The sequence below is a fragment of the Ictalurus punctatus genome, chromosome 6 (genome assembly GCF_001660625.3).
Source record: "Ictalurus punctatus breed USDA103 chromosome 6, Coco_2.0, whole genome shotgun sequence".
NCBI lineage: Eukaryota > Metazoa > Chordata > Actinopteri > Siluriformes > Ictaluridae > Ictalurus > Ictalurus punctatus.
This window is the reverse complement of record NC_030421.2, coordinates 25,880,683-25,998,311: the sequence shown is the minus strand read 5'-3', so window position 1 is coordinate 25,998,311 and position 117,629 is coordinate 25,880,683. Positions and strand designations below refer to the sequence as shown.

Here is a 117,629-nt window from a genome sequence, read left to right as displayed (position 1 = left end):
AGACTGGATATTAATAAGGCACACAGGAAATTTCTGTTTAGTTTCCAAACCATCACAGAATTTCCAATCACATCCGAATTCTGCTCGCAATAGTAAAGACTGGAATATCGTACCTTTTATATTATTTGCTTCCATTGCAAATTAATGCAGCAATAAGCATTTAAGTCTATGTATTTATGTATTTATTCCACTCCTTTGTAATGGATTGATATGCTTTAAAATGACTTTTGTTAAGTCTTAACAACAACTTGTTTAATGGCTGTAGAGCATGTTTCACAGTACATATTAATAATGTAGCCTAAATTAGAACTCAGCTTATGTACAAGCACTGAAAATAGATATAGAAAGTGAACACTTTCAGTTCTCAGAAAGGGTAAAAAAAAAAAAAAAAAAAAAACCTCTCCCAAGAAAATTCCTATCAAGTGATTTAGCAACCTCAGGCAGGTGAAAAAGCAACAGTGAAAAGTTTTTATATTCATATCTTGGGTGTAGAAAGAAACCAGCTATAAGTTGTGTTTATGAAATTATACCTATTTCATAACGTACCACACATCCAACACAGGCATTAAAATAATGTATGCTGTTACTTGCTGGATCAAGTGCTGTCTGAAAACATGTCTTTACTAAATACCCACAGAACAAGAGTGTACATCTTTAAGACTTCTGTCACACCCACTCCTTTCATGTAAAAACACACCTTTAAACCTAAAATGTAGCCTACTGATAAGAGAGTGGACAAGTTGACAGAAAATTCTTGTGAACTTGCATATTTAAAAAAAAAAAATATTGCAAACTTTTGCACATATTCTCCAAACTTGTATAAGACAAGTCACTTTTTACCTGAGTGTGTTTGACATGTTATTTTATTTTATTATTTTTTATGCATTTTTAAAGTTTGCCACCATATATTTTATACTCTGCAACACTATACAGATTATTTGAATGTGTCAGTTATTTGATGAGTAAATATAAAGAAAACCATATAGTGCATATAGCATACTTGCTTTAGGAGATTACTTTTAAAGAACTGTATAAATTAAAACACAAATAAAAAAGAATGCTAAATATCAGTTTTGAGTTTCCTGTTTATCAGAAAATCAAGTCGGCTGGATATTTTAGGTTTCCCAAACCACCAGTAGTACTGAGGTGCCACCCCACACACTAACATGTCTGTGTCATGCCTGTATGAAGAATGATCTATTAAGTGATATGATTCACCAAAAACCACACGGTAAATTGTGGTCCTGTAGTGGTCTCTAGAGAGTGACTTATAAATTATGAATAGCAACAAATTGGCTAAAGTAATTAACTGTAGACTGACAAAGTGATCGGTGAGTGCAACTAATATACTGGCAGCTGATACCTGTTAGGTATGTTGAGAAATGATCTGCAATGAAATATAGAGAGATCTCAGTAATACGTAACATAAGGTTTGCTGTATTGTTTTGCTTAAATAGGATTACACAATACAGTAGGTTACAGTTAATAGATCAAGTTGTGTCCTATGCATTGTATAAAGAACGGAAATCTATAACAGAATAAGAAATGTAACTGGCTCCATTTATGGTTGCAGAAAAAGTAGTTTATCAGTAAAACAATATGTGGGAAGGTCTTATTTAATATTAATATAATATTAATATGTGTTCATGAACCTCCTTACAATTTTTTCTTGTTTCATTGTTGAATCTTTCCTAAACACAGGTTTCATGGGTAATCATGGGTTCAGCCGTCCATCCACCCACCCATCCATATAAATCAATCAAATCAGTCATTATTTATCAATCAATCTATCTGTCTGTCTGAATATCTATCCATCTATCTATCTGTCTGCCTGCCTGTCTGTCTGTCTGAATATCTATCTATTGGTCTGTCTTTCTGTCTCAATCATTTCTATCCATATATATATATATATATATATATATATATATATATATATATATATATATATATATATATATATATATATATAATCTTGGCTAATGGTCCAGAAGCATCGTGGCCACATGTTCAAAAAACGTCACTAACTAGTCCCATTGAGAATGTTGTGAACACATGGTACCCTAGTATTCAGATAACTTTATAATTTTATGTTTGTTGAGATATATGCCATTTGGTTATAATATGGGAAGTTTACTAAATGTATCAAACATTTTACTTAAGGAAATGAATCGACATCTGAATTTTATTATCTTTTGATATTATTTGTCATACATCAATGGCAAATATCTGCCAGTAAAATGGCAATTTACAACTACCAAACATTTTGCATAATAAATGGTGATTATTCATAATATTATATCTTCATGAATGAAAGAGATTATTTAATGAAGGCACGAGACTTCTCTTTGAATTGTAAACTGTTAGCAGCTCATAGAATCGGATTTTTAGAGTACTGCGCATGTGCCTAATTTTGCCAGTAACCGCCAATTTCCAGTGGACAGACGGATGCTGAGGAAAAGGTAAGCGATATAAATCTTTATTCTTTATTCTTAATTTTTGCCCATGTAACATTAACTGTCACTCTAGGTGTGGAATGTGTTGTATTTTTATGTCTTTCAAATTTAATTTCATAATTAAATACCTGTTTTGTTCATTTGCGCACAAATGATAGAATTGTGAGGTGGCCTGAGGCAAAATCTTAGATAGACTTTTACTTCCCTTTTAGTTTTAAATGGTCACTTAATGCAATAAACTAAACTATTATCACATTTTCTAAACACTAGTCGAGTGTTACTTGCGCTTGATCCATGATGCTTTTTTTTTTTTTTTAAAGTTATGTCCTCATAATCTTTAAATAAAAACATTAATGTGCCCATCCCCTCATAATGACTCTTCTCCGATGACATGTACGCTGGCGCAAGGACTGGTTCAATCCCTCTCCTCCAGCGCTCTGTCATAAAATGTGTGTTTGTAAGTATAGACATAGATAGAAGCTGTATTGGCCACTGGATCGTACATCAACGTCGCTGCCATATTGGACCTGGCAACTTGCCACAATTCTCAGGCAGTTGTACTGCAAAAAAGATGCCTGACTCATGTGAAGCTTTGGACTGTACCAACCGTCACACAATCCAAACCAGATCTCTGGGAATTACCTTTCACAGGTAAGACCAGCTGTTTCTGGTTGTATTTGGTCTTTATAACATTATTGACAGCTAACTAGTTGGCCACCAGAGTCAAAGTTTTAATTGTAAGTGATAACACTAGTTAGCTATAGAAGATTAGACTTTATGAGAAATCATGTAAAGTTCACATTTCTTATAGTCTCAGCTTATGTTATAGTATATAATATTAACAAAATTCTCTATAATCAATATTTATATTTCAGTTGGTTTTTTTTTTTAACTGACTTTTGTGACGAGCAACTCGTTTGGCTGACATGCATATTGTGAAGCTGATTGTAGTTAGCTGGCTAGCTAACTTTTCTCATACTTTGAAGGTTTCCCAAAGAGAAACATTTAAGGAGGTAGAGGGAAGTAGTTTTAAGAAGGGAAGGATTTCCACAATGAAAAAAATCTTTATTCACATTTCATGTACATTAAATTGTATTACATTAGGGATATCTCCACAATTATTAACAATAAGACAATATGCTTATATGCTTGACAAGCGTGATTTCTCACATTTCCTTATAACAATGAATAATTTTCCAAATCTTAACCATCGAGATTTTAAGTCACAGGAGACAGAACTTTGTCGTACTCCACATAGATCATAAACCATTGAAATCGGTTGAGAAATGTAAACGTTATTGCACTTTTTATCCAGAAAAACTGCAGCTGCCCAGTTTACTTTTGTTTATAGGGCAGTCTTGCCCGGATCAATATGGCTTATGCATTGAAGTATCGCAGCAACAGGCCAAAGCATTCAATGAGGTGTTTATTTAAATGTCTGTTTGTAAGCACAGCCACTTTCTACGATCCAATCAACAACCGATGGATAAACGCCATTCCCACCCTGCAGTTTTTGTAAATACGTCGCAATATGAAAGTGAGAGTCTGTCGCAACTTCCGTTACATGCTGACTTTAAGCCTAAATGAATGGATTTCCAATATGATCAACAATTATATAACAAACATGATATATCTATAGAATTTTCACAGTTGTGTCAGGTGTAAGTGTGGTTTTGTATTATAACAAATTAGTTAGAGAAAAACTTAAACAAAAATTTCTAAATTGAGGCAAATGTGATATTTTATCTTTGCAATTTAATTTAATGTAAAATGTCAGACATATAGTAATATTTTAGTAATTCATATCAATTGTAAATACTTACGTAAGATTAGCAAGTCAGCACTACTTTATCTCTGTGTCTGATTTATAACATTCTAAATATATATATAACATGTTATATAACATATAACATAATTACAGATCTAATGACCTAACTAACAGAAATTGACAGTTATTTTAAGCCTACTAATCAAAATTTGCACTTTCTAAAATCAATGACAGCTTTAACTTTATTAATTGTGGCAAGACCATGGTATAAGCAGGATAATCCACAGCTAGGTGTGCATTAAACTCCGCTTCGCGTTGGGTGGTTCTTCGCCTCAGTGTTGTGCATTAAAATCGTTTAATGCACTCCTAGCCGTGGATTACCCCTTATTTAATTCTGCACATGCAGCAGAGCAAAAATAGACTCTGTGTGGAAACAATTGCTGCACAGCTACTGTATTAGTATATTTTGCATCGCTCCTGTAACGGTTTGCTGTGCTGTTTCTGTGTGCAGTGTGAATTCTCTAAACGGCTAACATGACACTTTTTTCTCATAAATGTGAAGATTTATAATGTTTGTTATATAATTCTTGATCATATTGGAAATCCATTGCTTTAGGATTTATTTGTCGTGTTTCAGCGTGTTGGTAGGGAAAGGCCATTTTTGAAACCTGAGCTCCACATTCTTAATAGCACATAACTTGTTGCAAGTTCACTTCTGGATTCATTTCATTTTGTGCAGATGTGAGTTGTAATATTACATTTATGTTGTGTATATATCTGTATATATCTGTGTATATATGTTGTGTATACATTAATCTCATAAAGGGTGTGTTTGGGTGAGTTAATGTACCCGCAGCCTGTAATAAATTAAATAAAAATATTAAATTTCGTTTATCAGAAGATAAACTTCTTTGTCATGACACATCTTCATTAATTCTATCATAACTTACTAGATCAGATTTTACCTTGCCTAATTGTGTGTTTATATTGTGGCACATTACGTTACCATCTTTAAAATAAAGAAATAAGCCCCAAGAAGCCATGGTTTACAGTGAATTTAGAACAGCTAAGGGGTGCTGTTAAACCCGCTTAGCTGTTCCGAATTCACTGTAAACCACGGTTTCATGGGGTTTATTGCTTTTATAAAATGTTTACTCCATTAAAATATTTATTTTAATATTTATTTTATTCATAAAATAAACACACAGCAACAAAAAATATAATTACATTGATAAATGTATTCTTCCACCAAGCAATGTAGTTCTTCAGAAACAATTCAACAAAGAGGTTGCCAAGCAACACAGACACAGTGGAAAGCATGCTTAGAGATTGTGTGATTATTAACATTTATCTGGATATTGCCATTGATTTACCAATAGTCGCAGTGGCACAATAATACTGATGTAATGAGGTCATATGTGTATGTTTGTAGAGTAATTTACAACAGCTTCGAATGCGGCTCAACCAATCAGAATCAAGGACCGGAACTATCATTTTATTTATTTTTTTAAACTAAACTTCAACTGTGCTCCTAAAATTTTCATTTTGCTCTTAGGTTTTTTCAATTAGGATCACAAGTGCTCCTTAAGAAATAATAAGCATAGTATCAACCCTAATGTGTAGTTAACAGCTGTAAAGCTAAAATATACTTTTTTTCAGTAGCAGGACCAGAGACAGGCTCCACAGCAACAACAACATGACCAAGATGATGATGATGAGACACTTGTACTTTTTGAAGAATAAGGCTTTTTATTCCTTTGGTTATATTAATTTACATGGTTCATTAACAATTTATGAATTGATATTTATGAAGTTTTTTTTTTTTTTTTTTTTTTTTGGTCTGTGTATGAATTTGTTGGTAAGAATACAAAATAATTATTTAACTTAATGGTTATGTATTAGCTTAGTATGTTTGGGGAGAGAAATTACAAAATGTTGATGAATAAATGCTATAAATTTGTTGCTGATTGTTTCTTGATGTTACTTGAGGCACAGGTGTGTCTTATGAGTACATTTTGAGATTATGGGTCGAATAGAAATTCCACAACAAATACCATTATAATTGCATTGTTTTAATTGCTTCCATCAAAACCAATATAATTTCCATTAAAAACATTAGAAGGCAGGGAATGAAAGTCAGTCCTATATGGGTTTCAAAATAAACATAAAGGAATGGCTCAAGAATCAGAGGGCAGTGGTAGCTCAGCGTTTAAGATGTTGGACTACTGATCAGAAGGTCATAAGTTCAAATCCCAGCACTGGAAAGCTTCCACTTACCTTCAACTGCTCACCTGTATAAATGCGATAAAATGTAAGTTAAACCTTGTATAAGCGTCTCAGTGAAATGCTGTAAATGTAAATGAGTGAGATATGTTAGAAATAACATGGGAGTTGAGGCTGAAGAATTGTCATGGGAGATGCTCATATATTCTTGAGTTGTGACTGAAAGGATTAAATGATCAGACTCCTGACCATGGTTGTTGGGACGTCCTCGCTATATTCCAGCAACTTACTATAAGCTATAATGTCGCCACAATGAATATGGAAATCACAATGTTACATGGCTGGAACATTATTTTGTACGCCACTCACTAATATGTTCTGGTCCGGTTACTTCTTTACAACGTACCAGTTTGGTTGTTGGAACGTACTTGCCACATTCCAACAATGACTATAACTTCACCATGACAAATACGTGAATCAAAAAGATACATCACTGGAACGTTATTTGGTACGTCGTTACGACGAATATGATCCAGTCCGGTTACGTCTTCACAATGTAATTGTGTTAGCTGGGATCATAGGTGAATTTAATGCTACATGATGATGGTGTGCCATTCAGATGTGGATTCATGTTAAAAAATAAAGTTTCAGTCCTGATTCAGGAGTTGTACAGCTGAGTGGTGCAGCTGTCCTACAATGCACACAGATGATGCTCCCTGACTAGCTACCATACTGTCTTGATTGTTTTCTATTCTTTGTCACACTGTTCTTCTTTTTCTGTTTGCCTGTTTTACAAATATCACTTGATATTTCTTCAGTGCTACTTCAAATAAATATGTTTAAATTGCATTTATGTTTCTGTATTGTGTTATATTTTTTATTCTTATAAGTGGTGTTAAAAATTGGTCTAACCATCAATGAATCGGTGTGTTATGATATGGCGTGGTGGTCTGCTCTGGGCCAGAAAGTCCAGGGCTACTTTTTAAATTCAATTCAATTTTATTTGTATAGCTCTTTTAAAAATGGACATTGTCTCAAAGCAGTTTTACAGAAACATATAAACACAGGATACATATTTTAAGTGTGTGAATTTTCCCTGTTGTTCCAGCCCGTGGCAAGGAAAATCTTCCTAAGGTGATATAAGCAAGAAACCTTGAGAGGAACCAGCCTCCGAAGGGAACCCATCCTCATCTGGGTAACAACAGATAGTGTGAATGTAAAAGAAAGTTTATTATGGTTTTAACATGAAGTCTGTTTGTTGAACTAGTCCATTGTTCACTAAAGGAGTCTTGAGTGCAAAACTGCATGTGGTAATTGCAGTTGCAAGGCCATTGCAGCAACCGCAGTGCCAGCAACCACAGAGAGAATCTCCAATGTGGAATTGAGGTCCAAAACCATTTCCATGGTACTTCAAGCGGTACCATCCTAATCAATCTCCAGGCTGTAGCCTCCAGTTGATAAGAGCTCCATCCATAAGTAGGGCATCAGGATGGATCAGGCAGGTCCGGAGAGACGAAAGGGTCAGGATCACTGGCATCTCCATAAAATCATTTGTGGCTCGACCACTTTTTGGTCCCAGTTCACCCCTGATCGGAATACTGATCTGCATATAAGCGTCATCAGTAATAAGACAAGGCCTTTGCTGGGCTATGTCTCCCTCTACTGGTCACTGCAAAAAAAATATTATTTTAAACAAGCATAATTAATTTAAACATACCGATTTAATACCGTAGTCATTTTCTTCTAAGTTCGTATGATAAGCATTGGTGAGGACAATTTAGTGTTGCACAAATGCCAACACTCCGTTTAAAAACGAAAGCTTTGACCGAGCTCTGTTCGGTAACGAAATCAGCAGAAGGAAGAAACGAAACGAAACCGAAAGCAGGCGACACGTTTCCCAAGAATCCGTGTTTTCTGTTCTCTGTCTGTTTGTTTCTCTGCTTTTGATTCTGTCACTTTCTACACACACACACACACACACACACACACACACTCTCTCTCTCTCTCTCTCTCTCTCTCTCTCTCTCTCTCTCTCTCTCTCTCTCTCTCTCTAGATCGCGCAGCTTTATTCTGCACCATGGACCATGAGCAGGAGAAGAAAATCATCGACTGTTTCAGAAACCGACTGAAACAGCTGATTCGGGTCGCCCCTGTTCTGGATGTGCTACACTTCCTTAGCGATGAGCAAAAGGAGCTGATAAAAGTCAAATTACGGAATGAAGGCGAAATAAAGGCCGCCGACCTTCTCATCCAGGAAATTATAAGTAAAACGTATCCAGATGGCTGGTTCAGGGAACTCATAACTGCACTTGAACAGGCCGGATGTAAACAAGCAGCTAACTATATGGAAAACAGTCCTCCCAGTCCGTCCATAGAGACTGAGAATGACACCTACACCAGGCTGATAGACCTGCTAAATTTCACTCTAATCAACATGAAGACCACTGATGTGTGTCACAGCTGTTATGAGCGGAAAATTCTCACCGCCGAGGATCGGGAGATTGTAAGTAGTGACCGAATCGTGATTTCAGAGAAGCCTTGTGTGCTATTTAGACTATGTGTCTTAAACTTTCCAAATTACGATACATTCATACATTCCTTTTACTGTATGTTAACACAAATCCTAATCTAGCTGCCTTTGTTTTCCTTGCACTCAGGGGTGTGTCTAGATCATGTTAACGGGGGCAAACTTGGGCAGTGACGCAGAGAAGGGTGGCCACTGGTGACCAACATGTATCATACTTTATATCACTATTACACGTGTGGTAGATGCATAAATTCAATTCTGGGCCCATAGAATATTTTTAGATGCCATTCTGGATCCATAATGAATCCAAACTTGGATAGCTCGATTCGCTTTGTGGTGTGTTCGGTTTTCAGTAAACATGCATGTATTTCACTACCAAATGGGCTCATACACAAAATATCCCATCATTTAAAGGTCAATAGCACTTGAAGGGAATGATCTACAGTCACACAGCCAACTGTAAAGTGTTCAACTAGGTGTCAGCTATGACAAACACTTTTTAGATTTTTGAAAGTTAATAAAATAAACTATGAAATCATGTGTGAACATTGCCATGTATTTCACTACCAAATGGGCTCATATACAAAATATACCATAATTTAAATCTCATTAGCATTTGAAGGGAATGACTTACAGTCACAAGTCCAACTGTAAGGTGTTCATCTACATGTCATCTATAACAAACACCTTTTAGATTTTTGATATTTAATAAAATAAACTATGAAATCATATGTAAAAATTGCCATGTATTTCACTACCAATTGGGCTCATACTTGGTGAAGCAGGAAGGCAGAGCAATGTCCTCAGTGGAACAGCAAGGCAGATCGATGTCCTCGGCGGAACAGGATGGCAGAGCGATGTCCTCAGTTGAGCAGGGAGGCTGAGCATTGTTTTCCATCGAATCTGGCTTAACTTGGTTGGCCATGGCAGCAGTCTCAGACGTGAGCAGAACTTGGTTGGCCATGTCAGCATACTCAGATGCAAGCATAACGTTGTTGGTCGTGATGACAACCTCAGACAGAAGCAGGGTTTGGGATGCCGTCTCGACCTCAGACTGGAACGTGGAGCAGGAAGGGGGAGTGACAAATGGCGCAAAGCAAAGAAAAGGAGAATACTTCACTGCACTATGGATGAAGCAGAATTTTTCAAGGTGGTCTCCCCTGCTGAGCTCCAGCCGGAGGTCAGCGTGGCAACCTCATCCCCAGAGCTCCAACCTGAGACCCACAAGGTGACCTCAGCTCCTGAGACGCATTCGGAGGTTAACATGGTGACCTCTTCCCCAGAGCTCCAGTACGAGACCCACGAGGTAGTCTCAGCTCCAGAGCCCCAGTCAGAGGTCAACATGGCGATTGGGGGGTGGGGGGAGGGGGGATTCACCATGTTGTCCTCTGACTGGGGCTCTGGAGCTGAGACTACCTCGTGATAGATCTCGGCAGGTGAGACCACCTTGTGGTCAAATGCTCTTGAGCTTTAAATTATGGTGTACCTTATAGATGACAACAAGATGAACACATTACAGTTGGTTTTGTGACTGTAAGTATAAATAAAAATCATAGGATTGAAGGAGGGTACTTCTTTTTCCCATCACTGTATACAATAAAGGCAATATATCTACATATAATGTAAAGGCAAAAGTCATCTACACAAAACAACTTATCTATCACTGCAGTGATAGTACTTAGTTTTAACAAAATGGCAACAAAACAGTGGACAGATTTTATTAAATGTAATAATTTTTTTATTCAATCATTTAAAAAACAAAAAAAAAAGACAAGTTAATAAATATAATTTAACATCCCAAATGATTTTGTTAGTAGACAGAGAAATAAAACATTACGTAGACAATTATTTTATTTTTCTTTCTACAGTATGTCTGTTAATGCAAAATGGGGAAAAGGCAAACTAATTCAGGGCATCCCTGAGTCTGGGTGTCAGTGCGATACAGTTTTAATCCAGCAGAGGGTGAAGGAGATTAATTTATAAAACATTTAGAAGTCACAGAGATTTTTTTATATAGATTTTATTTGAGAAATAGACAGATAAAAAAAAAATTATATCCTGTTTCTCCCTCTTTGTCTGTCTGTCTGTCTGTCTGTCTGTCTGTCTCTCTCTCTCTCTCTCTCTCTCTCTCTCTCTCTCTCACCCTCACACAAAAACCAAACACACATACACACACTATACCTCTGACTAGATTTTAGCAGTGACAGAAAATCACGGGAACAGGGCTGGGGCTCGTATGCTGTTGTCTCAGCTGCCAAAAAATGAGTTCGGCTGGTTCTCTCAGTTCTTGGATGCTTTAAGGGAGACAGAACATACCAGGCTGGTGCAGGAATTACAGGGAGAACCTTGCTTGCAGACTGGTAACTCTTACCCACACTAAACACACAGTGGTCACATCTTGTACATTTTTGTGGCCTACATGCAATGGATACCTTAGTTCAAGAGTCAAGACCTATATCTATACTGAACTTCCCTGTTTATATATTGTTCATAATATTTAATTAAACTCCCCTATTAATATTTAATTAAACCCCACTTACTGTAGTTTTGCATTTATATATAATGTCAAAATAGAATATATATATATATATATATATATATATATATATATATATATATATATATATATATATATATATATATATAACCTAGAGTTCTAAAGAATGCAGAGATTTAATAAAAGACTTAATGCTGTTTTCACTTAGCTCTGTCCCTCACCCCTGTATAATAAAGTTATTATTAATATAAATATAATAAAGTAATGTCTTTCTAGTCTGTAATCATGAACTATTTTTATATTTTTATTGTTTTTATTGACTGGTTGTTTCAGAATCATCAGCTGGTGTTGACCAACCAGAACCTCTAAAGGATGAGAGTGATTTGACTACACAGACTGACACAAAGATAGGGGAAGAGATTTTGGATAAACCTTCTTGCAGATCTCTCTCTCCCCCTTCCAGTTTTGCTTCAGGCTCCTCTGCTCTGGCTGCACCGATTGACAGCAGTATGGACAACAGTGGCTTCCTTTCCTGTATGGATTCATCTGCTGAGCTTAGCATTGGAGGCACAGGTTCGCCAACCTCCGACACACATTCAATACACTCTATTTCATTCAGAAAAAAAGATTATTTTATATCATATATGATATATCATATGGTAAATATCTTAAGGCAAAGAATAATCCTTTGACACAAAAACTTGAGCCCCAATTTAACATATATATATATGATATAAACATTTTCCATGAAGGCAATATGAGTAATGACATTCATGCAGTGAGTAATAATATACATTGTTATACATTACACTCAGGGGGCACAGTGGCTCAATGGTTAGCATGTTTTCCTCGTACCTCCAGGGTTGGGTGTTCGATTGTTTACTCCGCTTTGTGTGAGTGGAGTTTGCATGTTCTCTCCATGCTTCAAAGATTTCCTCCGGGTAGTCCGGTTTCCTCCCCCAGTCCAAAGATATGCGTTGTAGGCTTATTGGCTAAATTATCCATAGTGTGTGAATGGAAGTTAGGTTCACCTTTATTGTCATTGTCAGAGTACAAGTACAGAGGCAATGAAATGCAGTTAGCATCCAACCAATAGTGCAAATAGCAAATATATTAAATGAAATGAATAAGGTTATGGTGCAATAAGTTAAGATAACAGTGTACAGGTAAAGGTAAACAGAATTATGCATACCAGTAATGCAAATGGCAATTAGGTTATACAAAATAAACAGGAATTATGGTGCAATCAATTGAGATAATCAGTATACAGATAGACACAGTGCAATATGATACAGTAGATACATATGGTGAATTACAGTAAGTGTAGATGTGCAAATAGCAATAATGTGTAAAAAGCATCCTGATATAAATATTTATAGTGTGACAGTGAATTGCAGTAAAGTGCAAGTACTTGCACATAAGAGTACTACAAGTAATTTGTAGATAATAGCAGTAATGTATAATATAGTATGGTGTCTAATGCTAATGTTTAGTTGTTATGTGGAGGATGGTAGTTAATGCTTAGAAACTGAGTTCAGCATTAGTACAGCTGAAGGGAAAAATCTGTTCATGAGTCTTTTTTATGCGAACACTCAGACTTCTATGGTGTTTTCCTATCCGTAATGTTGGGCAGTTGTGTTCCAGTGGTGTGTCGGGCAGTTTTCACTATCAGTTGTAGTGCCTTCTGGTCATATACTATGCAGCTGTTGTACCATACTGTGATGCTTTTTGTAAGGATGCTTTCAATGGTACAATGATAGAAGTTCGCTATGATCTGAGGAGCAAGTTGAGCTTTCCTCAGTCTCCTCAGAAAGTACAGGCGCTGTTGCGGCTTTTTGAGGAGAGAGGAGGTGTTGAGGTACCAGGAAAGGTGATGTGGACTTACAGAAACTTGAAGGTAGAGACCCGCTTTACCTCAGTCCAATTAATGAAGATAGGGGTGTATTAGTGGCTGCTCAAGGACTTCTGGTAGTCCACAATCAATTCTTTGGTTTTCTGGGTGTTGAGGTCAAGGTTGTTATAGGCACACCATGTTACCAGATGTTGAGTCTCTTCCCTGTAGGCTGTCTCATAATCATCCCTGATAAGGCTAACCAGCATAGTGTCACCTGCTAACTTGATTATAGAGTTGGAGCTGGGCAAAGGTACACAATCAGAGGTGAAGATGGACTAGAGGAGCGAACTCAGCATGCAGCCTTGTTGTACTCCGGTGTTTAGAATGATGGTGGTGGAGGAGTTGTTGCCAAGTCTAACAGACTGTGGTCTGTTAGTCAAAAAGTCCAGAGTCTAGTTGCAGAGAGTGGTACTGATACCAAGACTGGAGAGTTTGGAGATCAGCTTAGATGGAGTGACAGTATTAAACATAGAACTAAAGTCAATGAATAGTATCCTCACATAGGAGTTGCTATTTTCCAGATGAGTCAGGACAGAGAGAAGGACTGAGGTAATGGCGTCCTCTGTTGACCTGTTGTGATGATCAGCATACTGATGGGGATCTGTGACAGTTGTAGGCAGGCTTTCAGATGAGAGAGGACCAGCCTCTTGCCAATGATGGGGGTAAGAGCGACTGGACAGACTTTGTGCTTTGGTACTGGCACAATAGTGGCGGTTTTGATAGAGGTGCAGACAACTACTAAGGTCAGCGATAAGTTGTCTGTGAAAACCCCAGCTAGCTCCTCCGCACATGCTTTGAGCACCCAGCCTGGGATGCCCTTGGGGACAGCAGCCTTGCGCATGTCCACCCTGCTCAGAGTGGAATACACATCTCTGGTGGAGAAAGAGAGCTGGGGGTCACCAATTGGAAGCTCAGCTTTGGCAGACGCTGTAGTATTTTTCTGGTCAAAGCGAGCATAAATAGTATTGAGCTCCTCCAGAAAGGAGCTGTCACTGGTTGAGGGAATGATGTTGGCTGGCTCTGTGAGTATGTGTGCAATTGTGCCCTGCGATGGGTTGGCACCCCATCCAGGGTGTCGCTTACTTTGTGCCCCGAGTTCCCTGGGACAGGCTCCAGGCTTCCTGTGACCTTTTTTAGGATAAGAGGTACAAAAAATGGATTGATGGACAGATACATTACACTCTAGAATTAATGTTTATAACGTAATATGAATTGTTACCATGATGCATTATAAGTAGTGTTCATAACACCTGATATCATCACTAGACACACTGAAACCTTCCTTATGTTACTTTATACTTTATCGACTATACTTTTGCTAATAACTTATAGGTACTTTAATGTACATTGCTGTGTCTTTATACATTTGTCATTTGTGAGTTAGATTACTGGCAGACGTATGATATTATAACTTATTTATAATTCCTGATAAGTTGCACTTGTGAGCTTTAAGTAAAGTGCAATATATTAACAGAGAATATATTAAAAATAATGAAAATGTAAACTTAAACTGAGATTCTTTTGCATTTACAATATAATGTATTATGAACACTGCTTATAATGTATTATGATAACAATTGCTAGACCACAATAAACCTTTCCATAAAATGTTGTGTATTTTCATAAATAATTAAGAAATATAACACAAAGTCAACAAAAATTATAACCCACAACTAAGAGTCTATCAAGGACTCAAAAATATCCCTGGATATGTCTATGCTTAACAGCATTTTATTCTGCCACAGATTTGGACTTGTATGGAGGCAGTGATGAGGAAATGGAGCTCGAGCAAACAGCAGGGAGTTTGGATCAATCAGGTATCGCATTGTGTCATTTCAAGATAATGCAAACCAGTTGGGGGATCTGCCTACTTTTGCCTAGAGAGAATTTATGTTTTGCAGAGTCATATTTGTGATCCAAAGCAAACTTGAGTAGCATATGGTTTTAATAGTATGCACTATGCAGTACATTAAAATAGAGAGCACATTTCAAATATTCCATTTTATGTTATATTAGCAGATGTGTGGATATAACAATGCAAACCAGACCTCACCCAAAGCTACGTGTCAGTTCTGTGACACTCCCTTACTCTGAGGATCTGGCAGGCAATAATCATATTCCACTTGGGATATGAGTCATGTTTTATTCTCTAGTATTTTCCACAAGGTTTCATAACATGAGATGTCTTGTCAATCTCTGCACAGACCACATCTTTAAGTGATTAAAGCTTAACCAGCAGGCAAAAAACAGCAGGATGTTCTAAAATAGGGTCTCTTTCACAGATAGCATGAGTTCTGTGATCCAAGACTTGGCTCAGCTTTTAGTGATCTTCAAGATGACAAGCACAATGGTGTTGATGGCAGTATTATCATTAAAGTTGAAGCTTTGGAAACTGTTCTGTTTGAACAAAGTGTACAGATGAGGAGGTGAGAGAGCTGGACAGGCTAAAAAACAAAAGTGCTGCTGCATCACTATAAGCACGTAGTCAAACAGCAGTGTTGGCAGTGTAGGAAAAAAGTTTACAAAATTGAAAATAGATCAGCATGTCGAGTGAAGATTAAACCCAAAAAGTAAACTCTGAATCAGATGCCACAGAAAATCATATGTTAATTATAAACAATCAATAAATAAGATTAGCCAAATAAAGTAATTTAGGGTGTATTTTTTCCTTTAACAGGATCAGTATAATGCTTGGTAGATGCACCAGGAAAGTTCACTTTTCCAGCTCAGTTTTGCTACTCAATGAGATCGTCCACTTATAAACTAGCTAGTGCTATCACTTATAAACTAGCTGGGGCTATACATTTCTTATGTTTTTTTTTTTGTTGTTTTTTTTATTCTTTCCATCAGTGCCATGAAGCAGACAAACAGATGCAAATGTAGGGTTTCTGTTTGTTTGTTTGTTTTTTAAACCAATATGGCAGGCACTCCAAAGGCAATGCTCAGAAATGTGAACGGCCAAGCAATGTGCAGTCATAAACTAGAAAAGAATGAGGCAGGAAACAGGAAGCAGGTTATGAGCAAAACACTAATCCAGAGCTATATCCAGAGTGCAGATAATAGCAGCATAGATTCATCACAGACACTACGCTGGAGCAAGACATCGTAAGGGTTATTTAAAGAGTAGTGTGATTTTTCAGAAAGGTGTCATTAGTAATCAGGTGACTGTGAGCGGGCAAAGGAGAATGACTGGAGAACAGTGATGTGACCTGAGGATCAGGCGAGTTTTAGACTGCAATTTCAGGAGTTTCAGACACAGACACCGCAACACGGGATATGCTGAAAATTATACACTGCCAGAACAGACTAAACAAATCCTAAAGTATGGAGAAACTATTTTACTAATGCGAGGTACTAATGTACACTACTGAAACCAATTCATGAGCTTGCGCAAGAACCTTGGGGAAGAGCAGCCTTAATTGCAAACACATGCTCCCCCTGCTTCAAGCAATGACTGTGGAGGCTGCCCTCTCAGCTTCCCCTTTGGTCCCATGTGCACTATCAGTCTTTTGACTATGACAAGCATGAATGAGAGGAATTCAATACAAATACTTTCTGGATTTTGAATGTTTTGAAATGAACGATAAGTTATTTACTTGCTTTTTGTGTAGACAAATAAAAAAACGTGTTTACACAATAGATAGGAAAGGACAAACAGTCAATTTAAAAAATGAAGCTCAGACTGGATGTGTGCCAGTGTGGGCACACTTTTCTCCACCAGATGGCACCACTTGTCCCATGCTCTCCTTCAAGCTTTGGAAAGTGTAGTGGTTTCAGGCAGAGGTGTTAAGAGTTTGAATTTACCCTAGTGTTGTTGTAGTTATTGCAGGATGTGTAATATGAGGATGTTATCTGAGTAGCATAACCTCAGTTTTTGATTGCTACAATTCACGTTTTGGTGGAGGCATATCCCACTATTTAGGACAAATCCAAATCTAATACTGAATCGATCAGCCTGTCTACACACCAAAACCCTTTCATCTGAAACCAATATAACCTCTAGCCATCTAACCAGTCTGTAGAGATAAATCAGATGTAAGTCTCACAGTTTCTTAAATGAGTGGTGTAGAATTACAAATAAACCATGTTACAAGATGTTACAAGTGACATGTTTGCTGAAGTTTAGTGCATATTTATTGTGAAATTCTCAGGAAATTTGCGGTCTAAGTAAAAAAGATGGAGATGAACACACATGAACATGAGTCATGAACACACAAGCACATTTATGTTTTGTGCCACAGTACTTCTTATTACTCAGTCTTATCCATTTGTCTGGCTGCTCGGCCAAAAATGTCATTTTGTTCATTTAGATAAGTAAGTGAAAAGCTACTGTCAGTTTATGAAGTGTTATCAGAGTTTGTCTGGAACCTTGTATATGCCTGAGAGTCTGTTTTCAATAAGCAGTGTTTAGAGATACTCTTTCCTAGAGTTTCCCAACTGCCATGCCAGCACATTTCCAGTTACCGTCTCTCTCTCACACACACAGACACACACACAAAGTTCAGAAACCTGCTGCACTGGTTGGGTCTCATGCCTGATCTAGTCTTTGCCAGCATTGTGATTAACCTAGAGTCTTATTGAATCCGATATTACTAGGTCTTGTGGAGTTACTAGTACTTGATTTTATTGTATAGTGCTGCCCTTGTCAATCTACTGAAATTGTAGTTTTACACATTATCATGTTGTGCGTTCCCTTAGGTATGATATTTCTTCCCACTGTATACATGCATTTATATGGAGGACAAGTAAAACAAGGCAAAATACAGAATATTCCAAATGCAGTGTTACACGACATGGAAATCTGGTATTTCCTTCTTAAACAGCTCTAGGCAAAATAGGCTTGGTAATAAACCAGATGGAACAATTTAAGGCTTTTGTTTGCTTCTTGCTGCTTCATCCTACTCTGACAGTGGATTTTGTAGCAGGAGTGGAGACAACACTAAATCCCCTCTTAGTCTGCCTGGATCAAAAAAACACAGAAGGTCACACAATATGTAGCAATGTTATTCTAAGTGTAAGAGCTAAGACAAACATGACATACTAGCACAGCAAGCTTTCCTAACTAGTCTAAACAGTAATATCCCCATACTGGTGGATGGGGGAATTAAACATATAGTCATTGGGGCATGCAGGCAGCACCTACAGCCTAGCCTCATCTTTTTGTTTGTTTTTTGTTTTTGTTTGTTTAACCACCTTGTGTTTTTAAAGAACTCCTTCTTTCCCTCAGTGAACGAAAAAGAGATTGTGCTGCGTGATTATCAGAAAGATGTCGCTCAGCCTGCTCTGGAGGGAAAGAACATCATCATCTGTCTCCCAACAGGAAGTGGTAAAACCCGAGTCGCAGTGTACATCACCAAACAGCATCTGGAGAGGAGAAAGCTAAGGGGACAGCCAGCAAAAGTTGTTGTTCTTGTTAACAAGGTACTGGAGGGCAGCAATCCAAATCTGCAAATGCAAAATGCAAGCTTGCCTCTGTGTAGCACAAATCTTACATAACAGAATACTAACAAATACAGCTCCTATACCAGGGAGTTTATGTAGTCCCTTTTAAAGTAGTGTAAATCTGTTCAACACTGATGACTAAATTCAGTTTCATATGTTACTTGTTTATCCATAATACCTCTGCCTATGGGATCCACACATTCATGTGATTTACTGGAAATTCAGTGATTTTTTTTTTGGTTAGAAACACATGAGCTTTTTTTTTTCTTCTGAATCATGTGTCACACTCCAGACAGATCAGCCTTAGTCTGCCTCCATTTGTAGTGAACTATATGGTTTTATATCAGATTCATCTAAATCTGAACCTACTCTAAATTCATTGTGCCTAAAAGGTGAACGTGCATTAATTGTTTATGCATTATTTTTATCAAACATTTTCTCAGCTTAGAATTTTACATATTTAAATACTGTATGTTGAGTCCAAATTTACCTCATTTACCTTGATAAACCAGAGTGAATGAAATTGAGTAGTAGAAAATTAAAAATCAAGATAATTAAAGCAGTAGAAGATTTGCCTGATTATTATAATTTAACTTGTGGGAAACTTTGTTGTAAAACTTTAGAAATTTTTACTGAATTTTCCTGACCTAAAAGTTTAATATGTCACGTTTTGTATTGCGTAAAATCTTTGAAGAACAATCTTCTATAGTCTGATTGTTTTTAAACGTGATTGTTTTTCAGAGATAACTAATACTCAATGTACTCAAACACAGAAGTTTGTTTATATATATATATATATATATATATATATATATATATATATATATATATATATATATATATATTGTCTTCTTTCAAGAATCATAAATCTGATTTTTAATAGCACTGCTGTAAAATTGCCTCAATCCAGCTTGCATTCTTAACCAACACACTTGACAGCTCTTTATCCCGTGTTTGGCTATTTATGCTTTCCCCAAAATAGAATGCCTCTTTTTAGAAGAAGCATTTCAACCTGGCCCCATGATGTCTTTGAACAATTTGACACATTTAGTGAGTCAATTGGAACTGAGATATTCTAGGAGTCATGCAACAATTCAAAGCGACTTTATTCTTAAGAGTGACAAACAGATAACAAATAGAGCCAAAAAATATGTGATATTTGGAAGCAGCAGCTTCAAATTGAAGGCATATTGCAGACCATTACTATTTAATCATATCACAGGGTTATTGTTTTTTAAAAGCGTGTCTATAGACCTAAAAAGTTTTCCACAATGTTTCTCAACAAATACTACACTCTAATATTCTTAAACTCTAATATTGCATAGTGCTTACATTATATCCCTCTGTAATATCTGTTATTATTACACTATGTTAGTCTTTGTTACCGTGCGGGTGCTCTTATGTAAAAACATAAGCTCTTTCTGTAATGTAAAGCATGTGAATGTGAATTAAATGTAAATTAATTTAAAATCTGTTTATTTTTTGAGGTGATCAGACATTTTTACTTCATTGTGTAGGTGCCCCTGGTGGAGCAGCACTACAAAGCAGAGTTTGGGAAGTTTCTCAAGCACCAGTACTCTGTAGAGAGAGTGAGTGGAGACTCGCAGCTCAAAATCTCCTTCCCACAAGTCATTGAGAAGAATGACATCATCATCTGCACTGCACAAATCCTGGAAAACTCTTTAGATAAAGCCAAACAGGGTGACGAGGATGGGATCACGTTATCACGTAGGTCACACTTGCTCTACTATGACCTTTCTCATTGCAGGATAATTGCCATAATTTTGGATTCCTGTAAAAACTTTCCACTTTATACAGTTTCACTGTTTGGCTAAGCTTGGAGAGAGCTCAATCCGCTGTCCACCTGATGTTTCATTTGACATATTTTCTTTTTTTTAACATCCTGTCTATGATGCCAATTCTGTTGCTTTTCTGGCAGTGCATACTACACGGTGACATATGGTGTTTATTGGTGTTAGGGATGTTTTTGCTTTTTCTTTACTTTTTCTATTATTTTTTTTTCATTGGTCTTTTGGCCACATGTCTGTTCTAGTCATCAGTGAGTGAATCGGCTGACTGACCAAATCCACAGGAGATTTCTTTTCTTCCCTAAATGATTCAGGTTCATTGTTCCACTACAAGAGCTGAATCCATCTTTATGAGTACACAACCCCATTACAGTTAGATTTGTAAAGCACATACTCGTTAAACTAACTGTTCTGGCTGTGACACATGCGTACTTTGTTGTTTTTCCCCAGAGGTTTGGTGGAATGTGTTGCAGTATCACAGAGGAAAGGGAACTCTGGTACTATTATGTTCACACTTAAATGTGTGCAGAGGCTCAAAATGGTGACATTTAAGAGCAAGGGTGCTGACCTAAGAAGTATGGGATTGTCTCCCCCTCACTCTCCTTGTCAGTAGGTACTTGTAGATAAACTGAGAAGCTTTCAAGCATTCGAGCTTTAACCTAGTGTCCTGTACAGCCATAAAATATGTTTAAACATGCCCCATGTTTAAAATGCAACCCCTTTACGAGAAAGGAAAAACTGGTGTTGGCATTCCAAAAAAAAAATGGCGGGTATAGACTTTCCAGCCTCTCATCATAAATAGGAAAAATACTAAGGGAGATGTTGCAACAAACAAAATTTAACACAAAATTGTTTAGCTTGTGAAATTGGAACCAGATAGATACAGTAATCCCTTTCTTCAAATTAATTAGAATTCAACTTCCATTTAACTACTTTATCATTCAGGCTCACTTCCATTAACATGTGGAATAAAAAAATATCCCTGTAAGTGTAAGCCTAAGAACATTTATATAACCTAGTCACATTAGCATTGCCTGAACTTCTGAAGGTGCATGAATATGCAGTTTGTGAATGCTCTACATCCTCTTGTCTTCTCAAATAACTAACCAGCAATGTACTTACTGATGAAGTCATGAAATCATAACTTGGGACCTAATGGTCTTAATGCAGCTCCTTCCTCAATGGACATTTCCCAAAGGAAAATGGGATTAAGTTCAGGGTCAGAAGCTTGTATAACTGAGGCACGCCTGAATGATGTGCACAATTTCAGAATTAACTCCACAGTTTGCTCTGAATCAACCCTGAATATGTGCTGTGTTGACAAACTTGACCCAAGAACTGATCTATGCATTCAGAATTAACCATCCAAAAGAAGCTGACCTTTTAATAATCATTTTTGTGTTTGGAGTATTTTAAAGTCTGCAGCACAATACCAAAGTCACAATATTATGGTCAGAAAACAGCACACAGTACCAAAGATGAGGAGTATAAATAAGACAGATAAATGACATTATAAACATAATATTCTATTCGATGTTTAAGATGGTATGAGTTAACATTTACATCAGTGACCATGCTGTTGCTGGTTTAGATCCTTCTGTTGGGACATGGTTAGTGTGTTGTTTTGAAAAAGAAAAAAGAATATTAGAAATTTATTCTGCTTGGAGTGTTTAAACTTTACTACACTTCACTTGGCATTGCAACAGTACAGCAGAACAAAATCAAAACAAACTCAGAGTTGCAGCATGCGTGGGCTGAAGTGTGTTAAAGTGCTCTTACTGGCTTCTTTGGCAGAATTCACTTTGATGGTAATAGATGAGTGCCACCACACACAAAAGGGCGGTGTGTATAACCACATCATGATCCGCTACCTGAAACAGAAGCACAAGAATGCTAGGCTGCAAAAGGAACAGAATGATCCAGTGCCGCTGCCACAGATCCTCGGACTCACTGCTTCACCCGGAGTTGGAGGAGCCAAGACTCAGCAGAAAGCTGAGGAGCACATTCTCAGAGTAAATGCATATTTAACAGATACATATATACATACTGAATGCACAGTAGACACAGAAAATATGCCAATTCAAATTTCAGTTGGCCTTGTCACATACCTTCTATGACCAAAGTTCTCTTTAGTTAAAATTTCCCCTCCTGTTTCTTCCCTAAATCTCTTTTCCCACCTCGTTTCTCTGCACCAATCTATTCCTAATGTTTCCCATGGCCCCTGTGCACTGAGCGGCTATAAAGTATCTCATGTGCTTCATATTTTACTGAAGGAATGATCAAACCCAACAAGACACTCGACACAGGTCGTGTGTCTTACCCAATCTTTTCTCAGTTTAAGTAACTAGTCTCTCCCCTCATCTTCTTAACATCAGGAGAATTTCAGGGAGTGAGATAACCACTGACTAAGTGGTGTTATTAAGGTCCTGACTGATTACACATCTTTCAGCTGATGTAATTCTTCAAAATGAACCGTAGTAGTCATTATAATGATGTCTTGCAGATTTGTGCTAACTTGGACGCCTATACAATAAAGACCAAAACTCTCGGAGAAGAGCCCAAGGGTCCATACAAACGTATTGCGAGTGCTCAGGAAAGAAAAGAGGTACCAGCTACATCCAAGCAAAGTGTCACATTACATTAAAATTGAAATATATTCTAAATACACAGGCATGCTCCCAGAGATCTGCATTATACAAATGAGTGCAAAAGTTTGCATACTCTCACTTGTTCCTTCATTATCAAATAACAGTAGTGGTCAAAATGTACTGTCTATCTTAAGATATTAATAATGAAACAATAAAAACAGAATTTCTGGGTGTTTGTATAAATGTTGAATTCCACTTAAAATGAAATTGAAATGAATCACTCTTAACATCCCACTTAATATATATATAAAACACTAAAGGTATAGTTTACACTTTTTCACCCAGAACCCAGGAGTATGCAAATTTTTGTACTTAACTATATCTTTATTTTGTGACTAAATGTTATGATCATTATGAAATTTTACACAAAGTGTGACTTCCAGTAGAGACTTTTTGCCATTAGTAATTTTGTTTTTCCTGTCATTTTGAAGGATCCCTTTGGAGATGTGATAAAAGGAATCATGAATGAGATTCACACACATGCCAAGCTGAACCCACTGTGCCAACCAGGAACACAGAATTATGAGCAGTGGGTTGTGCAAAAAGAGCAGAATGGTAAGAGAGCAACTTTTTTATGTGCCAGACCACTAGGGCATGTTCCCTTCAGAACTAGTGGAGCTTGTATATATGTACAGTATCTCACAAAAGTGAGTACACCCCTCACATTTTTGTAAATATTTGATTATATCTTTTAATGTAACAACACTGAAGAAATGACACTTTGCTACAATGTAGTGAGTGTACAGCTTGTGTAACAGTGTAAATTTGCTGTCCCCTCAAAATAACTCAACACACAGCCGTTAATGTCTAAACCACTGGCAACAAAAGTGAGTATACCCCTAAGTGAAAATGTCCAAATTGGGCCAATTAGACATTTTCCCTCCCCGGTATCATGTGACTTGTTAGTGTTACAAACTCTCAGGTGTGAATGGGGAGCAGGTGTGTTAAATTTGTTGTCATCGCTCTCACACTCCCTCATACTGGTCACTGGAAGGTCAAGGTGGCACCTCATGGCAAAGAATTCTCTGAGGATCTGAAAAAAAGAATTGTTGCTCTACATAAAGATGGCCTAGGCTATAAGAAGATTACCAAGACCTGACACTGAGCTGCAACACAGTGGCCAATACCATACAGTGGTTTAACAGGACAGGTTCCACTCAGAACAGGCCTCGCCATGGTCGACCAAAGAAGTTGAGTGCACGTGCTCAGCGTCATATCCAGAGGTTGTCTTTGGGAAATAGACGTATGAGTGCTGCCAGCATTGCTGCAGAGGTTGAAGGGGTGGGGGGTCAGCCTGTCAGTGCTCATACCATATGCCGCACACTGCATCAAATTGGTCTGCATGGCTGTCGTCCCAGAAGGAAGCCTCTTCTAAAGATGATGCACAAACAGTTTGCTGAAGACAAGCAGACTAAGGACATGGATTACTGGAACCATGTCCTGTGGTCTGATGAGACCAAGATAAACTTATTTGGTTCAGGTGGTGTCAAGCATGTGTGGCAGCAACCAGGTGAAGAGTACAAAGACAAGTGTGTCTTGCCTACAGTCAAGCATGGTGGTGGGAGTGTCATGGTCTGGGGCTGCATGAGTGCTGACGGCACTGGGGAGCTACAGTTCATTGAAGGAACCATGAATGCCAACATGTTCTGTGACACACAAAATATTGACACTTTGGGCACAATTTGGACATTTTCACTTAGGGGTGTACTCACTTTTGTTGCCAGCGGTTTAGACATTAATGGCTGTGTGTTGAGTTATTTTGAGGGGACAGCAAATTTACATTGTTACACAAGCTGTACACTCACTACATTGTAGCAAAGAGTCATTTCTTCAGTGTTGTAACATGAAAAGATATATAATCAAATATTAACAAAAATGTGAGGGGTGTACTCACTTTTTTTTTAATACTGTATATATATATATATATATATATATATATATATATATATATATATATATATATATAGCTTCAGTTTTAACCAGCGTTTAAATCCATACCAGCTTTTTAAACACTAAAGGCATGATGCTTTGGGAAGTTGTAAAAAATGATGTGAATATTGTTTACATCACTTACATACAGCTACAATTATGCAACTATTATGAACAGTAGATGATTATGCATTACCAAATAATTCATATAGCTAAATATCTGATGATCTGACTTTCCAACTGAAGTGTAAAATGAACCATTGGGCACATGGATTGGTTGGTAACAATCACAATCATTTGCATACAGAATGGCAATTTATTTATTGCATGTTAATAGACCAAACCTATCCCTCGGGTTAGAGCAGCAATACAATAAAATGCAGGTCCTAACTGAAAGGGGGGGGGGGGGGGGGGGGGACAAGTGTGCATTGACAATATTTTCATTCACTGCTCACTGTGATTAGAATGAACTTGCAGCACTGTCAGAGATCAGAAATAAAATCCAGTCTCTTGCACCATCTGTAGTTAAAAAGCCTTTTTTTAAATACAGATTTGTTATAATAATTTATACGGGAAACTATACATTCCATCCCTTTTTTTTAGAGCTGATATTTAGGTCCATTTAAACTAAACTTTTCGTCTTTACCCAGAGGAAATGCAGCATGTGCTCATGGAATATGATGTAATAGAAAGTTTCAGGGCCAATTCTGTACTCTGCCACTGGGATCATTTTGGCCACTATAACACATAAAGGCAGTATACTTCTACACTGTTTCCTTAAGTTTATTATCCAATGTATCCACTTATTGTAGTTTGGCATCTTGCATAGACTTGTAAGGAGGCCCTTAAAGACAACCTGAAATCAAAGCTGGACTTTTCCTTTGTTATCTCAGATCCTTCATCAGATTGTACATAATCTGTACTAGGCAAATAAAAGAAGAAGAAAAACTTTTGTCCTTAATCTTTTTGTCCACTAAAGTGCTGTGATTTTTCCACACATCTAAATGGCCTATGACTTTTGACTAGGGTCATAAAGAAAATATTACCCATTTTGCAAAAACAATGAGCACTTCTCATGAACCAATCAAACTCAAATAGATAAAACCCAAGCCCCACCCACCCACCCAAACACACTGGCTCACTCAGAAATACATAACATTGTGGAAGAAAATCCAGTTGAGTTTGCTTTTGTATGGAACTAAAGTTCGAGGGAGATCCCAGACCAGGGTCATAGGCAATCCTGGAAGATAGAAGCACCTCAACCCTTTAAGAAAGGCTGCAATAACTTTATGAGCCGCCAGAGAGATGTCATCTATATTCTTATGGTTCACTGCAGTGCCAGCTACATACAACTTTAGCACAGATGTGGAATTGCTGCTCTCTAGCAGTCCCTGGAAAAAAGGTTTCTTGGGAATCAAGCAATGCATACGAGCCAGCTCATGGAGTGCACAACATACAAGACCATTTACTAAGGACTCTGGGTCAGTTTGTGATTTATTCTGAGGGTCTAAACCCACATCTCCCCATCTATTTGGAACAGCAGATCTGCTCAGGAAGGAGCTACCAGGGTGTTCCATTCACCAGTGTAGTAATGGAAAAAATGGTCTTGCTGCATGTCTTGGGGACACGAGTAGGACTGTGGCCTAGTTGCCAAATTCTGTGGAACATGGTAAGAATTAGTGGTTCTCTGGTTCAGCCAGAGAGAAACACAATCAGCTGTGTGTTGGCATGCCATTGGTGAAAAGGGTCTACCTACACCTCACAAACCTTTGCAGATAGGGTATACTGGTATATCTGGAATACTACATCCTAGTGAATCTTATCTCAATATTGAATCCACTGCACTTTTGTACAGGCCTGGCAGATTAGTTGTATTTAATGCAGACAACCGTGGATGTGCCCACATGATGAGATTCCATACATTGAGATTCCAACCATCAGGCCACCTGATGGTTGATGTAGTTACCCTTCACAGCATAGTCTGGGCAAACCAACACATGGAGAGATCTCTGAACTGGTAAGAACTTGGGAGGAAAACTTGTAGCTCCTGCATGTCTACAGGAATTTTCACTGAGGCTGCAAACATCATTCTTAGCATTCTCAACACCACCTCACACCGAATAATTATGTGGCCTGCGTTGATGTTAGGGAGCTCTTTTCTGAGTTTTCTTGGGTCAAAGCACTAACATTTTGGGGTCTAATATAAACCTGACTCTGATGGCAAAAAGGTTGGGGGAAATTAAGTCTGTGCCACTGTCATCAGGACCCACTGATTTGATGTAGTCTCTACACAATGATCAACGATTTCTGCTGTAAACTGTATCATCGCTGGTCTTGTCCTTAAGCGGCGTGCTCCACAGGACTCTAGAATGATGGGGAGTGATATTTAGGGCTCATCTCACAAGATGCACAGGAGGCATTAGGATGCCTGTCAGGGGCCTGAGAGCATGACTTTCCTGTCTAAAGCTTGTGCGAGTCATGCAGGACCTCTGAGTTGAGTGACATGACCCTCTGAGTTGATTAGTCTTGTGGGTCTTCCGCAGGTCAAACAATCCATGTATTGTGAAACAACAAAATTGGGGAACTCTGGCCGAGAGTTTAATAGAACTACTACATTGTTACACAGTGTCATTCTTATGAAGTGGGCAGGGTTTTTGGTTGGTTGTTATTTGGTTTTGCTTTGTTTTGTTTATCAAATGATCTGTTTTAAATCAGTAGTACATACTTTAGTATTTAATAGTAAGGTAATATTTCATTTTGATTCAGTTTTATTTGTATAGTGCTTTGAACAGTGGATGTAAAAGTGACAAAGAAAAACTAACTGAGACAGTCAAAGGTTTATGATTTTTAAATCCCAAACTGGAGGATTTAAGTCCCAAACTGGAGCTCGATATGAACTTCAGATCTTCTGGATGATCTATCAGATAACTATCAAAAATGACTGTTAGACATTATAAAAGGGGAGTAGTAATAGTACCTATTTAAATAGCAGTATACATATACTGTTCACAGTTGTGTAAATAGTATTTATGATGTTACATAACTATGTTTCATGTTTTCACACAGCTGCTAAAGAAGATAATCAGACAGTGCGAGTTTGTGCAGAGCATCTGCGTCAGTACAATGAGGCTCTCTACCAGAGCAACACCATCCGCATGTGTGATGCCTTCAGCTTCCTTGACAAGTATTACAATGAAGAGATCAAGAAGAAATTTACTCCTGATGATGAGGCCATCATTCAGATCACTGACACTGAACGATTTCTATTCAAATTATTTAATGGTATTACAGCAATGCCTGCAATGCATGATGATCAGATAAATATGTCCAGATCTTTCATACTGTTTTCAGCACTCTATTTCTTTTCTATCAAAGTTAGCCTAGTCAGAATTTAAAGCTAGCATAACATTCTAAATGTGTTACTAATTGCCTTCAGGCTTTGAAACGATCTAACCTCTCTCTCTCTCTCTCTCTCTCTCTCTCTCTCTCTCTCTCTCTTTCATTCTGTTATATTAAACAGCTAAAAAAGAGCGTCTTCAGGAGCTGATGAAAAACCCAGAGTATGAGAATAACAGTCTGGCTCAGCTGAGAACGCTTATCTTGCAGGAGTACACCACCAGAACTGAAGCCAGAGGTATCATCTTCACCAAGACTCGACTCAGTGCCATTGCTCTCAGCCAGTGGATTCAGGGGAACTCAAAGTTTGAGGACGTTGGTGTCAGAGCAAGCCACCTGATTGGTGGTGGAGATCAGAGTGTGGTGAAACCAATGACCGCAGTGAGTTACTTTTGTCAGACGATCAATGACAATGACTTTATTTTTCATCGGAACTTTTGAAAGCACCATCACATCAATTAGGGGTCATATATAATTGCTATATATAATGTACTACTTGGTAAACCACAGACGTTGAGATGTTATTACCCTTCAGTAGTTAGTGAAAATAATTTGGGAAAATAATCTCCCTGTCATTATTGTGTGTGTGTGTGTGTGTGTGTGTGTGTGTGTGTGTGTGTGTGTGTGTGTGTGTATGATGGAAGGCAGAGCAGAGGGAGGTGCTGAAGAAGTTTCGTGATGGAGTGATCAATCTGCTGATAGCCACCACTGTGGCAGAGGAGGGCCTTGATATTAAGGAGTGTAATATTGTCATTCGATACTGTTTGGTGACCAATGAAATAGCTATGATTCAGGTAAATGTTTCCTCCCTAGCTTTTTCTCCCTTAATAGCATTCCTGTTAAAAACTAAACATATGTGACTGCCATATATGTGGATGCCTGGGAAAAGCCTAAAAGATTAATACATTTCACTAAATCAACATGGAATTTTTTTTTATTTAGTTTCTAATCTTGATCGCATTGGATAATGAGCCAGGAACCACAGATGTGGTGGTTAAAATGGTCAGCCTTTCTAACGTTGTCTAAAACCTAAGCGTGCTTTTCTCACACAGTGAATGTCAGGCTTTGATTAAGTTTTTGGATAGCTACATGCCATATTAAAATTGACATAATCCTGTTTAATTCAGTTTGCAATCAGATACCGGCAGGAGTGGAGTTAAAATGGAATTTTTAAATTCAATTTCTACTTTTTCACTTTTGTGGGTAATCAGAATTTTAAATTTTGTAACTTTACTTGTGATTTCAATGCATGCAAATTTCTTTCAGGAAAGAAATGCTCAACAGAACATTGGTACTAATCATTGATGGGTTCAGTGTCATGAAAGAATCTCCACTAGATAATAGCAGTACTGCAAGTAAATAATATGCTAGTGATATAGCTAATTATAATTGACATTAAATTCTAATGATATACACAGATTATTAGACACAAACTAAGTGCTAACATGCATAAACACACTAATGTGCATAAGCACACAATAAAAGGGCAGTGGTGGCTCCATTCAGTTGTGGCTCCATTAAGTTACTGATCAGAAGGTTGGGGGTTCAAACCCCAGCACCGCCAAGCTGCCACTGTTGGGCCCTTGAGTAAGGCCCTTAACCGTCTCTACTCCAAGGGAGCTGCACCATGACTGACCCTGTACGCTGACCCCAACTTCCTAACAAGCTGGGATATGCAAAGAAATTAATTTCACTGTGCTGTAATGTGACAAATAAAGGCTTCTTCTGCTTCTAATAAATGCTAACTGTACCTCTCAAGAAATCAGATTAACTGAATGGAACGTAAGGAAGCAATTTGACTGTGTTTTGTCCTGCAGGCTCGAGGCAGAGGAAGAGCAGAGGACAGTAGTTACACAGTGGTGGAGGAGGCGGGATCGGGTGTAGCTGAAAGGGAAAGTGTGAATGAATACAGGGAGAAAATGATGAGCAAAGCTATTGCCAGGGTTTGCACTCTGAGTCGTGAAGAGTATGAAAAGAAAGTAAGAGTCAACCATGATTGCATTTTTTTTTTTTTATACATTTTCAAACATTTAGAGTGCAGTTGATAGTATGTCTAGTTTAGCTATATTTCCAGCTCAAGGCCCAAAATGAAGGAAAATTGTAGTTGACATGTGGCCATTTTGTGTTCAGATAAAAGAGAACCAGCTGCAGTCAATTGTGGAGGAGCGTGTGAAGACGAAAAAGAAGAATAAGATGGGCATGATGAAGGAGGACCCCAGCAAAGTGAAACTAAACTGCAGGAGCTGTGGTGTATCTGTGTGCTCTGGTGTAGACATTGAGATCATTGAGAGGATGCACCATGTCAATGTGACTGAAGCATTCAGGTACTTCTATACTTGGGTGGAAAAAATGCTGGTCATCTTTTAACAGGGCAATTGCAATAGTTAATATATAGTTAGGATAGTGATAATGTGATTGCTGTGATGAATTGCATAATGATGATAACAATCATGATAACAATGATTCTAAAGTTGATAATCATGAACATTTTCATGAGGGCAGTTATATTCTTCTTGATTCTAGAGAGTTGTTCACTGTCAAAGAGAACACGACCCTGCAGGAGAGACTACTGGACTATGAGGCAAACGGAGTTATAGCATGTAAAAACTGTGGACAGGTATATCTTCTGCTTTATGTGCAAAAGTGCGCTTTTAAAAAATATATATTTTGGAACATCATTAGCGGGCACAGGTTTTAACCAGCATTCTAAGAGCATTTGATGTCATACCAATGTATTGTTGTGTATGCTAACTCAACGACAGATAACTAGCCTTAGTTCAAAGTTGGCCTCAGTTTAACCACCACCTATTATTCAGTGAGTGTGTCTCAGATTAATTTAAACAATATATAACTTTGGTTAAAATCTAAGACCATGTAGATTTTAATGTAACAATTTATTTTCTATTGAGCATAGATTTGCTGGTAAATTATGTGCTTTGTCACAAGCTTTCTTTTTTTTTGGTCTGGTTGCAGCGTTGGGGCTCTTTGATGCTTTATAAAAGCATCGAATGCCCATGCCTTCACATCAAAAACTTTGTGGTGACATACAACTCAAAGAAAAAGGTGTTTAGCAAGTGGAATGAGCTGGCCATCCGGTTCCCTGCATTTGACTACGCTCACTATGTGGTTACACACAACTCAGATGACGATGAGATGGACTAAACCAGTGTAAAAAGCAAAACAGTGCTTATCTCACTTTACTTACTGAGAACCAGTTGTGAACACACTGTACTGTACATTGTGCCATTGATGCATTAAGTTGTCATAAAAATACATATAAGATATACTGTTGTTCCTGCATTGACACCATGTAAAAAATTGCCAGGACATAGAGTCATTTACACTGTAGAGTGTGAAAAGTCTCTTTTAGTTGCTCTAAAAATGATTCTAATTATAATCAGTTTAATCACCACATTTTTATGACTGCTCTGACTGCTTCCTTGAGAGTGGTGGTCAGGACTCCAACTCTGCCGTCACAATCAAAAGGTCAAAAGAACAAACATTCACTCTGAAGAGAGTTCTGATTTGGACAATGACGTCGGCAACAGCACTGATTGGACAATAATTTAACACGTTGTGTTCGTCACTAGTGTGAATTTTTTTCCTTTTTTTTTTGAACACATTTATTGGATAATTTAAGACAACATGTGTTGAAATACTAATAACACAAAAAGGGTGTAGGACATCTTTTCTGAGAGTATAGATAATATATCTTTTTATTTCATATGAATTATGCAGTTTCACTAAAAGCTCTTTAAAAAATATCTAAATATGTAAGTCATTTCCAATTTCTTTAAAAATACATGGTTCTTAATCATGTGGAATATATATTTTTTCTGTGATACTTAAGTGAATGAGATATTTATCACTATAAGCTCCAAATGAACTGAACCATTTTACACTGTAAACGTGTTTTTATTTAATCACTGTGTAATGCTTGGGTCATTTATGCCTTCAGCAATTGAAGCCAAAAGGAGCGGTCAATTATGTCTAGCCCATGCATGTTTTCTTGTTTTGCAATTTTAGTGCAGCACATTGGATTTGATATTTAAGGGTCATTCCATCTAAATTGTGTGAACCATACAGGTGGTGTATGACCCCAAATTTGATATCACATATACAGTGCTAGATTTGAGTAAAAATGTCATTTTCCATTGACTTACACATTGCAATGTCCTTCTTTTGGGAAGGAAACGGCTTATTCCCACTAAACAAATAAATGTCTGATGTGTCACCTGGGTTTAATTTATTGCATGAGCAATCCATAATGATGGGGCTTGGATCAAAATTTATTGACTGCCATAAAGTTCTCTGAGTGTGACGTACTAATGGGAGAATGTTACACACAACAGCACACACACACACACCACTGCACCTGTTCAGGCTCCCCCAGGAGGAAGCAGTTTCCCTGCGTACAAGCCTCACCAGAGAGCTCCTGTCAGATCACTGCTGCCATCAACTAGGACTTACACTGACAGCTGGACAGTGGACAGACTTTTCCCTCCTGTGCTGGCTCAGTGATGTAATTAGAAATGCACAAAAATAAAAACCCTTCAAGTCCCCTGGTGATCAGAAATGTAGACTACCATTTTTTAAGTACTAATTACATGTTTTGCATGTACGTTGTAGCCTATATTAAATATCTAGGCAAAGTTTCTCCTTATAAAATGTTAATGTATACCATTATACTCTTACAGTATCTCACAAAAGTGAGTACACCCCACACATTTTTGTAAATATTTGATTATATCTTTTAATGTGACAACACTGAAGAAATGACACTTTGCTACAAAGTAAAGTAGTGAGTGTACGGCTTGTGTAACAGTGTAAATTTGCTGTCCCCTCAAAATAACTCAACACACAGCCGTTAATGTCTAAACCGCTGGCAACAAAAGGGAGTACACCACAAAGTGAAAATGTCCAAATTGGGCCCAAAGTGTCAATATTTTTTTGTGGCCACCATTATTTTCCAGCACTGCCTTAATCCTCTTGGGCATGGAGTTCACCAGAGCTTCACAGGTTGCCACTGGAATACTCTTCCACTCCTCCATGATGACATCACAGAGCTGCTGGATGTTAGAGACCTTGTGCTCCTCCACCTTCAGTTTGAGGATGCCTCACAGATGCTCAATAGGGTTTAGGTCTGAAGACATGCTTGGCCAGTCTATCACCTTCACCCTCAGCTTTAGCAAGGCAGTGGTCGTCTTGGAGGTGTGTTTGGGGTCGTTATCATGCTGGAATACTGCATACTGATCATGCTCTGCTTCAGTATGTCACAGTACATATTGGCATTCATGGTTCCCTCAATGAACTGTAGCTCCCCAGTGCCGGCAGCACTCATGCAGCCCCAGAACATGACAGTCCCACCACCATGCTTGACTGTAGGCAAGACACATTTGTCTTTGTACTCTTCACCTGGTTGCTGCCACATGCTTGACACCATCTGAACCAAATAAATTTATCTTGGTCTCATCAGACCACAGGGCATGGTTCCAGTAATCCATGTCCTTAGTCTGCTTGTCTTCAGCAAACTGTTTGTGGGCTTTCTTGTGTATCATCTTTAGAAGAGGCTTCCTTCTGAGAATTTGGTGCAGTGTGCAGCATATGGTCTGAGCACTGACAGGTTGACCCTCAACCCCTTCAACCCCTGCAGCGATGCTGGCAGCACTCATGCATCTATTTCCCAAAGACAACCTCTGGATATAGGGCGCACGGTGGCTTAGTGCTTAGCACGTTCGCCTCACACCTCCAGGGTCAGGGGTTCGATTCCGGATGTTTCCCTGTGTATGCGGAGTTTGCATGTTCTCCCCGTGCTGCGGGGGTTTCCTCCGGGTACTCCGGTTTCCTCCCCCCAGTCCAAAGACATGCATGGTAGGCTGATTGGTAGGCTGATTGGCATGTCCAAAGTGTCTGTAGTGTATGAATGGGTGTGTGAATGAGTATGTGAGTGTGCCCTGCGATGGATTGGCACCCTGTCCAGGGTGTACCCCGCCTTGTGCCCGATGCTCCCTGGGATAGGCTCCAGGTTTCCCCATGACCCTGAAGGAAGGATAAGCAGTATAGAAGATGGATGGATGGATGGAACCTCTGGATATGACGCTGAGCACGTGCACTCAATTTCTTTGGTCGACCATGGCGAGGCATGTTCTGAGTGTAACCTGTCCTGATAAACCACTGTATGGTCTTGGCCACCATGCTGCAGCTCAGTGTCAGTGTCTTGGCAATCTTCTTATAGCTTAGGCCATCTTTATGTAGAACAACAATTCTTTTTTTTCAGATCCTCAGAGAGTTCTTTGCCATGAGGTGCCATGTTGAACTTCCAGTGACCAGTATGAGGGAGTGTGAGAGCGATGACAACAAATTTAACACACTGCTCCCCATTTACACCTGAGACCTTGTAACACTAACAAGTCACATGACACCGGGGAAGGAACATAGCTAACTGGGCCCAATTTGGACATTTTCACTTAGGGGTGTACTCACTTTTGTTGCCAGTGGTTTAGACATTAATGGCTGTGTGTTGAGTTATTTTGAGGGGACAGCAAATTTACACTGTTATACAAGCTGTACACTCACTACTTTATATTGTAGCAAAGTGTCATTTCTTCAGTTGTCACATCAAAAGATATAATCAAATATTTACAAAAATGTGAGGGGTGTACTCACTTTTGTGAGATATTGTAGAAAAGAATCCTACAACAGAGAGTTTTCCAAAAAAAAAGTTTTTAGAAGGACCTTTACAAAAAACAATACAATTAACCATATAAATCATTCTTGAGGACCCTTTTCTAAGATACAATGGATACAAAAAGTCTTCACACACCTGTTAAAATGGCACCAAGATAAATCATGTCAGAACTTTTTCCACCCTCAATGTGAAATTACAACATAGAAAAATTAAGTGAAAAACATTTTAGGGGGAAAATAGGAAAAATAAGAAAGTTACAATAACTTGGTTGCATAGGTGTGCACATTCTTTTATAATTGGGTATGTGGTTGTGTTACTTACCAGGAAAACTTACCAGGGAGGCTGCCAAGAGACAGCAGCATTAAAGCTGCTGTAGGCATATCTGACAAGTACTGAATACTCTCTGCATGTGCCAACAATCAGTGGCTAGACAGAAGCCCTTTCTCACAAAAAACATCCAAGCTCAACTAAATCACCCCAAACCATGTGACAAAATGGGTTGTGGTATGATGAGATCAATTCCAAAAGGTATAATAATTCCATAATTCCATTGTTTTGTGGTGGCAGCATCATGCTTTAGGGCTGCTTTTCTTAAGCCAGAACTGGAACATTTATCAGGGTGGAGGGAATCATGAATAGCTACAAATACCAGTCGATTTTAATACCAGTCGAAGGTGTAAAACCTTCAGGTGTCTGCTAGTAAGATGAAGATGAAAATGAATTTCACCTTTCAGCACAACAATAACCCAAAGTGTACATTCAAATCAACAAGGGGATGACTTAACCAAAAGAAGATATATATTTTTGAATGACCTATCCAGAGTCCAGACCTGAATCAAACAAAAAATCTGTGGGGTGACCTGAAGCAGGCTGTGCACAGAAGACGCCCTTACAGTCAAATGGATCTAGATGTTATGTTTTTGAAAGAAAGAGTGGGAAAATGTTGCCAAGACAAGTTGTGCCACACTGATAGACTCTTAATCCAAAAGACTGAGTGGTATAATAAAATTAAAAGGTGCTTCAACAAAGTGTTAATTTAGGGGTGTGCAGACTTATGCAACTAGGTTATTGTAAATTTTTTATTTTTCCTTTTTTCCCTAAAAAAGTTTCTGATTGTTTTTCACTTTATTTGTATACTTTGCAATTTCACATTGAAGGTGGAAAAAGAGCTGCCTGGGGTGGCTGTGTCTCAGGTGGTAGCGCCGTTTGTCCACTAATCGTAGGGCTGGCAGTTTGATTCCCGGCCCACGTGACGAAGTGTCCTTGTGCAAGACACTGAACCCCAAATTGCTCCCGATGGCAAGTTAGCACCTTGCATGGCAACTCTGCTACCACTAGTGTGTGAATGGGTGAATGAGACACAGTGTAAAGCGCTTTGGATAAAAGCGCTATATAAGTGCGCCATTTATCTGACATGATTTATCTTAGTTTCATTCTTTTACTTCACAAAAACCTGCCATTTTAACATGGGTTGTAGACTTGTTGGCTATTTAAATAGCTGTCCACAATAGAGTGCAGGGTCAGCTGTGATACAATGCCCATGAAGCAGAGAAGTGTTAAGGGACCTGTACAAGGGCTGAAAAGTGGTAGAGCTGGAATTTGATCACAACCTATCACAACCAAGAGCCTTAACCACTGAGCCGCCACTGCCCCAAGTATATATACACTCTTAAAAGAAAAGGTAGCCCAAAAACCTTCTACAGAATTTTTTAAAATAAATATTCATAGACCAAAAGGCTCTTAATTACCACTGTTATCAAAGTGTGGTCCTGGGACCCCCTGGAGTCTGTGTAGAATATCCAGAGGGTCTCTGATTTTCTAATTTTGTTTCAGTGGTGAAAATCTCAACCTACTGTTATCATTATTATGACTATAATTACAGTCAGATGGAATCTTCATCTTCAGTAATCGCTTTATCTTGATCAGGATTGCGGTGAATCCGAATTCTATCCTGGGAACTCTGGGCACAAAGCAGGAATTGCAGGGAACCATGCACACATGTATCTAAGAAAAATTTTGCATAGTCAATCCACCTATTGGCATGTTTTTCAACAGAACCTTCACACACATGAAAAGAAAATGCAAAACTCCACACAGGCAGTACCCTGAGCACAGGATCAAACTGGGATCCTGGAGCTGTAATCAAGCAATGCTACCCACAGTGCCACCATGCCATCTGACTCTAATGACTAATAAATTTTAATGGAAATCAGTTCTATGGATGGAAAATAACTAGCCAAAAATACTTTATAGATATTTTCCACAATTATATTGAATTGTAAAATTAATCAGGACTGAGTGGGACTGTTTTTTTTTTTTGTTTTTGTTTTTTTTGTTTTTTACAGTTAAAGGGTCCCTCACTGTAAAAGGTTTGAGAACCTCTGCTTTAAAGAGGCAAAAAAAATAAGCTATTTCAGAAACCAGAATGGTTTTACTGTGATATCGCTCAAGAGAAATTCTTCTGGACCTTTTCTTTTCAAGAGTGTATGCATGTATACAGTAATACACCTTGCTGAAATAAAACCTAATAGAAACCCCCATAGAAATTGTAATGGTTTTAATGGGAATTTTATTGGTTTTAATGCAAACTGTAATGGTCCCTGTGGGTCTCCACTGGTAATTTGTTTCCTTCTATTGAATATTCAATAATGGTATATTATGTCTGGTGGATACCATTAAGGACCAATAATGGTAATGTTAATGGTTTTAATGCTTAGATGATGGTTTGTAATGGTATTTGTAGTGGAGACCATTAGAATTTCTGTGATGGTTTCTATTGTTTGTTTTTCCAGCAGGGCAGTATTACATGCTGGTGCTGATGTCTGTAACTGTGGTAGGCTAAGTGATAGACGGACAAAAGTTTGTTATAAAGCCTAGATTTTGTCAAGTTATTTAAAGCTGTTAATTAGCCCGCGGTTCTCTTTGTCCCCCTCAGTGAGTGTGACGGCTGTAGTGCTGGTTCAGCTGTAATGACTGAGCAGGCTACAGGGAAACTTGAGAGAAGACGGCGCGCGCTGTAGCTCCTCTGCTTCATTGGGAAGTTGCTGTGCTTGCTCACTCCGCGCTGAGGTGGCATCTGTGCGGTGATGGGAGCGGGAATTTTTAACTTCTGCATACTTAGAATTTCAATGATTCATGGGAGGAAGTACGCTTTTAGCTCGGAAAAACTAACGCAGATGGTGTAAAGTGTTTGAAGACCTAAGTGACTGAAGTGTGTGATAGCGCCATGCTAATGATCTAACCTGAGCTCCAGAGAGAAGTGCTCCACGTCAGCGCAGTCAGGACGCCACAAGAGCCGAGAGCTTTAACTTTCCTGCTAACATGGTCAGTTCAGGAAACTGTTTGCCCAGTGCTTCATATTTTTTCGTTCTGTCTATAGAAAGTCTTGCCGTGTGTTTAATTGTCTTGTGTACCTCCAGGGCTGCAGTAGGGTGTGCGTAGGTTTTGTCGGCGCGCTTGTCGTCGTCACGTTGGTGGCGGTGCCAACGGCCATCTATGTAAACAGTGAGTAGTGTGGATGTTACCTCTGTCCTGGTCTTAGCTTAAAGTCAAGTGATTTCCTCACTTTTACAGTGTTTATTCAACTCTCACAGTGCTGAGTCAGCTCTTACAGTGTATATTCAAGTCTTGCAATATTAAATGAACAGTGTTTAGTCAATTCTTTCTATTTATTCTTGTAGTGTTTATACAACTCTTGCAGTGTTAAATCAAGTCTTACAGAGTTGCATTCACACTTAGTGTTTATAAAACTCTTGCAGTGTTAAATCAAGTCTTACAGGTTTGCATTCACACTTAAAGTGTTTTTAAAATTCTTGCAGTGTTAAATCAAGTTTTACAGTGCTGAATCAATTCTTTCAATTTTGAATCAACTCTTAGTGTTTAATCAACTCTTGTAGTTTTGAACCAGTTCACAGTTGGCTCAACTCTTACAGTGTTGAATTAATTCTTGCAGTGTAAAAAGAACACAAGTTCAGCAGGTCAGTATGATAAGTTTAAATCAAATCTCTGTTTTGAATCAACTCTTATTGTTGATTAAACACACTATACATGTCCAGTAGGACCCAAATAATAGTTTCTCTAATAATGATCATTCAGCACTAGGCATGACTATACAACAATGCAGATTTTGCTGTATGCCAACATTTTCAGTTGGATCGTTATTTTTTTTAACATAACCTTGAGGTTATTAAAAGAATTGTTAGCACATATATAATTATACCTCTGCTTAGCACATATATAATTAATGCCTAAAAAATATTCCTGAAGATGAGTTCCTAGACACCACCAAACTTTTATACTGTATCAAGTGTGTTACTGTATTCCATGGTTTTCGCAAAAATTGCTAATGTAGACAACAAAAAATAGAGCTACATTGTAGGTTTCTACAGATGATACTAATTATTGATTAATCTAAACTATTGTTTAAGAATAAGTGTGATTTTTACACTCATTTAATTGTAAATACAACAGTTACGTGACTTGTTTTATTATTATTATTATTATTATTATTATTATTATTATTATTATTATTAATTTTAAAGCAGGTAGCACAATATATTTCAAAGTGATGGTATTATCTTTCCAGCTTGTCAATGAAAGTACAATTTATATGTATTTTCCATTACATTCCATGGCATGTGTATATATATATATATATATATATATATATATATATATATATATATATATATATACACACACATAATAACTGTATAGCTGTTTCTAGATGTGTGTGTGTGTGTGTGTGTGTGTGTGTGTGTGTGTGTGTGTGTGTGATTCTACATATGGATATTTTAAATTAAATTCAAGTCAATTCAATGACTATCGTCCTCTTAACTTTCAAAGTGGCGCCACCATGTGGTAAATCAGTAGTCCTGCTTATTCCTTGTTTAAAAGATAATAATTCTGTTTCCTGCTTCAGGGAGTGATTCGGGTTCAAGAAGAACTTTCACATTCAATGACTTTTATAATGACACCATTAGGTATCAAACCTATAATTTACGGTGGATTTCAGGTAAGATACCAAATTAATAATTTATGTGTTTACCAATATCTTACCACACAGTTATACCTGATGAATAGAATATAGTGTCTTTTGTCAACTTTTCCAATAATTGTATTGATCTTTTGTACATTGCATTTTTCAGCGATAAACATTAACAATTATGATATTACAAGATACACTGGTTTTGTACACAATAATTCAATAAATTGTCAATATCATCACAGTGCAATGAAAGTTCTATACTATGTAATGTACCACCATATCATTATCATTGTTTTATTTTTAATGTGATTATATTGAGTTATAGATTACAGCCAGCATAATGGTTCACACTTTGCTGTGTCAGATATTATAGCAACGATATTACATTTATGTCGCTCTCCGACAGACAATGAATATCTCCACAAAAGCAAGGATGGTAATGTGTTTCTGCATAATCTAGAGACCATGGCCAGCTCATTATACTTGAGCAACTCAACATTTGTAAGTTGTCTCTACACGATACACATCATATTTTAATTCCACAGAATGTATTAATTGTTGGATGATTTTAATTAAGGTTATGGTTTGTTTTGTAGGCTCAGGTTGATGCAACAGATTACATAGTGTCCGCTGATAGGAAATTTGTCTTGTTGGAGAGCAACTTTTCAAAGGCAATCAGACATTACAAACATCTTACAATCATGCAAATGTTGCTTATTGGTAATGCATATAGTTCCATTTTTAATGCTGAAATTACATTGTTTTGACAGCAATGGAGACACTCCTTCACAGCCTCATATTCATTATATGATATGGAGACTCAGTAAGCAATATTTTATTTATTTGTGGGGTGTGTTTGTTTTTTTTGTTTGTTTTGGTTTTTTTTTTTGTTTTTTTTGGTGGGGGGGGGGTAAACTGTGTAGTAAACTATATTTATTTAGGTTCAATTAATGCTTTTGATTTACTGATACTGATGCTGATATGTGTTCATGTGTTCATATGTGTTCATGTATTATACAATATGCTTTTGTAAATGTGTCATGTACAGGGCTTTCATAACACCTAATCACATCCCTGAAGTCATCCAGTTATTTCTGTGGGCCCCTGTGGGAAACACGATGGTGAGACGGAACCACAACTCCAACATTCATATTCCATTACTCAGAAAGCGCAGTTTGTTTTAGTATTACGTGGATGATATGTTAACAATACTGTCATTAATCCATTATCTTTTCTTTAGGCGTTTGTGTGGAATTATAACATTTACATCAAGCCAAATGCTACTGCTGAGCCCATACAAGTCACTAATGATGGAAAAGTCAATCAGATTCTCAATGGAGTACCAGACTGGTCTTATGAAGGTCAGCCATGCATATATGCATCTCAGAATCCATCCATCTATCCGTCCGTGCATGTTTAGATGCATCTCTTCATTTACCCATCCGTCAGTCCATCCATGTGCACCTCTCCATCCATCAACCTATCCATCGAACCATCCATGTTTACATCCATCCGCTGAGTCATTTCTACATCTGTCCGTCTGTTCATCTACCCATCCATCCATTCATATGTCCATCCATCTGTCCATTCATATATATATATATATATATATATATATATATATATATATATATATATATATACACATATATATATATACATATATATATTTATGTATATGTGCATCACTTCATCATCATCCATCCATCCATCCATGTATACATGTATTTCTCCATCCATCCATTCATGTCTATCTATCTGTTCATAAATGCATCTCTCCATCTGTCTATTCACCTATCTATCCCTGTATACACACATATCTCCATCCACCCATTTACTTGTTTTTTGGTATTTCATTAATTTATTCATTCATTTAAATCTAGTAATATTTTAGCAAGGTAATGTTCAGCATTGTGATTTTCTTTTTCACCCAAAGAAATCTTGAAGTGTTGCATGAATAGACTTCCATGTGTTCTTTGTTTATGCTCTCCAGAGGAGGTGTTTGTGTCAAATGAGGGAATGTGGTGGTCTCCTAATGCAAAGTACCTGGCCTATGTGCAAATTAATGACACAGAGGTGCATGCCATCGAATACTCTATTTACGGAAATGGGCAGTACCCCACCACCATGATTGTCCCCTACCCCAAGGTACAAAAACACAGAGCGATTCTGTATGTAAGAAATGTTTTTCTGCTTTACTTATTTTGTGGTTTATTTTGTGTTTATTTTTAAAGGCTGGCTCCAATATTCCAAAAGCAAAGCTGTTTGTAATTGATGTTTCAACTGCATCTATTTGTTCAGAAGTGGTGGTGCCCAAATCCCTCGGGGCAGGGTACAGCAGATTTTTATTCTCTTTTGGTTCTCACATAATTACTGTATAGCTGTTTCTAGATGTGTGTGTGTGTGTGTGTATTTTCCCTCAGTGATCACTACCTGAGTTCAGTAACATGGGTAACTGATGAGCGGATTGCTGTTCAGTGGCTAACACGCAGGCAAGACCAGGTTCTCCTTCAGATATATGACTATGATGGATCCAACTGGAATGAAAATACGGTCTGTTACATCTCTTATAAGGCTCTATCCACAGAGAGAGAGAGCTGAGTTTATTAATACTTCTTTTCCACCAACACAGGGACAGTACTGGTCTTTTTTTTTCATCAAAACCACTCATATTTCCACTAGTTTGAAAGTCCAATAGTTAAGTAATCAAACTGTGGGTGTTTCGTTATGTACAGTATGGTAATATTAAAGCAACAGTGGTGGTAGATCGCAACCTTAGTTTAACATATAGCGGTACATAAAAACCAAAGCTTTTTTATGAGCATTACTATCAAGTGATTCAGAATCTGTAAACAGCAGATGTTGCAGCACATATTGTATTCAGAATATGTAGCTGTTTAGATGTGTTTTGTTAACATTACCAATGTGTAAACTGCCCAAAACATCTGCAGTGAGTGTCAAAACTAATATTCAAAATTGTCCACGTTCAAAATTCTCCACCAGATTTTCAGTGGCTCTGTCAGTGGAAAAGGACCGTAATCCCTTAAACTCCCAGGATGTGCCAGCAGATCCAATCGCTTTCACTCTCATAATTCCATGTTACCTATTAGTTCTACTAGATACTTTATAGTAGTTAATATATAATAAAATCAATAACTGTAAGCAAGCTGGGATTTTAAAGGGTTAAGAGAACATTTTTGTTTTGTTTTTGTTGTTTGTTTGAAAGCCTTTGCTATTATTACTGTACAGTAAAATTAATGGATTTTGAAAGCTATTTGTTCCAACAGAAATTTGAGCAAATCAGCAAAACTGGCTGGGTTGGTCGGGTGAGTTCATTTTATTAAATGTTTAAACTATAAATTCCAAGCAGTCAGTGACAATGTACTTAATAACTCTTGGTGCCTCTCTCTGTTTCTCAGTACAACCCTTTGCCTCCTTACTTTGCCGCAGACAACAGCAGTTTCTACAAGGTGATGAGTGATGCAAAGGGCTACAAACATCTCCACTATGTGAAAGATGTAAGTGGCCAGATGTAATTATAATGCACAAATTAATAATTCCGATCTTAATATAAATCCTCTTGTGTTTACAGTATGTACTAAACAAATGTTGCCACATATGAAAATATCAGGCAGGGACACCTTCCCATTTGATACTTGATCTCTATAAAACTCAATTACAGACACCTTTAATTGGTATATATGGCATTATTATATCTGGTCATGAGACTGAGTAATCTTGTTAAATAAGTTACCTTTGGCACCAAGAAATAAGCAGTTTTTTTAAGCATAAGGAGAAGAAGCCCTAGCCATATGGTACAAATTGAAGTTGCAAATTTACATTCTCATTAATGAGTGTTAGCTCCCCGAGCATTATGTAACACTGGGTCCAATTAAGAACTGGGACAGGGTTTTTTGAGACCCCTGAGTGTATGTGTAAAGCATGGGGCAGAAGAAAGTTATAGAGAGCATCTAATAACATTCATCATGGTAATGTTTGTATGTGTTTTTTTCTTTTATAGGGCAAAGCAGTAGCAGTAACCTCAGGCAAATGGGAAGTAATCTATATATCAAAATTAACCAAAGATGCCATGTGAGTGCTATAAAATGATACAATTATTTTTAGATTGTTTGGTTTGAGAACAAGTCTAGCAGTGATTTAATTGGCTTACATTTTTTTTTATGCCTTTCATCATAGCTACTATATTAGTAATGAGCATATGGGAAGACCAGGCCAGAGAAATCTTTATAAGTGAGTAACTACTTGCTGTTGCTTCTACATACCACGGTGAATCAGGTGTTATGCTGCAATAATGTAATAGGGTCTCAATTTCTATATTAGAGAACAATTCTTTTAATTTTGTAATTACATTTTTTTGGTTTTATTATTAAAAAAAAAAAAAATTATCCATTGTGAAATTATTGAACAGTTAATGCTGAGGACACTTTGTTGCATTGACATATGTCTGTTTTTGCGTGGCATCAGGATATCCATCAGTACAAGTCACAGTCACTCTGCTGCTGAATGCCTCACCTGCTCACTCTATGAGGACAGGTGTCAGTACAATTCAGGGCATTTCAGCCAAAATGCCTCTTACTTCCGCATGGACTGCTATGGTTAGTGTACCTCACGTCCTGCTCTCTCACACCAGCTGCTGTATTAAACTACTTCAGATAAATATAGAATATTGTTAGACTGTGTTTTGAACAAGACTCAACCACGCAACCTTAAATCCATTAAAGAAATGGATGAGTAAAACAATATAATATTTTATAATAAACTGCAGGTCTATTCATTAATTTTCTCTCCTTTCTCTCTAGGACCAGGACTGCCCAAGTTTACACTTATGGACAATCGAGGATCTTGCAAAGGTAAGGTTGTTAGTTAAATAAGGGGGGATAAACATGATAGGGTATGCTATTATAAAACTGCAGTAGAGTTAATATTCTTCTTAACAATTTAAATTTGTTATTTTTAACGAACGATGCATTTTAACTATGTTAAACTTTTTACAGTTACATTTTGTGGAACACTTGTGAAACACATTATTATGATCTCTTTCTTGAAGTTAATAAAATAAATAAATGCATCTTGTCATATTACTGAGGAAATGCAACAGCCTTACCTGTCTTTTAGAAAGTGCTGGCAAATATTAATAAATACTATGGAAGCAATGATATTTTCTCCATGTCAATGATTATATATTTTATTTGTTAAATAACATCAGACTTGAGAATTCACCAGCAATGTGGTATAAATCAAATAAATTTCCAAATAAAAGATAAATCCCTAATGGCTGTTATGATGCTTCTTGATGCTTCTAGTAATGCAGGTGCTTGAAGACAACAAAAAGCTGGAACAAATTCTGAAGACAGAGCTTGAAATGCCAACAATAAAACGTGCCACATTAAAAATAGCAGGGTTGGGTAAGAGTAACTTTTTATTCACAGACAATAGAGTATATTAAATTCAATAATAATAATAATAATAATGTATTTCATTATGTAAATTTTGATTAACTAATTATTTATAACAGATTTATGGTACCAGATGATGTTGCCTCCTGATTTTGATGCATCCAAAAAATACCCTCTCCTGATTCAAGTGTAAGTTCTGTGCTCATACTGTATTTGTCTCTCCATTGTTTTGTTCTCTTGTCATGTGTTTAGCAACAACAATATTAGCTAAAGTCTATTTTTCTATGTCAATATTTGCAGTTCAGGAACAGGTGCTGTGACGTGTTTACGTGTGATTAAATGTGGTAGCTGTGATATGTCAAGTGTCTGCCGTCACAGGCTTTCATCAACATGGTTTTCTCCTAAATGAATGATCAAAATTGGTCCTGTATTATATAATCAAATAAACTGGCTGTAGTGAATGCTGATGTTTGAAAGCTATTCAAAGTGTAATGGAACAAGTTCCAAAGCCCTCAAGGCGTGAATAAATGCAGTTTATGAACTGATTAATAAACGTGTGCAAAGTGCCTCGAAAATTCTTGATAAAGATCAGCCTGATGGTGAAGTGTTGTGTATTAAAGGTATGCAGGTCCAGCAAGTCAGTATGTGGACTATAAATTTAGGCTGGAGTGGGCCACGTACCTCTGCAGCACAGAGAAAGCCGTCATTGCTAGCTTTGATGGAAGAGGAAGTGGTTACCAAGGTGATGAAATAATGCACGCCATCTACGAGCGGCTGGGCACATATGAGGTGGAAGATCAGATCTCAGCTGTGAGGTGAGCTTAAGAGGAACAATGTATAAATGCTAAATCTGTCTGTGACTGTAGTAGAGCAGGATACAGCAGGTGGTGAAACAGCTGCATATTACATAACACATTCATCTAGGATCGTTCATGAGAGGGGAAAAACTGGATGAGACAGATTCATACAGAGTGAAGTAGATTTTGTGTTTCTGTGTATTTTTAACTAAATAGAGCATGACTGATTTTAGTTACATGAAATTACACAAATATGCTAAGTAGGGCAGTCCATTTTGTCAATCCTACTTAGTCCATTAAGTCCATTTTGATTTTTTTTTTTTTTTTATGTTCCTTTGCACCCTGTGTACGGCGCTGAGAAAATCTCTTTTTTTCCTCTGTAGGAAATTCATTGATATGGGTTTTATAGACAAAGACCGAATAGGAATTTGGGGATGGGTAAGTTTTCTCATAAAATATATTGACTATTTACATTCTACAAATTATGATAGTGACCATAGATATTAAAGAAACAAATTAAAGACTTACATAGCTAACAGATGCCATACTACTGAAACGACTGCTGAAGCTATGTACACTACCCAAAAGGAAGTGTTCCTCAAAGATATGCATTGATTTCAGCAGATTTTCAAACGTATTTTAATATAAAACGCAGAATCTGAGAATCTTTTGCTGTTTTCTGCTGAAAATATCTCATTCATTTAATTTTTTTTACCATTTATGTCACATAACTAGTTTAGCCAATCTTTGCATATGTAGAAAATTGAAACCTGACTCAGCTAATGATTCTTTGAGAAATCCTAGTCGTGCACAAGATATTCGTTATTCGAATACATTTGAAACTCATGTTTATTGGCAGGGAAATGTGACATCATTAGTAATACAGTTGTTAATATGATAATATTTACTAATATTGTTTTTTGTTTTGTTTTGTTTCTTGCAAAATGATATCAGCTAACTATGTCTCTGTATATCTTTGTTAATAAACCTTTTAAGGGCGATATTATTTTATTAGCCCAGTTTTGTTTTGTGTTGTAGTCATATGGTGGCTATGTGACCTCCATGGCTCTGGGCTCAGGGAGTGGCCTTTTCAAATGTGGAATCGCTGTAGCTCCTGTTTCCAAGTGGGAATATTATGGTATGTCTTTTGATTTTTAGTAGGATCATTGTAGCACAGTGGTTATTATATAATGGTGGAGCAGGTATAGAACATGCTGTCTGTTTTAGCTGAGCCCTGGAAGATGTTTTGTTTCAGATGCTGTGTATACTGAGAGGTACATGCATCGCCCCGAGGAGAATTCAGACAGCTACAATGTAAGAGCTTGCATTTCTCATATCATTTGTATTTGAAATAAATTACATCTGTGTAAGATTTACACATATATTCCCAGACTAATATACTTTTATTCCCATGTATTTTGTCCTTCCAACTTTGCAGAATTCCACAGTAACTGGCAGAGCAAAGAACTTTAAATCAGTGCAGTACATGCTGGTGCACGGCACTGCGGACGGTATTACTTACTGTTTGTCCCAAATTACTGAGTTCAGAGTAAAGCATCAGTGTACACTTTTAAAGCTGCAGTGTTCACTACTCCAGTGTCAAGCAATTTTATATGCACATTTGCCATGTATTCTGCTTGTAAACTTACAACTAATCCTTTGCTTGCTGTGTCACTGTTTCAGCAAATCCTTACTGTTGCTTTAAACATGTAACATTTTTCTCACAACACACTGTCTATTTGTATTTTTTATATATTTTACCTTCTAGATAATGTCCATTTCCAGCAAGCTGCTCAGATTTCCAAAGCCCTGGTGGAGCAGCAAGTAGACTTTGAGGCAATGGTGAGTGGTAAGAGGGCGTGTGACTGATCAAATTTTCAGATGGCATTTAAAATAAGCTTTGTTTGAAGTGCAAAAGATCACACATATCTGAGTGGATGCTGTTTGGAAACCTACCTTTTTTTTCCTTACAGTGGTACACAGATAAAGACCATGGTCTGTCTGGCCAGGCCCGCTACCACCTCTACACACACCTCAGTCGCTTTCTTCAGAAGTGCTTTTCTGAAAAGAAATAGATACTCAACATAATTGTAGAACATTTGTATTGAAACTAAACTGTGCAACACATATGTATATAAATTATGTTGAAATGTTAACGAATTGAGACTTTGGATACTATTTGATTGCAGTTTTGTATGCTGAATCTTCATTTTACTTTTCTCGTTTTTATTGTCATTCTTTTTGCTTTGTTGATCAAGCAAAGCATGACTGTTACATGTGTTTACTGTTTGCATGTCTTTTTATAATATGTATAAAATATTAAGAGTCTACAGAAAATATGACACTGATTGTGATGCCTGTGCTATTTGAAGGATTACTTGCACTGAATTCATTGTGTATCCTGAAGTCTTCGGTATGATCTTCCCTGAAAAAAGCTGTGGTATTACAAAGTGTAACTCAGTGTTTGACTGCAGATATCCAAATAAAAAAATAATTTAATGCATTCTGGCTGTTTCTGTTTCTACGTGTATATACAGTATGGACAGTATTGGAAAAAGACTAGGCAAAGTTGTTCCAATCTTCAACTGTCCAGTTTTGATTAACCTGTGCCCACTGTAGCCTCAGAGAGAGAGAGAGAGTGCAAGAGAGATACATACATACACTGATCAGCCATAACATTAAAACCACTAACAGATGACGTGAATAACATTGATTATCACATTATAATGGCACCTGTAAAGACGTGGGATATATTCGGCAGCAAATAAACAGTTGGTTCTCAAAGTTGATGTGTTGGAAGCAGGGAAAATGGGAAAGCATAAGGATCTGAGTGACTGACGAGCGCCAAATTGGTATGGCTAGACGACTGGGTCAGAGCATTTCCAAAAACGGCAGGTCTTGTGGGGTGTTCCTGGTATACATTAGTGTGAAGAAGTTGTCTTATATTTCTCACTAAGCACAGAACAATGTCATTAGCTAGCTATGTGTATATTAATGACCAATTTGACTCCTTAAACTCTCAGCACCCATCAGTGGCTTAAAACTTGCCTTCTTTATACTTGTAACTATATATTTCTGTAGTTGCTGAAAATATTTAGTAATTGAAATACTTAAATAAGGTAGGTTTATGCTTGATGCTTGTTCGTAAGACTACCCATAATATTGAATTAATCTAATTTATTAGAATGTAATTTAATTATATAATATGCATTAGACAATATTAGAGTAAGTGCAAGCATCATGGTGGCACAGAGGGTAGCCTTGAGACAGCTCCAGGGACAGCACTAGTGTGATGCTGAGCTCTAGTTACTGTTTTCTGTAGAGTTTTGCATGTTCTCCTCAAGTCTATATGGGTTTCCTTTGGTTTTCATCCACCTCCCGAAAACATGCATGGCTACACAACTAACAGGACTGGCTACACTGAATTGCCCCTAGGTGTGAATGAATGTACGAATGTGTGTGTACAGTCTTTCAATGGTCCCAGCATCATGCTCAGTGTTCCCAGTAGAGGTTCCAGCACCACTGCGAACCTGACCAGGATAATTGTAAATTAATAAATGAAGAGTATCAGCACTATAAGGAATGAAGAGATACTGTAATGTGTAATGTAGCTTTTCAAATACCAGATTCTGAACTTAGTGGCATTAGCTGCTCATTTAAAATATTTATCAATATATTCCAAAAAGTGTAATATCTTTCAAATGTATTTCAGACAGACAAACCAAGGGTAAACTATGGGCTAATGCTGGACCTATAAAATGGCTCATAGAGACAATCAGTGTCCAATATTTACAAAGCTTAAAAGCAAAAGACGATGCTTTAATTCCTCCAGTCAGCCTGCACCACTTACTTCAGTGGAAAGTACACAATATCCTGGAAACTGAAGTGAATCACTATTTGTCAGGATGGCATCATGTTTGATCTCTGCTCACTAGTGACAGTTTTTTAGCTTGCATGGACATTGCCGCATCTCATTTGTCACACTGCAAATATGTCCAGTGCATTGAAATAGAGACTTGACTAATGGGTTGAGAGTAACAGGTAGGTGTGCATGTGTGCGTGTGTGTGCATGTGTGCGTGTGTGTGTGTTACCAGAGATACCTGTTGATGGATGGGTTTCTCTATATAAGACGCACTGTGTCGGGCAGGGACAAGGAAACGCTCCTGGGAGCCTGATAAGACGCCAGCATACACCAGCACCCTTTCTCTATCATCCTTCTGTTTCTTCCTTTCGGCAGTCGATCTACAGGTAGGAACAGATTTCAGAGGATTTCAGCTGTTGTTTAAAACTTATTGTGTGGTCATATATTTAAGTGTGGCCAAATTTGATACTTGAATTAGAATTATGGGCATCTGTTCTTAGAGTGTATGGAATGTGATTTGTACTTTTCAGGGAGCAGAATGAAGAGCATCCAGTATTTGGCTGGACTTTTACTCCTCATCATTGTACAAAGCAGTTGGCAAATTCCCATCGATGACACAGAGGAAAATTCCAGGTGTGACTGGTAGATTTTGTTTTAGCCAAAAAGAGAAGAAAAAGCCTTTTTTTAAAGAGCTTCCTGAGGGCAGAGCATTAACAAGAACATTTTCTTGTTTCTTGCCTAAAGTATATTATTATTATTATTATTATTATTATTATTATTATTATTATTTTGAATCTTTGTTAATATTGCTATACCTTTTCAGTGTAATGTTAGAAGATACGCTACTCAATAATCCAACCTACATGAAGAGGCACTCAGAAGGAACATTCTCAAATGATTACAGCAAATATCTGGAGACCAGAAGAGCTCAGGATTTCATACAGTGGTTGATGAACTCAAAGAGAAGTGGGTACGTGTTATTTCCCTTGAACACTCCTCAAACAAAATATCACTATATTTAACAATGATAAAGATTTAACATGGCTGACATTAAAAATTTATGATGAGGACCAAAATAAATTGCATCATCAAAGTTTTCACTGTTTGGAGGCTCATGTTATCTATTATCTTTTTAGTAAAGATATTATCGTAGCTTTATGTTTCTAAGCTCTGATGTTTTTACTACTTCCTCTTCACAGTTTGTAGCTTTTTTATTATATCATTTACACTTTCACTCTCATAATGCTTTTGCTTTTTATTAGTTCCCACACAAGACGGCATGCAGACGGCACATACACCAGCGATGTGAGCTCATACATGCAGGACCAAGCAGCCAAGGAGTTTGTGTCCTGGCTGAAAATGGGGAGAGGGAGAAGAGAGTAGAGAAGTTCCCTTCAGCAAAAGAGAAGTTCTTTATACCTTTTACACAGGAAAGAGACATTCTGCAACACTCTTTTGGACCATCCTATTCCATCACACCATATTTTATAAGGAACTGTGGTGTCATTGCCTAAAACAAAATGTGTTTGAAATAAATCTCTGCTGAATCTAAGCACTGTGATATAATTCTCGACTGTGTTTGGTATGTTTTGAGAGAATGGTAGATTTGTAAAATATTAATTTACAATGGCACATTATATCAGTCTCTGGATGGACTTTGCTTATGTTGTTACTTTTTATTTCATAGACAAACAATGACAGTCACCACTGCATCATTTACAAATTATATGTTATCTAAAATATCCTAACAGACCTAGTACTTTTTATAAACCAAATCATTCTTTACATAACACTTACTGCGAGAGGAAAAGGTTGCATAGGTTACCTTCAGTTCAATTTCCATTAGATACAGAAAGTCTCACTATTCTGCCAAAAGTGGCCAACAAATAATGATTTTACATTTGTATTTACTACGCACTGCAAAATGTTATCAATTTACATATATATTCTTATTTATTCTGCCAGTAGTCAATCACATACTACAATACAGCTAGTAGTATTTATTTTAATGAAAAGACCTAAGACTTATCTACACAATGGGCAAAATGTTTAAAGTGGTTCAATACACAATGTCTAACATGATACTATCAGAATTATGTTGGCATGGCAAGGAGATGTCAGTCAGTGAGAGATATGGAGTAGAGAGAGAGAGAGAGAGAGAGAGAGAGAGAGAGAGAGAGAGAGAGAGAGAGAGAGAGAGAGAGAGAGAGAGAGAGAGAGAGAGAGAGAGAGAGAGAGAGAGAGAGAGAGAGAGAGAGAGAGCCAGAGAGTGAGCAGCCTCAGGGACTGAGCCTCTCTCTGAGCTGTCAGCTGACACTTCACACCATCTGCTGAGAAAAAAGGGGGAAACATGGTTGCCCACTCTTGTCTTTTTTTTTTTTTTTTTTGCTATATGTAATTTCCAGATCTCATGAGAAGATATTTTTCATGCATGTTACGTGGAACAAATCCTTATGTATATAACAAATAATGAAATGGTATATTTCCCCTCAAATAACAATAATCTGTGCACTAAAATGGAATGGTTTGTGATTTTTAAGACATATAATTGAATTTTCAAGACGAAAAGCAGGAGGTGGTGGTGGGGTATTGGCCATTTACATTCCTAACAGATCAGTCACATACAGGGGTTTCATGAAAGGAAGCATCGTCCCCATACACACTGTCTAGATCAACTTCATAAAACTTCCATTGTCATGTGTATGGCCATTGAAACAGCATTGAAATTGTTATCAGACTATATTAAAATTTCCACTACAGTAGTGCTTTCATTTGCTTTATACACACTATATGGCCAAAAGTATTCTGACACCTGACCCTCACACCCACCTGTGGTTCTTCCCCAATCTGTTGCCACAACGTTGAAAATCTAGTGAAAAGTCTTCCCACTGAGTGGAGGTTATTACAGCAAAGGGGGAACTAAAACTGGAATGGGATGTTCAACAAGCACATATGATTGTGATGAACAGACATATGATTGTGATGAATGAACCATATGTATAATGGATAAAAACTACCATATATTTGGACCCATAGTTACTAATTCCCAAATCTATGAAACTGCATTCATAATGGGGTTCGGGTGGACTAGGCACAACCAGGCCTGATTACTGCAAACCCTGTTCAATCAAATCAACACTTAAATAGATCTTTATAAACAGCATGAAGTTGGTTAAAAGGTCTTTCCCAGTAACACACTATGCCAAAAATTCAAAGAAATTCCAGAAATGATGAGGAAGAAGGTGGTTGAAATACATCAGTCTGGGAAGCATTACAAAGCTATTTCAAAGCCTCTGGGACTCCAAAGAACCACAGTGACAACCATTATCTCCAAATGGAAAAACTCAGCAGAGCAGTGAACCTTCCGAGTAGTGTCCGACCTTCTAAAATTCCTCCCAAAGCACAGGAGCTCACAAAAGAACCAAGGACAACATCCAAGGACCTACAGGCCTCTCTTGCATCAATAAAGGTATAGTGGAGTTCATGACTCCACTATCAGGATGACACTGGTCAAAAATTGCATCTATGGAAGAGTGGTGAGGTGAAAACCACTGCTAACCCAGGGTCCTCAAACCTTTTGGGAGAATGTTCTGGGGACTGATGAGTTGAAAGTCGAACTGGTTGGAAGACAGGGGTTATATCTGGCATAAACCAAACACAGAATTCCAAAAAAAGAACATCATATCTACGGTCAAGCATGGTGGTGGAATTGTGATGGTGTGGGGATGGTTTGCCGCTTCAGGGCCTGGGTAATTTGCAATAATTGAGGGAAAAATTAATTTTGCTCTCTACCAGAAAATCCTAAAGGAGAATGTCCGGCCTTCAGTCTGTAAGTTGAAACTCAAGCCCAACTGGATTATGCAGCAAGACAGAGAGCCAAAACATAGGAGTAAGTCCTAGTCCTAGAAGTAAGTGAAAGATTCCAAAATCCAATATCCAAGAAAGATATCCAGTTATCGGAAGTGTTTTGTTGCAGTTATTGCTGCTAAACATGGCACATCCAGATTTTAAGTTTAAGGGGGCATTTAGATTTTCACATTTGTGATAGATCTTGGATAATTTTTTTTTTGCTTCACTGAAATAAATAAATAAATAAATACTGTATTGTGTGTTTATTCAGGCTATGTTTGTTTTATTTTGTATTTCATTTGAAGATCTAAAACTATTTAGTATGAGATATATACAAAAACAGAAGAAATCAGGATGGGCCAAATACTTTTTTACAGCACGGTATATGTATATACAGTATATGTTTTATAAGCATCTATATGAAACAGTCATAATTTATTACAGATTTTAAAGTAATCTAACCTTTATTTCTTTAACTCTATATATATGCTCTGGCATACCAGAAGAACATTAACCCTCTGAATCAAACCCTAGTTCTGTGATGTGGCAACGCTATCCACTGTGCCACTGTGCTACTCCACATCAATAGCATGTTTAGTATAAAAATATGTACTATATTCAGATGACAGATACATAGAGAACTTCAAAGGTTATACAGATTTATTTATTAGCCATACATTCATTAACGCAAACAATAACATCTAAACAGCTTATACATAGAATAGCTATTTTAACATTGTATCAAGTCAAAATAAATTGATTTCAATAAATTAATGAAACATGGAAAAATATGTAACTGTCAGTTTATATTCCTTCTTGAAAAAAAGATGCTTATTGTAACTGCTTATTCAACATCCACTAACATCAAAGCATACTAAAGAGCTCTAATTTTGATTACTTTTAAGAGAAAAAAATTATAAATCCTAAAAGTGCAAGAATGTACAGGTGAACATGTATTTACAAAGTGAATCCACACTTATAAACCATTTATTTGACCTTTCTAGATTAATATTGCATTTATTCTCAAGTTATATTATGCCCTTGATAGATTCTCTGAGAAAAACCTTGAGCTGGAGAATATGACCTATAGAGAAATGCCCTTCAGAATATTTATAGCAAATTTCTGTCATTTCTGTGCCAGTTCTGCTTCCCCAACGAAATAAAGCTTCAGAATGTTCCTGTCTATAAAATACTGGTACTGAGAAACTGCCATGTGGCATTATTTAATCAGAGATGAGCAATAACCCAGCTATCAGGAAAATTGATTTGGACTTTGGCATATTGACAGAATCAACACACAACCTACAAAATCATTCTCTAGATAGACCAACATAAATCTCATTAAATGCATCTCATTATGTAGTATTCTCGTCTGAAAATATAGCAAATACATAATTAAAATGATAAAATCTTTTATAATTGCAATGTAATAGCCTAAGCCTCAATTCGGAGGCAATACTCTTATAACAAAATAATATATGGTACTATAGTTTGCCATTTATTCTACCTCAAAAAGAAAGAAAAATATAATAATGACAATTTGATACATCCAGCATTAATAATAATAATAACAATAATAATAATAACAATAATAATGTCGATGATGATGATGATAATGATAAAGAATGCATGTATATAGTGCTAACTCTTAACATGGACATTCATGGGTTAAATCTACTACTAATCTTTTGAATATTTGTTTCAGTTTCTAGTTTAGTTTAGTTATATGTTGGATAACAGGGAGAAGACTGTAACATTTACAAATACAAAACATAGAAAATACATAAAAATCCATTTAAAATAGTCTTTAAGTTTTCAAACATACACGCTCCATAACTTTCACAGAATCACCATTCCTCACCTTCACCTGCTGGTATTATTTTATTTTAGTAAACAGAAAATGGACTTTAAATAAAGAAACTGACCATTTTTCAACCATGCCTACAGTATTACTTTTTTTTTAATCTACCGACGCACTAAAGAGAAAGGAACAAAGACATACAAGAGCAGAAACATGTGGCACATGATATCAGTGTGTTTTTGTGTGTGATGGAGACGCAGGTCAGAGGCTTGTCATTATGTTGAAGCTTTCTTTTCTTTCATGTCCTTGACTTCTATTGCCGCTGTGTAAACTGTCAGAGAAACATGACTTGATTTCACCCAGACAAATTATCACTGAACAGTCAGAGCAAACACTAACAGGACCTGTTACCGGTCCAGCCCTTTTTACTGGGATAAATTAGCTCTTCTTTTTTTTTTTCAATTCTGGTGGTCAGAAAATTGGTGCTATATCCTGCAATAGCAGCGTAGGGCTTTGAACATAAAATAAGTGTAGCAGGGATGCAGCAGTTTAACATCAGATAATGGCAGCAAAGTGACTTCCTTAGTGGCTGAGAGATTCTCAGATGACAGAACAAACCCAAACAATGTCCTCTCTTAAAGTGTCTGTTGCATTATGTAGACAAGTCTTGTGGAAATTCTTTTTTTTTTTTTTTTTTGCTTGTATTTTCTCATTTGTAAGTCGCTTTGGATAAAAGCATCTGCTAAATGAATAAATGTAAATGTAAATCCTCCAACATATTAGTCACTAAGATGGCTGACTCTACTTCCAACATCTATTGACATTTAAAAAAAGAAACACAAAGAAGAAAAGTTCTACCATTAGCTAGATTAGATAGGTAGTTATATTAGCCACAGTAAATTATGATACCAGGCTATTGTTCTAGCTATTTGTTCATGTTAACCAGCTATGTTCATGATTAATTTGTGAGCATTATATGACCTGGTGGTCAAGCCCTGGTGGATTTCCATGGGCAGTTCCATAGCTTGACCCTTTATTTATTTATATATTTTTCTGTTTGTTTAACTTATTTGTGTAAGTCTTTTGATATTTTATAAGATTTTTAAAGGATGTAGTGTAAAAGACCCATACTAAAAACCTGCTAGAAAAAGAAAAAAAAAGACATGCAGCCTGGTCTGACCAATTAACAGCTTGCCAAACATGGGCTGAGCTAGTCAAGCTGGTAGACCATCTTTACCAGCTGGTAAGTTATTTTCCAGGTTTGCTATTACCTGATTAAAATGCTCAACATACAGTGCCCCCCCTTGCACTACTGGAAATTCAAATGGGATCAGGGTTTATGGTCAGATGAAACCAAAATAGAGCTTTTTAGAAATAAACACTATAGGTGGTTTTGGCACACACAGAGAGGTAGCCATAGGGAAAAGTACCTCATGCTCGCGGTTAAATATGGTGGTGGCTCTTTAATGTTTTGGGGCTGTTTTTCTGCCAGAGGACCTGGACATTTTGTTAGGATACATGGCATCATGGACTATCAAATATCAACAGATATTTAATGAAAACCTGACTGCCCCTGCCAGAAAGCTTAAACTGACCCATGTTGGATCTTCCAGCAGGACAATGATCCAAAACACATACAAATGTTCAAAAATGCTCAAAATCAACACGAAAATGGTTTATTGACCACAAAATCAAGGTCCTGCCATGGCTATCCCAGTCCCCTGACTTGAACCACATAGAAAACCTGTGGGGTGAACTGAAGAGGAGAGTCCAGCAGCATGTACCTCGAAATTTGAAGGATCTGGAGTGATTCTGTATGGAGGAATGATCTCAGATCTCTTGCCATGTATTCTGCAACCTCATCAGGCATTTTAGGAGAAGACTCAGAGCTGTTATCTTGGCAAAGGAAGGTAGCACAAAGTATTGACTAAAAGGGTGCCAATAATTGTTGCACAACTATATTTAACAAAGATTTTTTTTATATAAACCTGTGTTGTTTGCAATTGTTTGATATCCATGAGAGCAGAGTATTTTTGTGATTTTCTTTTTTTATAAAAGACCAAAAGATTATACAATAAAGACAATTTTTCAAAGCCTTTTTTGGTTTTGAGTTTCCAAGGGTGCCAATATTAGTGGAGGGCACTGTATATTTGAGATTTTCTAATAGTCTTACTGTGTTAATTTTCCTGAAATAACTGGTCTACGGTGGTAATTCAGAAACTTTATTCATATATCAAAGTGTTTACCAGCTGGCAAAAATGGTCTACCAGCTTGACCAGCTCGGCCTGTGTTCTGGCAACTGGTAGCTAGTCAGAGCAAGCTGGATTTTTCAGCAGAAAAGATTGTATTGTAGGCACAATAGTCTTTTGTTTTGCAAGTAATAAAACTGATGTTCAGTTTTCTGTGTAGTTTAGAGCCTAAAAGTCTCTAATTAAACTATAGAAAGTGCAGTTACATTGTAGACTGAAATGGATTTTTATTGTAAATGATAAAAAATATATATATAATGCAGAACACCATCATGCATGTATGGCATAATACTAGCATTTCTCAGTCACTGAATGAATGAAAATAATTAGGCTAAATTAAATGTATATACAGTGATTAAGTTACACTAAAGGATACTAAAGGACAGCATACTAACACACTAAAAGAGCAGAGAACATTAGGTCACATAGTGAGCTCAGCTTACCTTAAGTGCACAGCAACTAGGAGAGTAAGAAAAACAGCTTAAGATGGAGGCTGATGCTGAAATACATTTAGATTGCAAACATCTAATTAATAAATATTTTTAGAGAATCACAATTTTTAAGTAGAAGCACAAAAACTAATTTGATATTTAATGCCCATAACATTTTTAAAAAAAAAAAAGAAAGAAAAGAAAAATAAATAAGAAGAAGAAGAAGAAAAGCAACAGATCTGCCAGGACTGAGAGAAAATTCAAAAAGAAAGAATAACAAGAATTAAAGCTGTGGCTGATTTTCTAGTCTACACAACTTATGTGTAATGTAGACTTACAGACTGGTGGCATTGAGAAGCACAATATGACGAAATAGCTGTAAGGCTTAAATGGGTACTTTACATACAAATGAAAAAGAACCCAAACCTTTTTGTGGTCGTTTCACTTTTTTGAGCCATCAGAGCTGACAGCCTTCCAAGTGTTTCCAAATGAGGCTTTAGACATCTCATCTGTGATGTTCACAGATGAAGGATCATCCCTAAAAAAAAAAATCTAAATCAGACATTTCACATACAGTGCCAAAATCTGATGTCTGTAGTAGAAAAATATTATGCTATGCACTGCAGCTATTTCTGTTCGATTCGTCAGTGAAATTGGCACACACTTGTAATGTCCTTCCAACGGCACTTGTACTACTCCCTCTTCTTCTGCCAGAATACTTTGCTCCTCCTGGCAGAAAGGAATGGAGAGAAAGAGAGAAAGAGAGAGAGAGAGAGAGAGAGAGAGAGAGAGAGAGAGAGAGAATGTGAGAGACACTTTTACTGCAGTAATGCCAGCAAGAACTTCATCCACCTTTTGAACCCCCATCCTTCAGTTTCCTGTTCCAATGCGGGACACTAAAACCACTTCACACAATAACTATATAAGAAACATAACCCATGTAATACTGTTTTCAAATGCATTTGTAGTGTTTCTAAGACATAAGCTCACCTCTTTTTCAGCATCCTCCATTTTCTTTTTCTTACTTTCTGGCATGAGGTCATCCAGCCAGCTCATCTCTCTCTTAGTGAAGATGAAATCCAGCAACTTCCGGATAAATACCAGAGCAAGAACCTGCCAACAGCACAATCACACACTCCATACTTGCTCCTGGCAAAAATCGTATAAATCCTTAGAGCTGGTACCTGCCAAAAGTCTATAAATATCTAGAGCTAGAATTTGCTGCTTTTCTTGTTCAACACACAAGAATTGCACAAAGCTGTTGTAAAATATTTTACATCGAAGAATGTGTCTGTATTGGAAATAAATACAGAAATAATAAACAATCAAATATTGGAATAAAGTGGGAAGAACTAAGTGTTAAGTCTAAGTTTACATCTTAACTATATGCCATTAAGTGCAATTAGTAAGTAAGTTCGATTAGTTGATCGGAAAAAGGGTACCATCATAGGAAAGACAATGGCGGCGCGAGATGTTTTAATGACCCAGAGGAGCACCAAGCAGCTGAGCTGGATGATGGTGAACAGGTGAACCTTTCTCAGAGGAACATGCCTCAGATAGATGAAGTCTGGCTGGTGCTTAGCTGGCATCCCAAACAGCCTCAACCTGTCGAAGAACTGAGCAAAGACAGCAAGATTACACAGACACTGATCATATCAACTGACCAACATCCATATCATATTAGAGGATGAAGCACATTTGAATTCTTATATTTGCACCTGTATTCCTCGTAGTGATGATGCTCCCATGTAAAGAAATACTCCATATAGCACAGGCATGGGAATAAACTGAAAAACAAATGCTAAATAAGCAAGCAATTCTCACTATATTAATTAAAATACTACCAACCTGCCGCTATTTTTTTAATCATACCTAATGAAGGCAAATGATGAGGTTAAAAAGACTTGGGGGAAGGTGTGGAAAACCTTTTTCTGGCACAATTAGTCAACACCTTTTTAAAGAAGCTGGTGGCCTTGTGAGTTTTTTTTTCTAACTGTTGCAATAATTTAAGGATTTAGATAAACGTATTAAGTATATCACACATTTGAACCCTGAGAAATATTCGGGACACACGTTAGGTTTAATTATGTATTTACTATTTAATTATTGATTGGAAATCTCACATTATTCAGGAGCCAGTTAAATCTTTTACAGAAATCCATCACTGAGTGGATCTTTCACTGCATCTATAACCACATAAATGCTCAGACATGAAGCTGTGAATGTGCAGTGCAGGAGCAGACCTTAAGAACGGAGGTCATGAAGACAGAGCATCCCATCAGGAGAAAAATCATAAGGCCAGTTAACCGCTGCTCTCTGATGCCAAGAAACTTAGGCTGCTCTCCTGGGGCTGAGCTCTCAGACTCCAGCTTCAGGCTGTTGACGTGTGAGATAGAAAGCACTGTAGCTGCCACGAACCAGGGCAGCCCCATCAGTGAGCACACACCCAGCATCACACTCACCACAAACAGATCCAGGTGGTAACCACAGCCTTTCTGCAGCCAATGCAAAAATATAGACCAATCAGCGCAACCAGAGAAGATTCATTCTGTATCACAACAACAACTATTATTATTTTATTTATTTTATTATTATTATTCTATACACAATAAAATATAATACATTTTAAAATATAAAATACTGGACTGGGGAATTCCCTATCTGTTATTCAATAGTGTTCATGTCTTCGTTATTATTGTACAGTAGTAGAAAATGGTACTAATGAAGAAAACCTTTCTATGTGTCCAAACTAGAGTGTCCAAACTTTTTTTGTCAAGTAATCTATATATGGTAGTGGTATTATTATTAGTATAATAATAATTATTATCATCCATATTCCATTTTTCATACCACATATCCTGCACAGGGTCATGGGGGAGCCTGGAGTCTATCCCAGGGAACTTGGGGCACAAGGCAGGGGACAGCATGGATAGGGTGCTAACCCATTGCAGGGCACAATCACACACACACTCACAAGCCCACTCACACACTACAGACAGTTTAGTTTTTTGTCAATCAGCCTACAAAAAGCATGTTTTTGGACTGGGGGAGGAAACCGGAGACCATACAAACTCAGACAGGGTGCACACAGGGTGGAGGTGGGATTTCAATCCTGAACCCCGGAGGTGCGAGGCAAATGTGCTAACCACTAAGCCACCTATTATTATTATTGTTATTATTATTATTATTATTATTATTATTATTAACAATGGTCTTTTGTATTTATAGGCAATAAACAAACATCTGTGAGATTCAAACTCTTTAGGAACTATATGTTGCTACCCCATATTTCAGCTTTCTGGGATCACCAGCATATTAATCTTAGTTCATCTGATGGCACTAGAACATATCTACCCATCAATTAACTTTTTATACAGATCTCATTGCTGTTGTGAAAAAAATACAACCAGAAAAATCCCATATCTCCAAAAACAGCATTTTGGATTAATCATCACAGAACTCCAAGGTGCATAGAGATGATTTCTAACTACCAGATCTGTAGCATGCCCATAGGGAACAGAGCGGAGTGACAGTTTTCAGTTTAAGTAAAACAAAATCAAAACTGTTAAAAATGGACTCACAAGGTTTTCTGGCGACGGTATCGATATTCCAAAAGCCATATGGGATTAAACTGCTCAGTTAGTAACGCTACTGACTAGGAACCAATGATTTGCTAGTTCAAAATGTGCTATAAGTTTTTCTTCACATATACAGTATACATGGACGCAATGATAAAATGTAATGTTACAATAAAAAAAGAAAATATACTCTTCCCATCAGTACCTTAAGTTTGTGTTCCTTCCTGTTAATGATGACCGCAGTGATCTGCTGGTCCATGAAGATAAGGATGGTACAGAGAAGAGCAGGGATCACCGATATAATACAAGTCCACCAGGGGTTCGGACCCACTGGGTTCATAAACCAACCTCGGTCATCTCGTGTTGGCTGCATGGGCATAAAGACAGTCACTTTAATTACAATCACTTTCAAACTCCTAAATGCACCAGGATGCATTTATATATTACAGGGGTCAGATGAACATGGTAGGATGTAATTTCAGGAGAGTGCCTCACCTTAAACTTGTTAGGGACCTGCAGTTTGGCTGAGGGGACACCTAAAGCATAGTCCACCAGAACCATGGTCAGAATGGTAATAAACACAGCAAAATCACTGATGATTGCTCTGACCTGAAGCAGACATAAAATATAATATTATGAAGATATGAAATTAAAAACTTTCACATTTTCTCTAATGGCTTTTGTGTACATTACTGATGGAGCAAATAATGTAACAAGTACTGTAATACGTAATAGGGCTCTTTGTCATGGTGTAGACGCATAAAATAAGCCTGATAAGCTGGAAAGTTTAATAGGCAACATTTATTAAGGGAAATGTTTATTCTGGTTTATCAAGTTTTCTTCTGGAAGGTATTTTAAACTTTCTAATACTTACTTTCTGATGCATTCCTGTTAATTATTTTGGCCTGTGACCACCCCTGAGTTTTTCCAAATAAAAGTTTTATTGGCTAGTATTTTTGACTTGTATTTTGTTCTGGTGTAAGGAAAAGGGGTGGTTTTAGGAGACAATACCATGTTTATATTCTAAAGCATATCCACCTACAATGGTCAGATTATCATTTATATATTCTAATATACATATAAAAGAATATATGGCCTTTATTTGGGGTGTCCGATATTTTTTTGATCTTCCACTAGAGGGCACCAGTGCACAAAAAAAGCCTTTCACCGTGCAGCCTCAAACACCACTTTTGCTCTCTCTCTCTCTCTCTCTCTCTCTCTCTCTGACACACACACACACACACACACACACACACACACACACACACACACACACATTTTTAAAAGGGAATGGTATTTAAAATGCAAATATTTATATTAGTAATTCATAGCATGGCCAAGGTATGTACACATGGTATAGGGAATTAGCATTTTCCACAAACGCTCAGACAATGCAAATAAGTGCTAGCTAAATTACTAAATTAAACAATCTGCAATCTGCTAGGCAATTCATGAATCGTTATCAAGGGTACACAATGCCTTCTCCAAATAGGGAGGTTACCTATAATAACTGAAATGTAGCAATATTTTTGCCAGTCTCTTCACATTTTTTTCTGTCAAGCCCTGCATACGAGCATGCACGCGCACACACACACACACACACACACACACACACACACACACACACACACACACACACAGAAACAGGCTGCGCTGAGAGTGTGTAGTCATTAAAGTACCTTGGTGGGAAAATATCGGCTGGTCTTGAATTCTTTAAGGAATGCAGACATGGCCACAGTGGAGAAGAAGAGCACAACAGACCAGAAGAGTACATCAGGGATGTAGGGACCATGAGGCCCACAGGCTGAGCCCACAAACACCCCCTTCTTCTCTATGCAGTCCTGACAAAAATAGACACACGATATAATGTAAAGGATAACTTTCAAACTAAAGGCATGATATATATTTTAAGAATAATATGCGAACAACTGAGTGAGTTTAAACAACTTAAAAATAAGTGCAGGGCAATTGCTATTTCATGCTTAAGAGATGTTTTTGTGGTTATGAGTTGTTACCATCTCATTTGCTGTATTAACTCCATTGAATTCAAAGGTTAATCTGCAATATCCAAATTGAATCCAAGTGACATTTACAATTAACTTGATTTAGAAAATCTAACAAGCCTTTTCATAATTTGTGCAACGAATCAATCATAGTGAGGTTGATGCACATTTCATTAAGACAAATAAAGACTAGCAGGTAATAGATTTAAAAAGCCAGAAATAAATCTGCTAATTTCCCAGAACAGTAATATACAAAACGTTTTTTTAGTATAATTATAATTAAGATAAACACTTGTGCATTTAGGCTTATAAAGCTATAATCTGATCTGATGGTTTTAAACTCTCTCTCTCTCTCTCACTCACACACACACACACACACACAAATATATATATATATATATATATATATATATATATATATATATATATATATATATATATATATATATGTATGTATGTATGTATCCATCTTACAAGACATAGATATAGTACAGTGTTTTGTCCAGTTGTTCTTGTCCAGTCTAAAGCAGAGGTAAACATTTTGCTTTTAGTGGTTCGGCATGGCTAATCCACTATAATCCAAGCCACATGTCCTTAATCTCTGCTGTCGCTCTGTCTGCATCTGAGAGAACATGACATTCACATGCGAGAGAGATTTTTATGACTGTTTTTAAAAACAGTGTAATCCAAAAATCTGAGACCACACTGAAAGTCTGGGATTTTGTTTTGGGGAAAAAAATGGAAATGAACAGAAAGTCTTAGAAAACAAAAAAAAAGGAAATGTGCAACATCTTGACTATTCAGTATTCAAGATGTTGCGCAATCTTTTGATCGCTATTTAAATGTAAGCAAATTTGTGATACTGACAATGTTAACTCCTTTGTACAAAAGGTCAGATTTTCCTTGAGTCTTGTCCACGCTGTTGAAGCATGTGTTCAGTGACACTCATCTGTTCAGATGACGAATTTCATCTAATATGGATCATCAGGTTTTACACCAACTTGTGGAGTCTGTGTCAGCTCGAGTGCACACTGTCATTAAAGTAAAAAGGGGACGTACCAAATACTAAGAAACTCTGAAATTCATGTAAATATTTCTAAGATTCTACTTTTCACTCAAGTTGTTGCTGATAATATCATTTGTAATGAAAACCTTTATGTTAAATTAAAAAAATAATAATAATGATAATGTTAAACAGAAGCATTTTGTGGTCTCAGACATTTGGACTCCACTGTATGCTTGACTCATTTTTGACTCTTGTCACTTATTCAGACTTATATTAAACAAATAAATCCAATTGCACATCACTCTTTTAGTATGAATCCATATTTGAAGAGGGTCTCCTGAACAATACTCACTTCAAGCAAACTATTTTAGCATTCACACCCATCAAATCTGTTCCTGAGTCAGGATCCTAGAAATACGACTAAAGTTTCTTAACATATTCTGAGATAGGATCACCTATTCAGGAAGACAGTCAAGGATTAAAGAAACATTTATGAAATTGCACAAAGGTAATGAGTATGATAAAATAGTAAGTCTAGGTTTAATCTGCTAATATTAACCTGCACTTCCAGAGCCTCCCAGTAGATCTCTGATGCTGTGATGTTGTTCTGCTCCCAATACTGCAGGGTGGCATTGCTGGGGTTCACAGGCTCTATACAAGCACAACTGCAGATGTAGAAAATAAGACACTTTAAAGATGAAATATTAGTTTGTGCAGATCCATGTTCACACTGATGGAGATATATCTCAAGCTCTCCCCCTAAAAAATCCTTTAGATTTTACAATTTATGTTGCTAGTAAAAAATTACTCTGAAATTACTGCAAAATGGCTGTAGATTCAAAGTTAAAGAAATCTACAATATTGATGTAAAATACACTACTGTACTCTTATTTTACAGTAATATTAATTCATGTATTTATATTATTAATATATGCATTGGTATTATTGTTATTATAAATTAATTGTGTCTTAATGTTATAAGTTTACAGCAGGAGTTTGCAATCACTTTTATAGTAATGAAAATATACAGTACTGTGCAAAAGTCTAAGGTACCCTTTTGTCTTTAGTACAAATTTCGCTATAGATGTTTATTTTCTGCCCTGCGTTATTTAGTCATTACAAAACATTTTACATTCCCAAAAATTAAATGTTTCAGAAAAAAAATGTTTGTATGTCAGTAAAGAAAGCAACATGTTATGTAATAGATCACTTTTCAGACAAGAAAAAAAAACACATTTAAGGCTGCTGGGTTTTGCATACAAAAAAGAAGTACACGTGACAGTCAAAGTCTCCAGAAAAACTGTGGAAGATTCTCCAAGTTGCTCGGTAAAACTTACCAGCTGAAACTTACTTTTCCTTATAAAACTGCACAAATTGTACTGGAGACTACTGATGTTTTGTTTTTATTATGTTACATCAAATATTGACTTGGCATGGATTCCATAAGATGTTGAAAACATTCACTTGAGATTCTGGTCCATGTTGACATGACTGCATCACACAATTCTTGAAGATATTTCAGGTGCACTTTCATGCTGCAAATCTCCCATTGTAGCACATGCCAAAGTTTTTCTATTGGATTCAGACTGGGAAGGCCAATGAAGAATACTCAGAACTCATTGTCATATTCTTTAAACTAGACTTTTTTTTTTTTTTTTAATTTGTGACATGGTGCATTATCATGCTGGAAGTAGCCTTTAGAAGATGGGCAATTTGTGGCTTGAAGGATCACAAGAAAACAAGAAAAAAAGAAAAACTGTGACAAGAAAACATTCCCCACATCATTACACCACCTCCACCAGCCTGAACTGTTGACACAATGCAGGCTGGGTCCATAGATTTGTGCTGTTGGTGCCAAATTCTGATCCTATAATCTGTGTGCATCAAAAGAAACTGAGATCCCATCAGACCAGGCTATTTTTTATTTTAGTCTTCAACTGTCTGAAGAGGACTCTCCTCTTCAGTTCACCCTTCAGGTTTCCTATGGGTTTCAAGTCAGGGGACTGGGATGGCCATGGCAGGACCTTGATTTTGTGGTCAGTAAACCATTTTTGTGTTGATTTTGATATGTTTTGGATCATTGTCCTGCTGGAAGATCCAACCACAACCCATTTTAAGCTTTCTGGCAGAGGCAGTCAGGTTTTCATTTAATATCTGTTGGTATTTGATAGAGTCCATGATACCATATATCCTAACAAAATGTCCAGGTCCTCTGGCAGAAAAACAGCCCCAAAACATTAAAGAGCCACCACCACATTTAACCGTGGGCATGAGGTACTTTTCCATATGGCCACCTCTCTGTGTGTGCCAAAACCATCTCTGGTGTTTATTGACAAAAAGCTCTATTTTGGTTTCATCTGACCATAGAACCCGATCCCATTCGAAGTTCCAGTAGTGTCTGGCAAACTGAAGGATTTTTATTTGTTTTTGGATTAGAGTAGAGGCTTTTTTCTTGAAACCCTTCCAAACAACTTGTGGTGATGTAGGTGAATTTGGATTATAGTTTTGGAGAATTTCTGACCCAAAGACACAACTAACTTCTGCAATTCTCCAGCTGTGATCCTTGGAGATTCTTTGGCTACTCAAACCATCCTCTTCACAGTGCGTTGAGACAATACAGACACTCATCCGATTCCCAGTTGATTCATAACATTTCCAGTTGACTAGAACTTCTTAATTATTGCCCTGATGGTAGAAATGGGCATTTCCAATGCTTGTGCTATTTTCTTATAGCCACTTCCCATTTTGTGAAGCTCAACAACCTTTTGCCGCACATCACAGTTGTATTTCTTGGTCTTACCCATTGTTAAGGGATTGACTAAGGGAATTTGACCTATGTGTTACCTCATATTCATACTCCTGTGAAACAGGAAGTCATGGTTGAACAATTTCCTGTTCCTAGTCAACCAAGTGAACTAAAAAATGTAAAATATCAATGGGAATATACTTCAAATATATTTTTCTCATATGCATTCATAGGGGTGCCAATAATTGTTGCACACCAATATTTAACAAAGATATATTTTTTTTATAAATTTGTGTTGCATCTGATATTGATGATTTGATAATTGTTTGATATCCACGAGAACAGAGTATGTTTGTGATTTTTTTTAACAAAAGATCAAAAGGTTAAACAATAAAGACAATTTTCACAGCCTTCTTTGCTCATATTTACCAAGGGTGCCAATATTAGCGGAGGGCACTGTATATACAGGTGCATCTAAAAAGAATTAGAGTATTGTGGAAAAGTTTGTTTTTTCCCGTAATTTCATTCACAAAGTGGAACTTTCATATATTCATATACATATATAGATTCATTACACATAAAGTGAATTATTTCAGGGCTTTCTTTGTTTTGATCTTGATGATTAAAAAAGCTTACAGCTCATGAAAATCAAAAATCCATTATCTCAAAATATTAGAATAAAGAATTTATAATATAGAAATGTCGACCTTCTGAAAAGTATGTTAATTTATGCACTCAATACTTGGTCGGGGCTTTAGTCCTTTTGCATGAATTACTGCATCAGTGTGGCGTGAGATGGAGGCTATCAGCCTGGGGAACTGCTGAGGTGTGTTGGAAGCCCAGGTTGCTTTGATAGTGGCCCTCAGCTCGTCTGTACTGTTGCGTCTGGTGTCTCTCATAGATTCTTTATGGGGTTCAGGTCAGGCGAGTTTGCTGGCCAATCAAACACAGTAATACATACTCAGCAAACCAGTTACTAGTAGTTTTGGCGCTGTGGGCCAAAGTCAGGTGCCGAGTCCTGCTGGAAAAGAAAATCAGCATCTCCATAAAGCTTGTCAGCAGATGGAAGCATGAAGTGCTCTAAAATCTCCTGGTAGATGCTGCATTGACTCTCGACTTGAGAAAACATAGTGGACCAACACCAGCAGATGACACGGCACCCCAAATCATCACTGACTGTGGAAACTTCACACTGGACTTCAAGCAACTTGGATTCTGTGCCTCTCCATTCTTTCTCCAGACTCTGAGACCTTGATTTCCAAATGAAATGCAAAATGGAAGCATTACAATATTCAAATTTTTTTTTTAGATGCACCTGTGTGTGTGCGTGTGTGTGTGTGTATGTATGTGTGTGTGTATGTATGTGTGTGTGTGTGTTTGTGTGTGTGTGTGCGTGCCCTCACGAATAGGTGGTGAGTTTCTCAAGGTTGTTGTTCATGTTGATAGGGTAGGTCTCGCCGAGATGGATCAGCTTCTCCAGAGCCTCATAGATGAAAATGATGCAGATTAATGAGGCAAAGGCTTCTTCTGTAAAACGAGTGATGTAGCAAACGAGTGAGCTGGCATCAGTAGCCACAAGCAGCATACAGAGAAAAGCAGTCCAAAGGCCAATGCATGTCCTCAGAGATAGATAGGACAATCCGTACTCCCTGAAAAAAGCAAGCGAACAAGGTATTGTGAGCATAATTTAACTAATTTAACATAAATAATGAGTTGACCTTTAAGGTTCTGCTCTCAAAAAAGGTTTTGTACTGTTCTGCTATTCATAAACCTGTCTGAGTTTGTCATTAGACCTGGCTGTGGGCAGTCATCGTCATTATTTAAATGAAAATGTCCCATAATCCACTAATATGAGCATTTATGCATCAACACACAGTAATTATATTTTAGTCTGTAAAAAATCTGAGAGCAGTACATACTGTTTTTCGAGCATTGGAGGCAGCATTCATGTAAATCCTTTATGAATATTCATGAATCCAAAGGCATTTCAGTTACATTATGTATTAATCTTTAGCAATGATCCACACATTTACATGCAATTCATGCAATTGTATGCAATTCTGATGGTAAGGGAATATGTCATATTTATAAGCAATATTCAACTCTATGGATGATGAAAGCAGCCTCACTTGCAGAATTTGAATAAAATCTTCTCAAAAACCAGCACAGGACCAGTGCTGCCAAGGATTGTAAGAGGCTGGCCCGCAAACAGGGAGTAAGCGATTCCAGTCATCGATGCACCAAATAGAGACTCGATAGCACTCTAAGAACATACATAAAATTTAAGATTTAAAAAGAACGTGAGTGTATGCGTGAATGTGATTTAATTAAACTATATTTTAGAATTTTTTATACAGACTCCTATAGCCTTTTGAGTGTATTTAACACGATGTGAAGCATTACTACGATATTTATAAGAAAATTTTGGACATTTTGGTGTCTGTGAGAGTCTAAATGAAAGTACTATCATATACAGTAGGTTTGAAAGCAATATTAGTTGTGTGTTTTCTTACAATGCGTCCCTCTGTGGCCTCCCCCAGCAGTCCTCCGAATGTGATGACAGGAGACATGCAGGCACAGTAGAGGAAGAGGAAAGAAGCCACACATTGCAGGCTGATGGCATCCGTGTAGTCAGATAGGTAATGTGGTGCCTTGCGCTTTAGATCCAGAATAAACCCACCAAACAGCCTAGAACACACAGAACACATCTATTTGAGAGTCTTTGACATTAAATAATCTGACTTGAAAATGTGATGTACTATATAATGCAAAAACTATAACTGTGCTTTTTAAAAAAAAGCTGTTTTAATGTGAATTTACTGCATTTCAGAGAAATATCATAGGCAAATTCATTTCTGCTGCTGGTACTGTTAATAAAATACAGTGACATACATATTTTGTGTTTACCCAATTATAATTATACCATCACCCTGACACTAATCAGGATCATAAGTAAATGGTCAGCAGGCTGCTCAGTTTACCATCTGAAGTGATTTGAGATAGGATTTGTCTGTTGTTCTTCATATGAATATCAAATCATAGTAATAAATAAATTGAGGTCATAATCTTAACTTGGGGGGAAAAAGACCAGATCTGACCCTCTGATTATCTTTTAAATTACTTACACATTACCTGTTCTGTGACAGAAGTATAATAATATAACTTGTAATAAATTCAGCAATATTTAATCAACAATCAAGCCTATGTGAATCATGGGAAATGTCACATATACATATTATCAGCAGGTGCACAGGCAGCCTTCTTAATTTAGCACAAATATACTGGAATAGACTTTAAACCCTGCATGTGGTGGATTAGCCTCATAATCTCAGTATTTAATCAAGTTAAACCTATTCTTAATGAGGTTTCATCTAGCATGCGATTGTTGCACATGTATGGGAAAAAAAGAGAGGGATTTGAGAACAGAAGGGGGCTTTTGTGATGAGAAGAGAGAAAGTTGAGGCGAGTTGTGAAAACTGTCACTCGTGGGGGGAGTCTCTGTGACCAAATGTCAGCTGTGGCGGCCGTCCAGTTCATTTCAAAGTTGTGAAAATTGATTTCAATGCCATGGCATTTGTTTAGATACAGTAAACAGCCATAGGCTACAATGATTAAGTCTTTTATTTCTCTCTTACATATGCTTTGACCATCTCAACCTCACTCAAATGCACAGTCACAGGCTCTACACACACACACATACTTTGGCTTACTCACAAACTGACTTCTGAACATAAGCACATACATGCACACACACACACACACACACACACACACACACTGTCCATCCCACCTCCCGGTGTGCTGTAGCTCAGGGCCTCCATGCCCCCCATGTTCCTCAGTCTCTGCCAGCTCTCCGTTGGGGACAGCAGGGATTTTTCTCTTCTCCTGTTTATCACACACACACACAGCACTCATGACAGCTCCATCTATTCTGGATCAGGATGTTATTGGATCCAGCAGAGTACACAGAATTTTTTAAAGAAAATGACACTGTAGTGACAGAAAATATAAACCCTGTTAAAAGCTTTGTGCTCATATTCAGTTGAAACTATAATTAATTATATACAGATGGAAGACAAATTAAAAGTAAAAAACAAAAATCTATAAAGTGAAGCCATCACAACCCTCCAGAGCAGCTTACATGTACCTTGACTTAGATTCAGCATGTCTCTAAACTGCACTGGAGAGACGAACACCATTCCTTCAAAAGACATTCCCTCATGTGGAGTTTTGATGATAGCATTACAGCCTAACACATCTCCATAATTTCCCATAGGTGAACATATGATAGCATATAATTTACATCATTTTCAAACTCATCAAAGCATTCAGTGAGCTCTTGTGTCCTATAGATGGGGGTGGAGTCATCCTGGAAAAGATCACTCCCATCAGGAAAGAAATGTTTCATCAGAGGACAATTTGTCCCCCATTTGTATACACCCCAATAAAATTTAACTAAAATATAGTTAAATATATCTGCAGCCTCACACACTTACCTGAGAAGGGACGTTTTTCGGCGGCTCGATTCTGATAGACGGGTCCCATTCACCAGGGGGTAGAACTGTTACTTGGTCGAGGAACTCATCAATTCCAGCCACCAGATCATTGCGGTCCTTAGCTTTATATGCAACATCATGGAAGACCTGGGATGCCACAGCGCTTTATTCAGTTACAGCCACTTCCCATAAAAAATTAAAACTGTTGCTATGAGTATACATTAACATAACGCTCAACAGTAGCAAAAAAACAAATAAAAAAAGCTAGTGCAAATCAAAATCCAAAAAAAAATAAGGATAGGATAAGGATAGGATACATATTACATGATTACAGTGTTGCCATAGCAACAGGGTAACTGGCTGCTAGACTAAAAAGTGAAATTCTAGCTAATGAGCAAGCGTTTGCATGTCATTATGTGCATTCAGAAATGTGCCTCAGCGCCTTGAAGAAGGAGTGAGAGAATCAGCAGAAGTGTGAAAGGCCTCAGACTATCTTGATTCTCTCAAGTCTTAGAGTAATATATTCTGTCACAACTGATGTATTGCTCCTAAAATGCCTCTAACGCATTTGTGAAATGGGGCTGTCAAGCCAAAACACACTTACAAATTTCATGTGCAATGTGTAAAAAACAAATAAGTGTTTTGTTTAAATAAAAAAAAAACTTTTTTGCATTTTTGAATCAAGTATTTTTTTTAAAATAAGCAGTTTTCACACCTCATCAGTCATCAGGGTTGCGATGGACCTGCCGATCTCATGGTACTGTGGTCCTTTGCCCAGAGGCCCAAGAAGAATAAAGAGGAACCTGCAAAAGGAAAATAAATAAGCAGTCTCATAACGGACACAATGCAAATTATTAACACAATTCCTATAAATCGTCAAGGTTCTAGCTTTGGTTTAAGCTTCATATTAAATCCACATAGCCAGGAGTCAAATTTAATGTGCAGTAAAAAAAAAAAAAGAAAGAAAAAAAAAAAGAAAAAAAAACCCAGTGAACAGCAAAGAGATGATCTACAGTACAATAATTTGATGGACTATAATTTGATGGAAATGTAAATCACTTTTAATTAATCAGCATAAAATTCATATTGAATGTGATCAGTTACAGCAACAGACAACTCTAGACACTAGCCACTCTAATGTCCCTAACCCCTCCCTTTGTGCTGTTCCATTATAATTCCAATCCTTCACTTTTTTGCACTGCCTTTATAGCTATAATAACTCTCATCCAGTTTGTTATTATTTATTCGATCATTCCTGCTTTTTCATAATCGTTCAACTTGCTGCATAAATTAGTTAATGATACCTGACTATTCAAGCAGTCTAGATTTTTGTTGTTGTTTTTTTAATACCTATTCTGAGACACGAGGAAAACAGAAGATGGACTTGTTTTAATCACATTTCAATAGTGTCAGTGTTAAACAGCTCCACATTGTTGGCACCCATGAAATAAGCATCTGGAGCAGGTCTCACTTTTCTTCTCTGCATCTGGAGTAAAGAAACTCCAAATTGTCTGGCAGATCTATGTGTAATAAAAAAACCTAATAAATAACTAAATAAATAACCCCCTAATGCACCAGCTCAGTTCTCTTGACATCACAAATTTACTATTATTAATTTTACTGTTATTAACTTATAAAACAGTAGGGGCAGTGTGGCTTGGTGGTTAAGGCTCTGGGTTACTAATCAGAAGGTCAGGGGTCCAAGCCCCAGCACTGCCAAGCTGCCACTGAGCAAGGCCCTTAACCCTCTCTGCTACAGGCGCGCTGTATCATGGCTGACCCTGTGCTCTGACCCCAATTTCCTAACATGCTGGGGTATGTGAAGAAACGAATTTCACTGTGCATATGTATATGTGACCAATGAAGAATCATTATCATTAAAACACTACAAAACACAATTTTAACTTTGTCACAATGACAATGGCCTCTTGGCTGTATGTGATCAATATTGTACCATAGTGATTCTTAATTCTGATTGGTCAGAAGGTGTTGAATAATTTCATATAACATCACGGCAAAGTGTGAAAACAAATCTGATTGCAGGGTTTATATTAATGTGATCATTCCAATGCGATGCATTACCATTTCTATAGTAACCACCTAACAGACACTTCACAAAAGCAGATTAAAAACATGTAACTGTTCGAACAGTTTTATGGGAGATGTTCATTTAGCATTTTTGGAAGGGTTTTCTAACAGGCGGAGGTAAAGTTGTGACAGAGGGACAGAGGGCTTTGTCTTTTCCAGTCTTCCTTATTAACCTTGCAAAAGAGCGAAAAAAAAGTGAGGCTGATAAGGGAATGACTGATTATACCTGTTATAACATGTAGTATAAGAGAAATAAAACAGTTTAAGATATGCTATTATAAGAAAAGAATCAACATTGTGGTGGTAACAGAACTCTATTATATATTAATATTAATACTATTTATTATAAGAGTAAGCTTATGGTGACAGATTAGTTAAGTAAGTTACAGTTAGTGATCACTGCTTCAATATAGAGTTTAAAGGCTAAAGCTGGAGACACAGAACATCAGTCACCTGGTGGTTATGGGAACTTCTGCCAGGCCATTGAGAAGTACAGCAGGTGAGAGACGTACAAATGCCACTACAGGTTTCTCCAAGAATTCCAGCTCTCCTACCAGGATATTAGAGGCCTCAGCTCCAGCAGGGATTTTCTTCATGAAGTGCAGGTCTATCTACAGGGACAGCAAGGTCACAACACACGTACACCTAATAAACATATGATTATATTTATGGGGTTTTTTGTGGGGGGGGTTTTTCGCAGAAAAAAGTAGAAGATATGTTAGTATTACTTCAAGGGTGAAAGTTCAAGTAGGCATGCTGTCTCCATAGCAGTGAAAGAAAACACTAGTGATGGAGTTGGGTTTATGCAGTTTGGCACTTTTTATGTCTGGTGCATTTCCTGGTTTTCCAAAGACCTACTGCCATCACTCTTACCTTACTGAAATCCACACTACTGCAGTCTCTTGTGACCTCTGGCTTGAGGTCAGGTGCACTAGGCTGGGTCTGAGGAAGGATCATCTGGCCTGTGCACACAATCACAACATATAACACTAGTCATACATACAGGCCTTGTTTTTCACATGCAAACTATCAGCATCTACAGCTGAAGCAATCGATCAGTACTTTGCCAGTGCTGATCAGCCAGAGCAGAGAACCTCCCAGTATCTCACCATTACAGTGAAGAAATATAGTAATGAATAGAAATGCATCTGTCCAAAGAAAAAAAGAGAGACAGAGAATAGGTATGCAATGGACTGATGCTCTGCTGAGGTGTATTAAGCATTGGCAGGTTTTGCTGATTTAATATATAAATATATATAGAAAGGGATAATGGATGCTAATGGATGATGGAAGTCAGAATGCCATTGTGGAGTAAATATTGTTTCACCTTTTTAACTGCCACCACATCAATTAATACAAATATTCAATAAACCGCAGTGTGAGCAGAAAGAAAGAAATGAACATTTAGTTGATACACAGTAATTGCAGCAAGAATAATGAGACAATATCTCTTATTCCATTCTGAGTCACAGCTTCAGCATTCTATCCTGAAAGCAACTACAGCTACTGTCTGCTATTCATGAAGTAACACCAAACCTCATTAATTTGGAGTGAGAATAACTGTGTGTCCTGCACTGCGTGAGTAGATTTTTGTTTATTAGTCATGCTCCCTGGCTTCGGGGTTGCTGTTCATGTGTGGCTTTTCGCTACAGCACTATACATAAATTAGCTTACTAATAATGTTCACAATGTTTTCACAGTCAAGAACAGAGCAAAAATATAAAAAAAATAAAAACTGACTGGCTAAAGAGGTTTGGTGCTGTTCATGTGTTTGCTTTTTTTTTTTTTTTTTTTAGGAAAGCTCGCAACTTCCTAAACACAAGCCTTCAAAAGGTGGCAAATGGGTGATGAATGATTTGAGAATATCTTTGTTCTACTACCAATCTACCATGTCCAAATATTATGAATTTGCATCCTGTATTTTTATCAGATAATCAGCACTTATTATAATTAATCTCCACAGTTAAATCTAAAATTTAAATAACAGATGAACCATATGTCACAAAGTAGTAATCAAAACAATTAAACCTGATTACCCTTCTCTAAAATGCTATAATTGTGCTCGCAGTAAATGAATTAAATAATAGAGACATGAGATAAAAGACAGTTAAAAGAATTACATTTCTTATTAGAATTTTGAGAATATTGAAGTGCTAAACTTAAAGTAACAACTAAACAGTGTTTCAGAGTACAACACATAACAACAACTACAATTTTACTTTACTTATTTAATTATTCTTTGCCAAAATATGGTTTAATTACAATGATTCTGTTTTGGTCACCATTTCTTCAATTAGATAAAGAGCCTACTTAAGTACAGTATTTTTCTATAATAAATTCGATTTTATGTCTTTAATAATATAGAAATGATGCATGGCCTATGTTCTTCCGGCTGTTTACTCTATTCTGCCAAATCATAGAAAATAGAGTAGCATCAAAACCGTCAGAATAGCATGGTCTGTTTAGTCATCTTGTTTTCGTTTTTTCTTCAACAGGAGGCTGATTCTCTTGATAAAGCCAAGTGAGGCCTTCAATCCACATTAGATGCTTCCAACTGTTCGGCAAAAGAGTGGGTCTGTCCTTCTTGAAGTCTGATCAAAATTCCCATTTGATTACACCAGAATCTAGGAAAGGCTGATTTGTCTGGTGTTCACATTTCTATCTAACCTACGCATATTTACAGCCAATGCCCTGTACATTTACTGCCACATTCACCTTCCTTTTGCTTGCTTTCTGTTTCCAACAGGACATGCTTGCACCCAAAATGTCCACACATATTTAATTGATAGTAGAAAATAACCACCTTTTCAAGTTTTGTTTTAGGAAGCGCTAGAAAGGAAAGTCAAGTCTAAGTTGCCTGGGTCCGGGTCAGTGTGTGCCTGTTGTGAGGATTGTAGTGAGATATGTGTGTGGGCTTGGTTGGTGCAGGTGGACGATTTGGCGTGTGGAGATGAGATGGAGACACTGGAAGTGCAGCATTGAGGCCAGCAGGAAGACACCTGCCTGCACCTCCCATCAGAGTTAAATGAACCCCAAAGAGAAGACTTAAAGGCTGAACAGAAAGATGAGCCACCTGTCTCACACACACACACACACACACACACACACACACACACACACACACACATATTGAGAGAAGAGCAGAGGAAGAGACACTGAAACACTGAATGAGAGGACTAAACAGAGAGGAGTGACAGTAAACATAAAAATAAACAGTAAACGTAATAACAATTCCTGGATACTATTTTAACATATTTGGTCTCAATCTAAAGGACATCATTAATGGTCATTCTTGAGTGAAGGATTTTTTTATTTCTATCCCAGTGTCCTCTAGCAAAAATTTCTAGCAAAAAGGTATTTATATTAGAAATGCTGTATACTGTCTGTCTGGTCTGCCCTTTTCAAAGTTTTTGTGACAGATCCCTTACAAAAAAAAACGGCTCATTTTCACGATGACCAATTGGTAAGTATTCACATTATCAGTCATATATGCTCATGCACCATGGATAAGGCAATTCTTAAAGAATTAATCAAAATGATACTAGGGACGCACTGTTTCTTTTCTTAAAGCTGTTGGCCCACTGCTCAAAAAATTCAACTCTGTACCTTATGTGCCACAGACAAACTGAGCAAATGGAGACAGGGAGGAGACTGTAAGTTACATGACTGCATTGTGGAATAATCTGGATAATTAGGCTAGCTAAGAAAATCATAATGTACTTTTGTAAGACCTAGTATTCTGACACCTCCAGTCCTCCCATGTCATCACTGAAATGTTATGGTTGCAATCACTTATTGCACCCTGGTCATCATGCCTATATTTTTAGCCCTATATAATGACATTCAACACTACTGTCTTATGTGAAGTTCTTCGTGCACTGTTGTGTCTGTATATTCTGGGACCAGTTCCCTCCTTGTACACTTGCTGAATAACCTCTCCCTCAGGTACCTCATGTTTTACAAAGTAAGCACTGATCATACTGTGTATTGAAATTCAATGAAAAAACATGTATCCACCAAAAAGTGAGGTAGGAAAACTTCACGAATTCTGTACATAGAAGGACTGCTCCTTGGGTAGAGCATACCGTTCTTGTCCATAGAGTTAGATTCGGACTGTTTCTTGCCGATGTCAGCAAAAGAGCGTACTATAGGAATACGGTTGGCCAGCTTCTTCTGGTTTTGATGGTGGTGCTGCTTGAGCAGAGCCTCTCGGACTTTCTTTCTCACCTCCTCACCATGCTCCCCCAATGCTTCCTGTTGGTCCAACACCATGTCTAAAAGAGAAACAAAAAACATACAAAACAACACATTCTTGGTGTCTTCTTATTCTTAGTGTACCTATTTTTAATACGTTGATATTACTCACAGTTTTGTCTTTCTGCTATAACAAGTCAGGATCAAGTTTTTTATTCATTCATCCTTCCACCCACCCATCCATTCATATATACATACATACTGCAGATGCTGGAATTGCCATTGCAGATCAAATTTATTAGGAATTTTTACATGCTAAATACTCAGTGAAATAATCTGCTATTAATACTTATAATGGCTGGTGTATTCTGAAATTGTCTTTATGTGCATCAGAAAGACTTCAAAAATGAATACGAAGAAAATAACAAGTGGATTTATAACAAGTGGAATATACGTCCTTGTATTCATATTAAAGTAATGTGCTATTTAAATTACTAATCTGTGCTAAATCTTTTTAGGGTAAGATGCTTTATCTCTATAAAGCCTCCTATATGTATAGCCAGATGTATAGTATATAGTCCTGTGACTATAGAAAGAGCTTTTTCAAGTGCCGCTGCTATTTTTGTTCATATATATAGAACTGTGGAGCTGTAGAAATGGAGATGCCAACTCACCCCAGCAAACTTGAAAAAGATGATCATTTATAAAATATAATGGCTTTATAGAACCACAACAACAAAGATTATCCAAAGACAGGAGCGAAAGTATTTTAGCTATTCTCTTCAGCTGAGAAACCGAATATTAGTTTGCTTTCAGGAAACAGGCCAGTATTACTAACTGATCAGTAATTTTTGTCTAACTAGAATTATGTCATGATACGTGAAATAAACCACACCAGGGAGATTTATTGATGTTACATAGCATGTATATTATGAATATTGTTTTTTAAGAGTTACCACGCTTTCTTTACATTTACAGAACCTAGGACAGCACAGATGATATTTATTTTATTTTAAATAATGTACTGAAAGTTATTTTGAGGTCTCACCTTTTACACTAATTCCACCTTTAACACCAAATTAAGGTTTCCCAAAGACCCAAAGAAATGAGAGTGATATCTCAAGTAGAAGACAATTAAGAGTAAATTTTCCTCTACAGAAATAAGAATTATGTAGTCACGTATTCTTTGGGAAACTATAGCAATATTTAGAAATAACATGCTGTATCTCCTAACCACTGCAGACTGTTAAGACTTTTGAAGTATTGATAGGATTGTATTGTAATATATGTACAATTGATTTGAGAGTTACCTACATAGTTTCCTCACACACACACACACACACACACACACACACACACACACACACACACACACACACACACACCTACCTGCAATGTCCTCTAGGGAATTGGCCCTCATGTCGAGTAGCACTGTGCCATTGATGATGCAGCTGCGCAACTCAAATAAGCTGTGCAGAGAGAGTGTGGCCACATAGGGCTTACTCCACCTCTCCCCTCCATCCTCCACATCCTCCTCAAACTTCAGCCATCTACAGAGAGAGAGAGAGAGAGAGAGAGAGAGAGAGAGAGAGAGAGAGAGAGAGAGAGACAGAGAGAGAGACAGAGAGAGAGATGTCAGACCTCTCAGTCATAAGCCCAGCAGCAACATTGAAGAAATCCAATATATAACTGTATGTATAAAAGAGGAATTACATGCTCTGACAGACTGTTAATACACTGTTCTGTTCCTGCTTCCATCGCAATTTAACCAACATTATTTCAAGACCTTTTTTTAAAGAAAAGGAAATATCATTACAAGCTGCTGTAATACAGACTGCCAGATCCAAACTGTGATCACTTTTGACTCCTCAGTCTGCTATGCTATCAGTCCTGGCTTTTACACTCCCCTATCCACTAACATCTGTCATCTGTGCCATAATCATGCAGCTACAGCCTTTATTTAGCCTGTCTCTTTCATTCTGTCTCACACACTTTTCACACTATTGCTCATTTATTTAAGCCAACAATATGTGAGCTTTTACAGATTGTTTCTCAGCAGATTTAATGTATAAAACATCACTCACACTTTCAGGAAAACACTCTCTCAATAATAATCTCTCAATTATGTCAACATAGATAGATTGATAAACAGACAGACAGACAGACAGACAGATAGATAGACAGATAGACAGACAGATAGATAGATAGATAGATAGATAGATAGATAGATAGATAGATAGATAGATAGATAGATAGATAGAAAGAATCTGGAGAAATCTTTTTGCGCAAGGGACAAGGGTGAAAATCAATATTGCATGCCCGTGATCTTCGGGCCTTCAGGCAGCACTGCATTAGAAACAGGCCTGATTCTGTAATGGAAATCACTGCATGGGCTCAGAAACACCTCCAGAACTCAGTGTCTGTGAACACAGTTCCCCGTGCCATCCACAAATACAGGTGAAAGCTCTATCATGCAAAGAAGAAGCCATATGTGAACATGGTCCAGAAACACCGCCATCTTCTCTGGGCCAAAGTAATTTAAAATAGACTGAGGCAAAGGGAAAAACTGTTCTGTGGTCAGACGAATCAAACTTTTACACTATTTTTGTAAACCATGGACGCCACATCCTCTAAACTAAAGAGGACTAAAGAAGAGAAGGACAATCCGGCTTTTTATCAGTTCAAAAGCCTGCATCTTTGATGGTATGGGGGGTGCATTAGTGCCTATGGAATTGGCAGCTTGCACATCTGGAAATGCAACATCAATGCTGAAAGGTGTATACAGGTTTTAGAGCAACATGTACTTCCATACAGATTCCATCCCATCTTTACTTCTGAGAGACTCTGCCTCTCTAAGATACTCTTTTTATACCAAATCACATTACTGACCTGTTGTCAATTATCCTAATTAGTTGCAAAGTATTCCTCCAGCTGTTTCATTTAGTAACACTTACTTTTCCAGCCTTTTGTTGCCCCATCCATCAAATTCAATATTACCTTAATTCTTTCCTTAAAATGGTAAATTTCCTCACTTTAAACATTTTATATGTTTTCTGTGTTCTATTGTGAATAACATATGGGTTTATGAGATTTGCAAAATCATTGCATTTCGTGTGTATATATATATATATATATATATATATATATATATATATATATATATATATATATATATATATATGTGTGTGTGTGTGTGTGTGTGTGTGTGTGTGTGTGTGTGTGTGTGTATAACAAGGTTATGGCCAGTGAATATGTGTAGTAGCTATTAAGTAGATAACAATATGAATGGTAATTACACTATGTTATAATAGGAAAACTCTAATAGGTGCACACACACACACACACACACACATTTAGAGAGAGAAAGATAGATAGATAGATAGATAGATAGATAGATAGATAGATAGATAGATAAATATATATATATATATATATATATATATATATATATATATATATATATATATATCTGCAAGTATTAGTCATAAATATATGTAAGAGATATATATATACATTGTATATACAACAGTACCCAGCTTATACATTGACAATGTATATACTGATAATATACAGACAGATAAAGATAACCTAGGATATATACTATGAATATCCAATTATGTAAAGATAATACAGAATATACAGTGTAGAACAGAACTGCAGGATGATTGGTGTTGGGTGGTTTTCACCACCCTTTGCAGGTCTTTTCGTTCAGACAACGTGGAGTTGCCATACCACACTGGACAGGATTGGTCAGGATGCTGCCAATGGTGCAGCAATGGAAACTTGTTAAGATCTGGGGAGACAGATCAACTTACTTCAGTCTCCTCAGGAAGTAAAGACGATGCTGCTCCTTTCTAACGTATTAAAAGTATTATGGTAGCATTGTAGTTCCATGACAGATCCTCATAGACGTGGACACCCAGTAACTTGAAGCTGAAGATATGCTCTACTTCAGTCCCATTAATGTAGATGGGAGAGTGTCTGCTGCTATTGGATTTCCAGAAGTCCACAATGAGCATTAATTTAAGCAATGAAAAGAACAGTCAGGCAAACAGTAAGGTGTTATTTCAGCCTAGACGAGGCCAATTCTACAGTCAACTGCACATGACTATGCTGAGAAAAGCCTTTTTTTTATTTTATTTTGCTTTAATGGACTGTTAACACATTGACATCACTTTTCATGAAGTGGAGAGGTGTGAGCAAGACTGCCACCATCCCACTCCCACCCACTCCCAAAGGAATTCCTCGGTTATTTTTGTTGTCCTAAATAAAATTTGAAGAATTTCCTTGCCTTCAGGCATAGTGAATTCCATCAAGACCATTGATTTGTGAAAGAGCACTTTCGGTGCACAGGTTGCACATCACTTTGCAATCCCTCTCAGCTAGTTTAGAGTCAGTTCAGAAGCAAATGCTAGCGCAAAAAGGCTGATCCAAGTTTTTGGATGCTACTGAGGCCAGAGTTGAACATGGTTCTGTAGACATTACATCCTCAATCAAATCATTAAGCTATAAGGAGCTGCACACTGAGTTTCAGGATCAACGACTATAGCTGTGCCACCAGCTCGTCCACACAAATGCATTTTAAGAATTGTTATGTCCTTAAATAGTGTAATATGATACACAGATGTATTATTTTGCACACTTGTTGATCCAAATGATTGAAGCTAATATTAAATTTCTAGCCTATATGGGACTGTTATTCCTGTAATTAAAGTGGGTTTAGAGCATTCTTTGCTGCAAATAAAACAGCCTGAAAATGGTGATGTCCTGAAACAGTTTTTGTTTTAACAATGGAAAACTAATTGATGTTCTAATGATTGACTAACTTTTAGTTAATTCTTAAATTTCCTACATTACTTCAACAGCTTGTGAGATTCTCTGGGAACTCCATCTCCCAGAATCCCCCTATGCCACAACCAGCAACTTCATCAGCTTACTAATCACAATCACCTGCACCTCATTTACTAATCACTTCGTCAGTCTTAAATACCTTTCAATGTTGATTTGCTCATTTGTTGAGTTTTCTTTTCATGCTCAAACCTATATTTTAAGCCCTTTCCCCACTACTGATTTTCTCTTTTGATATATTTTGTTATTATATTTTCTGTGTTTTTTGTCCTTTGAATTTCCGTTTGTACTGGCTTGGATAACTCTTTGGACTTTTGAACTCTGCCTACTTATCACATATTTTGTTTGTCAGACATTTTAGATTGTTAGCTTGAGGTTTGGGTTGTTTTTTTTTTAATAATAATCCCTGTTATCTGTTTTAACTTGCATTCATCCCCACCATCCTGTCCAAGTCTGACACAGCTTTTTACTTTTGTTACACGCTTTAATAAGTGAGTACATGTGCCAATTTTATACTTGGTACTCACAAGAAAATTATCACAAAGATTTCTTGAGACCATTATGAATTCATTGATAATTTTTTGATAAGACTGATCTGTCAATGTTACCAATGTGATCGGTTACCTAGCTGTCTCCCTCCACTCAGCATCCTCTCCATCACGCAGACAGATTTCATCCAGCTCAGTGAAGAGGTCATGTGGAATGTGCTCTTCATCATCATCCTCAGTTCCAAGCAGAAACTGGACCCTCTGAGAGGGTGTGTCTGTAACACAGAAAGTGATTTTAGCATACTGGCAATGTGTTATGAACAGCAGCTTTTTAATTTCACTAAGCCTGGCTTTTTTGGAGAGCGCATTAGCAAGGGTGTTTAGTATAAACAGCCTAGAAGGATTAAGCCCTCTGTCTCTTTGTTGGAAAAAATCCCATAAAAATAAGGCTACAGTTTTGACATCCATCCTGTTTGATTTGCTTTAATTTAACAAATGGCTTAAATTGGATTGTCTTTGATTTTTATGAAACCAAGAACATCACCACCACTTTCTTGATCAGTGATTTTGTCTAATGGCTTTGGAGAAGCTAGAATTAAATAGACTAATCAAACATTGTCCAAACAAAATATAAATTATACAAAGAGACAAATTACAAAACCACAACTACACAACTTTTGTGTAGTTTAAACAAAAGTGCTGGGTAATGGCAAGCACAGCTTTTCTTTTGACTATGCTTGCTATTTGTAATGATTATGTACTTGAAATCAATCAGACCACTGCAAATTTTTCTTAAATCAGTATCTCTACATGTATGGCAACCATTTGATTCCAGCATCTGTCGAATTCCAACACAGGCACACCGCATTCTACTGAATGAGGTACCGATTAGGTGATCACCTGAACCAAATTTTATTTAAGGAGTAAAAATATAAAATCCACTGCTGTGGTCATCACTATCCTCTTTCATTAGGCCCAGCTGGATGGCAAAGACAGTGCTAGTAGTACCTCAAAAGTAATTGGAATCAAAAGATACCTATTGACCATGCCAAAAGAGTTGAAAAGGAAAGTTTTGAGTGAGGAAAATGAGGGTTCAATTCTGGCTAAGAGGGATACAGTGAGCCTCGGGTTGCTTCCATCCTTAAAATTTAAAATACAGCGGTTCATAAGAACAAGGTCAAGCAGCAGACACTGGGGACAACAACGCTAAAGAATGGCAGAGAGCAAAAACAACTCTCCACTGACTGGGATGACCACCAATTCATTTGAATGTCTCTTATCCGTAGGATGATCTCAAGTGACCTACAAAAAGATTGGCAAATGGTAGCTCGGGTGAAGTGCATGGTGAAGACAGTTCGAACAGGTTTCTAGGGGCCGGGCTGAAGTCATGCAAAGCTAGAAAAAAGCCCTTCATCAATGAGAAGCAAAGAAGAGCCAGGCTGAGGTTTACAAAAGACCATAAGGATTGGAGTAAGGTCATCTTTTCTGATGTGTCCAATTTTCTGCTTTGCCCAACACCTGGTTGTCTAATGGTCAGACAGAGACCTGGAGAGGCCTACAAGCCACAGTCTCTCGCACCCACTGTGACAGTGAGGAACCGTGATGATCTGGGATGTTTCAGCAAGGCTGGAATTAGGCAGATTTGTCTTTGTGAAGGACGCATGAATCAGGCCACGTACAAGGGTGTCCTGGAAGAAAACTTGCTTCCTTCTAGTCTGATGATGTTCCCCAACTCTGAGGATTGGTTTTTCCAGTAGGACAATGCTCCATGCCACACAGCCAGGTCAATCAAGGTATGGTTGGAGGACCATCAGATCAAGACCCTGTCATGGCCAGCCCAATCTCCAGACCTGAACCCCATTGAAAACCTCTGGAATGTGATCAAGAGGAAGATAGATGGTCACAAGCCATCAAAAAAGCTGAGCTGCTTGATTTTTTGTGCCAGGAGTGGCATAAAGTCACCCAAAATATTAATTTGTGAACTCTAAGTTAAAACATTGGTATTGTGTTGTTTAAAAAATTCATATGAACTTATTTTCTTTGCATTATTCGAGGTCTGACAACACTGTATCTTTTTTGTGATTTTGACCAGTTGTCATTTTCTGCAAATAAATTATCTAAATGACAATTTTTATTTGGAATTTTAGAGAAATGTTGTCAGTGGTTTATAGAATAAAACAAAAATGTTCATTTTACCCAAAGACATACCTATAAATAGTAAAACCAGAGAAAGTGTTCATTTTGCAGTGGTCTCAATATTTCCAGAGCTGTATATATATTTTTAAAAAGATGCAACCATAATATATACTAGTAACATTTTCTTAGCAATCATATTCAATACAGTGACCATTCATCACCTTACAGCAGTAAGACCCATTTTCAAAACAAATCTCTGTATTTCAGACAAACTCAGAAATATACATTTTGAAACCTACACAATAACTAGGTCAATTACATAAACACAAATGTCTCAGTGCGTGAACAGATCCAAATTGAACACATACAGTAATCATTAGCCAGTACTAAGCTTGCAGAGCTGAAGCCCATTATCTATTCTGTTTCATTTGCAAACTGCATTATTCCTGCTGTTTAATAATGTTACTGACATCCTTACAGAGAAAGAGGAACATGCATAAACATGCAGCAGCTGGATAAATGAACACTGAGTACAGCGAGAAAGCTGCTTAGGATTTTGGAACCCAGATAACACAAAAGGAGTAGTTTAGAGATGGTAGGAAAGAGAGACAGACAGAGAGCTTAGAGGACAGAGAAATGAGAAGGAAAGATTACCATATGCAGGTGATTCTTGTCCATCACACACTCCTGAGTCTCTCTCCCTGCTCCTCTTTCTGTGTCTGTGGCCATGATGGCGGTGGCGTCTGTGGCTTCGGCGTCCCAGAGGCACATGCACCCCGATATACAATGTTCTGTGACCTGGGTGTAAACACAGACACTGAAGTGATCACCCCATAATATTACAGCTCTAAAAAACCATCTTGACTAAAAGTAAAAATAAAAAAATACTCAGACAGATCCATTTTAAATGCCATATTCTACAGAGGATTAAACTTCCTGTTTAATGTTACATCTCTGTGTAATATGCCAGTTCATCCAAACAATTTAATATCATTATAGAACCAAAGAAAAATATTTTTAATGGTGTTGAAAATTTAGGTTAATAATAAATAGCATGCTTTAAGTCTTTTAATCCAGATTGGAATGATGTGATGGTCATGATATTTCCAGTTCACTAAACGTGCATAGAAACAGCTAAATGTGAGCCACAATGAAAAATTATATAGTCACTTTCTGTTGTATTTTAATTTAATTAGGCCTCAGGGACAACACTTTTAATATCTCATTTTAACATCTGCCACCAACACACACACTAACACTAACACTCTCTCTCTCTCTCTCTCTCTCTCTCTCTCTCTCTCTCTCTCTCTCTGTCTCACTCACACACACACACACACACACACACACACACACACACACACACACACACACACACACACTTATCTCTGTTTAATCTAAATCTTTGTGAGGTATTTACACGTGTGCTATGTGTGTTATGTATACGATTATTGTAATAATTAATTTTATTCCTACAGCTATGATGGTAACACACATAGCCACCGAGTGTGAGTGGTAGCTAAACCTGTTATTTTGCTTTCACTCAGAAGGACAGCATTAAGTGGGAAGGCACTAACAGTCAGTGCAGAGTTATAAATATCTTACGCTATAAAATGAGACAGGAACACTAAGCAAAGTCTGACCTATACTTGCAGCACTGAGCACACAAGCTCCACCAGTTCACTGAGATGAACATTATACTGCAGGTGTTGGTTACACCATATATTATATAATTACAAAATTAAGTGAACATGACATCTTTTAATTCAAATGCATTATTGAACATATATTGTGTGACTATTATTACTCACACAACAGTTAAATCAGGTCCACTAATTTGACCTATATTTCCTATAACTACACTGGGACGTTTCACTGTGTGCATCACTCTGCTCGTCTGTGTTCACCACATAACTTCCACTTCCTAGTTTGAAACAGTTACTACAGTACAGTTAGTAACATCATCAGCAGACATGGCAGCTGTGGGCTGTTATTCTGAATAATTCTGCACTTTATTTATCCCTTATTAAGTAATTCAATCAAGCAATATCACATAAACAAGAGTGTGATAATACTGAATATCGCCCTCTTGGCTCATACGGTGCCTACGGTGAATCACACCATGCTAATATACAGTATAACCGCACTCTTGCTTGTGTAATATTGCTTAATTGAATTACTTCTTAAGGGAGAAATTAAGTACAAAATTATCATTCAGAATAACAACCCACAGTACGTTATACCTACACTGTGTATAATGTGCAGTGTGCTGTTACTTTGAATGATAATGTGGCATATTATTTCTCTATTGATAGGTTTTTTCCTGTAAGCACCTATTGTTCTTGAACTTTTTTTTATCTTTGGCTGCATCCGAAACTGCATACTCACCTACTATATAAGTGAAAAGCAGTATTACAGAGGGGTAGTATATCCGAATTCTCAGTAGGCAAGAAACAGTAGGCGAGAGATACCCGGATGGCGTACTGCTTCTGGCGAGATTTTGCAGCATGTAACCGATGCACGCTACGCGAGTCAAATAATCCCATGATGCAACGGGACTGGTGCATACGAGCACAAAAAAAAAAAAAAACGCGGAAGACAGCATCAGCTCTTTTTAAGTATTAAACCTTGGTTAAACAGGACTTTTTTAACAATACCTGAATAAATTGTTAACTTGTTTAAGATTTTGCGTTTATGATGACGTCGAAGGTCACATGACAATGCTAACATGGTGGATGTACTATGTTCGGGATTGTAGTCATAATACACACACACACATACTGATTAGTACGTATTGATTCTCGAATGCAGCACAGACGCAGCCTCTTTCTGTAAAAAATGGTCATTCATTCAGTCACAAATTCCTCTCTGTTCTCTTTCGCTTTGTTTATATTAAACATATATGTTTTGTTTTGACTTTAAGTCTTGTCTTCACCCCTGTGCTGCGATTGGAATGTTTCCTGATTGTACTCACCTGTTCTCAGTTCATTCACTTGATTAGTTTATCTGTTTATACCCTCCTCTGTCGTTACTTTGTGAAGTCTTGTCAGTTGTATTGTTTGTTCCTGAGCCTTGGTTTCTCTTTCAGTGGTTCTTGTTTTTGACTTTGGTCATGTTTTTGTTCCTTTTCAAAAGGAACTCAATGTTGCGTGAGCTGCAGGCTGTGAGAAGTGCCCTTGCGCATGAGTAGTATCTGAAGTCTGTGTAAAATCAAGTCAAATTATAGGCCTGCCATGGTCAGGTGAAGTGGCATTTTGTGCGTCGCGTGACTATAAAACGGCACCTGTAAACTACGTCATCAGCTCTTTTGTCTTTAGTGCAGCCGTATGCCAGCTGTCTGTGTGAACATGCCTAAAATTCTTTACTGCGTTCTATTTTCAAAAGAATATATTTTTTTTTCTCTTCTGTCACAAGTCTGTGCAAGCAGAATGAGCTTTAGACAGTTCAGAATGTGTGCTACACCCTGCTCTCGTGTTATCAAAGAGGGGAAAAAACGCAACACACTGCACTGCAACACAACTTCGGCTGCAGTTGAGGAAGCCGGCCGGCTCAGATCCTGGGGGTCTCATATGGATCTGGAGGGGGGATTGGAGACGAGCGCCACTCTATGTCTCACTTTTTTTTTTACTCTGAGGAGCCAGAGGGGGGAGCCAGTGCATCATTTTTATGGGAGTGGCGCATGCTCATTCTCAAAAAGTATATATATATATATATATAGAGAGAGAGAGAGAGCGGGGAGAGACAGTGAAAAGGAGAGCACTCCCTCACACAGCAGAAAACTCCCCTTTTTTCCAGGAAGTTCACCATGAAGTGTAAGGCTTCTGGGGAGAGCCGTATTTATAACCCCATGGCGTTGGATTATTTAGTCATAGTGGAGGATACACAGTATGGCTATTTTGCTATACTGAAGGTGGAGGGGGCACTTGCGAGCCACCTCTCTCCATCAATGGCAGCAAAATCGAGGGGTCCGGCTTTGCCACCCAGGCTGTGTAAGACCACCTCGGCGTTGGTTGGCGAAGCTTATGCGGCAGTGGGTCTTGCTTGTGGGCATCGGCATACAATAGCAGTGTTGCAGACCTGCTGAATTGTGAGGGAGGCACAGAAGGCAAACGTTGCGCCCATCTCGCCCAACCCCCCTCTTTCTCTGAGGGAGGGAGCTTTACAGCCATTATTTCCTGGTCCACAGAAATGATGGGGTATGCAGCCAATTTTATATCTGCATCATCTGAACCATACTCTTCGGACATACAGGTTCAGGATGTTGACACTGAAACTTATCGTTCCACAGACTCAGTTTGAGGATTGGTTTGTGATGATAGATCTAAAAAAAAAAGATGTACATTCCATTGCCCAGTCACAGGAAGTTCCTGAAGTTCGCATCTGGAGTGTCTAGTGTCGCACTAGTGTCCTGCCTCTAAGAATTACATGTTATGCTTTCATTTATTTATATTTAATTTTCACATGGATGTACTTGCATACTTGCATGTACATAGATGATGTTTTTTACTCAATTGAGTGTAGCTTGTTGATACTAGAGTTTTCATATGGCCTAATACACAAAGGCTGGGGCTAACTAAAACAATAATATGACCAAGAAGCTATGTCACTAAGTAACATGAAAATACAAACCTGTATTTTGTGATGAGTTCATTGAATTGTACATTCATTAAAATCTGTCTAAATGGGTTACTGATGTTTAAAAGCACATATACAGATGGTTGTAAAATAGTTTTCATTATAGCTGTGTTATGCATTTTAAATCTGGAAATCTGGAATCAATGTAGTTTCAGGCCAAAGGCGGATGGTCTTTAAGGCCTTTATAGGTCTTTAAATGATTGTCTGTAAAGTAATTCCCAAGAATAAAATGTTCATGTGTTCAGTCAATTTCAATGAGAGATCACATTTAATTCCTCTCCGTACTCTTTCCAGATAAAACTAGACATTCTGCATTATGTACACTCCAAAAGGCTAGATGTTGAGAGACAGAGAGAGAGAGATAGAGAGAGAGTATAATGTAGACTATAGTCATGACACATTACTAGCAACTAGCAGCTACAATACAGAAGCATACCGTCACTAACTATCCCATCTACATAAGGCAGTTTTTACATTAATAATCATTATAATTTTTAAAGAAGGAAAAAAAAATGACTTGTGTGTAAACAAACAAGCTGGAGCTACTTTTACCAAAAAAGAGAAAAAAAAAAGACAGAAGGAAACAGAAGTAGAAACATATCATTATTTCAGATATATGTAGGTGGCTAAGGCCAAATTTAAAAACAAATAATATGTTGTTAATGTTTCCCCAACTTAAAATGAGATAGTATAATTATTTTTGCATGTTTTATATAATAAATGTGCAAATAAAACCATTACTGTGGTTTTCTGCTCTCACAGAGAGATAGAGCAAGATACAGAAATAGCTCCATTGCTGACGTCAAAAATTACTGCCATCTTCTCTGCTGTGTTTTTCCTTTTCAAGAGAAACGCTCTTAACCCCATGATACCATCCACATTATATACCCTTCTATTCATGTATCATGAGTAACACACGCACACACAAACCTCTCTCTCTCTCTCTCTCTCTCTCTCTCTCTTTCTCTTTTAGGCACAAGCTTATATCGGTTCTGCCAGCCTGAGCTGGTGCGATGTGATCCTGAGTTCCACCCACACATGTTCTCTCTCTCTCTCTCTCTCATTCTCTCACTCAGCATCACATCTCTGCACTGTGTGAATGTGTGAACATGTGTGTGTTTGTGCATGTGTATGGCTGATCTCATGTGGATTGTCCACTTTCATTTTCTGTTATTACCTTCAAGCTCCTCTTGTTCTAAATCGGCCTTCGGCATGGAGCGAGTGCCTCCTCTGTCCACCACTGCCTCCTCATCCCCTCTCTAGGAGAAAGAAAGAAAGAAAGAAAGAAAGAAAGAAAGAAAGAAAGGGAGAAAGAGAGCGAGAGAGAGTACAGTCAGCCATATTCCTCACTGTCAGGGTGTAACAGATCCTCAGGTTCATGCTGCTCTCTTTGCTCTTTCTCCCTCTGCCAGCCCCATGGCTCTAATCCAACTCTCACATTCACACAAGCAACGTGCTGCCCAGGTCACTCACCACACAACAACACACACTAGGCTTCTGCATGTGCAGTTACTATATATCATTGTGCATTTTTTATAGGACACGTGTGATTCTTATTCAACATAAACATGTAAACATCTTGATAATTTAACCATTTGGCCACTAGGAAAACTAAGATAAAATCTCTTTAAAAACACTGAAACATTACAAACAAATCTTCAGGCAAACCTTTCCAGACAGAATGACCATCAGATCCAGAAGCCATGTAGAAACACAGTGTTACCATAATTACAGGTGTTCATTTATTTTTAGTTGTGGTTTATTTTAGTTGTAGTTCACAATTCTTTCAGTGCTAAAACAGTTCCTAAATCTGCAACAACAGAGGTATATTTAATAGACCCCAATGACTAAATGACCAAACAATCCTTAATGTCTTATACTGGCAATCATGTTAATGTATTTAATAGATTTCTTTACAACAAGTATTTTTATACTGTATATAAGACATGGTTTGTGGTCTTGATTGTATATCAATGATTGTGGAATTGCAGGATGTAGTCACCTTTCCTACTAAGAAAAGAAATGTAATGCTACTTGAAATCATGGTTCTGACAACTCTCTACTACTTGGACACAGAAACAAATGCAATTATACAGTGCAGAAGAACTGGGAACATCTGTCATCTGTAAATAGTGCAAATTAAGTAGTAGTACACACCCTCCCACAGTCGGCAGATATAGTCTAACAAAGATTTAGTTTAGATGTTCACCAGGTACAATTCCATGGTTACTCAGAGGTAACGTCTATTTTATATTGATATTGTAGTTGAATACTGTGTATATATTCACCGATCAGCCAAAACTTTAAAACCACTCACAGCTGAAGTGAATAAATATTGATTATCACGTTACAGTAGCACCTGTCAAAGGGTGGGATAGATTAGGCAGCAAATGAACAGTCGAAGTTGATGTGTTGGAAGTAGGGAAAATAGGCAAGCGTAAGGATCAGAGCGACTCTGACAAGGGCCAAATTGTGATGGATAGATGACTGGGTCACAGCATCTCCAAAACAGCAAGTCTTGTGGGGTGTTCCTGGTATGCAGTGGTTAGTACCTACCAAAAGTGGTCCAAGGAAAGACAACCAGTGAACTGGTGACAGGGTCATTTACGTGCATGGGGAATGAAGGCCATCTGGTCCAATCCCACAAAAAAGCTACTGTAGCACAAATTGCTGAAAAAGTTAATGCTGACTATAATAGAAAGGTATCAGAAAGGGGGCATGTGGTTTTAAGGCGGGTTAATGTTAACTTAATGTTATGGCTGATTGGTATACACCCCCGGATTTGCATTAGTAAATTAGTAAAATTAGTAAAGTGCAATACCCCATGCAACTTTGTATGCAAAGGACAAAGGAACCGTAATCTCTGATTCTTTCCATTGTTAGATGCTCCACAGAAATATCATACTAGCATACACTTATCCTTTCCACTCTCTCTAAGCTAACATCTTTCTGTTTACTTCCTGCTAATGATAATTACCCATTCAAATCCCCTTTGACCTTTTACATTCTCTTTCAGTGGGCTATGGAAATTAATGCTCTCTCTAATATCCGAAGACAGTTACCATGGCTACTCATGTGGTCAGTCTCTTTAAGCAGAATGTAATTAGAATGTCTCCTCTCCTTGAATCCTTTCACTCTTTCCCAGCCTTGTGATCCGACTTGTGATTTATTTCACTATTCTGAAGTTCATACTTCAACATCAAGACTATGAGGTAGCCTAGACAATGACCGAATGAGTGATGAGTGATGGTAGTTTGTGAAAAGAAAACCATGCAATGTCTAAAGTCAGCATTAACCAATATAGTTACATTCTGCCACATCGCATAACTCTGACCCTCATGTCCCCTCAATTCAATTTAATCAAGGTTAAGGTGGATTTGGAGCCTGGAACACTTGCCGCAAGGTGGGAGAATTCAAGCACAATGGACTGATGCCAATCCATCACAGTTAATTCTACAGTTAAATTTTATTTTATATGCCTTTAACAAACCACCTTTACAGAAATCTGAATGCAGATTTAGATCCCTAATGAGCCAACTAGAGGTAATATTGGCAAGAAAAAAACTCCCTGAGACAACATGAAGAAGAAACATTAAGATGAACCAGAAGGGCAATACATCCTTTTCTGAGTGACACCAGATAGTGCAAGGTCAGCACCCCTGTTCCAAATATTAGCCACTCTAGAAACTTGGGAGCACTGTGTTAATTTGAAAATTACAATCAATCAAGGATTAAGACTTTTGTTGGTTACATATTGGCACTGTCCTCAGAAAGCCTCATTATCATGCCTAATGCAAATCTGGCACTTATGAGCACTCAAGCACTGTTTAAACATCATTTTCCAATTGGATGATCCTCTGTGGAGCTTTCAGAAACTCAAACACAAGTACACACATTTAGGCATGTAGTGCTGAGTATAGGAGAAAGCAGAGGTAGAAATTAAATGGCAGAGCAGCCCATTAAAACAGAGCTCTAGAGGAAAAAGCTTATCCTAAATGTAATTTAAGAGACTAGTGCCAGTACTCCCAAAGTGGGAGTATGTCCACCAGCAACCACACAATACAGGTGCTGACTCACGTCCTGCCATGCTGTACCCACACCTCCTTCACACAGCCTGCAGCTCATCCTGTCCAATAATTTCATACTGCACATTATCAGGCTTCCTTTCCTTTCATATTAAGGTTTTCAGTATCGGGATGTCTATCTTTAAAGAAACATTCTATTGAAAAATGGTTGTATACATATTACTTAAGAGCTAAATCCTTATAATTCATCCATAATTCATCAGAATAACCTTGATATTTCAATTGTTAAGAAAAGAATGTTATTAGCCAAGTTGCAAAGATGTGATTGCATAACCTTAATTTACCTTGTAAATTGAGGTTGCTGTTTAAAATTGATCCAAGCACCTTCTATTCACAATATTACTTATTCAGGGTGTAATGTGCAATAAAATGATAAATACCAGCAATGGGCAAGTTAATCAACTTTAGTTTACGTTCTTTACTTTAACATTCCTCTAATGGACTCCCACAATGTAAGTGATGAAAAGCACATCAACCAAAGTTTAAGATTTCCAAAGCATCCATCACTCTGTGCTGTATGGTCTTGGCCACCGTGCTGCAGCTCAGTGTCAGGGTCTTGGCAATCTTCTTATAGCCTAGGCCATCTTTATGTAGAGCAACAATTCTTTTTTTCAGATCCTCAGAGAGTTCTTTGCCATGAGGTGCCATGTTGAACTTCCATTGACCAGTATGAGGGAGTGTGAGAGCAATGACACCAAATTTAAGACACCTGCTCCCCATTCACAACTGGGACCTTGTAACACTAACAAGTCACATGACACCGGGGAGCGAAAATGGCTAATTGGTCCCGATTTGGACATTTTCACTTAGGGGTGTACTCACTTTTGTTGCCAGTGGTTTAGACATTAATGAGTGTGTGTTGAGTTATTTTGAGGGGACAGCAAATTTACACTGTTACACAAGCTGTACACTCACTACATTGTAGCAAAGTGTCATTTCTTCAGTGTTGTCACATCAAAAGATATAATCGAATATTTACAAAAATGTGATGGGTGTACTCACTTTTGTGAGATACTGTATGTATATCTTTCACCAAATGCCCCAAAAGTATGTGGGCACCTAGCCATCAATGTGATATGTGGGCCCATTTGTACACACAATTGTCTTTTAAAAATGTCTTTGTACGCTGTATTATCAAGATTTTCCCTTCACTGGAACTAAGGGGCCCAAACCCGTTCCTGCATGACAATTCCTCTATGCACAAAGCGAGCTCCATAAAGACAATTTGCCAAGGTTGGACTAGAAGAACTTAAGTGGGCTGCACAGAGCCCTGACCTCAACCCCAGTGAACAATTTTGAGACTAACTGGAACACTGACTGCCTGCCAAGGCTTCTCCCTTGATATCAGTGCCTGACCTCACTAATGTTCTTGTGGTAGAATGAGCACAAATCCACACATCCAAAATCTAGTGAAAAGCCTTCACAGAAGAGTGGAGGTTATTATAACAGCAAAGTGGGACTAAATCTATAATGGGCAGTTCAACAAGCAAATATGATAGTGATTGGTCAGGTGTCCACGTACATATAGTGGACACCCACACACATACACATACATACACACAGACACACACACACACACACACACACACACACACACACACACACACACACACACACATATGGGGCATTATTGCCTTCTTTTGTATTGGTTTTTGCTCGGTGTGTGCATATATTATGTGTCTCTACTATTTGCAGCTTTCTCAAAAGTCAAGTAGTAGCTTTCATGTTTTTTCTCTTTTTTTTTCTAATTTTCAATTTTTTGTTTGTAAATAACTACATGTGTTAGTCCTTGACACAACATTACTTGACACAACTGTACTTAATGCACTGTATTTTCTGTAATACATAATTGTTGCAACACGTGGCAAGCATCAGTCAGAAGCATCTAGCACACGCACACACACACACACACACACACACACACACACACACACACACACACAAACACAGGGGCTTTCATTCAGCCATATGGCCTTTGCATGCCATAAAAAATTGAATGAGATTTAATTTGTATAAGAGCTAATCCTTTTATTCCTCCTCCCCTGTTCTCACATACTACCAATGCCTCAAGAAGTGTCCTTTTTCTATGCCATTCTGCACATGCTCCCACTGTGTAATCCTTTCAATTACAGCCAGTGAGTGCTCTCCTGCAGACACATGACACTGCACACACAACACACACACAGACCAATACACACAAGTACATAAACATCTTAGAGAACACACACTATCATTATAGAGAAGAGAGCATTTCAGGCAAGTTCACAAAGACATCAGTTATGATAGGGTGCTTTATGAGTTGAAGAACAAAGAGAGAGAATTAAATGGAGGATGGTATGAGAGAGCAATAAGTGTTATCCTGCAGTGAGGGTGAGATGGATGAAGCAACTGCCAATCGTGACACAGTTTCAGCCCACTCTGTAACAGCCAGGCAGATAACATACACACATCATGCAATAATGTATGTTGGTTTTACCATGTTCATAAGGAATTTTCACTGGCTTAATGATTACTATAGCTAATTACTGTAATATATACCTAACCCTAATCGTAACCTCAGTAACCAGAAGGAAATATTTAGACGCTTACTTTTCGAAAAGGCTTTGGTTAAGGTTAGGATTGGGTTAAGGTGCATCCATAGCATTAATTAGCTGCAAATAATAATTATGTTAATGGTAGGTCCTGACGAGTACAGTAAGACAAATGCATGTGTGTGTGTGTTTGAATTGTTTGTATGTGAGGATGACGCTGACACTGTTTCAGCCTATAAATAGTTCTGTGCTTGCTATGTTGCTATGCCAGCAACACTGTCCTGAAATCAATACTGATATTATGTATGAACAGAGTAATACTGATGGTCAAAAATAAGATGCTGCCAGTCAAATCAATCAACGAACAAAACGGACCTTACCCTAAATCAAATGCCTTTGCATTTTGCATATATGAAATCATTCCATGATTTAGGACCAGGTGTTAAACTTATTAACAGCGTTCTAAATGTGATTTCCTCAATTAATAAATGTTCCTACATCAACATCCCTTTGTTGGTCTTGGAACACGTAACCTGTCTGTTGTCATCAGTGCATGTTTACTACTACTCCCACTCCTGAGGTGGTTCTCTCCACAACAGCTGTTGTGTAGCTCTCTATTTCACTTCTTAAAATTAAGAAAATTGTTTGTTTGTTGGCAATATGGAAACACTGAACATAATTAGCTATAGTCAACATTTTAATCCTATCATACAGACTGATTCAGACCAATAACAGATAACACCTATACTCAGCAATCTACAATCAACTGTGTACTATGCAATTTAAATTAGTCAACAAACCAACGTCTACAGTGAGTCCTTTAGAGACCAACACACATACTCACTGATTTAACAGACCGACACCTACAAATCATTATAGACCAACACCTACAATCTCAGTACTATAGACCAACACCTATACTCAATATGATATAGACCAACAGCAACAGGGCCCAGAGGCCAACCAGTAATTCAGTTCTTGGCAGACCAAGAACTACACTCAGTACTCTAGAGACCAGCACATACACTCAGTACACTACAGACCAATACCTACAGTCAAAACAAACCACCAATAAATTCAGTACTTTGCAAGCCAAATCCACTCTCAGTGCTCTACACCACAACACGTACAGTCAGTACTTTAGAGATCAACCCCTACATTCAGCATGCTACAGGCCATTTAAACTCAATACTCTACAGACAAAACAATAAATACAGACCAGAACCTATACACTATATTCTACTGCATTATACACTATATTATACACCCATACTACAGACCAAAACTTTAAAAAGGTTAGGACAAAGATCTCTCTGGCATCCTTCCATCTTCGGGAGACAATGGTGTAGCCTCCATTTCGGGTTAATTTATTTGCACCTTCTCAAGTGGCTGTACAAGCCAGCCCGTGAGTGGCAGTCCCGGTTGCAGTTGCAGCAGACAAACTGAGTCACACGCTGTGGCTGAAATTGCCGTGCATTCCTCCTGTCTCTATTGTCAGCAAGGTGCTTAGACCTGTCCTTCTCCGCTTTCTGAGTGCCCCGACTAACGGCAAAACGCCAGGCTGTACGGTCTTCAGCGCTGGATTCCCATGAACTAGGGTTGATGCCGCATAATCTCATGTCCTTTTTGCAGACATCTTTGAATCGCAGTTGGGGGCGTCCAGTTAGCCGTGAACCCTCAGTCAGCTCACCATACAGTAGATCTTTGGGAATGCGACCAGGATCCATTCTTCTAACGTGGCCAAGCCAACAGAGACGCTTCTCACAGAGGATGACAAACATGCTGCTCGTGTTGGCGCGCTCCAGAACTTCTGCATCGGGTACCCTGTCCTGCTACTGTACATGGAGGATGCGTCGCAGGCACCTCAGGTGAAAGCTGTTGAGCTTCCTCTCATGCCTTGCGTAGGTTGTCCAAGTCTCACCACCATAGAGGACTGTGCTTAAAATGCAGGCCTGATAGACACGCAGCTTGGTTTTCACAGTAAGGTTGGAGTTTTGCCACACCCTGTGATTTAGTCTGACCATGACTCCAGGTTGCATCCATCTATGGCAATGCTGGGAGGATGGTCTGTGCCTTGAGCCATGACGTTGATTTTCTTGAGGCTAATGGTCAGCCCAAACTCCTTGCAGGCGTGGGAGAGGTGACTGACAAGCTGCTGCAAACCTTCCTCCGTATGTGAGATCAGGGCTGCATAGTTGGCGAAAAGCATTTCACGTAGGAGTAACTCAACGACTTTGGTCTTGGCACGAAGGCGGGAGATGTTGAAGAGCTTGCCTTCAGACCTGGTGTGTATGTAGACTCCCTCACTGCAGTCTCTGAATGCATATTGGAGGAGCATGGAGAAGAAGATACCAAAAAGTGTGGGTGCAAGGACACAACCTTGTTTCACTCCGCTACTAACTGGAAACGCGTCAGACATTGCACCGTTGAAGCAGACTTTGCTGTGCATGTCCGCATGGAATGCGGTGATGACTGCCAGAAGTTGTGGTGGACATCCAATCTTCTTCAGTAGTTTGAAAAGTCCGCTCCGGCTAACCAGGTCAAACGCCTTGGTCAAATCAATGAAGGCGATAAAGAGGGGCATCTGCTGCTCTTGACATTTCTCCTGAAGCTGGCGTAGTGAGAATATCATGTCTACGGTTGACCGGCCAGCTCAGAAGCCACACTGAGACTCTGGGTAGACTCGAGAAGCTAGGATCTGCAGACGTGTCAGGACAACCCGGGCAAACACCTTTCAAACTACGCTCAGTAGGGAGATGCTCCGATAGCTGTCGCAATCTCTGCGGTCCCCTTTGTTTTTATATATGGTGACAATGTTTGCGTCTCGCATGTCATGCAGGATATATCCCTGTTCCCAACACAAGCATAGAAGTTCGTGCAGGGGCTGGAGTAGTGCAGGCTTCCCGCTTTTCAAGATTTCTGACGGGATGCCGTCGATGGCTGTTCTGAGCTCTTCCATGGTTGGCGTTGTGTCTAGCTCCTCCATGGCTGGTAGGTCTGGGATGACATCCAGAGCAGTCTTTTGAGCATCCAGAGCAGACAAGGATAATTCATTATTAACATAGTTTTGTTACTCATTTGCATCAATTTGAATAAACTAGAATTATAATTCAATCATACCTCGATGTTTTACTGAATGAAATAGAAGTACCTCTCATTAGTGTTGGAGAGAGAGAGAGAGTGAGTGTGTGTGCGTGTGTGTGTGTTGATTGTCCTTTATGTGGGGCTGAAATTAATTCAAACTCATTTAGACATCAATTTGAATAAACTGGAATTATAATTCAATCAAACCTCGATGTTTTACTGAATGAAATAGAAGTAGTTCTCATAAGTTTTGGGGAGAGAGAGAGAGAGAGAGAGAGAGAGAGAGAGAGAGAGTGTTGATTGTCCTTTATGTGGGGCTGAAATTAATTCAAACTCATTTAGACACCAACCCCAACACTGAGTCCTATGCAAAATAATTCAGTACTATACAGATCAACCAATAAGTCAAGTACTCTACAGACCAATGTCTACAGTCGGTCCAATAAAATAAGTACTTTACAGACCAACGCCTACTCTGAATACATTACAGATAAAGACCTACTCCCAGTGCTCTGCAGACCAATACCTATACTCAATGCTCCAAAGAACAACCAATAATTCAGTACTCTACAGACCAACACTTAGGCCCTGTTTACACTAGTGTGTTTTCGTTTTAAAATGCATAACTTTCTATACGGTTACGCCTGTCGTCTACACTACTCCGGCATTTTCGACCATCGAAAATGGAGACTTTTGGAAAGGCAGAAGACCCCGTTTTAGTTTGAAACCTCCGGGCTGGCATTTCAGTGTAAACAGACCAAAACCTAGACTTTTGAAAACGAAGGCGTGGCTGCCCACATTCACCCCCCGACAGTGTCTTCTGGTTCATTGCATATCCTTCCTTGATTCGTCAAGCCCCTACCATATAACCATTACGCTACCTTGATCATATACACAACACCATGGAGACTGAACCGCAAGGTTTGCTGGCTTTGTTGTCATTCTTATGATTAGAGCAATTGGCAACAAATCTCATTTCATGGAATGCCGGCAATCATGCTCATTGTTGTGCCTAACGGTGACTAGCAAACAACTTCCTGTTTACACTTGTTTGCACATGCCCAGTGTGCATGAATGGTCATGTGACATGCATTTTCGGTCGTGCAGTGATGGAGATCGTTTCTGAAACACAACGGAAATGCCAATGTGGACGTGGATCATTTTAGTGTAAACAGGGCCTTACACACAGCCCAACTAAGAAATCCAGCAGTTTACAGGCTAACACCTAGAATCAATACACTACACACCAACCAAGAACATACAGTATATACTCAGTGCTTTACAGACCAATGCCTACACATGGTACGCTACAGACCAACACTACATTCAGTACTTTACAGTAAAATAAATCCAGTACTTTATAACTAACATTGTTACTGACAAAATCACAAAGCTTAATTATATTAGTGCCACATCTAGGCGAATATTACTCATTGTCTATATTTTGAAAATAGGTCAGTTTGACATGAAATGTAGAAATTTTAATTGATTTACCCAATATAGTTCAATGCATTTATGCATTTATGCATTCTAAATGCATTTATGCATTTAGAGAATCAGTTTATAAGCTTGTATGGGAAAGAGGGGTTAAGAGAATTAAAGGTCAGACTTCACAACTGCTTTGATGCATCCATAGACAAAGCCTCTTAAACAGTGCCTGCTGGGTAAAAGCATACAGGAAAACAGCTTTGTATTAGTGCCTCTACATGTGCTATTACAGTCTGGTCTCTGTGCAGTGCAGTGCTCCATATGACCAGTGCAATGCAGCACAAAGAGGCTGCGACAAGACACTGCTGCTGCATATCACACAGTGCTACTGTAGGTCACTACTAAATGGCATTAATAGAGCTGAGCTGAAGGAACAAATCTTTCTCAACATGAGCAAATGACCTTTAGTGAAGTACTGAACCATGTTAGCAAAAGTAAAATGCCAGACAAATACAAAAAAAAAACCAACACAGCTAGTTCTGGGTTCAAGTGCAGTAGTATCAGCATACCTGTGATTGGAGCTTGCTGTAGAGGTCCAAACTCATGACTGCCAAGCACACAGTCAGTCAGATCAGACAGTTGTATAAAAGTGCATATGTGTAACACCTGAACTAGAGTGTCTTCACACTGTCTGGCACACTGTCTTATCGAAGATATTAATCTACTGTGCTCATTCTCATTCTCTCTCTCTCTCTCTCTCTCTCTCTCTCTCTCTCTCTCTTTCTCTAAGTCTCTCTCTCCCTCTGTCTCACTCTCACCTAGAGTCTGGGGCTTTAAACAGGTAACCACCTACATTCTGCTACATTCAGTTCTGCTCACCTCCTTCCCAAAGACACTCTGGAAATTTCTGCTCGAGACCAGTCACAGAATCACCCGAAACCTACCCCTGCCTCTCCTCTCTGTCACCCTCTTTAACAGTTCTCTATTAAGGCAAAGAGCAAAGGACCATACAGCCATCAGCACTATTAGCTGCAATGTGCAGGTCAGGGGAACAGGTGAACTATCTACAATATAGACAATGAGACACAAAGAGGCTCACTGTACTGCTTCACAGTTTGCAGGGTAAATGCAGTTTCATTCACTTTTTGAGGCTTTTTAATTTAGATACGTTGGATATTCAATTTAGTTCAGTTTTATTTCTATAGTGCTTTTAACAGTGGACACTGCCATAAAGCAGCTTTACAGTAATAAAAACATTCAGGACATACATTTTAAATGTACTAATTTGACCCTAATAAGGAAGCTAGAGGTGATGGTGGCAAAGAAAAACTCCTTGAGATGATATGAGGATGAAACCTTGAGAGGAACAAGACTCAAAAAGGAGCCCATCCTCATCTGGATGACACTAGACAGTGCAATTATAAATCAATCCCTTCTATAACTGTGTGCTACATGGTCAAAAAATGCAATTGTGTAACCAGGATATTAATTACTGTTTTCACATGAAGTCTGTTTTGTTGAACTTATCCACTGTTCACTAATGGAGACTTGAGTGCAATTGTAGTCGTAAGCCGTCATAGCATAACTGTTCATATGACTTGTTGTCCAAAGCCATCTTCATAGTTTTTTAAGTGGTAACATCCTCAGTAATGTCAATGATCTTTTATATAGAGAGCAACATTAACATGATAGAGTATTTTAAGCAAATCCTATGCAGCTCATAGCAGGTAGATATACAAAAGCTGCAGATGAATTGACTATTCAATGACATTTAATTATTCACATTTCAATCTGTACTAAAATCTTAGCTTCTTAAGATCTTCTTAAGGCCTTTGAACACTAACAGCAGGAAGAAAACATTGACACTGGACTGAGAGTGTGTCTAGAAGCATGGGTCTTTGTGCCCTCCTGAAGGAAAGAGATACTGTAGCGTTTTCAGTGCTGCCAGTTTCCTGAGGATACGTAGCATTCTGTATTATATTCTGACTCTCTGTTACCGCAAATGTTGGCAGCTTCATTGCTCTCATAGATAATTGAGGAACAGCTTTATAATTCATGTTGTGTCATGTTTCAAGGATTGAATAAAAAATTAATAACCATCTTCCTCCTTTTGCATCCACATACATATCAGACATATCACAACTGGCTATGTAAAATACATAGCTGTGGTCCTAACTCTGCCATAGCCTTAGAGTAGAGCATGCCGAAATGTCAACTTTTCCAAAACAGAAACAATAAAGACTGTGCAGCTATGCTATGTAGAGTGAGACCAACATTGAACAGTCACTCAGAACAGACTCTTAAGAAAGAGAGTTTTAGCCAGCTAGTCTCTAGCCTCTTTTAAAGTATATATATATATATATATATATATATATATATATATATATATATATATATATATATAAAAGGAGGAATGATTTTAACTCACACTTTCAAAACTATAAGATGTTTCTGATTTCATGAGAATTTACCAGGAAGTATATTGACAGAACACTATTAACTTTTAAATTATAACTATTAACTTTCTATGCATAACCCTTTCTGTTGGTTGAAAGCTTCATGCCGAGCCACCCCTGTCAACAGAAATGCATTCCCCATACCCTGTAAACAAGCAGAGACACTTTAACTCAGTCTCTGAAAAAATGGAGTAACTCTACAGATCTGTGCCACTCAGTATCTTAACCTAGTTTGCTCCGCAGCGCCGTCCGTCTTTTCAGCTTGGAGAAGCTCCAGATGTCTAGAGGCATTAACTCCAGACAGAATCAAGATGACCACTTACATACATCTACTGTGCCCAAGTGCGCTATTATGATACAGACTTTTATTATATTAAAGTACTTGTATAAGGTAGCCTGGGTACTTAGCTCTCTTTTGTACTGGGTGATTAATCAGGATCATACAACACAGAGGAACATTTTTACAGTGATAAGGGTTAGTCTTGGTTTAGAATGTATAATACCTCTAAGGTCTAAATTACTTAGTATTTGTCTAAAGAATAAATGCACATGTCTGAATTAGTATTTGCAGTAAATGTTCTATGAACCCATGTCCTTGGATGCACATATTCTACATGTTTTATCCTTTAAAAAAGCATTTATTTAAAAGTACATACTTACACCATGACTAGAGAACCTTTTGTGCATACCAGTTATCACAAAAATAAGTAAACATACCAAGTAGTAACTAGGGGAAACTGGCAGTGCTTTAGTGTTTTAGCAGGAGATGAAATGAAAATATGAATTCAGAGAAATGAAATAAAGCAGTCAACTCACCACACTTCTTCCTCGGGAAGGTGTTATTACCTGCAAAAGCAAAAATTCTCTGTTACAGTCAAACAATGCAATTTCAGACTCTAGTAATAAGCTCATTTTACCTGTACTTGTAGATTAAAGCATGTTTATGAGTTTCTGTTTTCTGTTACTGTTGTGAGAGCAAATGTTTTCTATTTTAAATGCTTAGTGTTTAGAGATGTAGAAAGGGCTTTTTAAAATAAATGAATACTGAGTCTTTTTCACAGTAGGTTAATTTCGTGTATAGATCCTTATATTTTGTGTACAAACAAGCAGATACAAACATATTAATACATTTATTGATATCTTGTTCACGTTTGTTTAATAAGTGACTACATCACCACGGGATTTACCCTGTGGATTTCATGCCGTGTAAGTTTGTCTTATTATTTCCATATGTTTGCTATATTACCAAAGAAAACACTCGTACTAAAAGATTTCACTTCTGTATGTAGAATAATGGAGTGTTGTACATAGAGTGGTTGTCATATATTTTTTACATTATTTACATATTATGGATGGTTATTACGTATAACTTAGATGGCAACTATTTAGGACTTTCTGGTAAATTAACTTATGATTGTTGTTATACTGTGTACATACTGTATAATTCATGTGTATTACAAAAAACTGTAATCCACAGAAAAGTGCATTCTCTTCTGTATATGACTACAAGGCTACAGTATAAACAGTATAAACAGTACCTTAAGAATCAGTATGGACTGTATCTTATTCTGTATAAGGCCACTGATAAAGTCAACTGATTAGCTTCCTTTCATTCATCAGTAACCTCTTTATCATAGTCAGGATTGCAGGTGGATATCACGAATACTGGGAGAATAACCTTAAATGGAAAGCCACTCCATCGCAGTGTACCGTGCACAGACACATTCACACATTCATTCACACTTGGGGGCACTTTCGAGAAATCAATCCAAGTACCTGTTTTGGGGAGGCTGGAAGAAACCAGAGAACCAACAGGAAACCCACTAATATACAGGGATAATATGCTCAGAATCACCGCACAGAATATAAGAAGAACCGAGGGCCCTGGAGCTGAGGCAGCAATGCTACATGCTGTGCCATCCTGATTATCTTTCTTCACCGCAATGATCATTTATTATGGTATAGCTCAAACCTCAATTCATACAAAATCTATACTTATAATCATAAACTCAACACACTGAAAGGCAGAGATACAAATGCATCTAAATGCCCTAAGCAGTAATTTGTTTGTGCAATCTTGATACCTACTGATTACAGTTATATTATATTATATCATATATTATATTATATAATTAACATTATACAATAATATTATGCAATAATTAATATAATATTATACTTTTGTGTACCTTTTTTTGTAATAATAAATCTTCACTGTTTATACCCTTGTCCTCAGTACTACAACCCCAATTCCAAGTTGGGATGCTGTGTAAAATGTAAATAAGTGTAACTAAAAACAGAATGCATTGATTTGCAAATCTCAAAAACCATGCAACAAAAATGCAATAAAATGTGATACTGATTTTCACCCTTGAGGACCATTATTCTGAATGTGTTCCACAAATTGTAGATGCAGTTTTTCGCAGATTGGAGAACTTCTGCCCATCTTAACTTCTGAAAGACTCTGCTTCTCTAAGATACTCTTTTTATACCCAATCATGTTACTGAACTGTTGCCAATTAACCTCCAGCTGTTTCTTTTATTATCACTTACTTTTCCAGCCTTTTGTTGCCCCGTCCCAACTTTGAGACGTGTTACGACCATCAAATTCAAAATTACCTTATTTTTTCCTTAAAATAGTACATTTCCTCCGTTTAAACATTTGATATGTTTTCTATGTTCTATTGTGAATAACATATGAGTTTATGAGATTTGCAAATCGATGCATTCTGTTTTTATTTACATTTATTTACATTTTACACAGTGTCCCAACTTTTTTGGAATTGGACTTGTATACTATGTTAAAAACCAAAGCACATTAGCCATAGTGAAACAATGTAATGTTACTTCGTAAAAGTTGGATTCATAATTCCAACTAAAGGATTAATATGTCAGAACAAGCCCGCATTAAGCACCAGATCAGAGCAATCTGACCCCTCATACCAGCAAGTTCATGACGGGTGCACCAGAAGGCTATGTTTTTAAGGTCACATAAAAGCTGCTTTTCGGTCAACTGCTCAGGGATAATGAACGGAAATCTGCTCAGAAGTGATTAATCGTAGGGGTTTGTGCTTAAATGTCATAAAAAAGATATTCATCCATACATCTGGTATTTTCATAAACTGGTGTTCTTCATCCACCCCTGCAAAAACACACTCTAGCACTCAGCACTCAGGTTGGCTGAGTGGGAGAAAATTGTGGCTTAATAGAGAGACTCTCGCCCACAAGCCACATTGCTAAGGCCCAGCTCAAGCCTTACAGAATGGATTATAACTCTGTAAAAATGGTTTGGTAAGCAAACGTGCACATTAATAGCTAAATTTGGAACCAAGGGTCCTATTTCAAGATCATGAGGACATTTAAGGCTCTAATGAATTATTCAGTAGACCTAATCATTGGGTTAAGTAGAATGAACAATAAAGAGTCAGGTTATGATTAATGTAGCCACTGATCACTTTCTCAATTTTTAGTTCCTGGGGAACTCTGAAAATAGGTTGAGTGTCTCTGGTAACTGATGGGCTGGTAAATGGTCTAATAATGAATCTGCACAGGAAACGTCATTACACCAGAATGTCTTTGCCCGTTATACTCTCTTATGAGAGAAGAACGCATATCCCCAGATTCTAGTATGCATTCAGCAAAACAGCAGGTCTCATAGAAATACTAAAGACATATTTTGTCTTTTTTTTGTGTATTATGTAAGTCATATTTTGTGAGAACACATTAGTGGGCATCGTTTTTTGCTTCACGCCTGCAGGATCTCCAGTTCGACAATCAGCTTGGGTTACTGTTTGTGTGGAGTTTTACATGTTCTTCTCATGCATGGGTTTCATCCGCGTTCTCTGGTTTCCTTCCACCTTCCAATCCTGTGGATGTGTGCACGGTGATGCTTTGCAATGGACTGGCATTCCATGCAGGGTATATTTCCACCTTATGTCCAGTGTTCCTGGGATCGCCTCTAGATCCAACATGACCCTGACCAGGATAAAGTGGATGCTAAAGATGAATGAATGAATGATGAATGAATTAATAAGTTAATTTAAAAAGCCACATCTAAACACCTCTTTGTTCCAGACACTTAATGTTCAAACATCTATATAACTACAGACTGTGCTACAGTCTTAAAAATTAAGGTTCTTCAATGGTTCTGATAAGAACCTTCTTCATATCAAGAACAATTTTTCATTATATAGGTTCTTGAGTTGAGTTCTATGGTTCTTTGGAGATTAAAGAAGTCCTTCTTAGGTTTTTCAGAACAGTGTATTAAGTTTTCAAGGTATCATCTGTTAACAGGTTAAAGTAAAGCCCTACTGAAACCATCCATATTAAAATAGTAAATAGTATCTCAATTTATTGGTTTGTTAAAACAATTTTATGTGTATGAAAAAATGCTAACAAACAACCAACCTCTGCAGTAAATTTCTATTCATTTTAACTAGCCTGTGTATTATAATTGTTAATGATACAACTATTGACAAGATTCATTCTTTAAAAAAAGAAAAAAAAAGAAAGAAATGACAGATGAGGCAGCACAGGGCAGCTCTGATCGTTTCTCCTTCTGAGTTTTAAAGACTTTTAGCTCACAGCTGGCCCATCTTCATGGTAATATTCTTCAGCCTATCATTGTCTACTAACGCATTGTATACTTCTTTCTTCCATATTCCAATTGAAATGTCTCCCATCCTTACTAAAATCTCAAACAATACCATCACATACGACAATGCTAAAGACATACCCAATTCTACTTCAATGGTATCAACACAATCCTAACGGCTATCCACTGTGTACTAAAGAAAAGATTCATACAAGTTTGAGAACATCTCTGAGACCAGGTTACCCTCCAGTGGGACATATCATGCAACAGAGTTGTAAGATGGGACCCAAAATACCCTGGGCACTGTGAGAAGGAATATCAATATCAGAACAATGACTGATAACTGCTAAATGCACCACAACCCTGACCTGGATAAAGAGGTTACTGAAGATGAATAAATGTCTACTACATTTCAACATCTAAACCTGCAACATAGTTACACTATAGAAAAATGCACAAATCTTAATTTTTAATTCTTAATCTTAATCACAAATCTTAAGAAACCTAATTCTTTCACTGTTATGCTACATTGTTCCAAGGGTCCTAGTGTTGTACTCTATAGTACAATTTGCAATTGGAATCTTGTCTGGGATAAATGATAAAGTGTAATTAAGAATTATTCATGATATTTAAAGCTTCAGCTCTACCATCACAGTATTTTGCCTTGCTGTTATGTTATTTCTTCATCTAATACACCTTACCTATATCTTATATAGCAGTGGTCACCAACCCTGTTCCTGGAGATCTACCTTCCTGAATACTTTAGCTCCAACCATAATCGTGCCCACCTGACCATCTAATCTTTGACTTAAGAAGTGTACTTAAACTGGTTTGTTAGGTTTTGGTTCAGGATGAAACTTGCAGGAATATAGATCTCCAAGAACAGGGTTGGTGACCACTGTTACATAAAAATGTGTTGAATGTGCAGCAACTTTAGTGTCAAGTAACCTAACTGTCAAAATGTCCATTGTATATATTTGCAAATGAAATCATCTGACAGTTCTCACATCCCAAGCGACTTACACCATAAATAGCCTGAAATAAGAGTATGGCAGTAGAAGACTATAGGTTTGCTTAAGGCATCACTGTTGCGTGAAGAACCTCTGCGTATGCTGTTGATGTGTAAATCAACTTCCCCACGTCCTCTGAGTCTGCGACACTTGCGGCAATGCGTGCTAATGCTTTTCCCACAGCATATTTTCTATTCAGAGGCTAAAATAACAGCACCGTTATCTGTTGTAATAGGCTAATCCTAGGAATGAATTCTTTCAGCATTCGTGCATATCATATGTGCCGTTTATGAGCTATGAGACGCACTGCACAGAGCCGCAGTATTCAGTCACGGTTCACCGCACAGCCTGTGATCAGACGCGGCCGACTGCAATGTAACTGTAAATGCGCATGTTGCTTATGGCGATGAAGAGACCCCACATTTCTCCCGCTATCCGATGAAACACTGGGAAAAATGAATTTGCACAAGGCTGCGAATGCGCACCGGTCTACAGAGTCAGCATGGGCGTTACATTTACGCAACGTGTTGAAAGAGGATCTTACCGTGGGAAGCAGCGGCTCCATTTGAGCGCTCTGGTCCTTCAGGTCCATCTTGGCTTACCTACTAGTCGGCTGTGCTGCTTTAGATGTTCTGCTTCTGTGAAGCGGCACTGACGCTGTAAGCATCGACACGGCGTGATCACATGTTTAGTAAAGTAGTCAGGCCAACCCTAATATTATTACTCTGGAAGGGGTGCATCTCTCTCTCTCTCTCTCTCTCTCGCTCTGTGTGTGTGTGTGTGTGTGTGCGTGTGTGTGTGTCTGTCTGTCTGTGTGTGAAGTGCATTGTGACGCATTTAATACTCACTGACACACTATGAACGTTGGAGGATACAATTTTCCTTTAAAGGGTTGCTCTATATTAAGTGATATGGATTGCATCACAGAAAGTCATCCTACCCAAAACCTTACTATTGTTTCAAAATTAAAGGATTTACCATTTTATTTTTGTTGTTGTTTTGTTTGGATTTCATTAGTCATTCATTCATTCAGTCATTTTCATTAAATGCTTTATCCTGGTCAGGGTTGCAGTGGATAAGGAGGCTATTCCTGGAACGCATAGGGCAGGAAAACACACACACACGGACACCTTTGGCAATTTGGCATAACCAGTCCATCTACAAGCATGTGTGTGTGGGAGGAAATCCATGCAGACAGGGGGATAATATGCAGTACTCCACAAAGAGAGTAACCTGATCTCAGGATCGAACTGGGGACCCTTGAGCACTGAGCAGGGGCATTATCTGGACTGATAATCATCTGGGGCTGAGCCCAGATTGACTGTTTCCATGCATTTTTATCTTGCATGTGAAGGCTAATTGCTTTAAAACAGTTTCTCAACTCCTCCCCCCCCCCACACACACACAGACACACACACACAATAATGTTTTAGATGTCTCACTAATTAAAACACCTGGTTCAACTCATCAGCTTGTTAGTGTGTTAAATAGGGAGACATCTAAAACATTCTGGGAGGTGGGACTGAGGACTGAAGTTGAGAAACATTGCTATAAAAAATGTGAAAATTGGACAAAAAGTTGGCTCTATCATAAAACTTGCCTCGGGTGTTATCACTGTTTGCAGGACTACCAGACCGATAAAATACAAAACGTTTTTTTGGATATCAAACATGAGACTAGGCTAGTTTGGTGTCACTAGCTAAGGGGAGGCACAACTAAGCTATCACTGTATGGGTTTAGCTGTTACAGGGCCATGCAAAGTATGTTATCTGTCCTTATTCTCTGCTCATATCATGTTCAAATAACATATAACACATAGACATTTATACACCTTCTTTTCCTGCTCAGCATGAGTGGATATTAGTGTTTCAACATGGTGGAACCTGTCTTATTTAACCCTCTCACATATCTAGTGTCTGGTGTTTCCATTGTTATTGAGGTGTGTGGTGGCATCATGCCAAGATCTAAAGAGTTCTATAAGACCTTCAGAATAAAAGGTTGTGGCTGCCTATGAGTCTGGCCAGGGTTTTAAATAGATCTCCAAATGATTTGAAATACATCATTTCACTGTAAGGAAAATCATCAAATAGCGCAGATTTAAAAAAATAAGTCTCCAAGAACCCCAAAATGTCATCACAGGATCTGCTAGTAAGTTTTGTAATTGTTGGTGTCAACGTGCATGCTTCTACAATCAGAAAGAGATTGCACAAATTTGATCTGCATGGGAGGCATGCCAGGAAAAAGCTTTTGCAAGACTATAGTTTGCCAGTGAGCATATACAGGCAAAGACCAGGCCTTTTGGAATAATGTGCTCTGGACTGATGAATCAAAGATAGAGTTGTTTGGCCACAGTAACAGCAGATATGTTTGGCACTGACCAAAGACAGCTTTTAAGGAAAAGCACCTCATACCAACTGTGAAGCACGGTGGTGGAAATATTATGGTTTGGGGTTGCTTTGGGCCTCAGGCACTGGACAGCTTGCATTCATTGATTCAACTATGAATTCTGCATCATATTAAAGAGTGCTTGAAGACAATGTTAGGCCATCTGTCCAAAAGTTGAAGTTGAACCAAAAGTGTACATTATCAACAATATACTGATCCTAAGCACACTAGCAAATCCACTAAGTAATCTCTCAAAAAGAATAAATGAAGGGTTATGGAATGCCCTAGTCAAAGCCCGGATTTGAATCCCATTGAAATGTTGCAGGGGCATTTGAAATGGGCAGTACATGCACGAAAACCCTCAAATATCTTGCAAATGAAAGAATATTGCATGGAAGAGTGGTCAAAAATTCCACCAAGCCAATGTCAGAGACTGGTGGACAATTATGCAAAACGCCTACAAGAAGTTATTTATGCTAAAGGGGGCAATACTCTTCTGAGGCCAAGGCTGTACTTACTTTTTCCACAGAAGAATATCACATCTGTTGATATTTGTGCTGAATAAATAATTGAAAAAAAGCTCATTTCCCTTGTGGGTTTGTTCAAGTCTATCAAGTGATTTGCTTAACTTTCTAAACATAACCATTTATCTCCATAGAGGTATTGTTGCACCTAGTGTTCAAAAATGGGAACTGTAACACGGTCTAATAGAGACCCACTGGAGAAGAAATCACGCTGTCCCGTGCTCAATCTATGAACATTTTCCGTGGAGGAGGAGTAGAGGATAGGACAGTTAATGACATGGTTGACAAGACTTCAATTCAAGACTTCAATTTAGAATTGAAGTCTTGTCAAGAATGTCATAGAATTCAGAATTAAGATATTTAGAATTAAAGCTAATAAATTTCTGCAAAAAATGATGTCTAGGTGTAGACTGTGTGTCTATGATTCACAGAAGATATATTGCGAAGACTGGTAGAGGGAGAAGGGGAGTATGGGACAAATATGTCCATGCATCAGAAATATGTATGTGTGTACCATGGTAAACCTTGTTTGCCGTGTTGGGGAAACAAGAAATATGTGTCTCTCTTTGCAATATTTAACTTTTTTTGGGCTACTTTCAGGTCTGTTTTATAACCAGCAGTTGGGCAGGATATTCTGTTGAAGTCTGGTTAATGATATTGCATCAAACAGCTGAATGAATATACAGTGGTGTATATTCCACCATGTTTCACAGATGGGATAAGGTTCTTATATTGGAATGGAATGTTTGGAGAAAGGATATACTGCATTCCAGCATAAGAACCTTATCCCATCTGTGAAACATGTTGGTGGTAGTATCATGGTTTGAGCCTGTTTTGCTGCATCTAGGCCAGGACAACTTGCTACCATTGATGGAACAATGATTTCTCAATTATACCAGTGAATTCTAAAGGAATTTCAAAGGAATGTCTTTGAACTGAATCTCAATAGAAAGTGTGTCATGCAGCAAGACAACAACCCTAAGCACACAAGTCATTCTACCAAAGAATGATTAAAGAAGAATAAAGTTAATGTTTTGGAATGTCCAAGTCAATATCCTGACCTTAGAAATGTTGTTGAAGGACCTTAAGCTAGCAGTTCATGTGAGGAAACCCACCAACATCCCAGAGTTGAACCTGTTCTGTACTGAGGAATCAGCTAAAATTTTAAAGGTTTCACAAACTTTCAAGCACCACTGTAAGTCTGAAACCTCTCAGAATGTTGTTGACTCTCAACTACCTATTACTGTTGATTTTTTAAGAGAAAAGAAGCATACTGAGACAAAATATATAAATACCATTTTTCTGCAAATGTTAATCCACAGTTACTTTACATTTGATTAATCTAAAAAAATGTAAAAATAAATAAATAAATAAATAAATAAATATATAAATAAATAAATAATAGCAATAAATACATAAATAAAATAAAATAGTAACTGTGGCATGCAAAAAAAGTTTGGAGTAAGTCAGTACTTACTAACACCCCTTCAGCAGATATTACAGCTTATAAACACTTTTTGAAGCCAACTATCAATTCTTTTCTTCTTGTTTTAGGAGTTTTCAACCATTATTCCTTGCATAATGTTTCTAGTTCTATAAGATAATCTTGTGCCACATTGCATGCTCAGCATGTTAAGATCTACCTAAATATTTTCAATGATACTCAAGTCTGGAGACCAAAAAGGGATTTCAAAAGATTCAGCTTGTATTTCCTAAATCATGGTGGTATGATTTTGAAGTATTTTGGATCACTGCCCTTCTGTAGAAGCCAGCCTCTTTCATCATCAATTAGATTCATTTTCAGATCCTCAGTCAGCTGCTTAGAAGAACCCATGGTGGTTGAGTGTTAGGAAAAGGCTTGAAGAGTCAGAGGATTTTTTATGCTCAGCTGAAATGCCTAATGACAATTTGTGAACTTACTAACAAGTCCTTACAAGTCAATGAAGGCCTAACAAATTAATTAAGTTCTGAGATTTTATAACTGGACGGGTGTCCAAACTTTTGCATATGCCATAATTAATTTGGCTTTTCAAGTTCATCAAATATAAAATAACTGTGCATTAACATTTACAGAAAATGTTATTTTTAAAAATTGTTTGTTGCAGAGGTTGAGCGTGGGGAACAATCTAACACCGGGCAAACTGTAACATGTTTTTATGCTATTACACAAGGTCAAGCAACATGTACTTCTGGTCACATTACCACATTTGTGAGCAATGGTCTGTAGCCAAGTTTCAGAACGATGTGCCTGTGTGCAAGAAATCTGTCAAAGAGTGTTTTCAGGGCATTATAAGTAATTTTTTGTCACAAGTTTTGTTTTTTTGATTACTAAGTTGCGGGTGCGCGTATGTGTGTGTGTGTGTGTGTGTGTGTGTGTGTGGGTGGGTGGGTGTGCGGGTGTGTGTGTGCAGGTGTGTATGCGTGTGTGTGTGTGTGTGTGTGTGTGTGTGTGTGTGTGTGTGTGTGTGTGTGTCTTCTTGCCTACAACGTAGCACTGTTAAAATGTGACCAATTCACATCAAGAGTTAGCTAGGCTTAAGTACAACCATCATGCTGGGGTTAGTTGATATACATTGTTACAAGGCACCTTTTGTGTAGGATGGCTAGAAGTTAATTCTGTCTCAGATAAAATAAAAAGAAGAAATTTCTTGAAAATTTTATGAACAGGATGAGACACTGAGGAACAAAAACCTTTTATGTGGTAAAGATTTGGCTTCCTCCATTCCTGGGGCACTATATATATATATATATATATATATATATATATATATATATATATATATATATATATACACACACACACATACAGAGAGAGAGAGAGAGAGAGAGAGAGAGAGAGAGAGAGAGAGAGCGGGCGAGCTGTTGAGTAAAAACATATAGCTACTCTGTGCTGTGCTTTGACTAAGGGTCACTATAGATACATATGTCAATGTGACAGAAAATACTTTTTTGATGATTTTAAAGTTTTATTATAACTTTAAAATCAGCAAAAGACCCTTCACTGTCCTTATCATTAGAGCTTTTTATTTTTACTTTATTTACACACTGTTGTGCTGAGAACATTCAATGCTTTGTGTTAAATTAAGTCCATATGTAATGTGCAACTGTACCATTAGAGTTCCCTAGTGGATCTGTGAGGTATAAGAGGAGGAGAGTGGTGGAGATAAAAAGAAAGAATGGAGTAAAGTTAAGTTTAGTGATCCGCCGTGTGCGCTGTTCATTTTATTGCTAAAAAACATCAAAAATTGGTAGTGAGTAGTGACTATTCAGATTACCGGTAGTCAGTGTCAGCACATCCACTGGGGCAGGTGGGGTAGACCATTTAAATCAGCCATTCAGCAAAGGTTATTTTTCATTAAGTGAAGTCAAGTCCTCATTCAAAATTCAAAACATTTTAAATTCTATTGAAATAATAGTCACCTGTTTTAAGTGACCAAAGTAATTAAATTATTTTGCTATTTGACAGATATAAGCTGATGTTTCACTGATTTGCTCAACTTTCTAAATGTTGTGCAGTTGGGGAGAAGCACACTCACGTCACCTTTTAGCTCCATGGAAGTACTGTTGCACCTAGTGTTCAAAAATGGGAACTGCAACACGGTCTAATCGAGGCCCACTGGAGAAGTCACTACATGAACATTTTCAGTGGAGGAGGAGTAGCGGATAGGACAGTTAATGACAGGGTTGACAAGACCTTGATTTAGAATTTAGTATTAAGATATTTAGAATTAAATTTAATACATTTCTGCAAAAATTATGTGTGGGTGTAGAGCAGACTAGTTTATTCTAACTTTAAAATCAGCAACAGACCCTTCACTGTCCTTCAATGCTGTCAATGCTTTGTGTTAAATTAATTCCATATGTAATGTGCAACTGTACCACTAGAGTTCCCTAGTGGATCTGTGAGGTATAAGAGGAGGAGAGTAGTGGAGATTTTAAAAAAGAAGAAAAAGAAGATAGTAAAGTGTAGTGATACGCCGTGCCCACTATTCATTTTATTGCTACAAAACACCACAAATTGGTGACAAGGATGAGCAGTACACCATCCGGGTATTTCTTGCCTACTGTTTCTCGCCAATTGAGAATTCGGACATACTACAGTGGTACAGAGACGGCACAAAAGTAAGCAGTATACAGACTGTAAAGAGAGGGGCCAAGACTCCTGGGTTTACTGTAGGTGATAAAGTGTGAGTGCATAAGCTTTACCATGTGAGGAAGGGAGAAGCACAGTTTACTGATCCCTTGTCAGTAGAACAACGGACAGGACCAAGCACTTTGTCCTAAGAGACGGCATTCGGTGGAATTCGGCAGGCTTGTCTCTGTGCCCAGTCAGACTTGAAATGTCCCCACAAGCTGAAACACCAGAGAGAGTCAGTACACTTGCAGAGACTGCATTAGGCTTAAGTAAGTTTGCTAGAGAGAAAGGTCCACCAGTGTGGGCTAAAGACTATGTGATGAAGTGGTCATGCCTGGTGGGAAAATAACTCAGGCATGAAGATATGTAAAGGGTGTAGGCGGATTGTTGCCTTGAGAAAAATCATATGTACACTGAACCCTGTGAGTGCTTGTTAAAGGTTAGCTTGTATTATGTGAGTGGTTCGGAAGTGTGTTTGAAGATTTAATTGCACTTGTTTACATTGTTAATTTGGC

At 37.7% G+C, this 117,629-nt stretch overlaps 4 protein-coding genes across 5 annotated transcripts; 3 read left to right on the top strand and 1 right to left on the bottom strand.

Moving 5' to 3' along the window:
* Positions 1-8,478: 8,478 nt before the first annotated feature.
* On the top strand, positions 8,479-33,103 carry ifih1 (interferon induced with helicase C domain 1). Its single transcript, NM_001278812.1, is given in 16 exon segments — positions 8,479-8,947; positions 11,163-11,331; positions 11,802-12,041; positions 15,108-15,179; positions 18,590-18,783; positions 20,322-20,532; positions 22,407-22,624; positions 23,116-23,217; positions 23,692-23,815; positions 28,256-28,471; positions 28,710-28,966; positions 29,230-29,379; positions 30,403-30,564; positions 30,716-30,909; positions 31,109-31,202; positions 31,559-33,103. Coding segments are annotated over 16 exon segments (3,018 nt in total). The 5' UTR covers positions 8,479-8,521; the 3' UTR covers positions 31,748-33,103.
* A 4,919-nt stretch (positions 33,104-38,022) lies between these two features.
* On the top strand, positions 38,023-48,977 carry fap (fibroblast activation protein, alpha). The gene is made up of 26 exons (XM_017470943.3): positions 38,023-38,597; positions 38,693-38,777; positions 40,195-40,287; positions 40,667-40,761; positions 40,857-40,931; positions 41,031-41,083; positions 41,309-41,381; positions 41,501-41,621; positions 42,254-42,408; positions 42,495-42,592; positions 42,684-42,813; positions 43,548-43,586; positions 43,680-43,778; positions 44,282-44,352; positions 44,458-44,511; positions 44,746-44,876; positions 45,081-45,131; positions 45,585-45,686; positions 45,797-45,866; positions 46,298-46,492; positions 46,858-46,912; positions 47,513-47,612; positions 47,730-47,788; positions 47,913-47,985; positions 48,243-48,316; positions 48,448-48,977. Exons 1-26 carry the CDS (start codon positions 38,595-38,597, stop codon positions 48,547-48,549), a joined length of 2,256 nt encoding a protein of 751 aa, XP_017326432.1. The 5' UTR covers positions 38,023-38,594; the 3' UTR covers positions 48,550-48,977.
* Positions 48,978-50,626: 1,649 nt separating this feature from the next.
* On the top strand, positions 50,627-51,903 carry gcgb (glucagon b). The gene is made up of 4 exons (NM_001200188.2): positions 50,627-50,723; positions 50,868-50,970; positions 51,161-51,307; positions 51,600-51,903. The coding sequence occupies exons 2-4, from the start codon at positions 50,876-50,878 to the stop codon at positions 51,718-51,720; spliced, it is 363 nt and encodes a 120-aa protein (NP_001187117.1). The 5' UTR covers positions 50,627-50,723; positions 50,868-50,875; the 3' UTR covers positions 51,721-51,903.
* A 2,930-nt stretch (positions 51,904-54,833) lies between these two features.
* On the bottom strand, positions 54,834-110,869 carry slc4a10b (solute carrier family 4 member 10b). 2 transcript variants are annotated; one of them, XR_001812807.3, is made up of 27 exons: positions 110,615-110,869; positions 105,283-105,312; positions 92,060-92,141; positions 86,905-87,048; positions 84,251-84,389; positions 80,168-80,328; positions 78,670-78,858; positions 75,458-75,546; positions 75,038-75,195; positions 73,212-73,299; positions 72,497-72,643; positions 71,791-71,885; positions 70,514-70,688; positions 70,130-70,263; positions 69,404-69,649; positions 65,814-65,919; positions 63,925-64,086; positions 62,741-62,854; positions 62,451-62,612; positions 60,911-61,162; positions 60,386-60,454; positions 60,110-60,283; positions 59,658-59,780; positions 59,332-59,396; positions 59,094-59,205; positions 58,680-58,735; positions 54,834-56,318 (listed from the first exon to the last, which is right to left on the bottom strand). XR_001812807.3 is itself a non-coding variant. In XM_017469100.3 (27 exons), exons 1-25 carry the CDS (start codon positions 110,660-110,662, stop codon positions 59,109-59,111), a joined length of 3,249 nt encoding a protein of 1,082 aa, XP_017324589.1. In that variant the 5' UTR covers positions 110,663-110,869; the 3' UTR covers positions 54,834-56,318; positions 58,680-58,695; positions 59,094-59,108. The 2 variants fall into 2 exon arrangements, 1 of the variants encoding a protein (XP_017324589.1); XM_017469100.3 differs by having other exon boundaries at positions 58,680-58,695.
* Between the last annotated feature and the right edge of the window lie 6,760 nt (positions 110,870-117,629).

Bases quoted from the DNA above. Each gene is read 5' to 3' on its own strand.
- fap (XM_017470943.3), top strand. The intron at 41,382-41,500 runs GTGAGACGGAAC...TCTTTTCTTTAG, and splicing joins CCCCTGTGGGAAACACGATG to GCGTTTGTGTGGAATTATAA. The intron at 44,877-45,080 runs GTTAGTGTACCT...CTTTCTCTCTAG, and splicing joins CTTCCGCATGGACTGCTATG to GACCAGGACTGCCCAAGTTT.
- gcgb (NM_001200188.2), top strand. From the start codon at position 50,876: ATGAAGAGCATCCAGTATTTGGCTGGACTTTTACTCCTCATCATTGTA. The intron at 50,971-51,160 runs GTGTGACTGGTA...ATACCTTTTCAG, and splicing joins GACACAGAGGAAAATTCCAG to TGTAATGTTAGAAGATACGC. The intron at 51,308-51,599 runs GTACGTGTTATT...GCTTTTTATTAG, and splicing joins ATGAACTCAAAGAGAAGTGG to TTCCCACACAAGACGGCATG.
- slc4a10b (XM_017469100.3), bottom strand. From the start codon at position 110,662: ATGGACCTGAAGGACCAGAGCGCTCAAATGGAGCCGCTGCTTCCCACG. The intron at 71,886-72,496 runs GTAAGTGTGTGA...TGTGATAAACAG, and splicing joins CGAAAAACGTCCCTTCTCAG to GAGAAGAGAAAAATCCCTGC. The intron at 60,284-60,385 runs GTGCAAATATAA...GTCTTTGCTCAG, and splicing joins CATCACTACGAGGAATACAG to TTCTTCGACAGGTTGAGGCT.